Source organism: Pongo pygmaeus, chromosome 3 (assembly GCF_028885625.2).
Source record: "Pongo pygmaeus isolate AG05252 chromosome 3, NHGRI_mPonPyg2-v2.0_pri, whole genome shotgun sequence".
NCBI classification, from domain to species: domain Eukaryota; kingdom Metazoa; phylum Chordata; class Mammalia; order Primates; family Hominidae; genus Pongo; species Pongo pygmaeus.
In genome coordinates this window covers 168,140,403-168,284,581 of record NC_072376.2, presented here as the reverse complement: position 1 = coordinate 168,284,581, position 144,179 = coordinate 168,140,403, and the positions used below count along the sequence as shown (strand labels likewise).

Sequence of the window (144,179 nt, the reverse complement as noted above, 5' to 3'; positions counted from 1 at the left end):
TAACCCTGAATTACCAACTTTCAAACTCCTAGTTGCATGAGGGAAAATATCTCCCTATTTTGTTCAGCCACCGTAAGCACTTTTGTATGCTGCTGAACCTACTCCTAAGCAATTCAGAGCTCGAAAGCAGGAGTATAACAGATCCTAAAGGACAGAATCAATTTACTAGAAACCCCGTAGTAGCAAGAGTTAAAGATCTGCTCATTTTTCTTTTCCCTAAATCTCTTTCAGAACTGTGGCACCAAAACAACATTTTTTTTTTCTCTTAGGAATATCTAGAATCACTTTCCACACTGTTCATAGTCTTCTTGTGACTCCGTATTTCTATGTCATAAAGCTATGTGGAAAAACTGAGCACATCAGCTTTTGACTTGATTATGGTTCTAAGATGTTATTTTCTTCACATTTACTGTCTTTATTAAGTAGTAAGGTTATCAGTGAATCTCAGATATAGATCCTTTAGACCATCTTCCCTGGCAGCACCCCAAAATGCCTCCAATGCTCCCCACTTATGCTGCTCTCCTGTTACATTGCCCCAGTATAATCCTGACCCTCTCTAAAAGCCTATAGTTTGCTTTCAAGTCATTTATTTATAAGACAAATGTGTCAACATGATAACATTAGATGGATTTCTAGAGGCAGAAGCAAATTCTCAAGTCTAGGAGGGATAGCATGAGGAAGACAGGGTAAGCAGGTGGATAGTTCTATTTCTACAACTACCATTGTGGGAATTACACAGTTACAATAGGAATTTATTAGCTTGCATATATTCAACTTTTTTGAAATATTCTCCCATGTTTTCTTCCAATCACAGAATATTGCCAGATCTTTGTCTTTCTGGTAGGTTTTCTTAAGTAAAACATTCTGTGGGTATGTGATGGTGATTACGTGCTTGCCATCACTTTGTTGTTCTCTTACTGCTGACGGACTGCTCCATAGAGTAAATGTTATGGGATGATGCTATGTTAAGCCATATTTTCAGAAAACTGAAAAAAAATGACCAGGAAATAGCTGAGGTCAATGGTTTCCTAGGGAAAAAAGAGATAACTGTATGTATTTATCCCTTCATGCCTTAGTAAATTTGCTGTCTCTGGCATACGAGTTTTACAGAATGACAGGTGTCAGTTAAGAGAGGTCTGACTAAAAATAAGAAAAACATTGTTAGTAAAACACATATTATTTAAAATTGTCTCAGAGAAAATCATAAAGAGCACTCTTAAGGTGTACTGGCACATACCTTTCCACAAAAAATACACCACAGGAGTAGAGGCCCAATTACACCAGTTCTAGAAAGATAAAACTTTCTTAAATTAAGTTTTATTTTTACACTAAGGAACATCCTTCACTTAAACAACATAATGCTTCTTTTCCAGGAGTGGTATTCTTCTATTTCCCTCACTTCCCCTGAAAAACTATTTAACAGTAAGGATTGATCACCATCAAACATGTTTATATTCATGCCACTCTCTCACCATAGTTCTCTAGACCAGGAATAATCATACAGCCCATCGTGGGCCCATCAATTTTTATGAACTCCAAATGTGGAATATAATGACAAAAAATTAGTGTATGTGGGTGGATAGAAATATGACTTGTAAATTTAACAGCTGTAATGTGGTCATATTCAATCATGCCGTGAATACAAGTATTTGATTTAAAAAGCAAAAGAACAATGCCTCATGTTCTATATTTTCCTCATGAATAACATAAGAACTTTGTCATGTCTTTATCTTCTTCTGGATTATCTCCATTCTCTCTTCACCAAATGTTGGCATTGAGGTAGCATAACATAGTAGGTAATAGCAGTACATGGAACTAACTGCCTGGGTATAAATCCCAGCTACACAGTTGATCAATCTGTGACCTTGAGCAAAGTCAACTAATTCTTTATGTCTCAGTTTTTTAATTTGTAAAATGGGGATATTAGTATTACCTTCCTCAAAGTATTGTCATAATAATTAAATGAATTAGTATTTGTCATAAGAATTAAATGAATTAATATTTATCAGATACCAGATGATTAATATCAACTAGTATCTAATCAGCTAGTATCTTTTATAAAAAATAAATACTATAAAAGTAGTATTTTATTACATAAATAAACATTAATGTTTATTAAGTGGAAAATGGAATTTTAAAAGCAAATTTACATGGCAAACACTTCAGTCATTGCAAATATTGACAGTATAATTATTACTAAGTATTTTATTTGTTATTACTTTCCATATCACATAACTTTCTTCTAAATTCATTTTCCTTTAGTGGAGTACATCCTCTTAGATTCCTTACAATGAGTATCTATCTGTGGGAAACACAGGTAATAGTTTATTTAAGATTTTGAATCCTAAAGTGTATTTTTAGATAGGACATCAAGACAAAACAGAGTTTATTCTAGGAATCCAAGGTGTTCCACATCAGAAAGATATACTAGTGTGATTCACTATATTGAGTCAAAAAAAAGAAAATCTACACAGTCATCTCAATATGTACAGAAAAAAAAAAAACTGCATTGGGCTACAGGATCAGCTGTCAACTTTGCTTTACTCCACCCACCCTCTTCTGTGGTCTACTCTGCATTGCAGATGCCAGAAAATTTATTTTACAGAATTTTCTTCCCTATATAGTTTCAGGCTAGAGCCTGCCAATGAAAGGACCTTGCACGATATTTGGAAAGTGAACTATAGGAGAGGTTTATATTCCAAGGAGGTTGTGAGAGCCAGATACCATGGTTTCATAGATTTCTGCACAAGTTCCTACTTGGCTGCTGCAGATCAAGACCAACACCTTGGCCTTTCCCAGAAATCGGAGAGTTGCAGCAGTTTCTTGGCAAACTTGGGAGAGTCACTTGTTTAGCGGTTCAGATTGAAATCATCAGTGAGTCTTGCCTTGACCCCTCAACTGCCACTCTTCCTGACCTTCACTTACTCAGCTCTTATCACATTCATATTAGTCTCCATTTCTGTTATTAATGGCATTAATTGTAATTATACTTTGGTACTATTTATTGAGTAAAACAAGCCAAATAAAATAATTTAAAAATCAGAAAACGAAGAATAGATAAAAATGTTCTTGTGCTGACAAAAGCTTAACCAAAAATTTACAAATACACTTATTTTTGTTTTTTCATGGTGAAGAATGCATTTAATTTACATTTCTAAATTTAAATATAATTTAATAATATCGATTGTTTTTATAGTTTCATTTCTTTTTTTAAAATTTCAGCTTTTATTTTTGATTATGGGGGTACATGTGCAGGTTTGTTACATGGGTGTATTGCACCCAGGTAGGGAGCATGGTACCCAATAGGTAGTTTTTCAACCCCCTCCCCACTACCTCTCTCCCCTACTTCTAGTAGTCCAGAGTATCTACTGGTCCCATGTTTATATCCATCTGTGTTCAATGTTATACACATTTATTTTAAGGTCAGAAACAAATTAAAATGTGCATTGTCACTTCTACTGTTTAACAGAACTGGCCAGGAAATTAAATGACCTAGAAGAATTAGAAGTGAAGGGATAAATCAATTATTACTTGTAATGATGGAAACATTTACATTAAAAAAAGATAATCAGCAAATTATACAAAATGATAAAATAGATATACTACATTTGTGGATGAAAATAATGGTATCTCCCACATGTTCTTACTTATAAGTTGGAGCTAAATGATGAGAATACATGTACACATAGAGGGGAACAACACACACTGGGGCCTTTCAGAGGATGGAGAATGGGAGGAGGGAGAGGATCAAGAAAAACAACTAATGGGTACTAGGCTTAATACTTGGGTGACAAAATCATCTGTACAACAACCCCCCCTTACAGAAGTTTACCTTTGTAACAAACCTGCACTTGCACCCCTGAACTTAAAATAAAAATTAAAAAAAAAGAAAAATAATGGTATCTCTTTATGTCATCAGTAACTGATTAGAAAATGTAATTAAAAATAATATACCATTTTTAATAGCAATAACTCACTCTCTAGAAATTAAGGCATAATCAAAAAGGAAATTCTTTGAATAGTGTGGCATCTGTGAAATAATAAGTATACAGATGTCTGGAATAGTTTTGTAACTGTCTGCTACCTGGCCATCAAGTCAAGGTTACATATTTCAGGAAACTTTATGGCAGCAATCAGCTTCTAAGCACCACTGAGAAGCAAACAACTCCAAACCACTTATTGCCTTATAGGAACAAATATTTATTACTTGACCGTATTCTATAAGAGCTTGAGTTAGCTATGGCTCTTCTAGGCTCTGGTAGGTTTCCCATGCCTTCTTATTTCAAGACTTAGGCTGAGGTAGTAGCTGCTATCTGAAGTCTGCTCTTCTGATGGTAGAGTAGAAACTTAAGAAGACAGAGCTAAAGCACAAAAGCTTCTCTTCTGACATTATATAAGTCACATTTGTTTACATCACATTAGTCAAGTAATGTCAATGGAACAAGGAAGTATATTCTGCCTACAGAAAGGCATAGTAAACGCAGAAAAGGAACAATTGAATATTCTGCAACTAAACAATTTACTGTATGTATGTAAGATGGTAGAGAGCTTGTGTGAAACACAGTAAATATTACACAAATTTTACCTCTTACTTTTATTTTGTTGAATTCTTACAATAACCCTGAGGAATTTTTTATTACAAAAAGTGGAACTTTCACAATAAACAAATAACGTGTTTAAGGTTATATAAATAGCAGCACCAGGATTTAAATTCAGGCATCTTGACTGAATCTGTGGGTATTTCCCATACCCACACAATGGTGATCATATAGAAACTGATCACAAAGTTGACAGTGTACTACAATACCAACACCAATTTTTAATTGAAAAAGTTACAGTAGCTTAAAGAAGCTTCAGGTGGTAAATTTTCTGCAGATAATTCCTCATCTAAGTACATAAATCCACCCATCAAGAATAATTTTCTTATTTCATCCTGTCTTTGGACTCAAACTTAGACTGGAACTATATTATCAGCTCTCCTGGGTCTTCAGCTTGCCAACAGTAGATCTTCGGACTCCTCAGCCTCCATATTGAAATGACAAAAGTGAAACTGAGAGTTTAAGCAAAGTGTGCTGAAAGACACAGAGCTCTGTATAATGAAATATGTCAACATTAAAAATATGTGCATTACTCAGTCAATTGATATTTTTCAATGACCAATATGTGGGATTGCAAAATCATACAGAAGTATAAGATCTTTCCAAAATGCAAGGTAAGTTGAGCACATGCATCTTGGAACCTGAGGACTGTCTTGACTAGTGCCCAATATCACTGACAACCCTTGCCCACTGACAAGCAGAGCAACTGTGCCTTGTTTATATCCCCTCAGAGCCTGACAATCAGCCCATGTAGTGACCCTTGTCCTCAGCAAAGCTATACCACTGCCTCCACAAACACCCACAATCTAGGCCACTGAGGCACTTTCTGACACCACTGATGCTGATTACAGCCAAAAAAATCACATGAAAACTACACTATTGCACCCACCCAGAACCAAAGTCAAAGTACCCTGCACAACTGAAACTATAGGGCACATCTATAGAAAGAAAACTCTTTTTTAAAATAATATCTACTCCATAAAATTGAAAGAGCCAACCACTCTGCCAGATGCACAGATATCAACATAGAGACACAAGAAACATGACCAAGCAAGAAGCATGATATCCCCAAAGGAACACAATAATTCTCTAGTAGCAGAGCTTAAAGGAAACAAAATCTATGAAATACCTAAAAAATTTCAAAATCATGGTCTTAAGGAAACTCAGTGAGTTACAAGAGATTATAAATATATAATTTGACAAAATTAGAAAAGCGATGAATGATCTGAGTGAGAAATTCAACAAAGAGATATAAAAAGGAACCAAATTGAAATCTTAGAGCTGAAGAAACTAATGGATGAAATACAAAAATACAATAGAGAGCCTCAACAACAGTCTAGACCCAGCAGAAGACTTTCTGAACTTAAAGGCAAGTCTTTTGAAATAACCCAGTCAGACCAAAAAAAAAAAAAAAGGAAAACATGAATGAATGAAGAAAGCTTACAGGAACTATGGGGCACCTTTAAGCAAATAAATATTAGCACTATGGAAATTCTAAAAGGAAAAGAGATGAGTAAAGTGATAGAAAACCTATTTAATGAAATAATTGAATTGCAGAAACTGTACAAATACATGTAAATTAAACAACATGCCAAATGACCTGAATGACCAAAGGGTCAATGAATAAATTATGAGAGAAATTAAAAATTTATTGAAACAAATGAAAACAGAAGCACAGCATAACAAAACCTACGATGTACAATAAAAGCAGTCCTAATTGGAATGTTTAGAGCAATAAACACCTACATCAAAAAGAAATAGAAATATTTCAAATAATTAACCAAATGATTTACATCAAGGTACTATGAAAGCAAGAAAAAAATCAAACCTGAAATTAGTAGAAGAAAAAAGTGACAGAAATCAGAGCTGAAATAAACAGAATTGAGACTAAAAAACCGAAAGATCAACAAAATGAAAAGGGGGTGTTATGAAAAGAAAAAATCTACAAACTACTAGCTAGACTAATAAAAAATAGAGGACATCTAAATAAGCAATACCAGAAATGAAAAAGGAGACATTACAACTGATATCACAGAAATATAAAATCAGTAGACACTACTATGAATAACTATATACCAAGAAAAATAGAAGACCTAGAAGAAACAGATACATTCCTGAACACATTCAACCTAGCAAGATTGAACGTGAAAGAAGCAGAAAACTTAAACAAATAGAAAATGAGGAATGAAACTGACTCAGCAATAAAAAGCCTCCCAACAAAGAAAAGCCCAAGACTAGTCAAGTTTTCACTGCTGATTTCTACCAAATGTTTAAAAAATAACTACCACCTATTATTTTCAAAATATTTCAAAAATTTAAAGGTGAAGGAATTCTTTCAAACTCATTCTACAAGGCCAACACTACCCTGATATCAAAACAAGACAAGGACACAACAACAACAAAAAAGAAAACCACAGACCAATACCCTTGATAAATACAGATACAATGATTCTCAAAAAAATGCTAGCAGACTGAATCAAACAGCACGTCAAAAAGATTGAACAACATGATCAAGTGGAATTTATCCCAGGGATGCAAGAATGACTCAACATAAGTAAACTGATAAATGCAATGCATCACATCAACAGAATGAAGGACAAAACCCATATGATCGTCTCAACAGACGTAGAATTCATACTTAATAAAATTCAATATCTCTTCATGATAAAAACTCTCAAAAATTAGGTAAAAAAGGAATGTACCTCAACACAGAAAAGGCCATATATGACTTACTCACAGCTAACATTGTACTGAATAGGGAAACATTGAAAGCTTTTTCCTCTAAGAACTAGAAGAGGACAAAGATGCTCACTTTCACCACTTTTATTCCACACAGTACTGGAAGTTCTAGCCAGAGCAATTAGGCAAGAGAAATAAATAAAGGACAGCAAAATTGGAAAGGAGGAAGTCAAATTGTCCCTGTTTGTAGACAACATGATCTCATATTCAGAAAAACCTAAAGACTCCACCAAAAAACTCTTAGGTAAAAGAGTAAATTTTAGGGGGTGTTATGAAAAGATAAACAAAATCTATAAACTATTAGCTAGACTAAGAAAAAATAGAGAACATCTAAATTAGTAATATCAGAAATGAAAAAGGAGACATTACAACTGATACCACAGAAATACAAAATCAGTAGAGACTACTATGAATAACTATACACCAAGAAAAATAGAAGACCTAGAGGAAATAGATACATTACTGAACACATTAAACCTAGCAAGATTGAATATGAAAGAGACAGAAAACCTGAACAAACTGAAAATGAGGAATGAAACTGACTCAGTAATAAAAAGTCTCCTAACAAAGAAAACCCCAAGACCAGATGGCTTCACTCCTAAACACCTCCTAAAATTTGTATTGAACCACAAAAGACCCTGAAAAGCAATACAATCCTGAGCAAGAAGAATAAAGCTGGAAGCATCACAATACCTGACTTGATTAAAACAGTATGACAGTTGCATAAAAACGAACAGATCAATGTAACAGAATAGAGAACCAAGAAAAAAATCCATACATTTACAGCAATCTCATTTTCCACAAAGAGCATACATTGGGGAAAGGACAGTGTATTTAATAAATACTGCTGGGAAAACTGGATATTTATATGCAGAAGAATGAAACTAAACTACTATCTTTCACCATATACAAAAATCAGACAAGTAGACCACTTTTTTTGATATATATCAAGCTGTATAATTGTGGATCATATGATAGTTCTATTTTTACTTTGAGAAACTAGACCACTATCTGTCACAATATACAAAAATATACAAACATACAAAAATCAACTCAATTAAGATTAGACTTAAATGTAATATCCAAAACTATAAAACTGCTAGAGGAAAACATTGAGGAAATGCTTCAGAACGTTGGTCTGCGCAACAATTTTATGCGTAGGACCTTAAGAGCACAGGAAACAAAATAGACAAAGGGAATTATATCAAACTAAAAAGTTTCTGCCTAACAAAGGAAACAATCAGTGGAGTGAAGAGACAAACTACAGAATAGGAGAAATCATTTGCAAACTATTCATTACACAAGGGATTAATATTAAGAATATAAAAAACTAACAACTCGATAGCAAAAATCCAATAATCCATTTTTAAAATGAACAAATGATCCAAATAGGCACTTTTCAAATCTCTGCAGTCTCTTAAACAGATTGACTATGATGCATGTCACATAAAACAGTTTTCTTTTTGTTCTATTGTGGAGTTTTTCTGGGGCTGGAGAAAATTCTTTTAATTATTTTTCCAAACACTGTGTATAATTACCAGACATGATATAAACACATAAGGTGCCAACCGGAATTTACTCAAGAGGGGACTTTCCCTCTCAGACTTCCAGTCAACTCACACTTGTGCAACAAAGTGCATGCTGTCCCCTAAATATGCAGGCAGAACTGTGTTTCTGCCTATTTGGTATCTATAGTCCTCTACAGTCACTTCTAGAGAGACTAGACCAAATTTCTACCAACTTCACTGGGCAACAATCAATCGTTTTATCTCAATGACTCTTGTTATCTTCAGACCTGAAACTGATTCAGAGACCATGGGGCCCACAAACCTAATCAGAGTAACGTGTTCATTGAGTACACATGCAGACGTGAGAATCTCCACTTTCCCCTTTTTTCTCTTGGTAAAATGTTCACAAACGTGCGGGTAACACCTGCTGCTACTCCAGCCATTCAGGCCCTAAATCTGCAGCTCTACATTTTGTATCCAGGTCTTGAGATTTGGGAAATAGAAAATTTTTATCTAAAAATGCAAGTCCTTTTGGTTATCAAACTCAGACATTGAAATGAAAGTGCAGCTATGTCATTTTCCCATTTAAATTATGTATTCATCTCTTGAAACTGTTCACTATCGCCACAAGTAGATATATATTAAACTAATAATACCGCATTGGACACTATATCTCATACCCTAAACCGTAATGATATATGTCTAATCAATAACCAATGTTACTTCTTTAAATAAATAAAAATTTCTGGCAACTCTAAAAAAAAAAAAAGAAGACATATAAATGGCCAATAAGTATAAAGAAAAATGCACAACATCACTAATCGTCAGGGAAATAGAAATCAAAATCACAATGAGATATTGTCTTACCCAAGTTAAAATAGCTATTATAAAAAAGACAAAAAATAACAAGTGTTAGTAAGGATACAGAGAAAAGTGAATTCTTATACACTGTTAGTGGGATGGAAATTACTACAGTCATTATGGGAAATAATACAGAGGGTTTTCAAAAAACTAAAAATAGAAATACCATATGATCTACAATTGTAGTAATTTATATATATCCAAAGGAAAATAAGTCAGTATGGAGAAGAGATACTAGCACTCCCATTCTTATTGCAGCACTATTCACAATAGCCAGAATATGGGATCAACCTAAGTGTCCACAGACAGATGAATGAATAAAGAAAATGTGGCCTATATACACAATGGAATACTATTGAGCCATAAAAAATGAAATCCTGTCATTTGCAACAAGATGAATGAACCTGGAGGACATTATGTTAAGTGAAATAAACCAGGCACAGTAAGTAAATACTGCATGTTCTCACTCATATGTAAAAGCTAAAAAAAAAGGTGAGAATAGGAAGACTAGAGGGAAGGGCAGCATAGGGAGAGGTTAGTTAACAAATACAAAATTAAAGCTACATAGGAGGAATAAGTTCTAGTGTTCTACAGCACAGTAGGGTGACTATAGTTAACAATAATTTACTGTATATTTTCAAATAGCTATAGGAGAGAATTTTGAATGTTCCCAACACAGAGAAACAGTAACTGTTTGAGGTGATGGTTATCTTAATTATTCTGATGTGATCATTACATATTGTTTACACATATCAAAATATTACACTGTGCCTCATAAATATGTACAATTGTTATGTAATTTTAAAAGTACAAGATAGATCAAGAGATTTTAATGTCACAAATTAACAAAAAAAGTTTAGATGTAGTTTTAGTTTCTACATTGCAACCAATCTTTAAGAATAGATGAGTATAGAAATTAATTTAGAAACTACCACTTCTTTAGTTTTGGTGTACTATCAAAAGGTATGTTCACAATTATCTGAAAAAGTATATTGATATGTTCCTCCCTTTTCTAATTTCATATGTGTTTTAAGGCTCTGTTTTCTTCACATACCTCAACTAATACAACATATCACAATACATTGAATGCAGACACAAGAACAAAAGAATAATTTTCTCATTTCTTCTATAATTCTAGCAGAAATTTGCCAAATAATTAATGAGGCCACACTATATGGAAAGCATGGGGGAATAACTTAATTAATTGGCACTACTGACCAAAATTTAGTTTCCTATTTTTCATTCCAAGGAGAATTTTTGTTTTCAAGTCAACCATTATCTGCTAGCAGGATTCCTGTAATGTTAGAGTAATAAATTAGCATTTGGGCTTAAAATATTTATCAAGCTTGAGAGTATGTTTATGTATTATTTTTATTTTTTGAGATGGAGTCTTGCTCTGTCACCCAGGCTGGAGTGCAGTGATGCAATCTGAGCTCACTACAACCTCTGCTTCCCGGGTTCAAGCGATCTTCTTGTCTCAGTCTCCTGAGTAGCTCAGATTACAGGCGTGTGCCACCACATCTGGCTAATTTTTGTATTTTTAGTAGCGATAGGGTTTCACCATGTTGGCCAGGCTGGTCTCAAACTCCTGACCTGAGGTGATCTGCCTGCCCTGGCCTCCCAAAGTGCTGGGATTACCCTGTGAGCCACCGCACCCGGCCTAGAGTATGTTTAGAATGAATTTGTTTTCTAGGGGCTGATCATATCAGACCCTAATAAATTACAGATTCTGCTTAAGCAAATAAATCAAACAAATATATACAATTTCAACCTCATGCCCATTTACTTCAGCAATATGCTAACTTCGCAGGGTCTAGTAAAGACTAGATGTTACAGACTAAATATGTGTGCTACCCCCAAATTTGTATATTAAAGCCCCAATCCCCAGTGCAATGGTATTTGGAGAAAAGGCCTTTGAGAGGTAATTAAGGTTAGACGAAATCGTGACGTTGGGCCCTCCTGTTGGGATTAGTGCTTTTATAAGAAGAGACACCAGAGAGCTTTCCCTTACCCCAACACACACATTTACACAGAAGAGGTCATGTGAGTGTACAGCAAGATGGCACCCATTCGCAAGCCAGGAAGAGAGATTCACCAAAACCCAACCATGCCATAGCCATGATCTTAGGCTTCCAGCCTCCAGAATGGTGAGAAATAACTTTCTGTTGTTCACATCATCCAGTATATGCTATTTTGTTATGGCAGCCTGAGCTAAGACACTAAGTGAGATAAATGAAAAGCACCAGACATAGAGTAGGAGTTTTTAAAATGACAGCTGCTATGTTTTTAGAGGGTAAGGGTAGGAGGAAAAATAAATGATGAGTAAACTATGTCACTAATCTTATGAGTTTACAACCTAATATGAGTTTGAATTTTCTGCATGTAAAAGATGAAAGTTATAAATACACTGTAGAAATTTTTTAGACATTTTTTCCCAGTCATCTTTCTTTTTTAATTTCCTCTATTAATTAATTGATTGCTATACTCATTTATTCATCCAACGAGTATTTATTGAGTTACCCACTAAGGCTAACTTAGCAATGTTAGGCACTAAAGCTAGAAAGCTGAATAGTACATAGTAGTCCATTTCGTCTATCTAGATTCTCATGTCACTACTTCCATACCAACCTTTACAAGCAGATTAGAAAATAGTGTGAGTCCCTTTACTGTTTATTTAAATATTAATGATTTTTAAAAATCTCACACGTAACTTTATCTTTCTGATGTTTTATTGCAAAAGAACATTGCAAAAGGATTTTGGTTTCATAGTACATTCCATTTTACTTCTCTAACTAGGGTTAAGGATTCGCTAGTCCAACTTCTAGCCATTTTATACAACACAATGTCATGAATATTCATGTGTTAACTCTTACCCCTCACTTCCATTTTTTTCACTAGCAGTTCCCTTCACCCTGAACTCCTTAAGTTATTTAATCTTGTCTTGTAAAATTCACACATTTCTATGGATCACTTCAAATCCCTTGTGGCTTCATATAAATACTAAAATTGTCCAGTGTGTCTCTTGAAGGATAGAGGTGAATGTAGCTGTTCTTATAGATCATATTTACACTACTTTCAATAACTTCTCTGGCTAATTTTTTTTTATCTCAAATGCAATTTCATGATTAAAACAAACTCTAAGACTTTAAGAGCTAAGAATAGTCATGCTCTACATCAAATATCCTGAAACAAAATGGAAAAGTAGATGCTAGGTTTTTTTCAGCAATTAATTCAATAAATCAATGTTTAATGAATGTCAGATATTTTTAGGAAGAATTATGAAGATTGTGATGAATAAATCACATAAAAATAAAAGTTATTTTCATAGGTAGGAAAGTGGAAAAGGTAATTTTTTTGAAGTCACAGTTAGTACAAACTACACTCCATAACCTTAAATAATTTGGAGAAAAAACTTAATATTTTTTTTCTCATTGACTTTTGAAGGTACTTGTAATATTTCTATAGCATTTTGTTCCAGGTCAAGTAAGATATCTGCTATTAAACAATTTATAATGACATTAAGCCACTGTAGATTCGTTAGTCATAACTGAAATTCTACTGTTCTAATATAAATGAAATAGATGTTTTGGTGGTAATATTGTTTTTTATTCCATTTTTTCTTTTGTAAAATTGTAGTAAGAACATTAAACCTGAGATCTACCCTTTTCACAAATTTTTGTGTGTATTATACAGTATTATTAACAATAGAAGTGATGTTGTACACCAGATCTCTAGAACTTATTGACAGTGGATAACTGAAATTTATGAATAGCATAACTATTTATGAATAGCAAAGTTTTGAATAGTAATTTTTTATTTCCTCCTCCCCACATGCCCTGGAAACCACCATTCTACTCTCTGCTTCTAAGAGTTTGATTATTTTTGACTCTTTTTGTAAGTTGGAGTCATGCAGTATTTGTCCTACTGTGACTGGCTTATTTCACTTAGTGTAATATCCTCCAGGTTCCTCCATGTGGTCACATAGAGCAGGATGTCCTTCTTTTTAAGGTTGAATAATATTCCATTGTATGTATTTACCACATATTCTTTATGCATTCATTCATTGATGAACATTTAGATTGCTTCCACATCTTGGTTATGTGAGTAATACTGGGATAAACATGGGATTACAGTAGCCTCCCTTTATCCATGGGAGAAACATTCCCAGACTCCCAGTGAATGCTTGAAATTGTGGATAGCACTGAACTCTACATATACAGTTAACCCTTGAATAACATGGGTTTGAACTGTGCAGGTGCACTTATATGCAGATTTTTTCAATAAATGTATTGAAAAATTTTTTGGGCTGTTGCAATGACTTGAAAAAACTTAGAAATGAGCCATGTAGCCTAGAAATATCAAAAGAATTGAGAACAAGTTATTTGATGAATATATACAATATATGTAGATACTAGTCTATTTTATCATTTACTATCATAAAATACACATAAATCTATTACACAAAATTAAAATTGCTCAAAAATTACCCACACAAACACTTACAGACCATACCTGGTACCATTTGCAGTTGACAGATATGTAAAGATGCAGAATGAAATCCTAACTGCATAAAATTAACTGTAGCACATACTGTACTACTGTAATAATGTTGCAGCCACCTGTTCTTGTTGTGGTGAGCTGAGCTCCTGTTGCAAGTATATGCTTGAAACGCCCTGTGACACTGATCATCTGCTTGTAAGAAGTGTGTCTTTCCAGTATATTGTGTGTCACACTAAAAATTGATCTCTGAAGTTTCTCGTATATTTTTCATCATGTTTAGTGTATTATAATATCATAGACCCTGAATAACACCATCAGACCCACACCAAGTGCTGGAAGTGTTTCCAAGAAACAAAGAAAAATTATGACATTACTATAGAAAGTTGAATTGCTTTATATGTACCTTAAATTGGGGTCTGCAGCTGCAGTTGCCTGCAATTTCAAGATCAGCATAAGGACCATTATTAAAAAGAAAAGAAAATTCATGAATCTGTCGCTGCAGCTATGCCAGGAGGCATAGAAACCACACACTTTTTGCAAAATACCTTTTAATCTCCTATTGAAAATGCAGCTTTTATGAGGGTGCAGGATTTCTACAAGAAAGGTATAACTACAAACTCTAATATGATTCAAGAAAAAGCAAAGTCATTATATGACAACTTAAAGCAAAAGAAAGGTGAAGAATCTAAAGCTGGAGAATTTAGGGCCAGCAATGGATGGTTTGATAATTTTAGAATGTGGTTTAGCTTAAAAAATGTCAAGATAACAGGAGAAGCAGCTTCTGCCAACTAAGAGGCAGGAACTGAGTTCCCAGGCACCTTTAAGAAAGTCATTTGAGGAGAAATAATATTTGCCTAGACAGGTTTTTAATGAAGATCAAAGTACCCTTACTCTGGAAAAAAATGCCACAAAGGACATTTATTAGTAAGTAAGAGATGGAAGCACCAGGGTTTAAGGTAGAAAGAGATCTGTAGTTTTGTGCAAATGCAGTTGGGTTTATGATCAAGATTTCCTTTACATATAAAGCTGCTAACTTCCGAGCCTTGAAGGAAAAAAATAAACACCAGCTGTATTTTTTACTGTATAAAAACCAAAACCAGGATTTTGGTTGTACAGTAAGAAAGACTGGACAAGGAGAAGCCACTTTCTGGGTTGGCTCCATCCTTTCTTTGACCCTGAAGTCATGAAGTATCTTGCCAATAAAGGACTGACTTTTAAAGTTCTTCTGACATTGGACAATGGCCCTGCCCACCCAGAACCCCATGAGTTCAACATAGAGGATATCAAGATGACCTACTTGTCCCCAAACACAACGTCTCTAATTCAGCCTCCAGATCAGGAGATCACAAGAACATTTAAGGCTCATTACATACGGTACTTTATGGAAAAAAATGTCAATAATATGGAAGAAAACCCTGATACACAGATCATCAAAATCTGAAAGGATTACATCATTGAAGATGTCATTGTTGTTTAGAAAAAGCTGTGAAAGTCATCAAGCACCAAACAATAAATTCCTGCTGGAGAAAACTGGGTCCAGATGTAGTGCACAACTTCACAAGATTCACAAGAGAGCCAATCAAGGGAATCATGAAAGAGATTGTGGATATGACAAAAAAGGTGGGAGTGAAGGCTTTCAGGATATGGATCTTGGAGAAATTAAAGCGCTAATAGACACCACACCAGAGGAATTAGCAAAAGGTGACTTGATGGAGATGAGTGCTTCTGAGCCAGTTCCAGACTGGGAAGGAGAAGATGTAGAAGAAGCAGTGCTGAGAAAGAAATTGGCTTTAGACAATCTGACATAAGGGTGCTGATTTTCAAGGCTGTTATTGACTCTTTTACAACATAGGTTTTTCTATTATATGGGCACTGAAACTAAAGCAAATGGTGGAAGAAAGGTTGGTACCATATAGAAATATTTTTAGAGAAATAAAAAGGCAAAAAACTCAGACAAAAATAACGCTGTATTTCTGTAAAGTCACACTGAGTGTGCCTGCCTCTTCTGCCTTCACTTCCAACTCCTCCACCTCTTCCACTTCTGCAACTCCTAACACAGTAAGAGCAATCCCTTCTCTTCCTCCTCCTCTGCCTATTCAACACAAAGAAGATGAGGATGAAGACCTTATTGATGATCCATTTCCACTTAATGAATACTAAATATCTTTTCTTTTTCTTATGATTTTCTCAATAAAATATTTTCTCTAGCTTACTTTATTGTAATATAAAGTATATAATAAATACAACAAACAAAATGCATGTTAATCAACTGTCTTATATTATAGGTAATGTTTCTGATGGACAGTAGGCTATTAGTAGTTAAGTTTTGGGGGAGTCCAAAGTTTATACACAGATTTTCAACTGTACAGGGGTTGGCAACCCTAACCCTTGCAATGTTCAAGGGTCAACTGTACTTGCACACATTTCTTTTTCCTCCTTTAAATTTCACTAATAGATTTGTTCTTATTATAGATCTTAGCAAACTCAGCATCTGAATTTTTTTCTTTCCTCATTAAGTCAATAATTTTCACCTTTTTACTTAGAGGAAGCACTGTACTGCTTCTTTTTGGCATGTGCAAATTCATGTTTTGGGTGGGACAGGGTAGGACGGTAAATGATTTCATCACACTAGGCAGAATAGTCTGCAATTTAAACCTTATAAATTGTTGATTTCTGAAATTTTCCATTCAACATTTTCAGACTGCCATTGACTGTGTGTAACTGAAACCAGGGAAAGTGAAACTGAAAATAAGGGAGAAATACTCTACAAATATCTCTTCGAGATGCTGATTTCAAATCTTTTGGACAAAGACCCAGAAGTGGGATTGCTGGATGATTATGGTAGCTCTGTTTTTAATTTTTTGAGGAAGTGTCATGCTGTTTGCCATAGTGGCTGCACCGTTCTCCATTTCTATCACCAGTGTACAAGGGCTCCCATTTCTCCACATTCTCACCAATATTTGTTATCTTTTGTCTTAATAATAGCTATCCTAACAGATGTGAGATGATATGTCATTGTGGGTTTGATTGCCATTTCCCCGGTGATTAGTAAAATAGACTTTTAATGCACTTTCAAGACATTAGCTCCTCAGCAATGGGGTCTCCTTGTGGACCAAGTCCTTCTGATGTTCAATATTCTTATAAAGGCATGGCTCTTGTACAGACAGCAGAAGCATTAGCAAAGTGTTTTAACATTTATCTGCATATCTGGAAGCCACATTTTGAAGATTATCCAAACAAGGGTAAGAACTGGGCAAAGGGAATAATAAATGTCTTCTCCATTGATAGGCCACACAAGTCTACATACTGATCATCTGTCAAGAAAATAGTATAAATTAAGCAAAAAAGATGCTAATTGGAGCCCCAGTCCCATAAAGCAGATCATTTTCTTTTAAGTGTCCAGGGAACATGCAGAACAAAGCTGGAGTTAGTAGTATAAGTCACTGGGCAAGACAAAGCTGTAAGAGGCGTATCCTCAGGTAACCAAACCAAAGCATAATGTCCCTAGAGCTAAGCTGGCATAATTATTCATAAATTCAAATACAAGTTTCTAATTTTTCTGAAAAATGAGTTTGAATTGTGCCTTCTGAGAACTTGGTGTGTGGGAGGAAGTAACAGATCGTGAATAACCTAGCATTTATTGCAAACAAATATGGTCATTTAAAATGTCATCTCCTTGTAATAGCCAAGGGCAAAACACCAGAAATTAACTCAGCAAAAACATTTATGCAGTAGGTAAGTTTATGTGGGCTATGTGTTTAGCTTTATACACTGAATTCAAACTTGGTTAGTACCTAGGAATCATAGCAGAATGGCCAGTCTTAAGGTAGCTTCCTTAGACATAAAATTATGGACATCAGATTTTTTTTCTTGGATACTTTACAATTATCAGCTGAAGGCTGGTCCCTGCAGTAAATAACCACTTCAATTATTGCATACGATAAAATAATTAAATAATAAAGAATAATAATGAGAACAGAAAAAAGTAATTCTTGCACATACCATGTGCCAAGTACTATTTTAAGTCCTTCACATGTATTAACTGATCGAATCCTAATGACAAACTAGGGAAGTGCTGGTATTATTTTCTTTTTATGGAGAGTTTCATATTTTCCCGGTGTCACAAATTTTCTGAGGGTTGAAGTTAAAGTTCAAATACAGAATTCTTCCTCTGCATTCTATGCCATTAACCATTGTGGTTTATTCTCTCTCTCCCTCTCTTTCTCTCTCTCTCTCTCTCCAGCCTAAATTATCCATTAGACTAATAGTCAGTGAAACCTGACAGTCTGTTAAGTAGGTTTAAACATATTTTGCATATGGGTTTTGGTCAACTTTAAAACCAAAACTAATGTACAAATTAACTGTGAACAAACAATGATGCCAAGGAAATTCATATTAATAATATTAATTTAATCTAAGATATGATATTATTTTGCTAAATTTAAGATTAAAGTTGGTTTTAATAGTAGAATGATGTAACCAAGTTCACTTTTATATTGAATTAGTTTCGGAATTGCCCTTTAACAATATTCATGTAAAGACCGACTATTTGCATGAGCATGTTATTAAAAATTGGTAGAATTATATTCAAGTTTATTTTCTAGATCATTTGCTGCTCTTTTTGAAGCATAGGGTGAAGCACTAGATTAAGTTTCAGAAGTACCATTTCAGTTTTTGTAGTTTGTGAATGTATATATGTTGGGTACTACACAGAACCGCAAGTAGAGAGTTTATAATCCGACTTCCAGAAGATTTTCCTAGTATCTAAATTATAAGAGAAAAGAAAGGGACAGGGGATAGGAACTGGGGTAGGGCCATGCAGGCGGACAGAGGGCTAACATAATCACATGCCGTGAAAGAGGAAGAGGAGGAGTGATGGATGTCTGGTGGGTAATCAAGAGTGTCAACAGTGTATAAAGCAATTATTGAAATCAAGAACAAAATAAGTCTTCATTGCTTAAATATGTATTATCAATGAACTGCTTTAGTCTTTCTTCTATCTACAAATGTGGGATCTCCCAAATACATTCTCACACAATGTGAATATGGTCCTGACTGCCAGAATGCAGGTTGTCTTCTGTTTGTTGTTTAATTGGGCATGTCTTTACTACCAAGAATGAGGGAGGACAAATTATTTTATTGCTTGTATCTATTTGAACTTTTAAAAACATTTCATTTGCACAAAGTATTGTGATAATAGTCTTAACATAGAGCAGCCACATTTGATATAAATAAATACAAATAAATTTTATGGTAGTTTTAGGCTATAAAACAATCTTGATGATTCCGGATATGCTTATAATACGTTTAAAAATTTTTATAATAAAAAATGTAAAAATTATCATAAAATACTGGACTTACTGGAATATTTTCAGAAAATCCCAGTACAGTTGGAGAAATAAGCTGTGGTAAGAGACATTATGGAACAATACTTCAGGATTCCAACACCCCATACTGCACCGTGATGGCAGAGGCAAAAATCAAAAATAAAACTGGCTAAACAGAGAATTCCCATTTATTGGAGAAGAACTGAGTGAGGATAAACTGAAAGGTTTAAGGGAAAAAATAAACCTAAATAAGGCTTTTCTTCTTATCTTCATGCACTCAAAATGACAGTAGTGTTGAAGAGCTGTTTTGCCTACAATGACCTATGTATCCTATTCATGCAGATATGGTATGATGATTTCTCCTGACAACACATTTCTAAATGATTATTTTCCTAGACATAATTTTAAATGGATTATGTTATTTACATAAGCATTGGAAATGTTTGCTCAAGAGCAAATGGCTTTCCTTGCTCTTTACAGTGAATCAGAAGTAACTCACCTAACCCTTCACTTAAATAGCTCATGGGTAACTCCAGACGAGGCAATTGGAAAGGGTACAGGAAGACCGGGATGGTGGTGTAGTCACCTCTCACCCTAGTTCTTTGCCTTTAGCCTTCCTAATTGTGAGTGGTGGCTGTGATTACCACTGATTGTGTTAGCATGGCAGACAGAGCATGCCAGCGACAAAGGCTTGTGCCTCATTACTCTGAAAGCAGATTAGGAGGATTAACGTGCTTCGGCTTCACTATGAGAATTTTTCGTTTTTAACACATGTTATTAATATAAAGAACCCACCTTTTGGTTGCCTTAGATCTCCTGAGAGTTGGATCCTCTGTTTTAGAAGGTCTGCCATAAACGAAAAAGCACCTATATGAGTTGAAGGGACCAATACTCATCCCAAATGACTTCTTTGAAACTACAGGTGTATTAAGCAGTGGGGAAATCTGGATGTTTGAATTATAACTGTGAAAATAGCTTTTGTTGGTAAAAGTACTAAAGGTCACTGGAGCCTTACATTTTGAAAGATAATATTTTACCCTGATTTTTATATTGGCTCTACGATGCCAAGGCAGGGACTTGTGGTCAGTCTGGCACAGGATATCAGAAGTCCTGCCAGAAACATTTTTCACATCCTTTGATGAAATACTGCATTTTATATGAATCATGGTGCCTCCTTTTCAAATCTGAAGGAATGGCTTGTCAAAAAATTCTCATAAATTCATGAGTATGCATGCAAGAGCAAAAGAAAGAGGACTCTGTGTGCCCTTTCTGAGTGGCAGAGAAGTCAATGAACATTTAGGAAATGACTATGTAAGAGTAATGAACCGTTTGGGAAAGCGGACTGAGAGTACTCAGCCAAGACCTACGATTAGGGCTAATGCAACATCCCTGTGGCTTTATTAACCCCAAAATGGATCTAATACAAGCTCAATGTGGTCAAGTGCCTGCTCACTGCTGCTTCCCCCACTGATGAATTTAAAATGACTTGCAGCCCCTGTACTTTTCAGTTCTGATAAGTGTCTATAATGGGAATTCACACAGTTTAATTGCCATTCACCCTACCGAAAATATAATGCCTTAAAGACTGATGGTGAAATTAGCCTAGGTCACAAAGTTTCTGACTGATGCTGCCTGAGGTAGTGGTGGCTCCAGTTCTTCGCAACAGGTGGCCCTGTTGCGTTCTTATGTGTAAGAAAAGGAGGATCTGCTCACAATAGCATGCTTGTGGGAAGCAAGCAGTTCTTTGAATGACTAGAGATTGACTCTTTATACTTTAAAAATGCATTAAGGTTGGTAGTTTCAAAGTAAAGTGGCCTGGAAGGATTTTATTGCTTTGGTCAGTGTAAAATCAAGAATATAAATTAGTAAGCCTGTAATTTAATGTTCTCTTGCTTTAACTAGTTCACAGGCACACTGAGAGCTGAAAATTTCCTTTGTTTGTAATGAATCTGTACTGTAAAATTATTTTGGAGATGAAACATAGATTTTCTATAGAATTATATAACTTTAAGCTTTAGCATTACTATTGTTTTATCTAAAACATTAATCCTTTTCTGCCTCTGCCCCTTTTTTTTTTTTTTTTTTTTTTTGAGATGGGATCTTACTCTGTTGCCTGGGCTGCAGTGCAGTGGCCCAGTGGCCCAATCTCAGATCACTGCAACCTCCACTTTCTGGGTTCAAGTGATTCTCCTGCCTCAACCTCCCAAGTATCTGGGATTACAGGCACTCACCACCACACCTGGCTAATTTTTTTGTATTTTTAGTAGAGATGGGGTTTCCCCATGTTGGCCAGGCTGGTCTCAAACTCCTGACTCCTGACTCCTGGAAATGCCTGGATGCCCAGGCAGAAGTTTGCTGCAGGGGTGGGGTGCTCACAGAGAACCTCTGTTAAGGCAGTGCAGAATGGAAATGTGGGGTTGAAGCCCCCATACTGAGTCCCTACTGGGGAACTGCCTGGTGGAGCTGTGAGAAAAGGGCCACTGTCCTCCAAATCCCAGAATGGTAGATCCACTGACAGATTGTAACATTCACCTGGAAAAGCCATAGACACTAAACACCAGCCCATGAAAGCAGCCTGGAGGGTGGCTGTACCCTGTAAAGCCACAGGGGTGGAGCTGCCTAAGACCATGGGAACCCACCTCTTGCAGCAGCATGACTTGACTTGGATGTGAGACCTGGCGTCAAAGAAGATCATTTTGGAGCTTTAAAATTTGACTGCCCCACTGGATTTTAGACTTGCATGGGCCCTGTAATTGTTTTGGCCAATTTCTCCCATTTGGATGGCTATATTTATCCAATACCTGTACCCCCATTGTATCTAGGAAGTAACTAGCTTGCTTTTGATTTTACAGGCTCATAGGTGGAAGGGACTTGCCTTGTCTCAGATGAGACTTTGGACTCTGCGTGGACTTTTGGGTTAATGCTGAAATTAGTTAAGACTTTGGGGGACTGTTAGGAAGGCATGATTGGTTTTGAAATGTGAGGACATGAGATTTGGAGGGGCCAGGAGCAGAATGATATGGTTTGGCCGTGTGACCCCACCCAAATCTCATCTTGAATTGTGCTCCCATACTTCCCACGTGTTGTGGGAGGGACCGGTGAGAGATAATTTGAATCATGGGTGCGGTTCCCCCCATACTGTTCTCATGGTAGTGAATGAATCTCATGAGATCTGATGGTGTTTTATCAGGAGTTTCTGCTTTTGCATCTTTCTCATTTTCTCTTGCTGTTGCCGTGCAAGATGTCCCTTTCGCCTCCCGCCATGATTCTGAGGCCTTCTCAGCCATGTAGAACTATAAGTCTAATTAAGCCTCTTTTTCTTCCCAGTCTCGGGTATGTCTTTATCAGCAGTGTGAAAACGGACTAATACACATATACAACCAGAATGCTATTTATTTTGGCCAAGAAGAATGTGTACTTGTTTTGATAGTATCAAGTCCTGAAACATGTGCCTATAAAACAAATTATTTTAAGTTAATCAGGTATATTGTGCAAATTGAAGTATTCTAAAAATGAACAGATACATTATCTAAGCTGAAAGAGGGGAACAAAAATCAGGCAGTAAATGAGCAACTTGGTAAATATCACTATTCAGAGTGATTAATGGTATGTGCTTTTGGAGTCAAATTTGTCTAGCTTAAATATCAGCTGGCTAACTTTGGGGAACTTACTTAAGAGTTCTCCAAAGACCTAGAGAGACATCTCTAAGTCTCAATTTCTCCATCTTTAAAATTAGACAATAATTTTTACTGTATAAGTTTTTATAAAGATTAAATTAATTTTATAAAGAATGTAGCTCAGAATTCTACAGGTAGTGAGTTTTGATAATTGGTACCCATGAGATTTACTCTGTAAAAATTAATTTGACAAATATTTATTGAGGTCCATTGTGTGCCAAACATGATTTACTTACTATGTAGCAATACACTTGTGGGCAAAAGCAAGCATAGTCCTAACTCTCTCAGAGCTCCCCAGTTCAGCAGGGAAAATTCTTTAATCAAATGATCTCACGAATAAATTTATAATAAAATTACAACTGCAAAAAGTACATGGCGCCATAAAAGGATTTAACAGGGAAATTAAATTAATTAAAGATACTAGGGAAGGTTTCCTTGAGAAAGTGACAATTCAACTGAAATATAAAGAAAAAATAGAAATAAAATACAGAGAAAGATTTCTCCAGGCAGCATTTATGAAGCCACATGGGATGAGGAAACACTGCTCATTAAGAGAGTGAAAAAAGCCATTGCTGTAGAACCGCTAAGTGTGAGGGAGGAACAAAGAGTTGAGGTGAGGATGTCATGGAAGGGGTTGCTTGTATCTTGCATGGGCTTAGAGTTTTAAATGGAGCAGGATCGTGAACATACCCCATTGAAAAGATGACCCTCACTGCAATGAGAAGAATGGATTGGAGAGCAGCATGAGTGGACATGTGTAAGCCAATAGGAAGCTTAGGAGTTTAGGAGTTTAGGCAAGAGAGAGTGGCAGTTTGAGATAGGGTAACAATAGTGGAAATGGAGATGAGATATTGGATTTGAGTTCATAAGTACAGGACTTCAAGTTGAATTTAAAACGGCTTTATTGCGAAATGCCTGGGACGCTATCCCTTATCCCTTCTCTCTTTCTTTTCTAAATGTCTGTTTCATACCTTCTCTTTTTTTCAACGCTCTTCCTCCTCCATTCGCACTCTCAGATAAAGACCTTGTTCCAGACTCACTGAAGAAATGGAAGCAATCAGAAGAAAAGTTCTGGATGCCTCAAACTGCACCTACCAGCTTCTGCACCCTCTTACACTGTCCCCTGCTCTGACTCTGGTTTGACCATACAAGCCTGTCTCTAGCTAGCTCTTGCATATGTGCACCGGATCCCACCAACACTCAATTTCTCCAGCAATTCTCTTCTCTTTCTGTCTTCCCTCTCCCTCTCTCTCTCACACCGTTCTCCTTAGTGTACAAATATGCCCTTTTTCTCTCATTAAAAAAACCCTCTTGATCCTGTTTTGTCCAATAGTGCTTTTCCATTGTTTTGCTTGATTTTAAGCAAAATTCCCCCAAAGAGTTATTTGTAGTTTTTCGCCAATTCTCCTACTTCTATTGTCTCTTTAAGCTCACTCCAAACCAGCACCATTCCACCAAAACTATAACATACTGTAACCAACAAGGTTTAGTCATGCACAAATTTGTATGCTGAGCCTAGAAAACACAAGAAAAAACTTATAAGAAATGTATAACCCTTAGTCACAATCAGAATAATTGTGAAACCTACAGCCACAATCTATTGCATGCTAACTGTTATTACAGACTAGCAACCTAAACCTTTCATGCAAATTAACATGAATTGACCTGCTAACTGAGCTATTTGGTGGGCAGAAGTTGGGTAGTTGTTATGGACAAACATTGTAACGCTTTATAGCCTGCTGCTGTGTCCCTTCTCTGCCAGCTTACTGTAGACCTCTCTGTGATTCATGGCTATCTCAAGAATCCAAGCGTTGATTTTTAAACTCTAATGCATTTAGGGTTATTTAAGAAGTAATCATACATGTTTTTGTCTTTATGGTATCATAGTAAGTATGAAAAATAATAAAGATGTCATTATTGACCACCAGCATCATTTAGAACATACCTAAGTGGGGGTTGGGAGGGGTGGTGAGGAAGAACCTTAGAACAACTGATTTCCTGAAACTATTTATCTCAATCAGAGTGTGTCTCATACTAAAACAGATGAAGGCAGAAAACAGTACAGTACATGAAGTGAGAGGAACGAAGATTTATTATAACTGGATAGGTTTTGGGACCACAATTAAATGTCACATTAATAAATGGGCTGAAAGAACATACTTTATCTGGAAACATAATGAATTTAATAAAATAAATAAACTGTAAAACATCTGACTTTGCTGCCATTATAGACCTCCTCAGTATTTCTGCTTCAATTCTACATTAGGAATTCAAATTCACATCTATGCATCTGGCATAAATCAAAACTGATGAATTTGTTAAAGGATTTCTATTTGGTGTTGCTATTCAAGAAAATGAGTTGATTCATAACATCTTACAACTTGCTTCTGGTGCTTTAAAGGCAAAATCATTATTTTGATGTTCAATAATAATAAGAATTTTAGTATAAAGAAACTGAAAATGTTTACATAACATTGAAGCAAGACTTTAATATAGCAACTCAGGATTAAAGATAGGTACTACAATATGGGCTAGAAAATGATCTTTTGAATAAACTTAACAAATTTTTACCTCAACTGTCTACAGTAACAGTCCTGATATCTTCAGGTTTATAAACAAATAATGAAGGTAAAATACACATTTAGGATAATATGATATTTGTCTTCATATTATATGTTCAGTTCAAATGGGTGCTTAAAATTATTAAGATGAATAATACAAAATTACCAAAAGTATCAAACTCTAAACTTTTAACTCCTCAAAGAATGGAGGCCAGATAATATTAATTTGAAATATGTGCTATTGTCTGAATGTTGGCATATCCCCAAATTCATATATTGAAATCCAAACACTGAAGGTTATGGTATTTGAAGATGAGCCCATTGTGAAGTGATTGGATCATGAGGGCATAGTCCTTATTAAAAATATTAGTGCCCCTATAAAAGACCAAGGGAGCTTGTCTCTTTCACCCACTTGAGGACTCAGCAAAAAGATGCCATCTATGAGAAATAGCCCTGATCAGACCCCAAATCTTCCAGTGCCTTGATCTTGGACTTTTAGCCTCCAGAACTATGAGAAATAAATGTTTCTTGTTGGTAAGCCACCCAGTCTGTGATATTTTTGTTATGGCAGCCCAGACGGAATTAAAGAATATGCATATTTTGACTATTATGTGCAAGATATTCAGCAGCTGAGTGCATAGGGACGAACTGTCAGATATGAAAGCCATTAATCCCATGTGACAGTTAGGAACTTGAAATACGGTGAATCCAAATTGAGATGTGCTGTAAACAATTCATACTAGATTTTGAAGACAAGACTTATTATTTTTAAAAGAATGCAAAATATCTCATTAAGGACTTCTAGTATCCTTTCCAGAATGTAAAGAGCAGGAAGGAACATCACCCCCACTCTTATAACAAAAATGAGTTGGAATAACTTCAAATTCATGATTCTTTTGTAATCTTTCAGAGAACTGAGGTTGCAGAGCAACCAATGGGCCAAACTCTAAGGAGGGGCAGGCACCTGCAGGGAAAGAGGATACTGTGTGCTTGCTTCCCAGATGCCACTGGGCACCAACAAGTAGAATTCAGATACAATAGTCAATGAATTGGTGAAGGCTCAGGGAAGGCTGGAAGGGCAGTGCAGAACCCTTGAGACCTGTAGAAAGTGGGGAAGTTCTCACCTCCTTGTAGGATTTTTCTCCACGAATCCTCCCATGTAATCACAGAAAAGATGAGAGAACCTGAAGAAAGTATTGGATTTCATGCAGACCTGGGGTAGAAGAATAGCACACCAAAACGAGGAGCAAGAAACTCTACTTGAACTTTTTTTCTCATCTCCTCTGACTGAAAAAAGCCCATGGGAAGAAAGGAAACAAACACTTTTTCCTGTAGAGTACTGCTGACAAAAATACCAGGAAAAACCAACTTCTGGAGATGCTGGGCCCACACAGTCAGTCAAGGGGCAGGATAAATGAGAAGATCACATATATGAGGGTTAAAGATATTGTGCCTGTCTAAGGTTGAGGCTTAATCAGAACAGGGAACACCTCACCACCACCCACCACCCACCACCCACAAGCAAATGAGCTTCAGTAATGACAGTGGACAAAGAGACCCTCTCTGTGGTGCAATTAGAAAGGAGCACCTAAAGCTGAGGGCAAACAAATATTAATATGGCAAGTCAGTCCTCATTCTCCACATAAGGTTTCACGATGGGAATACAAAGGTTGCACTGATTTTAACTACAGAAACCACAGCTTCAAACATCTACACTAAAGATCTAGCAGATAGAAATATGTACCATTCCCAGGCTAAATTATATATATGAAAACCCACAGCCAGGAAACAAAACAGTCATCAGATCCAAACTCAGATATAGCACAGATGTTGGAACTATGTGACAGGAAATTGAAAATAACTATGACTAATGTGTTCAAGGTTCTAATGGAGATGGTAGACAACATGCAAGATCAAGTGGGTAATTTCAGCAGAGAGATGGAAACAATTAAAAATAATCAAATGAAAATGCTAGAAGTTCAAAAATACAGTAAGAAAGATAGAGTGCTCCTAATGTGTTCATGAGTACACTCAACACAGCCAAGGAAATAATCAGTGAACTGGAAGGCAGGTCAGTAGAAATCATCTGAACTGAAACACGAAAAAAAGAAAGAGTGAAACAAAAATAAAACAGAGCATCCACAAACATTGGTACAAAACCAAGCAGCATAACATACACATAGGTAAAATGCAGAAGGAAAAGAGAGAATTTGGTAGAAGAATTTTTTTGAAATATTGAAACAATGATGACTAAGGATTTCCTAAAAGTAATAACACATAACAAACAACAGATCCAAAAATTCATAGAACACCAATAAGAAAAATACCAAAAGAGAAAAAAACAAATGAAAGAAAACAGAACAAAACAGAACCACATACACAGACATATCATGTTCAAACTGGTGAAATTAAAATTCAAACTGAAAATGCTGACATCAAGCAGATATAAAAGTCACATTATAAACAGAGGAACAAAGATTAAACTTACAGTAGAATTCTTATAAGAAACTGTGAAAGCCTGAAGACAATAGAATGATATCTTTTTTTTTTTTACAAATGTTCAATTCTTTATTAGTGTACATGTCATTACAGTTGGTTTAGATGGTAAATATAGGAATAAATAAAATAACTACAGTTCATTCAAACAAAGGAAATTAAAATGAGATTAAAGAGTCCTGATCAAAAAAAATTACAACTTTCAGCTGAAAAACTGTAAAAGTTACATACATACCTAATGGCACTAGGAATGTACAATCTCAATTATTGGAAATATAAGTGAGTGACTCAGTCATAAGAAATTATTTAATATTAGTATTTTTTCTTTTACAGACAAACATAACATACACACGGTTTCTACCTTCTATAAGACAAAGTAGAAAACTAACCATTACTGCATTTACCTCAAAACACAGCACTGACTGTGCCACAGATAACAATTCTATAGATAGGCCATGGTATTGAATGCATGGTTAAGTTTTAGGAAAGGCATATATTTCCAGAAGTAAGTATGTTAAATACACAAATATCTATAAATAACAAAAAGTTATCAGCAAAAATGCTTAGATTATAACATTCCCAAACTTTCTAACATTTTAAGTGTTTTAGATACATGTTGTCTGACCAGTTCATTTGGTTACAGTTTTAAGCTAGCAAACCATTACCCTATAAGAGGAGCTAAACTAAACTATAACACTGCACAAACTTCCCAAGGAAGGTAACTTGAAAAGTCTAAAAAGTGATTCCAATTATTCTAATTAACATTTGAGATGCTAAAAGAATCAATGACTCAAGAAACACTTTGAAGTAATTCCATTTTTCTTTATCAATTTTCTAAAAAAGTATTCACATAAATTTAAGATCCAGATTGCTTAAGAGTATGTCTTCAAAGTAGGTTTATCACTAAAGCATTCTGATCCATAGACATAGTCTTAATGCTTCTAATATGTAATTCCAACCTAAAATCACAATCCTTGGTTTGAAAACATCAAAGCTAAGAAACAAAAAAATAAATCAGGGTGAAAATGTGCAGCAGCTATAGCTACAAAAGTAGAAAATAAATTCTATTTTTTCCATATAGACTCTACGAAAATATAAAGCCCAAAGTCAGTGGCAACAGAAGTTTACCTATAAATGGTGTTTAAAAATAGAAAGTTTTCTAAAGCTTCTCATGAAATGTCAATGAATAGTCATAATCTGAGTTAAGACCTTATAAATCAAGGTTAAGTTATACATAACTATGCTGATTTACATAACTTCTACAATGTCCAACTGACATACATAATTTAGACAGCCATAGGAATTCATAATGCCCTATCATATCATCTCTCAATACTGGATGTTTATTGTTTTATAGTTTTACTACTTTCAGTACCAAGAAGCCTTTTCAGAGGAAGAGTTCCATCTCTTCCCTTGATCCCCCAAAGTATAGGTAACAAAATATAAAATTAAACAAGATTTATGTTTGATAAACTAACATATAAAATTACCATTGCAATTTTCATAGTGACTGCTAATAAATGTAACAGTCATCATAGAGCCTATAAAGTATATACTTGTTTTTTTTATTATACTTTAAGTTCTAGGGTACATGTGCACAACGTGCAGGTTTGTTACATATGTATACATGTGCCATGTTGGTGTGCTGCACCCATTAACTCGTCAGTTACATTAGGTATATCTCCTAATGCTATCCCTCCCCCCTCTCTAAAGCCAATATAAATGAGATCTTACTAACTAAATGTTAGTACATTTGTTGACCTGAATTAAATCCATCCAAAATTGAATGACAACAGAAACATTTCATCTATATAATTGATCCTGTATTTAGGAGCCATAGAATATCTTTGATGTACTGAAAAATAAATGCTGTCAATCCGTAATTTATACTCAGTAAAAAATATCTTCCAAAAAGAAAGCAGATATAGAAAAAAAAACTGAAGTAATTCATTTCTACTAAACATACACTACAAGAAACTGTATTAAGGTTCTTAAAGGAGAATAAATATAATACAAACAGAATTTTGGACCCACACAAAGAAATGTAGAGGGCTGGAGTATAATTAAGATAAAAGAACTTCTTATTTCTTAGGTAAAATAGTCTGAAAAATAACAGACAGTTGCAAGAAAAAATAATAGCAATATGGTTTGTGTTTACAGTACACGTAAAACAAATTATATCAGTGGTACAAAGCATGGACGGAAGCGATTGGGAACATACTATTTTGAGATCCCCATGCTACGTGTTAAGTGGTATGATATTTTAAGGGAGAATCTGATTAATTAAAGAAGTATATTGTAAATTCTAGGACATAAATGATAAATCAGTAAAGAAAATAAAATGGAACCATACAAAGCTCAATTAATCCAAAATAAGACAAAGAAAGTAATAAAGATCAAAGGGAATGAATAGTGAGAGAACAATTAGCGCGATGGCTCCCAGCTGCTCCCGGCATCAGCCTCTGAGTCAACCCAACTGAGGTCCCAAACATTATGAGACAGAGATGGACCACACTCTTTATACTCTGTTCAAAGTTCCAAGGAAAGAATTGTGAGGTTCAATAATAAGAAATTGTCATCTATAGACATTCTGTTTGAAGATAGTTTATTATATAGTAATAAGTAATTCAAACAGTTGGAATTTATTAAATTGAAAGACACAAACAAAAATACTACCCAAATTAAGCCAAATAAAAATATATGTATAATAAGGGTGTAGGAACATCTCAAATACTTTTGAGAAACATAATTGTGCCTGACAGGTCATAGAAAGTCTTTAGTCAGTGACTCTCTTTGTATCTCTATCTGGTGGCACATAGATCCCTGCATTATACAGGCGAATAGACTGGCGTATGAGCCATCTGACACTGTTACTGACTGCTATTTGGAAAGAAAGTATCAAAAAACAATGTGACAGGACTTATTTCTGTGAGGATAAAGGAAAGAGTGATTCAGAGATCCTAGTTCAGCATACCCATTATGAACAGGGGCTTACAGGCCAAACAAACCTCAATCAAATTCCACCTGCTGTACTTTCTAGCTGGGAGGCAAATTTCTTTACCTTGCCAAGTCTCAGTCCTTACATATATATTTGGAATAATAGAAATTCACAGATAACGTTTTAGAAATCAAATGATATACTGTTAACAATGTCCCTGGTTCTCAAGTAAGCTATTATTTTAGGGTGTTTTGGATAACTGGTTAATCAGGGGATTTAAACCACTGAGACAAAACAATAGGAAGAAGAATAAATCGGGGAAAAGAAAGTTAAATTTTGCACATGTTGAATTTTAAATGCTTGTGGGACATTTCACTGAAGATAAACAGTAGATAGTTGAGCATATGGGTCTGTAGGGAGCAAAGGAAAATAGGCTCAAATTAGATTATAGCCAGTTTCTGGAGGCAATTAAATCCCAAACTAAAATATTTTAGGTAATCAGAAGACATTGGAAGCTTCAGAGCAGGAAAATGAATTCTGCTGCTAATAGAAAAAGATCTGTACAGAAATCATTCTTCCTTATGTGACTCTCTAATAATAAAATACTGGGAGGTTAATTTTAAGATACATTTTTAAGAAAAATTACATTGTTAAAGTGTTTAATTGCTCTAATCATTTTATATGCAAATAGTTTTCAACATCACTAATGGAGAATAATATATGCCCCCAGTGTCAATGTCATTTGGAAAATGATGAAGTATTTTAGAAAAGTTGATGTATATTGTCAAAGCATTGTAAAAACATTATTATTTAAAATTATAGAATTGTGGAGAGAGATCTCATTTTTAACCTGGGACTAGAGTTCAGCAAGTGAGGGAGGCACAAATCAGCGCTCTATGTCTAGCTAAAGGATTGTAAACGCACCAATCAGCACTCTGTAAAATGGACCAATCAGCACTCTGTAAAATGGACCAATTAGCTCTCTGTAAAATGGACCAATCAGCAGGACGTGGGTGGGGACAAATAAGGGAATAAAAGCTGGCCACTCCAGCCAGCAGCAGCAACCCACTGGGGTCCCCTTCCATGCTGTGGAAGTTTGGTTCTTTCGCTCTTCACGATGAATCTTGCTGCTGCTCACTCTTTGAGTCTGCACTACCTTTATGAGCTGTAACACTCACCAAGAGGGTCTGCGGCTTCATTGCTGAAGTCAGTGAGACCACGAACCCACTAGGAGGAGCAAACAACTCCGGAAGGGAGGAACAAACAACTCTGGACGCACCACCTTTAAGAGCTGTAACACTCACTGCGAAGATTTGTGGCTTCACTCCTGAAGTCAGTGAGACCACGAACCCACCAGGAGGAACAAACAACTCCAGACGCGCCACCTTTAAGAGCTGTAACACTCACTGCGAAGGTCTACAGCTTCACTCCTGAAGTCAGCAAGACCACAAACCCACCAGAAGGAAGAAACTCTGGCCACATCTGAACATGTGAAGGAACAAACTCCGGACACACCGTCTTTAAGAACTGTAACACTCACTGCAAGCATCCGCGGCTTCATTCTTGAAGTAAGCGAGACCAATAACCCACCGGAAGGAACCAATTCCAGACACAGTGGCATGTGCCTGTAATCCCAGCTATCTGGGAGGCTGAGGCAGGAGAATCACTGGAACCCAGGAGGTGGAGGCTGCAGTGAGCCAAGATTGTGCCACTGCACTCCAGCCTGGAAAACAGAGCAAGACTTCATCTCATAAAAAAAAAAAAAAAAAAAGAATAAGCGTAAGCATACATAAAAGGAAATGTATAGATACGACAGTTTTTAGGATTATTAGATGCAAATTATTAAGTACACTGAATAGACAGCTAGCTATAGATAGGTAGATGATAACTAGATAGACAATCTGCACAGATATATGCAGCGATTAAGAAACTAAAAGTTAACTATAAAATTACCTCCTGATGTACCAAAATAGATGTGGAAGATGCAATGATTCAAATTTAAAATTCAAGCAATGGTTTAAACACTGTTTTGACAAAGCTGAGGAAGGAGTTATAATTGAAAAGATATAATAGAAAAAATTATCCAAAATGTATTATTACACAGAAAAAAAGATTGCAGACATGTAAGGGGTTAAGGGACATAGAAAAAGAAGTGAAAGGTTCTAAAATGTATCTAATTTATGTCTCAGAAAAAGGGAAGAGAAAGAATCTGGGGAAGGTTAATATTTGAAAAGACCAAGATTGAAAGACTTTCAAAACTCATGAAACAGCCAGAGGTCCATCAAATCCTAAGCACAGCAAATAAAAAAATAAATCTTCAACTGGCCACATCAGAGAGAAGCAGAATAATACCAATAAAAGAGAGGCTCCTAAAAGCAGTCAGAAGTGAGGGGAAAATATGGGTTAGCAGAGAAGTTAAGTGGCAGTCGACTGGACTGCAATATTGAGAATCAGGAGGCAGTAGAATGCCTTTATTGTAATTTAAAATAAAATAATTGTCATAATTATATACTAAGAAAAATTCCTTCAATAATGAAGAGAAAATAAGAACATTTTGGATTTATTTTAAAGAGGTTACATCACCAAATCAAATATACTTCAGGAGTAAAATGGTTTTATATGAAAAATCTGAGATGTAAGAGAGAATGAACAAAAATGAATGGTAAAAATGATGAAAATAAAAATGAGGGTTGGCCCTGTATAGCAATACTAACAGCATCTTATAGGTTTTCAAATAAGATAAAATTAAAATTCACTACAACATGACAAGGTCAAGAAAAGGCTAGATGGATGTAAGATGTTTTAAGATGTGTATGTTTCCTGAGAAAAAGGTAAAGGTATTGACTAATGCAAGACTTTGATACATTTAGTAGAATATTCTGTTATTTCTATGGTAAGACTTAAAGGAAACAGAGTATATCTTAAAATCTGGTGAAGAGGAGGGAATGGAATGATAAACCATGAATAGGTAGATAGGAAAAATGGGGGGATTGAAGGACTAAGAATTTGCCAGATGAGTAGACAGAGACCACAAATGTGTCCTGGTGGGGAAGCCAAGGAGGAATTTTTTTCAAGGAAAACATGGTCAGCAAGGTCAAACACTAGAAGGACCGGCAAGTTAAGAAATTAAGAGGCCACTGAACTTAGGAATAAAAAAGATACCAAAGAGCCCATTGCGTTGAATGAGTTGTTTTACAGGACACCAGGTTAAAGAGAGCTAAGAAGTCAATGAGAAGAACAAAAAAACAAAAACACCCCAGACTGTATATGTCATCATCATTTACAATAATTTTGCCTTAATGTTACAATAGACTTTATTCCCAATTCCATTGCCCTCTATTTTGGCCAAAAAAAGCACAATATAGTAATTGCTTATGACTTCAGTATTGGGCTTTTGAAAATTCTATTACCTGAATTTTGCATATTTATGGCAGAGGAATGGAACTGAATTATCACTTTATATTACTATTAAACAATTTGGTTAGAACAACATATACCAAGAAATCATTTCCTGTTTCTGTTTGGATAAGATCCTCAAAAAGTTTTCTGTCCATCTGAGTTTAATTCTTGTTAATCCCTATTATGGGTAACTAAAATAGTTTTTTATGAATATTACCATTCTTCAACATAAATAAGACTTTCAAAAAAATTAACCTTGAAGGAAAGGAAATGTAGGCATGGTATTTCATAGGAGGTGTTGCTTCAAGTGAGAATTGACTCATAATTGACTCATATTGGTGTGTGAAGTCAATAGAAAGGGTGGAAACAAATGGCTAATAGGTATAGAAGAGGCAAATATGGCTCAGAGGAAATGGAATCCAGAGCGCAGGTAACTGAACTAAATTTGGGAAAGTGGAAAGAAAGCTATTATCTAAATTAGCTAACTACATGCAGGACACATGACACATATTTTAGATTATTCAATCTTCATAGCAACTCTATGCAACTGTATTATCTCCATTTAATAAATTAATGAAGGAAATAAGCCACAAAAAGTGAATGTAGATATTTTTAACTAGGGGAACAGGACATTGGGTGCATTTATTTATCATGACTTTTTCAAAAAACTGGATGGAAGGACATGTTATTCTTAATTCTGTTAGTGAGAGGTGGAGAAAGAAGCAGCCTCTTAAAGGAGGAAGCTAACCGTGTGAAAAATGAGACAGACTTGTTATATCATTTAAATGAATTATTGCATAGAGATGATGGGTCAGTTAATGTAGACGAGACTTTCCAGAACCCAAGTGTAGAAGTAGACAAGTTGAAGAGGGGATTGATCCAAAAAGATTAGCAAGGATACAATAAAATTTAGTCTCGTTGGCTAGATAGTGATTAAAATGATAGGCCATGATGTCTAAACTAGACAAAGAAGCAGTTTTAAAATGAGGGTGGAACTTATAATTTTGAAGAAAATGGAGTCATTATGAATTGTGAAAAATGTAGGTAGCTGGAAGGACAGCAAGTTTCACGCAAGAACAGACACTGAAATTATTCACAAAAACTTCTTTAATCTCCCTACCTAGAATTTCAGTCTTTTCTGTGTTTACATAGCACATCTACCTTTCTCACAACATTGACATAGTATGCCCTTTGCCAAAATAATTTGTATATGCATATGATTTCCTTTGGTAGATTATTAGAAATTGAGACTAGATTACACATGTTTAAAAGGTGTAATTAATAGATGCTTTATATTCTGATGGCTTTATTATACCTAGAATATTTTCGGTTATACAGGTCATATAGAATATTGGTGGCTCCCATCTATTTCAGTTATACAAATCCATCTCACCACCAGAAATATCTACAGGTCAAAACCTTCTGATTACTGCTCAGGTCTGTTGCCTATCATAATAACCAAACTCACTTTGCCTCTGGAATTCAAAGGCTTTTATTTGGCAGTCTCTGCCCCTTCATGTACCACCTTCCTGTTGACTGTGGAAAAGAAACACCTATCTATTGCCATTGCAGGGTTAAAGGAGCTAAAAACCAAACGCAAAATTTGACCTACGGACTACTAAATAATTTACTTGAGCCATCTTTTTCTTCATATTGTTCCCTTTGGAGTCAGTCTGGCACAAGTGTGTGTAATTGGTAGACTCTAAGGCATGTATCTATAGTCAAACTGCAAGGAAGGACAGAAAGTGAGTTTCTTCTGCTTTGGGGAGAATGTACAAATAATCTGGCAATTTCTGGAGCTGATATCAGCTGTGGCTACAACAGTAGAAGAAATAGTAAAACTCCTACACCGCTGTCAATAAATAGTATGGAAATAAGTATAAATATTGATTAATGTCCATTAATACACTAATTGTTTCAAGCTAATTGCTTTAAGATTTTGTAATAATAATTGATAATTGGGCCTCCTGATATGGAAGCTTCTAAGAAGCCTTTCAGCAATCTCTGCTAAATTAGCATGAGTCACAACAGATGGTAAAGCAGCAATACACATTCCTTAAAAAGCACAGGATGATTTATGGCAGTCCTAAGTTTATTATTAGATTGGTGCAAAAGTAATTGAATTTTTTGCCATTACTTTTCATGGCAAAAACTAATACTATTTGCCAATTCTGTAGTTGCTTCTTATCCTAAATAGGTTAATTTTGAATGAATCTGATTAGTAATATACAACCCATTCTGGGTAATTCTCATGTAAGTAGTAAATACACAGTATATAAAAAACTTTAAAATGTATAAACACTATATTAAAAATGAACACCCATAATTAAGAGAAAACAATGTCTGGATATGATTAGACATTAGGATACATTGAATAGAATTTTTAAAGTATCAAATATCATAAAACAATAGTATTAATAAAGTACTACAGCTTGTAAAGTCTTCTAATATTCTGCAGAAATCACACCCTGGAATGTCTCTTGAATCTGTGTGATAATCAGTGCAAAACAAAACAAAAAGATTTTTATTTCTGGAACTAAAATCTCCTTGACTATTTCAACAAAAGTGTATTTGTGCTGTGACTAGCGATCTACATGAAATGATGCTTAGGTGTTTTATTATTACAAGTTGAAAGTGCTGAACATATAAATACTTTATCAAAATGGTAATCCCATTCTGTTAAAGCTTAAGACTGAAATACCAAAAAGTTTTAATCATCAACAAGAAAAATTTTTTAAACACCATGAATCAATGTAATTAAAACAATAATAACTTTTGTAAAAATAATTAGTCAAAAAACAAAGATTAAAATCATTTTAAAGAGCCATTAACTTTAAAAAAAATTTTTATTTACTGAAAATAATCTAAAATATTTAGAAGTTATGATACATTGAACGGAATTTTTAAAGTACCACATTGGTGGACTGCAGCACCCTAGAGTTTATCTTGTTGCAAGAAGTGATGTACCTACTGAAATGAGAAAACAGCATTTTAAAAAATATTGTGATTAAGACAGTGAAACTTCAGTTACTATCAACTTAGATTCAACGGTTTCCCCTAAATAAATTTGAATAATTTATTAAAAACTTAAATTCTAGCTCAATAGTGCTAAAATAAATACGAGTTAGATTGTATATCAAATTTATTATTAATGCCTGAGGGAAAAAGAACAATAAGGAAAACACATAAGTTTAAAAATCCTATTTGTTTTTTGATTCTATGTAAATAGTACTAGTGTAATTTTAATAAGAAAGTCTGTTTTTTCAGCCCAATTTTTAAGATAATAGTTCTATATTTTACATTAGTACTAATCTAAATCTTTGGATGTTGCCTTAAGAAAGTAAATATATTAAATTACTTTAAATATTTTCTTGGTGAACTTTATATTTATTACTGTCTATTACATGAACAGTGTAGAATTAAAGCATATATCAGATTCCATATGAACTTGAATAATGAAAATTGGAAGAATAAATAGTACTCAAAGTTGTGGCTTTACTACTGAAGTTGCAAAAAGACTTTGGAAAACTTCAAGCCATTTGCTTTTATAAAAGTTGAGAAATGAGTGTAAGCATTTTGAAAATGAAAACTCTTTTAAACCTTTAGCTTTAATGTGCAATATTATCATTAGTGTGTCAATCTCTTCCTAATTTTTCAAGAAAAAAAATGACTCATATAAAACTAAATAACAGACACTTTGAGAGAGTAGTAGGGGCCAACAGGAAGATAAACTAGGCCATACCATGTGAAACTAAGACAAAAATAGAGTTTTAATTCTCAGAAAAAATAGATCACCGAAAATATTATATAAAAAATTTCTTTGCTTTTGGACAGCAAAAATGAGAAATATCGTGAGCTTATTATTTCTTTCAACTTTTGAATCCTGAAACTCAGCCAAATATTTGCAAAACTTTTTAAAGAATAAAAGTAAACAGAAATTAAATATAATCATGCCAACTAAAGTGTCACTTCAATAAATTATTTATGAAACAGTTAATCAGAAAGTTATAGAATATGTAAAAATTTCTGTAGTATTATGAGGAATTATAATTTTTAAAATAATAGAATTGTTTTAACATAAGCTAAGAAAAGATTTAGCATCTCAAACAATATTGTTAATGCTATGAAACTTCCTCTACTTAACTCTGGTGCAATTCATTTCACCATATGAAATGAACACCACTGTATGTTCATTTCACAAGGAAGTTGTCAAAAAAGTTAGATATGGTTTTCTATGTCAAGTCATTACTCTTCAGGAGTAACATATCTGTTAATAACCATGTTATACAAAAAAATCATGCCAAAAATTTGTGACAATTTTAAAAATTATTTGACATAGTATTTGTGGTATAACTTAGATTATGGAGTAAGCATTTTTATAATGTATATGTATTGACTGATTTTTTTAAAGAAAAAAGGAGATACTTCATGAAATTTAAATTTGTATATTAATTTATTACTATACTATTGGGAAATGTTACTCAAACATAACTAAGCTGTATAAAAAAAAACTAGTAAACATGGCAGTGACAAATGTCTACCATAACCATTTTCCATATATGGGTGCAGTGGCTCATGCCTGTAATCCCAGCACTTTGGGAAGCCAAGGCAGGAGGATCACTTGAGCCCAGGGGTTTGAGACCAGCCTAGGCAATTTAGTGAGATCCCCATCTCTTAAAAAAAAAAAAAAAAAAAAAAAAAAGTCAACAATCCCTGCTCTCTTGGAACTCCCATTGCGGTAGGGGTGGAGGGAGACAGATGATAAACAAAATAAATCTACTGTACTGCCGAAACTTGTCACAGAAGCAACACTAAAGAGCTTGGAAAAAATAAATGACTGACACCTATCATTTTAAAAACAAAAGAAAACAGATTATGAAGGCATCTCAGGGCCTGGAGTGAGGGCAGTCAGGTGTTAAACTGGAATCCCCCGCAAAAGCCCGATTCTTCCAGGTCCTATTTCTGCCCCATAAGCTGGAGGAAGAATGGTGTGTTTTTGTTTTTACCTACTGTTAAATGTTTGGAGACACAAACTTAGAGTTCTAATAAGGAATTGCATTTCTTTCTCTGCCAAAACAACAACAACGACAACAACAACAACAACAAACCATTATCATCATTTAAATCATCAGAAATTGTTAAGAAATTACTTGCATGCATTTAACATGCTTCCTCTATGTATCCCCAAATAAAATATCTGTAAAGGCAAATCGCATAAGGCCGAGTACACATGAAAAAGCTCAGTTTACTTATCTCAATTTCCCAGTAGTTATTAAGAATATTAACGACAAATGCAATAAGAGTATAGAGCCTAAGTCTCTTCTTTGAGCTTGGTGTATTTATCCAAGAGACCAAGCTTAGCAGGATCTCATGAGAGTTCCTACCGGTACTTTTCACCCATTCCTGAAGCAGAGGTCACAGAACAGCAGCAATAATCCAGCACAAATGCAAGAGCACTGAGAGACTGGCTCCAGTGATCCTCCTGCGTCTCTGCACTATCCCAATGGCCCTGTGTATCTCTAGAGGCCATTGGGCTTCTGAGGCTAATAAAATATTATCATAGACCCTTTGGTTCCAAGAAGAAATAAACTCTACACACAGTCTTCTCCCAGCAAGCAGAGTATAATCTCAGGGAAGAGATAAGGCACACTACTCACACCCTTTGATGTCTTTTCAAATTAATCTTGCCATGACAAATCAATCCATTACAATACCAAAATGCTCTTCTTTATTTCATTGCCCATTTGTAGTTCCATCTCTTGTTAATTTTATCTGTTTTATATTCCTTGATATTGAAGTGACATTAATTTAATAATGTACTTTTTAATATAGGTGTAATTGAAGTGCACATTGGAGAGTCCTGCTTCTTAAGATCTAGATATGATTAGTTTGTTGCCCTAGTTCACATCTCCTGGAAAATTTCAATGCCATTTCTGAAATGAATGCAAATTTTGAGTGCCATCAGATTTTAGTTTTTCATTTCATTAAGTATTTATGATTTGTCTTCTACTTAGCTCAGTTCCTTGGTTGCTACTACAATAAAACAACTTAACAGGATTTTGCTTGCCACATATTTTCCTAAAGGTTTAGGGGAGTGCTCAGGGGAGGATGGTTACATTTCAGGAACTAAAATAACATAAAATATTAGCCATTTCTGTTCTTGACATTTTTTCCCTCAAAACATGTAATTTTTCTTTATTATGTTCTTGCTCGCTTCTTTTCTGTGACTTTTCATCTGCTCTTGCCATGCCTGTATTTCTGGTATTGTGTTATTTACCTATCATTAATTGACATATAATGCATGCACATAAACACCTAAGAATGATTATACAGTGAAACTTAGTTTCCTATGCAAAATTCCCAATATTATTCTCCAGAAGAGTCTATAGTCAGTATTTTATTCACTCTTCTGGAAATGTTTACACATATAAATTATATTTAAATAATACTTGATAATATTTAAATATTTGATAATATGACATCATACTATAAACACTTTTACCTCCTATTTTTCCACCAAATAAGTAACTAAATATCTAATAATCTTTTCAAATCAACATATTTAGTGCCACTACACTCTTTTTTGAAAGATGCAGAGTATGTCAATGTACAGGTTTACCATAATTTAGTAAAGCATATATCTGATGAAGTTTAGACTCTTCCCAATTTTCCGCCTTTATCCAAAAAGTGCTGTAATGATACCATTTTTGTTTACATTACAAATAAAATGTCTACAGTTACAAATAAAATGTCTACAGTTTAAATCAATGGATCAAAAGATTTATGCATTTTAAATCTGATACACATAAACTTGCCAAATTTCATTTCAAAGAATTTACACCAATTTACGAACATAATAAACAGTGTATAAATCTTTGTTTACCCAAGTATGTACTATAAAACTTTGGAAATTTGCTACTCTAATTGGTGAAAATCGTAATCTTATGTTTGAATGTGAATTTCTTTAACAAGGAACTATTTTTAAACGTCTGTACTTATATTAGCAGAGTTCTCTCTGTATCTCCAACAAGTTGTTAGCCAGTGTTACTGGCTTACATTTTGTCCATCGTATGTGCTGTGAATATTTTCCCAGTTTATCATTTGTCTTTTCATTCTTTCTATGGTACTTTTCTCTTGCAAAACAAACCACTCTATTTTAATAGAGAAATTCCTTTTTAAAATTTTGTTTCTTGTATCAAAAAGTCTTATTCCCAAATTTTTAATCTAATTACTCACATTTTCTCCTGTTCCTTTTACATTGTTTCTGATTTATAAAACATTGATTCAGTGAAAATATATTTTGGCATAAGTAATGAGACAGCAAGCAAAGCTATTTTTTCCAAAAAGCCTACTCTTGTAGAACATGAGCTTTCTGAAGGGGAGAAAAAGCAAAAGACAGATGATACTGTTTACATAAAACTCACATTGCTTCTTCCTTCTGCTCTCAAATAAGAATGTGGCCATGCTGGCTTTGCTTCACGTTCTGGAAGAGCTATCATTCTGTTAACTTAGGATACATTTGTTTCCAATTTCTTAAAGTGTTATTTTTATATTATTTATTTTTATTTGTTTTCTATATTCTTTTTATTTTCTGTTACTATGTTTGCATTTACAATTTTTAATTTGAGTAAATTCAGAAAAGTCTAGAAAATACATATGAGATAAATGAGTAAAACACTCATCCCACAACTATAGATATCAACTTTTACTGTTTTGAGGTATATCACTCAAATACATTTTTATACTTATCTAAAATTATAAGTAGATGGGACCAAGATTTAAATTTTTCTTAAAAATTAAATAAGAAATATCCTTTTATGTTCAAAATATATACACTTGTACACACACACACCAAAATACCAAAATGACTAATATTGTTAGTGACACCAGATAACTGTATTTTTTCCTACAATCTTTTTTTTTTTTTTTTTTTTTTTTTTGAGATGGGGTTTCACTCTTGTTGCCCAGGCTGGAGTGCAATGGCATGATCTTGGCTCACTGCAACCTCCGCCTCCCAGGTTCAAGTATTTTCCTACAATCTTTATGTGAACAAAGAATTACTTGCAAGATTTTGCCTTTATTTAAAAAGAAAAAGAAACACAGATCTTCATGCATAGATTATTTTGTTTTCTCCCCTCTACTTTCCTTTCCCACCCTACTACCATTAGCTAAATAACATTAATAATCTCGTTATATAGCTAAATGAATACTTGAATATGTTTATGTATTTTTTAGGTATTTCTCAATTAGTAACACTTCAGAGAAATTCTTCCAGTTCATCAGTTATGTATAAAACATATTCTACTTAATAGTTGCATAATATATCACAGTTGGACTAACTGTACTACAATTATTTTAAATACTTTCATAATAATAGTTATTAAAATTCTTCACAAGTTTCTTTAAATATTTTCTTTAATGTATCCTTCTCTCTTGCTGCTTTTCTTCCACTGATCAGATTTCCGAAAAGTGGACTGCTGGCTCCAATTATGCATTCATGTTAAATTTTAATAGCAACTGTATGGTTGCTTTCCAAAATTATTATATTAATTGGCCTTTCCATCTGCATACATATGCATCATAACATATGCCTAGCTTTCCTAATCTCACCAGCACTGAATGCTACCAGGTTTCTTTTTTTTTTTTTTTTCAGACAGAATCTCGCTCTGTCACCCAGGCTGGACTGCAGTGGCACGATCTTGGCTCACTGCAACCTCCACCTCCTGGGTTCAAGTGATTCTCCTGCCTCAGCCTCCTGAGTAGCTGGGATTACAGGTGTGCGCCACCACACCCCGCTAATTTTTGTATTTTTAGTAGAGACGGGGTTTCACCATGTTGGTCAGGCTGGTCTCAAACTCCTGACCTCATGATCCACCTGCCTCAGCCTCCCAAAGTGCTGGGATTACAGGTGTGAGCCACCACGCCTGGCTGAATGCTACCAGTTTTTAAATGTTTTATTGCAGAATTATTATGCAGAAAAGTATACAAATCATACATATACAGCTTAATAAACTTTAACAATATGAACACACCTAAACAGAATGTTAAAAGCATTACAGAAGGCTTCCTTGTAGGTCCTCCTAGCACAGGTAGCCATTATCATGACTTCTAATAACATAGCCTCCCTTTGACCACTTGTTAAATTTGTATAAAAGTAATTAAATGAAGTATGAAATCCTTTGTGTTTGGCTTATGTTCCTCAAAATATTTGTAAGATTCATTACTATTGTTGCATGCAAAAATAGTTTCTTTTAATTGCTCTATAGTACTTAACTCTGTGAATATAGAATTTGATACTTTGTTTATCCAATGTATTGTCAATGTACACTAAAGTTGTATTCCAATTTTTAGCTCTTATGAATAGTGCAGCAAAGAATATTCCAGTGCATGTGTTTTGGCAAACATATGCTTCCACTTCTGTTGGCTCTACATCTAGAAATGGAACTCCTTGGTAATAAGGCTGAATTATTTTTGTCTACATTTCCAAAGAGCTTTCTGAAGTGACTTTACCAATTTATACTCCTACTCATGCGCTGCATGAGAGTTCTAGTTGCTTCAAATCTTCATCAACGTTGGTATTTTTTTTCATTTTACTTTTAGCTATTTGATAGTGTGTAGTTATATTACATTATTTAAATTTTATTTGCTTAATCTTTCATGGTGGGGAACATATCAACAGATATTCTCTAAAATTACTAAATCAAGAAATAATAGTATTAAAACCATTTGGAGACGTAAAAACTATACGTAAGTCTCAGAAACTATCAAAAATACAACACATACATTATCACCGTTACAACCATCACTGTAACCAACCACCAAACCAAGGGAAGCATAGACTAGATATCTAAAGTAAAAAACAAAGTCCATATTCAATATAGAAAAAAATATCGGAATTAAGGAGTATACATTCATACCAGATCAATCAATATAAAAGAGATGAGTCAATTAAAAAATGTAGACTTAGATTAAAATCAAAGCCCAATAATGTGTTGTACAAAAGAAATATGCTTCATAAAGCAAAACACAGATATTGAAGTGAAAAAAAATTGATAGATATAACATAGAAATGAAAATTAAATGAAAACAGGTTTGTAATCTTATTATCAAATAAAGTCAAATTCAAGGCAAAAATACAGATTCAATTGTCACGAATTTTCTTTTGCACCAAGTAAGGTAACATCAAAATTAATTTTGAATAAACTCTATGAGAAATTTAAGGAATACAGGTAAAAATAAATCATAAAATAGTCACCAGAAAATTTTAACTTGTCTCTCAATCTATGAAATATAAAGTGGGTAAAAATAATTAAAATGGAAAAATCTAAATTGTAGACTTTGTAATATCAATTTTTATCAGAAATTGACATAAATGTTTTTCAGATGTTTATTGAGATAACTATATGCTTTTTCTTTACTAAGTTTGTTAATATAATAAGTTACATTTATAGATTTTCTAATCTTAAATCAAAATAATCCCACTGGGTCATGCTGTATTTTCTTTTTAATATAATGCTTCTGAGGAACATACATCTGTAGTTTTAAAGAACTGAATTTTACTCTTACCTTCCATCTTTTCTCACCACCACATTTTGGCTGGTTTAATTATTAAACCAGAATATTTCTTTATGTGATACGTAGACACCATCTACATCAAATTACCAAGGGTAATTATTTACCAGGCAGTTTCTTGGGCCCAGATGAGAATTTCAATTCAGAATCTGTAAGAATAGAATAGGATCTAAGAATAAGCATTTTAACATGTATCAGAGATTTTCATACATGCTAAAATTTGATCTTGTTTGTTCTATTCTCATATATATATTTAATCTTTATAGTTAAAATTTATAAGTTGATTTAGCTGCTTTTGACATTGTCAATTTAGCTATTATTACTTTTGAAAAATGTGCAATTTCAGTTTTTCCCAATTTGCCTTCACAAACTGTGGTAGTTTTGGTGTCGTGGTATTATTTCTATATTAACAAAGTTATAAAATGTGCATTCTGGATTCTAATCATAACTTTCATATTTTGTAGAATTATTTATGTATTTAAAATAATTTAATGATATATATAGTTGAGTATTTTATTTAGGTTGATGCAAAAGTAATTGCGGTTTCTGCTTTTAAAAGTGATGGCAGAGGCTGGGCGCGGTGGCTCACGCCTGTAATCCCAGCACTTTGCGAGGCTTACCTCCTCATCTGAGGTAAGGAGTTCGAGAGCAGCCTGGCTAACATGGTGAAACGCCGTCTCTACTAAAAACACAAAAATTAGCCAGGCGTGGTGGCACGTGCCTGTAATCCCAGCACTCGGGAGGCTAAGTCAGGAGAATCGCTTGAACCCAGGAGGTGGAGGTCTCAGTGAGCTGAGATTGTACCACTACACTCCAGCCTGGATGACAGAGGGAGACTCCATCTCAAAAAAAAAAAAAAAAAAGTAATGGCAGAAACCATAATACTTTTGCAACCACCTATATCAGATACGACAATTTCTGCCTTCTAAATTTAGGCATTTAGACTATTTACATTTTTAAAATTTTTTCAGAAACATCATATCATTCTGTCACCCACACTGGAGTTCAGTGACAGGATCATAGCTCACTGCAGCCTCAAACTTCTGGGCTTGAGCAATCCTACTGCCTCAGCCTCCCAAGAAGCTGGGACTACAGGTGCATGCCATCATGCCAGGCTAATTTTTTTTTTGTAATGTCTTTTAGAGATGGGGTCTCACTATGTTGCCCAGGCTGCTCTCACATTCCTATACTTAAGTGATCCACCTGCCTCAGCCTCCGGAGTCGCTGGTATCACATAGGTATGTGCCGCTGGTTTCTGCCTCTACATTTACATTCAATATAATTGCTGATGGCATTAGGAGTAAGTGATCTTGATTTTTAAAATATTGTTTCTTCCTCACCACAATGCCTTTGGTGACTCCAATTACACATATATAAAGCCATTTGAAGTTGTTCCACAAATCACTGAATCTCTTTACATTTTTAAAATTCTCTGTGTGTTTCCTTTTGCATAATTTCTATTGCTGTGTCTTCAAGTTTACTAATCTTCTGAAATTTCTAGTCTGCCGTGAATCCCATCCAATATAGTTTTTATCACAGATATTGTAATTTTCATCTCCAGATATTTGGTCTCGATAACTTTTTATAATTTCCATACATCTACTTAAATTTTTTAATGTACAGAATAGTTTTATGTGTTAAGCTCTTTGCTGATTTGAACACATGTATCGGTTCTGGATCAATTTAGATTGATTTATTTCTCTTTTCACTATGGGTCTTATTTTCTTGCTTTTTTATGCCTGATAATCTTTGATTAGATGACAGAATTTGTAAATGTTTTCCTGTGTCATCCTATATATATTTTGCCTACTGATAAATGTTTTGAGCTATATTTTGTAATATATTTAAATTTCTTAGAAACAGTTTGATTCCTTCCAGTGCTGCCTTTAAGATTTGTTGAGAAGAATTAGATAAGCATTTTGTCTGGGTCTAATTATTTCTCATTACTGAGGCAAGAACCCCTCTAGGCACTCCACCAACGCTCTGTGAATTATGAGGACCAAAATAATCATCTTCCAGTGAGTAGATACCCATTTGACTTACTGAATCTAGGCAAAGGGAAAACTACTGGAAATGTTCTGACCCATTTCTTTAGACTGTTTTCTGCCCTTTCCTTTCCATTCTTACCTTCCCCTCGATGTCTTCCTCTTCCCACAGAAGATAAACACTCTTGCTACAGCACACTCCTCACACTTTTCTACAGCATACCCTCATCCCCAGCTAGGTGAAAATCAGGAGCCAATTAACACAGTAATTTACTATTTAAGCCTCAACAAATTTATGATATAACTGTTGAAAGAAGGAACTCTAAGTTATATTTTAAAAATAATTAAATTAAAATGTTATTCTGGAGCATTATGAGAGCTTTTAGGTGATTTTAACAAAAATAGTGTTGGTGTCATAAGCTTACTCAGTTCACAGAAGAAGAGGCATATCAAAGATTTTTCCCACCTTGGCCCAGGACCCTTCACTCAGCATTGCATATCCACACTGGTGCAGCCTTTTCCCTCTCCCCTCATCTGTTCCTGATTTGAGCCAGTTCCTGCCCAGGTGCAGATACTTAGTTCCATGTCCCCTTTAAGAGTCTGTTGCCTTGGACTTGGCTGTTGCTCTGGATTCTCTAGCTTCAGCTTTAAGCCTTGCCTAAAGCAGATTCACCCACTTGCTTTCTGTGCATGATGATGTTAATTTGTTTAAAGCCATGAATTTTCTGCGAGGATGACATAACTCTGTTGCACCATCATGCAACTATCTTTAAGAATGTGTTGGTGGATAAAATGTATTCAGTAACAGTCTGTACTGTTATAACAAAATACCTGAGACTGGATAACTTGTAAAATTCATTTCTTACCATTCTGGAGATTAGGAAGTCCAAGATCAGGATGGGGCAAGTTTGGTTGTCTGTTGAAGACTATTCTCTGCTTCCAAGATGGCACCTTATTGCTGCAACCTCTGGAGGGGACATCACTGTGTTTTTATATGGTGAAAGGTGGAAAGGCAAAACAGCCAAATTTGCATGAAGCCTCTTTTATAAGGGATTTAATATCATTCACGATGGAAGGAGCCCTCATAATTTAGTCACGTCTTAAAAACCCTACTCTTAATACCATCACATTGGCCATTAACTTTCATCACCTGAATTTTGGAGGAAATATACAAACCACAGCAGATGGTGACTATATCAGTACAAATGATTATCACTAGTAGCAAAATGGCTCAACCATGTTCAACCATGTTTTGAATAAGATTAGCACCACATCACAATATTGACAGTTCCAAAATTTCATCCATATTTCCTAGTTATATCCACTAAGAAATTATCTGTTGGGGGGCCTGTTCTTTAAAAAACATTCTAATACTCATGACTATAATAAACTGTTTTGTGCGGTCTTGGGATATAATGACAGTTATAAGCAATTCTCATGAGGGTCCTTGTAGGTAAGGAATGCCTCCATCTAATTTTAGACTTTTAAGCTAAATATCAGAAAGTAAGTATAAAATCCATATCTTGGAGACAAACCAGATTTGTATAACTCCTGTGGAGTTTTGAGGTCATAAGTTACTGAGTACACCATATTTGTCGGAAAACTATTGAGGCAATTGTTTAGATGGAATTATCTTTGTAAATAAGTAGGAAGTTCTTATTTTCAGTAAATTATTTTTCCTGGAATAAAAAGGCAGAAACAATCCTTCAGTGTCAAACCTATATTATTGCTTCAGTGAACATAAAATTACACTATCTATGTTCCCCTAGATCCTGTTGTTACATCCCTCAATATGGTTACATCTGATGGGATCCAGAGATTATTGTAGATGTGTTTTGACTGATGGTATTTGGCTTCAACTTATACACAATGCATGCAGTAGTGCTAACACTAAGTATGTCCCTCGAAGTCTTTTGTTTCTCCCTTCTCAGTTGCATTCTGGAAACAAGTTCTGATTTGCTTATACCAGAGAACAGGAATGATTGCACAATAGGTACCCTCCAACAATTCACAAGTCTTTGGAGGCAGATCGTAGCTTGTGTATCCTAATGGATACTAATCATTTAAAAACGTGTCAGTGTTCAAAATGATAAGCATCAGTTTGACATCTGTCATTTTTGACTATCAACTGGTTGGGGGAAGTAGGCTACACTCACCAAGGAGCTTTTTCAAACTGCATATATTCAAATTATTTTGTTTACATTCCAGAGTGCATTCTCCTTTCCTCTTCACCCCACTCCACCCACAGCCCAGTGGTAGTTACTCCTGTAGGGACAATGGTGGAAATAGGTCATTTGGAAAAAGGCTAGTCACCACTTTTAGATAGTTAGATGTTCTATACACAGATAATATGTGATATTAGATAATAGTGTGTGTCAAGGAGATATATTTGTTTGTCATTAAATATATGTGTGTATATACATGTATGTACTTTCTTTTTTATAGTTTGTTAATTTTCTATGACAAGGGCAAAATTAATTTAAAAATAAGTATTGACTTGTTATTGTTTTCCTTCATTTATTGTGAAGATATAGTGCTTTTTAATTTTATTGTTATAACATAATCCTTTGTCATGATCAGCCACGTGGTGTTTTGCAAGTAATTTGTTAAAGTGTTGAAAAATTGCCAATTATTTGTTTATAAAGGAGAGTAGATTCAGGGTTAGCCATTTTCACTTACTTCCATTCAATTACACAATCTCAAGTTAGCAAGGAAGAGCTGGAGTTACAGATAACATGAATGCGAATTGTTATAACCTGAAGACTATTCTTTTTATAACCTCTTCCATATCTATGAGAAATTGTGGAGTCTGTGGACGTCTTTCAAGTGTACTAAGGCAGAAAAAGGTCAATGGTCTAACAGACAGTTATCTTTATAAATCCTCACATCAGTCCTTAGAAACTCCTTAACAAAATTCTTACCTGAGTTTAATTTCATGGGATAAAATCATTGAGTTGTTTGCATTCTCTAGTATCTTTGTGTTGTTTCTTTAATTTTTTTGTTTTCTTAAGAAAAAGTAACATTTTTATCTTTTGCTACCATATATATTAATATTTCATCTCTTATCAATTTGGAAATTTTGAAGACTCTTCTCTTCCTGAGACATTATTATTTCCTTTTGCTCATCCTAGGAAGCTAATCCAGAATTTAGATTCTTCTGTAGTTTTTAGATCATTGTTCCAGTATTGGTATAATTATATAGGATTTATCCTTTCTTCCTCCATTCCAATCAGCCCATTGTAGGAAAAATGGCCTTGATTTATACTTTACTCCTCAGTCTACCTGTACAAATAGGGCAGTTTTAAAGAGTATTTTTAACACCTGAGCCTTGTTAAGAGAAAAGGAAAAGATAGAGTCAATTTGCATCACTGTAACTCTGGAGAATCTACGCAGGTACTAAGGAGAAGATGAAGTTGAAAGTAGAAATTACACCCTAAGATTGCCAGACTCTCTGATAGCAACTGAGTGCCATATCCTCCCCTCCATGCTCTCCCCTGTATCTTAGGGATTTTAAACCTAAGAACATTTCCCTAGATCCATGCCAGTGAGGCTAGAGTTGTATAAATTTTGGAAACCAGAAGAGAAGCAAAAGGTATTAATGGATCTACAGTAGAGATGGCAGGAGTGTGGGCTTAGCGAGAGGCAATAAGATTTTACAGATAAATCTGTACTTTTCCTGTACATCATCCACTTTCGCACTGTTCACACTAATAGTAGTTTCTTGCAATTTTGCACTTCCTGGTTTCTTCAATACTAGCGGATACTTTCCCTACCTTTAACTTCCCCAGCTCTTCCAGTGGTTTTATAAGATTTTAATTTCTTGAATTAAATAACTTTCTGCTAGAAATATCTGCAATGGCTTCTCTAGCTATCTGAATCATGACTGCCTCCTCCATTCTTCCCTGGTGATAAAGTTCTAGCTAATTTTGAGTGAGCCATGAATGAAATCTATGTATAGAGCCCTTTATACTTATGCATGTGTCTATGTTTAATGGCCTTCAAAAAACAAAAGAAAACCAGCCTGATTCTGAACAAATATATCTTTACTGGACTCTTGTGTAGCTAAAACCTTCTTTTCCTAGAAGACATATGCTAAAATGGGAAACATTTATGGTTTACAACCTTGCAAATCTATCTTCAAGTCTTGGCTTTAATAAATATACTTCACTTCATAAACTCAATTTCTTTGAAGGATATTTATTGACCACTAACTTGGTGTCAAGAATTGCAAGTAAGTGTGATAACCACAATGGTTAAGACAGTCCCTGTCCTGGCCCTCATGATGCTTAAAATCTAGCAGCAAATATTAGTGGAAAAAAAAGACTCTATATGAGATAAAAAACACAGGCACAGTCAGGTTCTAAACAACCTTCCATGTCGTAAAAAGATTCTGAGTTTATCATATAAGAAGACGTTAAAGTGTTTTCATGAGAAGAGTGATTTGATAAAATCTGAGTTTTTGAAAAATCACTGTGGCTAATGGGTTAAAGTTGGATTGGATGGGAAGAAAACAAGATATAGAGACCAATTAGGAAGCACCTATATTAATCCAGATGAGACATAATAGCAGTCTGGGGAGACGATCATAGCCTGGACCAAGGGAACGGAAAAAAGTAAGTTGATTAAAGAAACACGTAGGAATTAAAACAAGATGTGGGAATTAATTAGATACATGCGATAAAGAGACTTGTAAAGGGTGATTCCAAAATGTAAGGCTTTTGGGAAATAGGTACATAGTAGTGTCATGATTGAGACAGGGAATATGGGAAGACAACATGGAGGTGAGCTGGGATGAGGTGTGCATTGAAATGGCAGGTTCTGTTTGAGACATATTGGATTTGATTTGCTGGTGAGACACCCATGTGGACATGGTCTGTTGGCCGGTAGAGATACAGATTTGAAGTTAAGAAGAAAGGTCTTGTCTGAAAAATGAAGATCCACGCATCCTCATATTATATATTGTAATTGCAGTCATAGGAGTGATCTATTGACTCAGGTTCAGGTACAGAATGGAAAGAGAGCTGGACTAACTGTGGAACAGCCGCCTTTATTTTTCTTTTTTAGTTGCATTAGTCTTACTGCCTTGTCTTAGACAAGCACTCTGATATAAAATTCCACACAATTTCTCTAATTTTCCCAACTTTTTAATTTCAACATAAAGCCACTACATAAAAGGTATTTTATTAATGAATTGACATAATGAATTGGATAAGATATATGTTAATTGAATCATTGATTGGATTCTAATAATTTACTAATACAACATGTAACACAGTAGCATATACATTTCTTACAGTGTAATAATTCACCAAGAGTGTAATAATTACCAAGAGGGAGGGTAAATCTTTAACCATAGTTTTCTATTAGCATCTTAAGCAAAGCGACTGCTACTTAAAAGACAAAAAGATTATTTTTGAACAATTTGCTGAGTCTAACAGAAAAATGAATCATTTGATTATATATTACAGATATACATTACTTTTTGTTCGCTTCTTAAAGTCTTACACCTAATCTAACATATTGTTTTCATTCTTTTTCAGTATTCCAGAAGTGCAGTGCACTTAAAAACCAGTCCTTTATATCTGTCATGGAAGGAATTTAATAGGAGCTATAGTATGAATTTTAAATATATCCATAAAGTAAAGCTCTCCAGTTCATAAAATTAATGTTGTAACTATATATCATATGCATGTTGAAGTTTTTTTGCTTTAAAAATATATTCACAAATTCTGTCATATTTACAAAAATATGACTGTAATGAAACTTTAACAGCATCTAAAGATGTGTGACTCTTTTAACATCTCAGTTGTTATTTTTTATGAACATAGAAGGTTTTTAAGCATCTTTGGTCGGGTCCTATTGAAATAACAATTTTATTCATAAAATAATTAAATAAAAAATACTGTAGCATCTATGTTCTACAATTTATAGAAACAATTTTTATGTATATATTCATATTATATAAAAATATAGCTAATTATTTTGAAAAGAAGATAAATAACTTATGCGAAATTGGTTGAAATACAACATTTGCAAGATGAAATGAATCCAGTGTTTTTAGTACCTCGTACCAGATAGGTCCATTTTAATGTAATTACATTGTTTTATTTAGTATGAATGGGTCCATGGAGGATGAATTTCAAAGAAAATAACACTGCAGTGTTCTTTAAATACATGAGAGCTATGTACCTGTGCAAAAATAGCTTATAAATACTGTGAAATGTTACAACATGCCACAAAAATTATTCTCTAGTCTGATTTAAATTTTAGTGTAGACAAACTTAGCTCCAATAGGAATAATAACAGAAATCATACATGTTCAGAAAGGTATAACAATAAAAGTATCAAGTTGTATGCTTGTTATCTAAATAGTATCTCCATAAAGCAGATGTAACTTGAAATTAGAAATTAAATGATGTTTTGCATTTCCTGTAATTCTGAGAATTTCAGCTTTTGATTCAGAGTTGAAGAAACGTTCACCAAACGTGCAATTGGTTTTAAGAACAATTGGCTCACTGAGTGTTGAGGAGTTCCCCTATCATCTGCCAAAATATTAATGATATAGCAAATTTCAGTTTGTTTCCTCGAAGCCATTCGTATAGTTGGCAATATTTTCCTGCAGCATTCCCTGATGGATTTTGTCTAGAGAATAAACAAAAAAATCAAAATGCGATGAAGGAGAGCCTGTGGCTCCCTGGAGAAATTTCTGTTCAGTGGTGTTTTCATCAGCCAAGCAGGGAGCAGTGAACTGCACAGCTCCCCAATCCAGGTCCTAATGTGATTTGAAAGTCAACTTATTTTCCCACCGTCTCTTAGCAATGCTGATAATACCAATTTCTTGTTCAAGTTTTCTTCACTCCAGGAAAATAATCAAAAGTACTTCTCTCTGCTTTTACTCATAATTCAACCTACTACCCAACCAACTGTTAAGTAAACCATTTTGTTGCCTTATCTTTGAATTCCAGTATTTTCACACAGGCTCTGCCCAGCCCGTTTTCCAGGAATTAAATAGCAGATGCTTCCATTTAGATCCTCTTCTTCTTTAAAATGGGAAATCAGTTTTCACTTGTGAGTCGCCATCAACCAGATTCATAGCTCTGGTCAGAATTCATCCATACATTTTCACACCACAGCTTCCTTAGACATTGGTAGCCTCTGTGAAAGAGTCATTGGGGCCACTGTTCTTTCTGACCTCCAGGTTCTTTTTAGCCTTGAATGTCACAGACACCTCAGAGTGAATGGCATCCAACCGCTGCTCACAGCGGAAGGCCGAGAGGAAAGCCTTTCTATAGTTGCTGTTCATCCAGCCATAGAGAAGGGGATTGGCAAAAGTGGAGCACATGGCGATGATGTGGAACACTGTGAATATGAGTTTGTACTCCTTCAGGTCCAAGACCTGGCTGTCAATGTCAACGGCAAGCTGGAAGGCATGAAGAGGCAGCCAGCTGACCGCAAACACCACCACCACACACACTAGCATTTTGGTGGTTTTTTGCCTTCGCTGATGGTAGTGGTCATTTGCAGCTCCAGGACTGACATGGTTCTTCAATTTACTCCAAATGCGAGTGTAGGAAAATGATATGATGCCCAGAGGCAAAACATACAAGATCAACAAGGAAGAAAGACTGTAGACAGTGCCATAGATGCTCTTCTCCTCGCCAGGCCACTTTTCAGTACAGGCCACAATCTCAAAGTCTGGAATGATCTCAATCAGCGAATACTCCCGGAAGATGGCCAGGGGACTTGCCAGCAGGGCACTGATGCCCCAGGCCAAGCCAATGATCAGGAAGCTGATTCGCTTGGAGATCTTGCTCTCTAGGTGGTAGACGATGCACCTGTGCCGGTCTAGGGCAATTACTGTCAAGGTGATTGTGGATACTTGTACTGCCAGGCCCTGGGCATAGGGCACCAGGTGGCACAGGACAGGACCCATTTTCCACTCCCCCATTAAGGTATAGGTAAGAGTGAACGGTAGACACAGAGTGTTCACCAAAAGATCTGCCACAGCCAGATTGGCAATGAAAAAGTTGGTTACTGTGCGCATGCTCTTGAATTTGATCACCACATGGATCACCAAGGAGTTGCCAATTACCCCAAGCAAGATGATGGAGCAGTAGGCCAATATGAGGACAACTTGTACCTCAATCAGCTTGGTACTATCTATAAGCTCTGGCTCAGGGTCAGGGACCAGTTCACCTCTAGGAGTTGTTTGTGGCCCATATTGTTCCACCTTCATTTCTTCCACTGTCTGGTTCTCATCAGCCTCTGCACCTATTGGACCCATTTTCAGTACAGTTCCACTTGGCCTGCAACCAGCACAAGAGTCTACAACCTAAAAAGAAAAAACAAAACAACAACAACAACAACAAAAACCAATGGAACGAGGAAAACACAAAGGTGAAGCAAAGAAATTTCACAAATGGACTGATTTAATTTTGGTTGGGGATCAAAATATCCTCTACTCTCTAAAATTGTGCATAGCAAAACATTTTAATGAAACAGACCCTTTAATAAGTCTATTGTCAAATATGGATCAATTAAATCAGGTTTCTGAAATATATCCTATGACGGTAAAGTATAATACTGATAGTATAGACATAATTTCAAAGTGAATGCTATCGAATGGATTAATTTCATTTTAAATGGAATGAATATTATAAACTTTATGAATTGTATAACCACTATAAATTCATTGAATTAATTTTCAGGTAGATAAAAAAGTAAAGTTTCCTTCAATATCTTGACCGTTTCAAATTTATAAATATACAGCAACAAATTGTATAAGAAAGGGAAACATATTAAAACTATTTGTCTGATGCCTGAACCTTGGGACTATGAATTATCTCAGATAAACCAAGCAGATTCTGTTTTTGGTGCAGGATTTAGTATTAAAAATAGTATTAAAATATATAGAAGAGTTACTTTTTAAAAACTTAATTTCAATAGCTTTTAGGGTACAAATGTTTTTTGGTTGCATGGATGGATTGTATGGTAGTAAAATCAGATTTTAGTGCATCTGTCACCCAAGAAGTGTACCTTGTACCCAATATGTAGTTTTTTTATCCCTCACTCCCATTCCCACCCTCTCCTTTATGAGTCTCCAAAGTCCATTATACCACTCTGTATGCTTTTGTGTACCCACAGCTTAGCTCCTACTTACAAATGAGAACCTATTGTATTTGATTTTCCATCCTAGTTACTTCACTTAGAATAATGGTCTCCAGCTCCATTCAACTTGTTGCAAAAGACATCATATCATTCTTTTTTACAGCTGAGTAGTATTCCGCGGTGTATTACATACCACATTTTCTTTATCCACTCAATGGTCTAAGGACACTTGGGTTGGAACAGTTGCTTTTTTGAATGATCTTAAATAAACTTCTGAACTAACATATAACATTTCATGCTTTCTCGAAATCTGTTAGCCCCCACATTTAAGAGAACCCGCAGACTAGTATGTTACATATCTCTTCTACCTGTTATTTTCTCATCGTTTCTACAACATTGGTTTTATTCTTCTTAATCTCTTATCATAATTACTTTAATCATCTTCTAACTTACCTCCCATCTTCTTTTGCTTTTATTTATTAATTAATTCATTCACCTAACAGAAATAATCGAGTGTCTACTCAATGCCAGGGGTGGTTTTACCATCCTGGTGCCTTTACTTCTTCAAACCTGCATGCATCGCGCATTTAAAAACCTATGTCTTGAACTAGGGTTTTTGCCGGGTGAAGACAAGAGGATAGTACCTCTACTCTAAGGCTCTCACATTTTACTGGACAATGCCTACTCTGATATTAAAATGTTTTTTTTTTCCTGAAATTCAAATGTGATCATATTGTTTTCCTCAATGTCTCCAGATTGTTTGAAACAATATGATGTATTTTTTTAATATAAGTTTCATTTTTTTAGTGTGTTAAAGCATTCAGAGCCCAACACCATGGTGGTAGTACCTTTCAAATGTATTCATAATCACAAAAGGCTGCCACTGTTCGTTCAGAGCTTCTTTTATGAATTTGTTTTTATGAACCTTTCAATGAATGTGTTTGTAATTAATAGCAACTAACACCATTTGTAGGAGAGTCATATATTTATTCAGCCCACAGATAATGCCTGGCTGGGCCTATGTGCCCCCCAGCTTGTTCCCTCACCTTTCCTCTGTTCTGTTCTGCTCAGTACCATGGGAGGGCTGACTCTCACAGAATACATCTTCAAGCTCCAAGTCCTTGGGATTCTGGCTGGGTTTGGTCAGTGGGAGGCACTGGCAGGCTGTTGGAGGACAGCAGGAAGGGAGAAGCCACTATATTCTTCTTCCTTCCTCTCTGCTCTTGGCAGTGCCTTTACAGCAGTTCTGTAGCTCTGGTTTTCATAGGACAGACCTATTGTGATTCTGATTCCAGAGGGTGTCCCTGGTCCGGGGGCCTTGGTCACACTACCTCTTCCTCATGTCCATCCAGCTGGAGGCAGTAATGACTTCCTGCTCTTGCTAATCCCTAGGTAGTCTCAACATCCATTGTTTGGCTTCCATCACTTGTTTAATCAACTATCTGCATTAAATTCCTCCTTTTTTACATTCTTGAATAGATTCTGTTTTGCATGATCTGATAATAACATATATATATGCTTTCGTTAATTTGCTCTCCCACCAAAGGATCTGCACCCACAGGTTGACAACACTGGCTTATAGAAGAAAATCCCAACTCCTTAGCCTGACATTCGAGCCTTCTCTTGAACTCATCCCTGCATATCCCTCTGGCCTCATCTCTGCTGACAGCCCAGTATATACTGTCCACTTCTGTCATACTGCCTTACTTCCAATTCCAGTAACACCTGAGCATTGTTCGTGCCTCTCTGCCCTCCCTGTTTTAAACTGGGAAGCCTTTCAATTACCCCAAGCCCCTGTGCTCACTTCTTATGCCGCATGTACCACATGCCACATTGTGACTGTTTTCCTTCGTTTACCCACCACAGCAATCTCTTTGAAGACAGAACCTGGACCTTCTTCCTCCATTGTTTAATCCCTAGCACACTATCTAGTACATTAAAGGTACTCAGCAATTTGGCAGAACAAATATAAAGCTAAAGGAAAGCACAATTTTACTGAATAATCAATGTCAGCAAAATGGAAAGTATAATTTTGATCCTTTCCTTTACTGAAGACAACTGCCTATGTAGGGTTCTTTCCTATGACATAACATGCGTATGCTTATTTTCTTATTCTTAATCAGATAACTGCTTATACAAAAAAAATTGTCCTGAGACCCTGTTAAATTAATTCCTGATTATAACATTTTAAATTGTCAGTATAACCCATAAAGAAAACTTTATGTTTCGAAGGTTTCTGCTCCCCCAACTCTCTTTCCCCCTCTCCATTTATCTCACTTTTTTTTTCTTTCCTCATCTTTCCCTGTCTCTCTGTCTCTCACCACTCCCCCTTCCACAGGAGCGTTACTATACAGAGAGACATGAGAGTTTCCATGTACTCAAGTGTTTGCTGTACTGATATATTCCTGCTACCTCTGCATAAATTTCACATAGAATGTTCCAAGGAGCCCCAGCCTCTTTTCACATGTGGCTCCATTCCTTAGTAATTAGAGAAAACTGAAACAAACCATTCATATCTTGGAGTGTATGTTTGATAGGCCACACCATATCCCCTAGACTAAGAAAGAGCCTGGTTTTAGAGTACAGTTACTCAATCCTGACAAGCCATTTAGCCATTTACCGAATTAAAGAGACTCCAAGAGGCTGGAGTTTGGAGGTTATACCTGACTAAATTGAGAGGAAGCATGAGATTGAAGGGTATTAGGAGAAGGAGTGTACTTGATTTTTTGATTTGCTTTGCTTTTTCTTCTCAGTCTTGTTTTATAAATTTTGAAGCCCTTTTATTTACAGCTTCTCTGTAGGAATGGTTGTTGAGCTACAAGCTATTAGAATATAGACAGTGTTAGCTGTGCTTAAGCAGGTTACTGGCCTTCAGCCAGGTCAAAGCATTACCCAGAGCAGAAAATGCATCATTTCATGACAGCACTTCTGGAAAAGTAGAAAAGGAAAATGGTACACAGAGGAAGTTGCCATCAAAAGCACACAAAGGAAACAGCAAGCAGACAAGGGAATAACCTTTCTTTGAAATAAGGCAAAATGAGATATTTACATTACTTAAGACATTTAAAGAGAACTTTTACTGGTACAATTTTCCTGAATAAGGGAATCCTTAGAAACTTCGTCGTAGAAACATTTCTTTGCAGAATAGGAAAAGCGTTTCAGGACTTCCCCAACACCCGACCACCCAAGATTCAAAGAACTTCAAGTTATTTGAGTCAGAGACCAGTTCATGCTTTGAGGAGAGATATTTAAATCTGTGGGGGCTTTTTGCAACAATATTGTCACAGGTTGGCCTTAGTAAACCTACACATCTTATCAAGCACAATATCTTCCAGAACATTTTTCCCGGGGAAAAATATCTCAGAAATCAATCTCAGAAATCAAAAGCCCTGCATTTGCCTACACTAATTAGTTCTAGGAATGGGGGCCGGGGAGGGGGAAGAAGGGAAGTTTCAAGAATGCTGCATACAAGACATGATTGTTTGGCTAATCAGTAGAAAGTTGAAAATATTCACCAAAGGGTGTGGGAAGCCTTTCTTTGGAAACAGCATCTCCATTTCATGTCACTGAATTTTAAGTGATGTGTACCTATTGCAAAAACTCTCAAAGCTTTTAATGTTGCCTCTTTCCCTGCCACCAAAAGCTCCTGCCAGTGGGTGAGACTTTCTGATGTAAAATGAGCAAACACTTAAATGAATGTGTCTCCTCTTGAACAGCTTTGGAGAATCCAATAGGACCTTCTGCTTTAGACAAGTGTTTGATTTTTAAAGAGGCAGGAACAATAACAACTTACTGTTCTGGAAAGATAATGACCTATCTCAAAGAAGGGTCAAGGAAATAGTAAATAATCTTCAACAGAAAAGGGAAAATCTAGAGAAAGTAGAAAATGGGGATGGTATTACATCCTCCAAACCGCCACCTCGCGCCTAAAGGAGGAGGAAAAAGTCCATACACTCATGAGGACCTCCTCATGTCCCTCTTCATAGGAACAGAGCGCTCCTCTAGGGATATTCTTGTTCCCAGGAGGTGAATCAGAGTTAGGAATTACACTTACTGACCTGGACTTCGCGTTTTTGCGGAGACGCGGAAACAAGATGTGTGCAGTCCCTCTGTCCGATGATTAGCCAGCCGACCTGGAGAGGGCCCTGGAAGGTCCCCAAAGGCAAGTCCGGTTCCGTCCGCTCCTAGGGTCCAGGACAGCCCGCGCAGCGTGGGCGGGCAGCCGGAGCAGTCAGAGCGGCTGGGCGGTTGGCGCTGCCCGGTCTGCTGCCGACCTCTCAGGCCAAGCGCGCCTGGGCACCGCACTCACTCGCGGGGTGAGCGGGTGAAGGTGGGAGGATCAGAGATGGGAGCGTGGGGAGGGGGGCAAACCCCACCCTTAAAGACAAGAAAACAGGTGCAGAGGCTGCGGGCGATGGTCCTGTAGGGGAGGGGACTGGAGGAGAAGTTTTGGTGGCGAGGGAGCAGGAACAGTGTCCAGGGTCTCTCAGCCGCCTCCCGGGCTTGCAAGCCCTCTCAGCCAGACCCTACCCAGAGGGGCGCCCCCTCGCGGGTCCCCAGCCACCACCTGCAGCTGCTGCTGTCACCTACTGTGCCACCCCCAAGTTTGATACTCTGGGCGTTTGCGCCACTCCTACCTCCCTTCCCTTCCACGAATCTCTCCCTTTGCTCTCTACCCCCTACTTCCGCGAGAGATGGCCCGGCGAAGACAGACCTCCTGGACTTGAGGCCGAGTTCACCAAATCCGCCCCGGGAAAAGGCGAGGGCAAAGGCAGGGCGGACAGACCCAGCTGCGACTGAGGGGCTGCGGTCCCTAGCAAGGCAGGCAAGCGAAGACCTCAGGCTGGCGGGAGGAGGGCCGGAGCTGGAGAATCCCCGCGCCTCGTAGGGGCTGAGAAAATTCCACAACTTCCAATCGAGAGTTGTTTTCTTTTTTGTGTGTAGGAGCAGAGATGGGGAGCTGTATCCGCGCAGAACCCCGGAAAAGCGCCAGCAGGATTTCACCGAGAACAAATCCTCCGCACCCTCGCCCAGGGCTGGGGCGCAGTGCGCTGTGCTCCTCTAGCTGGGCGGTCCCTGTGCTCCAGACAAGAAGGTAAAGCGAGTTCAGATCCTGCTGCCCATGATCCGCAATTTCCCTAACAGGTGTCTGCAGACAGTTTATAAGTTGAGTAGTGCAGATTCAGACTCGATAGCCAGGAACCTGTGTTGTGAGCTCTGGCTGGGGGCAAAAGCTAGGATAGGGATAGGATAGGAAAGCTATAGGACATGAATAAAACAGCAATCTCTCTCTCTCCTGATAGCTGACTTCCGGATCCTTCACTCTTTGATCCTGACCCAAGCCACCCGTGCCACCAGGAGCGCATGCCTCTGGAATACTCCCTCCTGGTCTCCTTGTGGTGAAGCCTTCCGCTAATGCCCAGAGCCTCCCAGGCTGGATTAGTGGGTAGGAGCAAAACAGGATGGTGGAGACAATCAGCAGAGCAGCAGCGTCTGTTTCCTCGGGATTCCTCCCAGGAACCCTATTCGAAGCCATTCCTTCTAAAAGTTTGCAGCCAGTCTCTCTTTCCTTTGTTCGTTTTTAGAGGAGGCAGTAGAGCTACCTACATACAAAAACCAAGGCCTGATACTGGTAACCTAAGTCGTTACTTAACCATCCTGTTCGGAGGCTTTGCACACATTACTTTTCCTCTATGCATTGTCATTTCTGAAATAAGGATGGTCATACTGGTGTGCTTGGAATTTCTCTGAAGTATACTCCTAAAAGATTAGATTAAGATTAGATTCTGCTACTCTAAAATGAAAAAAATATATTTATCTGTTAAAAAAGGTAATACATATTCTCCAAGATGTTAATTAAAGTCTTCCCTCAAATGGATTGGATTTTCAATTCCTTCAGGATTTTCCATACCCTAATAGTATTGCATTTGTAAGGCATTTTTACAGTGTAACCTGAAATTCATCTTCAGTTAATATAGAATTATGCCCACAGGAGTATAGGAATTGTTTATAAATCAAAGCAGCCCGGGCTTTCCAAATACCTAGAAACAAAGGTAAACAGAAATGGAAATATTTAACATGTTCTACACAGTTCCACTTAAAGTCTTTTTGTAGGTTTTTTTTGTTTGTTTTTTGTTTGTTTGTTTGTTTTTTCCTTAAGAAAGTACTCTTTGCCCAAATATGTGTTATATGTGACAGGTTCCATTCTTCTCAATATATCTGCATTGGTGAAGAATGAACTATATACCAATAAGTTATAACTTTAAAAGAGTAGAAATGGATTTAAACAACGACCACAAAAACAAATCAAATATCCAGCAAAACAGATGAGTGTTGTCTTTTAGAGCAATTGCTTTGGAAAATTCAACCGATTTCACTGACATTGATTGCACAAAACACGTTTTATCTTCTTTAAAATTGCTTTTCAGAAGCATATTAGCAGCCGTAAACAACTATTTGTCTCACTCTCTTATAGAAGAGTATTTGTCTTAGTAGATTCATATAGTTCCACAGACATCTAGTCAGCAACCTCAAAACAGTAAATGATCTCTATGATTAATGTCCTTTAATAAAGTTCAGAATTGGATGAGAAACTGATAAACTGAAATGAAAGTCACTTTATAGTGTATCATATTATCAAGGAGAGCTGTGGGAATTAGCTTATGACACTTTTGTGCATCACAGTCTAGTTAATGTCCTTAAATGTGCATGCATATCCTGTGTATTGTAGTAACAACGAACCACTCTGATGAATGTCCATAAACCCAATTATGACACTGACAGGAGTTTGGGAGTTTGTGGAAGTGGTGGTGAAATATCGATTAATCCAAATTGAAATAGGACAAGATTATTGATGCTTGATTTCTTTTGTATCAAATCATTTAGTTGCTCAGGAAATTCCATTTCTAACCAGAATATGTGCTGTGATTGCTCTTCAAATAGAGAACAGACTGAAACTCAGATGCCTGCATGGTTAGGGCCAATGGCATAAATGGACCAGCATGCTAGGTTGTAGGAGAGTGGAAAATGGTGATTGCCATAACACCTTGAAGAGCACAAAAGCACATGCTATAGCTAAATGGGGAGATTGCTTCTCAGATTACACTCAGCTGGCCTGCAAAAATCTTGATTCAGTATTGTCAGATATGATTTTTAAGAGAAGCAAAATCCATATTGTTAAAAATCTTCTGAATTTTAAATAAACCAAATTAATTTTTAAAAATCCAAAACTCCTAGTGGACAGGCCGAAATAAATAAGAAATCATAGATAGATAGACAGACAGACAGACAGACAGACAGATAGATAGATAAATAGCAGCCTGACTCATCATGGGCCTCCAATATTGTAACCTGTTATATTAGTATTTGATGTCTGAAAATCTCCTTAAATATTTAAAACATAATTCTACTATCATTTCCCCTACGCCGTTGACCATTTCTCAATGCACAGAAATACAAAAGGAATACAGCCAAAGATTAGTTGCCAAATAAGTAATTTTTTTTTCCATTTCTGGTTGAATAGATGTTCCCAAGGAGACTCTGCAGTAAGATATTTGTTGAATAACTGAACAATCCAAATATTTTAGATAGCTAGATGAAATTTCAGAAAAGCTCTTCATTAAAAAAGAAAAAGTTCAATAATATCAGTATTGAGGACCACTTGTGATACATACTTATTAGATAAAGAAAATCATGATATAGATTTCCTTCAGTGTAATTTCATTTTAACAGCAAAGATGCTTCCCCCAAGGTATAAATAATTTCATTGCTATTTTGATTATAAAAATTATAATCATTGTAAAAAGTTAGAATAAACAAAAACATCATAGAAGAAATAGGCATTATCTAAAGCAATGCAGTCCCACAGAACTTTCTGCAATAATGGAAATGTTTTGTATCTGGGCTGTGCAGTACAGTAGCCACTAGACGTATGTGGCTATTGAGCACTTGACATGTGGCTAGTGCAACTGAAAAACTGAAATTTTAAATTTTATTTAATTGTAGTTAATTTTAATGTAAAACTAAACATAGTTGACCCTTGAACAGCACAGTTTGAACTGCACAGGTCCACTTAAACTCAGATCTTTTTCAGCCAAACACAAATGGAAAATATAGTGTTTGCGGATGTGAAATGGCCTTTACAGAAGGTCCATTTTTCATATATGTGGTTCTGCAGGGCTGACTGCCAGACATGAATATGCAAGGGTTCTGGCATATGCAGGGGTCCTGAAACCAATTGCTGCACTCCCTGCCCCCCGCCCCAGTAGAGAGAATGACAACTGTAGCCACATAGGGAGCATAAGTGGTGGACTGTATAAAGTCTAAAATTTCATCATCCAGCAAGACCATCATCAGCATATTGGTGTAAAATATCTACTTTTAATTAACTTGTAGCCTGCCTTCTCAACTTTTAAGCTTAAAAATATGTCAAAAACATATTTCCATTTCCTTAATATAAATATACATCCTTCCTTTAATGGTTGCCTAGTCATAAACTGTATGATTATATTCTCATTAGTTATTGTTGTTATGGACAAAACTGTGAGAAATAATCTTGGATATATTTGCAGTACCCTTGTCCAGTTATTTCTTTCACATAAATCAGCAGGGAGTAAGAGCAAGGCATTTAAAAATGTTTTCCTTAAGCCAAGTTCACATTACATAAACCTTAACCACAAAGGTTAAATTGAATGATGAGAAAACCAAGAAGCTTCTTCCATGAAAAGGCAAATACTTCAGGTAACATGGAGTCCACATAAAGTGTTCAGTATAAAATTTCAGTGGCCCCAGGTGGGGAAGATTGAAGCGGTGACTTTTTGGATATGGGGAAACTAAATCGGGAGGAAAAAAAAGCACAAGAGAATAAGTTTCTTTGGATTCCAGGGTTTCCTGGTTTCATTCTGCCAGAAAGCTAGCTTTTTTTTTTCTCACTTTAATATCAGGGTTCCCTGACAGATTACTGAATAACTTGCAAGCCATATCAACCTGACTTAAACCACAGACAGAACAAAGTAGTGCAGTTCGGCTGGAATGTGGAAGCTGATTCCCAAAGAAAAGAAGTAAATCCACAAATCAGGCCACTGGCCAAAAGGAAGAAATTTGAGGAAGGGAGGAAGAGCACAGGACCAAAGAGTGAGCACAGCCAGCTCAAGTGGAAGACTTCTCTTAACTCCAGTAATGTAAGAAAAGCTCAGAGAAGCTAATAAAGTCATGTACTTAACTTCTTAGGTTAAACAAAGCCTAATGAGTTCCTAGTTAGGAAATATTAATAATCAAACTAGCTGAACATGTAGTTATGGTGTTTAGTATATTTAAAACTGATTGTCTTGCTTTATTTAAATGCTCCATACATTTAGTGATTATTTTTAAGCTTATTAAGTCCCTCTTGTAGAACTAGTATTTAAAGTTTCAATAACTGCCTTGTAGCAAAAATTATGGAACCTAGATATCCTAATGGCCATTTGGTTATAATATAGATTCTCAATAGGTCATATTGATATTTCTGTTTGGATCTATGCCTGCTTTTCCTTTCATGGAGGAGAAGGAGCAGAAGGAGTTAATACCTGAACATATATAATTGGGGCTGCATCAAATACACATATAAAAAAGTCTATATAAATGTACTATTTTCGAATAATTTTTTTTAAAAAAACTCCATTTTTTGAAAAACTAGTCAATCTAATCAAGTTTGTTCTGATGAAAAATTGACTTCCTTCTCTGACCTTCATTTGTAGTGAGTAGTCCAGTAAAGTTTGAATGGGCAAGAAACGGTCATCAAATCGTGAACTTCACAAATCTGATAGGCTAAATTTCTTAAAATGTTTGTATGCAATATGAATAAGGCAGGTGTCTTATTCAAGAAAAGCAAGTAGTCATTCAAAGTAAAATGTATGCTACTTCCTAAATTGGGCATATCATTTGCTATGATTTTTATTTCTATGGATTTGGCTTTTTATTTTTGTTTTGAGTTTTTAATTGCAAATTCAAAGCAATTAAGCAGGATTATAAGCAACATATGCAGCATGTTGCTGAGATTTTTACTTTTTAGCAATCATCCAAATGGATATTGATACTGATAAGGAACCAAATCTAAAAGGGTATTTAAATGCAAATGATTCACAGTTTGAATTTTAACTAAGAACAAAGGAGGGGACATTTTTAAGTGGAATTCAGAATTTAATCAATGCAAATTTTCATTTGATTATCTGAAACATGCACAGAAGACCCATGGCTAAAGAGGAAACATGCACCATTTTAGAACTTTCAATTTTATTTAATGAGTGTTTATCCTTGTAGCATATAGAGACATAATTTGATATATATTTTTGAATCATACACTGAAAACAAATTTAAGTTTTAATTTTTTTAAAAGAGTACAAGTAAAATCAAACCTCTTTCTCATGCCAAATTACTATTGATATCTCCTGAGAAAGGGGAAGTGAAAGATTTATATACAGTTTTCACATAGCATTTTGGAGATGGTGAAATGTTCTATTCAAAATAAAAATTTCAGAACATGAAATGAATAATGAAAGTAGCATTTAATTCATGACTTATTACTCTTTTATTATACAAAAGAATTATATAAAATACATATATGATTTTATTACCCACCACTCCTATAAACAAATCTCTATTGAGGCTGTATGCTAGACACTGTCCATGTAAAGATGAATTGCACACAGACCTGCTATTGGTTGTCTCTAGTCTGTTAAGGGTACACAGGCTTTTAAATAAAGAAATACATTAAACAGATTGAGATTTCTGAGTGGACTCTGACAGCAGCTTTGAGACCCCAAGGAGGAATGGTCATTTGTTTTTGTTTTTGTTTTTGTTTTAAATGAATCTTGTGTATGGGAAGAATTAGAGAAATGCTTTATGGAGGAGGTACCCCAACCCTTTGTAAACCTAGATAGAAATCCTTCTTGGCTTTAACCAGCATTGGGATACCATCTTCTTTATGAAATATATTTCTCCATTGCATTTAACTGGGATATGTGATACTGAGTCAATGTAGAACCCAGTGGTGAAGAACAATCTTTTACATATGTCAAAGTATAATTTCCAAAGTTAAAGACATTATTCTCAAACAAAATATATAGTGAGTATATGTCAAAGATCTATTTAATTGATAAATTAAAGGGAACCGGCACAACAACAAAGCTGGTTCAAAGTAGGATCCCAAAATCCTACTTTGAATGCATATATAGTCAGTGAAAGAAAGAATCCTGGATAAGACTGATGCGTTAATGCAAAAGTGGCAGATATCCTGCTGTGCTATAAAGCCATAACTTTTGGACTTATATTTCTCACCAGGCAGAAATTATTTACATCTCTGCTGGGAAAAATAAAATTTCACAATTTTCTATAAGTTTGCATCAGATTTTATGCAGCTGGACTGTAATCTAGGGCACACAATAAGTCAAACTAAGTAAGTCACTTTAACCTGGCAAGTCAACTGACCTTTAGGGTCTTAAGATGATGCTCCAACGTGACATTAAAAGGGCATGTGATCATCCTACCCTGCTTTCTTATTGCAACCTAACAAACTACCCCAAAACTCAGTGGCTTAAAACAATTATTTTATGTTGCTCTTTGTGGGTCAGAAGTTCAGGAAAGGCCCAGTTAGGCGGTTCAACTCTGATCCACGTGGCATCAACTGAAGAATGATGGTAACTTGACTCACATGTCCTGGCTCCTGGGCTGAGTTGGTGATAGTACTTGGAGGCTCATTCTTCCCCCTGTTTACACATGACAATCTCAGAGTATTTAGACTTATAACATGGATTTTAGCTTTCCAAAGAGAGAAGCTTCTAAAAGAGAGTGTTCTATGTGACCCAGGCAGAAACTATAAGACTTCTTATGACCTCTCAAGGCCCAGAACATCTCTTCTGCTGATCCTTTGGGGGAAACAAGTCTCTAAGATCACACTATATACAAAGGGAGAAGAGGAATATACTCTAACTGTGAATGAGAAAATGGCATGTATATACAATGAAGGGAAGGAATTGATGATAGTATAAGAGAAATATCATTACCCATCCCTTTGCCTTGCAGTATATATATTGTTTGCATTTGTAGTTTTATATTTTATTTTATTTTATTTTACTTTAAGTTCCAGGATACAAGTGCAGAACGTGTAGGTTTGTTTCGTAGGTATACTTGTGCCATGGTGATTTTCTGCACCTATCAACCCGTCATCTAGGTTTTAAGCCCCACATGAATTAGCTGTTTGTCTTAATGCTCTCCCTCCCCTCGCCCCCAAACCACCAACTGGTCCTAGTGTGTGTTGTTCCCCTCCCTGTGTCCATGTGTTCTCATTGTTCAACTCCCACTTATGGGTGGGAACATGCAGTGTTTGATTTTCTGTTCCTGCATTAGTCTGCTGAGGATGATGGCTCCCAGCTTCATCCATGTCCCTGCAAAGGACATGATTTCATTCCTTTTTATGGCTGCATAGTATTCCATGATGTATATGTATCACATTTTCTTTATCTAGTCTATCATTCATGGGCATTTGGGTTGGTTCCATGTCTTTACTATTGTAAATAGAGCTGCAGTAAACATACATGTACATGTGTCTTTAAAGTAGAATGATTTATATTCCTTTGAGTAGATACCCAGTAATGGGATAGCTGGGTCAATTGGTATTTCTGGTTCTAGATCCTTGAGGAATCGTCACACTGTCTTCCACAATGTTTGAACTAATTTACATTCCCAAACAGTGTTAAAGTGTTCCTATTTTTCCACAGCTTCTTCAGCATCTATTGTTTCTTCACTTTTTAATAATCACCATTCTGACTGACATGAGATGGTATCTCACTGTGGTTTTGATTTTCATTTCTCTAATGAGCTTTTTCCCCATATGTTTGTTGACCATGTAATGTCTTCTTTTGAGAAGTGTCTGTTCAGATCCTTTGCCCACTTTTTTATGGCGTTGTTTTTTCTTATAAATTTAGTTAAGTTCTTTGTAGATTTTTGATATTAGACCTTTGTCAAATGGGTATATTGCAAACTTGTCTCACATTGTATAAGGTTGTCTGTTCATTCCAATGATAGTTTACTTTGCTGTGCAGAAGCTCTTTAGTTTAATGGTCAATTTTGGCTTTTGTTGCAGTTGCTTTTGGTGTTGTCGTCAGGAAGTCTTTGCCTATGCCTATGTCGTTAATGGTATTGCCTAGATTTTCTCTAGGGTTTTTATGGTTTGGGGTTTTACGTTTAAGTATTTAATCCATCTTAAGTTAATTTTTGTATAAGGTGTAAGGAAGGGGTCCAGTTTCAGTTTTCTGCATATGGCTAGCCAGTTTTCCTGGCACCACTGATTAAATAAGGAAACCTTTCCACATAGCTTGTTTTTGTCCAGTTTGTCAAAGATCAGATGGTTGTAGATTTGTGGTGTTATTTATGAGGTCTCTGTTCTGTTCCATTGGTCTATATTTCTGTTTTGGTACCAGTACCATGCTATTTTGGTTACTGTAGACTTGTATATAGTTTGAAGTCAGGTAGTATGATGCCTCCAGTTTTGTTCTTTTTGCTTAGGATTGTCTTGGCTATATGGCTCTTTTTTGGTTCCATATAAATTTTAAAGTAGTTTTTTTCTAATTCTGTGAAGAATATCAATAGTAGTTTGATGGGAATAGCATCGAATCTATAAATTACTTTGGGCAGTATGGCCATTTTAACAATATTGATTCTTTCTATCTGTGAGGATGAAATGTTTTTCCATTTGTTTGTGTCCTCTCATTTCCTTGAGCAGTAGTTTGTATTTCTCCTTGAAGAGGTCTTTCATGTCCCTTGTTAGCTGTATTCCTAGTGCCTTATACTATATTTTAGATGTTGTTTGTTTGTTCAATACACACATTAAAGAGCAACTTTCCAGTAAAGGCAGAGCCAGAGACTGCAAAATCTAAAAATTTCTCTGCCAATAGAAGCCCAATAGGTAAGAATACACAATGAAAATAGAAGGGGTATTTACAATGTGTGCACTTAGATGAACATGGTGTTCAGTACACATAAACAATTTGTAAAAAGGAAAAATTACACTAGGAGGCAATTTCTACTTCCAGACTGTAGGTTTTAAGTAGATTTACTCTTGTATTGGTTTACTTAAACTGAATGGTATTTAAGCTTGTTAAAACCCTAGGCAAGAACACAATGCAAGGTTTCCTGGTAACCAGTTTCAATATTTAACTGCCACATTCTCAACACTACTTTCATTGGGTAGTATAGCCCAGGAGGAAGGAACTGTGGAGAGCTACCTGTACTCTATACATGGCCTTATTGTTGAGTAATGCATAGAATTTGGTCTTGGAAGATCTGAGCAATGTCTTGAACATGTGGTTCACTTGCTATGTGATTTGAAAATGTCATTTAATCTATCTGAACCTCAGATTTCTCCACTGTAAAATAAGAGGCATATATTAAATTTGACAAGGACATCTGACACTGAAAGTCAGTGAAATCACTTAGCTTTCCCCAACAGAAAAAAAAATATATCAAATATATATATTATATATACTATATAATATATATCAAATATATTATATATACTATATTATATATCAAATATATACTATATACTATATAATATATATCAAATATATAATATACTATATAATATATATATCAAATATATACTATATACTATATAATATATCAAATATATACTATATACTATATAATATATCAAATATATACTATATACTATATAATATATATATCAAATATATACTATATACTATATAATATATATATCAAATATATACTATATACTATATAATATATATATCAAATATATACTATATACTATATAATATATATATCAAATATATACTATATACTATATAATATATATCAAATATATACTATATACTATATAATATATATTATACTATATAATATATATCAAATATATACTATATACTATATTATATATATCAAATATATACTATATACTATATAATATATATATCAAATATATTATATATACTAGATAATATATATATCAAATATATTATATATACTAGATAATATATATATCAAATATATTATATATACTAGATAATATATATATCAAATATATTATATATACTAGATAATATATATATCAAATATATTATATATACTAGATAATATATATATCAAATATATTATATATACTAGATTATATATATCAAATATATTATATATACTAGATTATATATATATCAAATATATTATATATTTATATTTATATATTTATATAATATATTTGATATATATATTTATATAATATATTTGATATATATAAATACATAGTACTTTATTTCATAGGCATATTACTTAATTTTAAAAGTTTTATATATATAACTTTTAAAGATATATATATTTATATACATATATTTACACATAATTAATTGTGAAATTTACTAATTTGGTATTTGGTTTGACTCCACTGAAAAAGGGTTATTTATTCACATTCATACTATTCAATACTTTCACAGGCATATAACTATGAAATATGTAGAACAAATTAAAATTTTCAGATGATGCTAAGTGCATGGTTCCCAATTTTGCCCTGATGTAACCCAGACAACCACAGCAAGTTCACATGAGTGCTCATGGGGTATTTGACATTTTAGAGGAAAGCCCAGACATGCTCAATACCTGTTAGATACCAATATTTAATATCTATTAGGCACTGCACAAAGTACAGCATGAGCTATTTCACAGGGTCAGTATGAAATTGTGCCACATCCCTTTTGATGACATATTTTTATGAAGCTTGGTTTAAGAAATAGTTGCTGTGATAAAAAGAAATTATCATGTGGAAAGTCAGAGAGGAACAGGAAATGAGAGTAGAAGTGGCGTGAGAAGTTGTGTAGAGCCCGCCAGGCACACATATATCTCATTAGTATGTGGTTGTGTTTATTAAGAATAAAATAATACAATTTTTTCAATTTATATGTATGTTTTTCAGATGGACATATCTACTTGATAAGATGCAGTCTTAGGTGCTTCTTTTGGCCTGGGGGAGCACCATGAAGTTTTTGCTCTCAGACCGTGTCTATACATATTATATTTTGCTCACTTATGGAGAAACCATTTAATTTAGCTATTCATGTTAGTTCTTTAACATATGATTACCCCAGAATGTTTTTCAGTGAAAGTTACTATTAGGAATCTATTTTTTTCCCTTATACAGAGGGTTTAATAAAAGCCCGTATATATGTGCAGGCATGCATACATCAGTATTTTATGGAGTTCTTTGAATTGTTCTACTTCATCCCACTCTAGCAAGGATGACAGAGAGCCCCTCCTCGTCAGGAAAGAAGGGAAGGAAGTAAGAAGGAAGGAAAGCAGGCAGGAAAGAAGGAAGGAAGGAAGAAGTGGGACAGGGGACATACAGGCACATAAGGAAAAGTAGAGAAGTCACACAATAGCATAAATTATAAGTAGGTTTACACTCCAATTTGTGACCTTAGGTTTATTCAGAAATGTGATACCTATAAATGATTTAATAGTCATTCATATATGACATCACTACTAAACTAATTACTGGAAACCTATATAAAATGAAAAATGTTTACCACAAAAATAGTATTTATTTTAAATGCAAGATATGAAGTTGGATGTACATTATAATCATATATTTTTAAACATGACAATGAAAAAAACTCAGAGTAAATATATACAAAAGTTAACTATATTTATGGCATGAGTACTATATTAATTCTTTCTTCATCTTTCTTTTTGAATTTTCCCAAATGAACCTTAGTATTTTGAGCAACGAAAATAATATATATTATGTAAAATTTCTTTTAACAGAGATAGTTCTGGAAAAGTGAAATGTGGAACTCAACCTATTAGCTATTTAATTCATGACATCTCTTAAAATAAATAGGAATTTTACTGTCCCATCCACACAATTCTTTCCCTCAAACTCTATAGCCTAGATGAGCTCCTTTGAACTGAAGGCCCACATTAGAATCACCGGAGGTGCTTTTTAAGTATACAGATGATGGGATCCCCCCTCTGGCCCCAGAGAGTCCTCTTTGGTACATCTGGAAGGCACTCACAGGGCCACATGGATTCTGTTACTTCAGCCTCACCACTCTTGACTATGACTCTCTCATTCAAGCACCTGCACACCTTCCCTATTCCCTTATTAAAAGGCTTTTTAGCTACCTTTTTCTCTTCCCTAATTCAAACCACTACTCAAAACAATTCCAGACATAATTCAAATCCTATCCACAAAAAGACATGGACCATCTTTCTGAGCCCTAGTTCCTTTCAGTCACTCCTGCCATTCCATACTGCCTTGACTTCAACCTGTAATCTCAATTTCAGTCCTGTTGAGCCCATGATTATATCATTTATGTTCAAGATAATTATATTAGCATTTGGCCATTCTCTTCAGCATCTTTCTTTCCACCATTGATGACTCCTTCAAAGTTTAAAAGATAAACTATGTGAATTTTCTTTTCGGTGCTTTATCCTCTCCCTCCCTCCATGATAACCTACTCTCAGGAAAGCCTCTAAGGTAATTCATGCTGAGGTGTCAGTAACCCATATTGGGGAAAAAAAAGATGAAGCAGAAAAAGTGAAGCTGACAGAAGAATGCTCAAACTATAAAATGTTAGACACCGACCAGGATGTAAAAGGAGTGTAATTTTGGTTGAGTTCCATTTTTGGATTTTAGCAGCAAGATCTCCTAAGCTTCTGAAGACCATATTATCATGCATGGGCAATGCATTTATGATTTTTTTTCATTCTTAGAAATAATTACTAAGACCTTCAATTTAATCCTTTAACATGTAGATGACTCTTGAATAAAACTTTCATTTTGTGGAATCCATTCTACACTTCCCTTATCATCACTGAGTTATTTTCTTAACACTAATAACTAAGAGCAAATGTTATACAATCTTATAATCTTCTAACAGCTCTGTCTGCTGGCATCTTTTTGTGATTTCTTGTATTTCATGGCAGTTTTAAAAATAGCTGTAGTAAAGCTTCTGACTGGTTCATTCATCTTGCTCTTGGTCTGCTAGCACATCTAAATTTGATAAAGAAATCGTTTTGTTTGGAGATTCCAATTACCTAATTGAGTTTACCTGAAACAGGGAAGGCATACAGAAAATGTAAATATAGCCTTCTGTTAAGTGGATTGTACGTTATATTATATATCACTAAGATGGTAATATTAATAGATGGAATAAAATATAGGTTATATTATAATACTAAGACTATATTTAAATAAGCACAGTGGATAAAATACAAATATGGAATGGATCATAAAAAAACTAGGGCTATATTTGCTCAACTGTGGTGCTAGGATTTGGTTCCCGTCATCAAAATTGTCCGGTGTTCCTGACAATAATGCAGATTCCCAGACTCTGCCCTGGACACTAAGGTCAAAGAATCTCTTGGCATGAGAGACGCAATCTGCAATTATCAAACTCTCCAAATATTTTTTCATTTATACCTAATTTTAAGAAGCACTTAATGGGTGAATATATTGAGAATATGCCAATAAATAAAGGGATAAATACATATGAAGGAGAGAGAGAGAGAGAGAGAGAGAGAGAGAACGTCATCTGAATTATTCAGGTTGACATGTTATGTTCTTCAGAAGTTGCTGCAGAGTTCTTTATTTCCCGTTGCTCATACAGATTTAATGTTAAAATACATTTAGTTTCCATTGATAAAATTCTTTGCCGATATAAGTTATCCATTGTAAATTCTTAGGGATACATCTCTTTGCTTAATTAGCTTTGTAGTTAGAAGACATACACATGACCAAAAAGCATGTGAAAAAAATGCCCAATATCACCGATCATTAGAGAAATACAAACCAAAACCACAATGAGATACCATCTCACACCAGTCAGAATGGCTATTATGAAAAAGTCAGAAAATAGCAGGTGCTGGAGAGGTTGCAGAGCAAAGGGAATGCTTATATACTCTTGGTGTAAATGTAAATTGATTCAGCCACTGTGGAAAGCAGTATGGAGATTTCTCAAAGAACTTAAAACAGAACTGCCATTCACCCAGCAATCTCATTACCGGATATACACTCAAAGGAATATTAATTGTCTACCAAAAAGACACATGCATTCATGCGTTTATTGTAGCACTACTCACAATAGCAAAGATATGGAATCGACCAAGATGCCCATCAGTGGTGGATAAAGAAAATGTGGTACATGTGCACCATGGAATACTACACAGCCATAAAAAAGAATGAAATCATGTCCTTTGTAGCAGTGAATGTAGCTACAGTCCATTATCCTAAGTAAATTAATGCAGATATAAAGAGTCAAATATTGCATGTTCTCACTTATAAGTGGGAGCTAAACATTGAGTACACATGGACACAAAGAAGGGGACAAAAAACACTGGGGCCTACTTGACGATAGAGGGTGAGAGGAGAGTGAGAGTCAACAAACTACCTGTCGGGGACTATGCCCACTGCCTGGGTGATGAAATCATTGGTACACCAAACCCCAGCAACATGAAATTTACCCATGAAACAAATCTGCACATGTACGTCCTGAACCTAAAATAAAACTTAAAAAAGAAACAAAATATAAAACAACTATTATTTCCTAGAAAGACTATGCTGTACAGTAGATCTCTAGGAATTATTCATCTTGCACAAACGAAAATGTGTGCCATCTGCTTCCATTTTTCTAGCTTTGTCAAGATACAGTTGACAAACAAACACTGTATGTATGTTTTTTAAAAAGTCAGAGACTCACTTCCCTAGAGAAACAGTCCATTAACATGCTAAGCAGATTAAATTTCCTTATCAGAGAGCTCTTAGCCCTGTGTGTCTCTCTTTGACACTTGTAGCACTTTCAATTTCACATTTAAAGTGTTTATTTTACACTGTGATGAATACCTATTTCCCAGCTAGACCTTGAGAACACAAGACAGGTTCTGTGTTTGTTTCATCTGTGTTTGTTTCCATGTTTGTTTCATCCACCACTGTATCATCAGCATCTAGCATGGTGCCTCTTACACACAGATGTCAATAAATGTTTCTCATACATTTGCACATACTAGAGAGGTAGGAAAAGGTAGTGAGTGTTCCAAATATTCCTCCTATTAACAGGTAAAACTACGGATGCATGAACTATTCATCCCTCTTAATGTCCTACTCTCTGTTCCATCAGTGCCATGCCTAGGTGGACCTCACATCTCTTAGAGAGAATACTGAACAAGTCTCTCCTTCTTGCTGTCACCTCCTCTTCTAGGTACAAGTTATCCACCCCACCATCTAAGGAAAGTAGATTTCCCTCTGACTCAAGGACACAAATCTTTCCATTTCTCCTTGGATCCCATTTCTCAGGTGAGCCCTTATTTCTGAAGTTAATTCCTGCTTGCACCTTGGATAAATAATGGCTCACACATCTAACAGAGATAATTGTGACCTCATGATTATGTGTAAATGGGCTGGGGACTTAGCCTGCCTGGATTTAAATACTTGTTATGCCACCCATTAGCCATTAGGCTTCTGGGCAAATTAGCTGGACAAGTCCTCTGGGCTTCATATTCCTTATCTGTGAAAGAGGGGTAATAGTATTGAACCTATAAAGCTGTTGTAAGGATTCGATGGGACCATATATATATATAGTCTCTAGGATTAAAGAGTTCTACATTTGGCTCAGAGTAAGCTCTCAAAAAATATTGGCTATTATTATTAAATGGACATCTTGCCTCCTTCAATCCCTTCTCATAACATCTTTAATCTCAAACACCAGATTTTTTAAAAACTATTGTGTCCTCCCTTACTACTCCATTCTTGCCTACTTAAAATGGACACTCATACCAGAAAAGATATTCCAGATGAATGGAAATCTAAATGGGTTATTACCCACAACAGGCAGCACTGGGCCTTGTCCTTCTACAGCCTACACAGAAATAATTCCTTCTCTTCTTCCTCACTTCCAGACACTGGGTCTAGAAAACACTAGCTGTCTTGAGGTTTGGAGCTGAGAAAATGGTTTATTCTCACAATAATGTTAGTCGTAAGAGTTGTGCCTCTCTTGAAGTCTTGCATATTTTCAAGTTACATTTACTAAACTCTTGGTTACTCATTGATGGGTATTTGAACCAATGATAGAGTATAGAAATTGAAAGCTGTTAAGCAATTAATTTTGAAAATTTTAAAACTGTGCGTGAGATATTGAATATATTTACTAAGAGCAAGCTATGTCTATAGAAAATTGCATATTTTGCAGACTGAAATGGACTCTTTTTTGTTTTAGAAAATTATTATAAATACCTAGATCAAGAATGTAAATTGAGCATTACAAATTATCCTGTGCAATGATTAGAATGGTCATAAGAAAGCTACTAGGACTTTTTTTTCACAATGTCTTCACTAATATATTCTCACCCCAAATCAGACAGGTGACATAATTTCAAATAGAAATTATTTTCTATTTGCCAGTCTCTTGGAGTTGGTTCTAACAGATACAAAATTGCAAACTGTTTATGCCTTCTTAAATATAAAACCACAGGTTACATCAACAGGTCAGCTAACAAAACAAAGCAAGTGCATTCATCTCTGGCAGCTGTCTTGAACACTATAATAATCCTGTTTTGAAAGACAGCACTTGTGATCCAGAATTACTTTGCAGTTTCATTATTAAGGTAAAATGGATTTGAACACTGATACCCCTACCTTACAGAAAAATGCTATAAATACTGGAACTCAGAAAGATAAGATGAAAGTATCACCAGAAAATTCACCCAGAGAATGATATTTTGCATACGATGATGCATAAAGTGGTGACTTTAAAATTCACCAAACATAAATGATTTCTAGAATCCATATTGCTCTACAAATAATCAAACAACATTTTAAAATAAAATATTTATGGAGCATGTAATACGTGACAGCCACTTTACCAGTCCCTGAAGTAAGAGTGACAGTTCTCGCTCCAAAGGGCTTAAAGTCTAGTTAAAGTGTTGACATGTGAAAAATAAGTTGCAATGTTATAAGTACAACATTAGAAAGTCCACAAGCCATAAATTTAGTCCAGCAAAGTAAAATGCATGGTTAACTTTCCCTAGGAAAACTGAGAATGTAGAGATGAAATTCAGGCAAAGATTTGAAAGATGAATAAGGGTTTGCCACTTAGTTACAGAAGGAGAAAACATAAGTATGTACCTCTAATAAATTTTATTTTCCCATTAGAAGTAGAAAACATTAATGTGAAACGTGTTTTGGCATCTAGATTTATGGTACTTCAGTGTACCTCACTATGCATTTGCCAGATGTCTGAAAAAATGGGAAAGTTTTCACATAAGTTTAGAAAAGTGCAAAGAGAAAGAAAGAAAAGTCTTCCAGTTAGGCTACAGTTCCAAGATTATGAGAATTACATTTAGGTGGTAAGGTGGAAAGCTTGCTTGACTAGGGAATGCCTGTGCTTTTGTACCTCCTATTGGACAAAGAATGTGAGATTTTATGGTCCTCACTTCACCTGAAAATGAGATGTGGAGCTAGGTTCACATTAACCAAACGAAGATCCACTCAGCAAAGTATTAAGTGCCTGTGTCTTTTTCTTTTCCTGCAATCTTCGGGAGAATGCATCTCCATTCTCTTCTTCACCTCCTTCTATTCTGCCTCTTCTCTGCTCCCTTAGTTTAGGGGTTTCAAAAACGCAAATGTGCTTTATCTTTTCCAATTGAACATGTAGTTATCTAGTTGAGAAACAATGAAATAGATAACTTTAAAACTCTCTTCCAGCAATAAAATTCTGTGATAATTAAGAAACAATAGTTATTTTTTGACAAATGAAATTTAAATTCTGAAAATATAATTAAGTTTGTGAATTGGAAACATATAGTGAGAAACACAAACAGTAATCATTTAAATGCTTTTTGTGTAACAATGAGAGAGCCAACATAGAAAAACTACCAATTTGCTTATTTTCCCCTTAGTAAGAAAGATGCTTGGATATTGAATCACCTGCCTTTTCATTTGACCAATATAGACATAACCTCATACATTAAAGCTCTGAAGGTGCACCCAGGTAAATTCCAGGTAAATTGCTATTGATATTTGGCAATTCTGGTTTACGTCATTGAATGAATTTCTGAGCTAATTATCATGATTTTATCCCAGTTCTTCAATGCATTTGCTATTTTGTACAGAAAATATACATTTCAAGTATTTAATTTAAAACATGACAGTACTCGAGAACAGAACAAGAATATATAATAAACACCCTCCTTTTATTTTACTCTATCTGTCCCTTACTCACTAATATAGTATAGGAAATTGAGGCTGGGGAAAGTCAAAAATAAGAGAAAGTTTGTGAAACTGTGTTACCTGTTTTGTTTTGAGTGATCATTTATTTAATCTATGTTCTGATTACAAAATATGTTTTCAATACTCTGTTCTTCTTAAAAACTCAAAACTCTAAATAGCCATATTCTTGACCTTTCCAAGGAAATGATACAATACTTGAAAACAGGCATCTAATTCAGTCTTAACTAATAGAGTCATTCTTTAATCTTAGCATTTTTCCTAGCAGTTAGGAGCATCAGGAAGGTATACCTTTTATTTAACTTGAAACATGGATTTTTAAAATTTTACTCGAATTCAAATGTTGCCCATGCAATTCTTGCAGAGTCATTGCATTGGTTTTAAAAACATGTAAATGTCTATCTATGTGTGGGCCTGAGCTGCATTTTCTCTTTCTCCCAGGATTTAAAAACCTAAGCATTAGCCCTGATGTACATTCAGTGACATCCAGAGAGAGAAAAGCATTTGTTCAAATGTATAATTTGATATCACTAATACAGATGAACTCTGCTTTAAAAGACAAATAGCTCAATATAACTTAAAGAAAAGAAAGAGTAAGGATATGCAAAAGTAACATTGTAACATGCTCTCAAAAGGATTTTTTGCTTTCCAATGGAATTACTGAAGATTTCCTATAAATATTGAAAGCTGCCGACATTATTTGATTTATAAAAAATTGAATTAGGAAACATAGGAGTAGAGCCCCTGCAAGATGATATGTACGGCATTTTATAAGCAACTAGGGCTGAACAAGTATATTTTTTATTCATTTTATATTATATTGAACAATAACTTTGTGGCATGAATTTTGCTCTATGTATGTGATAGATATATAACTTCTAACAATGCTACTCTAAAAGATTCATAAATTTGAGTCTAGCCCATGCAAAAGCCCACCATCTAGTGGACAAGAGATACATTTTAAAAATTAATTATGTCACAAGGTGGTAAGTCCTATAATACATATATGATTCACAGAAGATTTAACATTTTATTTGTATCTACCAGATACAAACAGATGGGGGCTAGGACAGAGGACAGGAATTCTAAGCAGAGGAAACACTCTAGCAAATTCATGGAGATGCAGTTAGTGCTGACACAGGGGACCGGCTCCATACAGTGTAGGATGCCTTTGGTGAAATGATAGAAGATTATACTGAGGAGGTACATAGTATCTGCGTAACTGAAGGTGATGTACTCTAGGCCAGCTAGTTGCATTATTGTATTGATAATGTATAGTCATTGAGAGGTTGAAAGCACACAAAAAGTGTAGTCATTTTTGAGATTTAGTAAGAACATTCTGGTAGCAATGTAAACGTTTTATGGGAGAGAGGGATGTGACTTAGAACAGTGATTCACAAATCAGGCATATTGTAATATTAGAATTACATGAAGCACTTTAAAAAAAAGCTCTGCAGGTTTCTGGTCCCCATCCCACATTTAAAGAGGTCTGAGAACCTGTATTTTTTAAAAGTTCCCTTATTAGTTATTTATTACTACATAAAACACTACCACAAGTTTTGCAGCTGAAACAACAAGTGTTTATTATCTCAGAGTTTCTGGAATTAGGACATGGTTTATCCACGTCTTCTACTTCAGGATATCTCACAAGGCTACAGTTAATATTTTGGACAAATATGGGGTCCCATCTGAGGTTTGACTGGGAAAGGATCAGCTTCTAAGGTCAGATGGCTGCTAGCAGGATTCAGTTTCTTGTGGGTTGTCAGACTGAGAGCTTCATCTCCTTGCTAGCTGTTGCCTGGAAGCTTCTTCTGTCCCTTGTCACATAGGTCGCTCTATGTGGAGGTTTACTTCATTAAAGTCAGCAAGGGAAAGAGTCTGCTAGCAAGAGGAAAGTTTTACTCATATGTAACATAATCATGGAAAAGACCTCCCATCACCTTTGCCGCTTTCAACTGTTTTGAAGCAATTCACATGGTGTCCATACTCAAGATGGGGGATTCATACAAGGGCTTGAATACTGGGAGACAGGGGAAATCAGGAGCCATCTTAGAGTCTGCAGACAATCCACCTCATGTAATTCTGATGCACACACAAGTTTGAAAACACCAAATGAGAGACTTTAGGATGCAAAAATTTGGCAAGGATTAAGCTTAGAGAGAAGATCTCAAAAACTTTGAAAAATAATGTACATAGAACAGGTGATTCTTTTGTATGGGGAATGAGGTTAGGGAGGAGAGAGCCTGATTATCAAGCTTTGGACATGGTCATTGAGTGTATAGTGAAGCCACTAACCAAAAGAGGAAGTAAAAAAGAGAAACATGTTTTGAAAAATAATAATGGATTTAGTTTTAGATCTGCTGTAGTCAAAGTGCTTATGGGGTGTGTTATGTGGAATACGGCCTCAAAAAAAAGTGGATGGCATGTCTTTTCAATGATATTCAGAAGCATTGTTTGCCAGGCCCACCAAAGGTTTATTGCATTATCTAGGAGAATGTTCTTCATTCCGCTCACTGTTGACAACAAATTAAAGGTCCTAGACTTAGGTTACATATTAACTTGCATATTTTTGTCCACTGCAGTTGCAATTTCTTTTCAGTGGAAAAGATAAAGGTTGTGGCTTATTTTTCTGTGCAGCATTAAACATTTTTTGCAACTACATTGACAATCTTATTTGTAATGAAATTAACTACAAGCGACCAGAGCTATGAATAGTTTCTGAACTCACCTTACCATTTTACTCTTTCATCAATAAGATGAAGAAAATATTTGACACATGCTGTTTATATTTGTATGAATCATGTGTGTATTTTATCTTTACATTTTGAAAATTATCCTTTGGAGGTACTGCCAAGATGCCCAAGAGAATTCATTTAACGAAGCCAGTTAAACTGCACTGTGTAAGAGCAAGACACTCTCTCTCTCTCTCTCTCTCTCACGCTGCTCTTGAAGTAGCAATCAAATTTTACCTTTGCTGACTCTCCAATTCTCTAGGTTTTATATCTACTGGTTTGTTTCTTTGTGTTTTTCGTTCTTGTCTTTCTTAGAGTCTCATTCCATTTGCACATAGAAAATGGTATTCCTCAAAAACGGCGACAATGACCAGAAAACCAGATTTATGATCTGACCTTTTAGTGATTCCTGCTAAGATGATGGGGATCTATTCTCTGTTGCATGTTAAATAGTAGAGAGTTTACTTTCTTATTATTTTATTCCATCTGTTCACACAAATCAATTAAGGAATCATTTTGTGGCCACTAGAAAGGAGGACATCTCTCTGAGGTCTGATGTAGTGAGTTTCAGTGATTAATTTACCCACAGCTGAGAGTGGAGCTGCAAGCTGTGTGCCTGCGCATCTGTAACTGAGAAAAACCTTTATCTGTTGCATCAGTATAAACTATTTCCTACTTCCATTAGGTTCCAATTAATTAGATTCTGAAGTTCCTCTAATTAAAGGAGCTCTGTTCTAATTACTTCATAGAGAATAATAAGACTAACATAAATCTCATCTTTCTCCAAAATTGTAGAAAATAAAGAAGCTGAACTTTTCATACTTCTATGTGTTAGACTTTTAAGGAAATTTTTTCTTTTAACTGACAGCCAAGAAATATTTTTATATAACAACCCAAGTTTACACAGTCCAGGTGAATTCTTAGATAAATCACATTACTTGAATGAGCTTGGTTGAAAAACACAGCTATATTTGAACTAATAGAAACAGGGAGTAAAACAGTGGTTACCAAGCTGGGGTGGTCAGGAAGATGTCGGTCAAAGGACACAAAATTTCAGTTACGAGGAATAAATTTTAAAGATCTACTGTGTATCATGATGAGTATAGTTACTAACATTATATTGTATACATGAAAATTATTAAGAGAGTAGATTTTCAGTGCTCTTGCCATACACACACAAAAAAATAGCAAGCATATCAGGTAATTCATATGTTAATTGGCTTGATTTAACCAATCCACAATGCAAACATATATTAAAATATGTTGTATACTGTAAATCTATACAATTTTAACTTGTCAATTTAAAAATATAAACAAAAAAATGCACACAGCTATATGGCTTTTTCTTGATGTGATTTTCAGATTTGTGTTTGTTTTCACATTAGTTGACACTAGTTCATCTGAACTTACTAAATTTCTTACACTGCTTTACTAATCAAATAACCTAAAATATGATTTATCATTATGGTTAATATAAAGCCGTGTTAAACTAAATTGAGTCACAAGTCTGACAAATTTTTTTATATAGGCAGAATCATGTTTTCTAATGTGTTAGTTTAAAACATGACATCCAAGATTCTTAATTAACTGTATAACCTTGGACTAATATTAAGTCTAGTTAATAAATAATCTTTGGATCCCTGAGTAAATTTTAAGCAGGAAAGAACACTGACACCTTGGTCATAAGGCATAGTTGTTAACACATGTCCCTTTGATTCTTAGTATGATACAGAGTGGCGATACTTTTGGGCCTTGTTAATGAATGTGTACTATTGCTCTTGTCACTTTTCAGAGGTGTAAACATGATGTATATGCTTATCATGTCCTTGATTATTTACAAAACAAAAGAAGAACACATTTCACTCACCCCTGAAAAAGCTAATATTTCTTACAATAGATGGTGTGACTGTCTTTTATGCTTTCTTAAAAAACTGTAATCTACACTGATTAAATAGATAGGCAGTTATTATTCACCAGGCACACATGATTCTCTCTTAATCAAGTGACAAGAAACTTTCAAAAACTTGTTTGATTTTTGTTGTACCAAAATTAGATCCTCCATTTACAAAAAAAAAAAAAAGCATTTTTTTAATATTTAAAACTAACTTAGAGATTTTCTCCAGGGAGTCTATTTGCATTATGAAGAAAGGGATATAGAAATAACTAGTTTTTTTATGCTCCATATTTCTTAATTACTACTAACAGTATTATAAGAACTCTATGGGGATAAATGTTCAATCAAAGGATAATTTTGTATAGGTAAAATGTTGCTACTGTAAATTTTTCAGGGACTACAGAATAGACTGGAAGACCTTGGAGGTGTTTTAATGACCTCACTATCATAATATGTCTTTATGTTTAGAGGAAATATTGAAGGAGTTTTTATTAAAAATACATGTTGGCTGGACGTGGTGGCTCACGCCTGTAATCCCATCATTTTGGGAGGCCGAGGCAGGCAAATCACAAGGTCAGGAATTTGAAGCCAGCCTGGCCAATATGGTGAAACCCCCGTCTCTACTAAAAATACAAAAATTAGCCACGTGTGGTAGCAGGTGCCTGTAGTCCCATCTACTTGGGAGGCTGAGGACCTGGGTGACAAAGCGAGACTCCGTCTCAGAAGAAAAAAAAAAAAAAATATATATATATATATATATATATATATATAGTTGTACCTAACAGGATTTTTACTCTCTCTCATTCCAATATTGTTGGTTATTGCAATAAATTAACTATACCAGTCTGTCTCATCTGCAGTTATAAGCCTTACTTTGAGGCTTATAACCCTGCTATTAACTCAGACCAGAATTTTTGTCTTTGGCCAAGAACAGTCTCAGAGCCTCAAGGAAGGGACTGTAATAGAAACTCTTAATAATAGACAATTCAAATAATAAACCCTTGCACACAGATTCCTAGGCAGACTTGCCTTGAATATCTTTGAAATTGTGCCAGGGGACTGAGTCAGGATTTCTGGGGCTCTTTTGAGTCCAGAAGCAGATGACTTCATGAAAGTAGAGGGCTGACCCAGGATCCAGTGGAACAAAAATTAACTGCATAGGGCTAAATAAACTGATAAGGGACATTTAATTGTGTTTATTTATTGGGAATATTGATATTTTTTCAAGGATTTTGTCTTTCAAGGAAAATATGTGGAAGCTATATTTCTTTATTCTTAATCTATGTCTAGTCTTCAATTTAGCAGACTATGTATTTAAAAATAAAATGAAATATATCTTTTCCATAGTATCTGATATTCACTGACAGAATTCAGAAACAAATATTTTGACTGCTTTCCCTTACTTTTCATGACAATACAGTTACTTGCATAGGTTTAATAATAATTTGTATTACATTTTACCAGACACAATTAGACAAATAGATTGTGCAATAAAGGCTATCGCGCAGCACAATATTTGAGAATGATTCTCAGTTATTCAGATATGACAAAGAAAACACTAAGAAATAATGATTGTACTTGGTATATGAAACCACTGCCTGCAAAGCCAATGGAAGAAAATAGGTCTCAGACCTTTTTTATGGCTTAGGGAGCCCCAGCTTCATGGGTCTTTCCTGGCAGAGAGAGTGTGTACTTTGGAGGATCTCTAGGACAGAGAAATCCACCCAAATTTATTTATAGGTTGAGAGAGTATACTTAGCTTTGTTTTTTAGCCTTGGAATAAATACAAGTAGTATGGGCTTCTCAAAGTCTAATGTGAGATAACTTAAAACATCTCCACGTAGAAATTATTTCTCTGGGTTTAATAATTACTTGATATTATATGTCTCTAATCTAGTAAGAATAGGTACAAAGATGAACTTTGGATTTTCAGGGTAAAAGCAACTTGGGAAAGTAGAGACAACCAGGGTAGGCCAGACTGTCAAGGGACTTATCTGGGCATGAAAGGAGAAATATTGTTTGAGGCTAGAGGTGGGGTTCAGTGTCAAGAGAGGGTTCTTCTTAAATAAGATGGAACTTCACTGTACCTGAAAAGACCTATAGAAAGGGTAAAAGGAATAATAGCTAAGCCTTGAATAAAACGGAACAAGATATCATCAAGAGTAAAGGAGAGGTATTATCCCTAAACTGGGTGTACAGCTCCTATTCTGAGTCTAAAGGGGAGACAGGAGGAAGAAGGGTGACATGGACACATTTGTAGGTAAGAGAGGGGATGGAGTTTACTAAGGATGGAACTTATAGTTGTCATTTTCACTGTGAAGTAAATGGCTTGTTGATTTGCTTAGTATATAGGTTTGGGGTTTGGTTAGGGGCTTTGAGGGTATAGTGTTTTGCAGGGCAGTCCATGTTGTTGAGTCCATGTGTAATCCCTACCACTATTGTCATTTTGTTCAGGAACCCAGTAAGCAAGCACTGTGCAGAGCAGGAGGTCTTGTCCACATAATTGCTGGATGCTTTCAATATTGGAGCAAGCATTCCAGTTGTTCCAATGGTTCACTCATTTCCTCACACTCTAGGCCCTTTGTAAAACATCTGTTGATGCCTTCTTCTTGCAAGTCTCCTTATCCTCATTTCTCTAATCCTTTTAACAAAATCATTAAACACTGTCCATAAATGTACGTAGATCCATGCCTCTGGCCATCTCTTCTTTCAGAAAAACAAACAAACAAACAAACAGTGAAAACCAGATGTTCCACTTGAAGTTCTGCTCAACTTGGAGTGTATTTCCTTCCAGGCTGTCTCTTGGAGTCTTCCTTAGCTGGCGAAAACGACAGCATTTCATTTCTGGATGGAACCAGATTATTATGCAAAGTCATTTGGAAATAAAATTCCTATATTTCCTCCTCAGCCCTGAGGTCATAGGGAACTCCCATGAGGTCATAAATGTGCACTGAAATAGAGGCGTTTGTTTAGCAAAGTAGGTACTGCACAGAGAGAGTGTGAGTCGATTGCTTATACAACTTGTTATACAATTTGTGTATTCATTACTTGGTCAGGCCACAGAATTGCTTTTAACACATTTACTTGATGACGGAGTGCTCCGAGGAATGCCCGAACTTATGGTTTAACAGATTAATAAAACTAGAACAGCTCTGCCGGGCATGGTGGCTCATGCCTGTAATCCCAGCACTTTGAGAGGCCAAGGCAGGTGGATCACCTGAGGTCAGGAGTTCGAAACCAGCCTGACCAGCATGGTGAAACCCCATCTCTACCAAGAATACAAAAAGTAGCAGGGCATGGTGATGGGCGCCTGTAATCCCAGCTACTCGGGAGGCTGAGGCATGAGAATCGCTTGAACTCAGGAGACGGAGTTTGCAGTGAGCCAAGATCGCGCCACTGCACTCCAGCCTGGGTGAAACAGCAAGACTCCATCTCAAAAAACAAACAAACAAACAAAAACCTATAGCAGCTCATGACAGGGAGCTTGGGTTGAATGTTCTCCCTGTGTCCCATGTTCAGATGGTCACTCTCTTCCAAGTTCCTATTTAAAACCAAGAATAATAATTCTTGGTCAAAATCTCTTACTTTAAAATAATATTTTTCAACCAAGAGGAGTTTGCTTTAAAACCCAAGAGAACTTCATTGTGATTCTCCTATTGTGGCCTGGGAGAGGCTCTGCATAGCACTGACACTTTAAACATCATTCGCTCTGTTGACTCTAAAGAACCAAGTGACATCAGCTCGCAGTATTCCACGATGCAGCCACCAAAACTTCTCTTTCTCTGGGCCCCATTTCAAATTTCTGAATTATCACTAAATTAGTTTGGGAAACATGACCAAATGCAGTTTTGTGTTACCTCTGAAATCCAAAGACACCCACAAGTGACAGATGCATATTGCTTTTAGAGGTAGGTAGTGCAATTTGTCTTAAATTCTGGAGAGGATAAATTTACATACAACTAAGACCAGTGGACTCCAGAAACATGGTAACTGACTCAAATTATACCCGGTTTTAAAAATGCTTTTCCTTTTGGTGGTGGTGTGAGGGGTAGGATGGAGCAATGTGGTTGGAATCAAGGAATTAAAACCTAGATAATATCTTAGATGGTTGATAACTCTTTTGGTCTTAAGGAACCCATGATTAATTAGCCTTTAGTTATTCTCTCTGTGGGACAAACCATTCTGCTTATTCCTTTAGTTCTACTGCTTATTGGGGAAACCACACTCACTTTGCACCTGACAGTCAAGTTATATTTTTTTGGATTCCTTCAACTGGGACATTCCATCATCCCCATTGAATTCAGAGAGCCCCTTTTAATGGCAACCTGTTCATGTTCATCCTTCCTCTACAAAGAAGACCCACTACCATGTGTGTTATGGAAGTTTGTGCTAGTCCCACCAATGTATTTGTCAATGTCTTGGTGTGGAACATCTTAGTCTGTTTGGGTTGCCAAAACAAAATACCATAAACTGGGTAGTTTGTAGACAACTTTCTCACTGTTCTGGGGGCTAGGAAGTCCAAGATGAAGCTGCTAACAGATTCAGTGCCTGGTGAGGACCCACTTTCTGGTGCATAGGTGACACCATCTCATTGTGGCTTCACTTGGTGGAAGCGGCAAAAGCTCTCTTAGGCCTGTTTTATAAGGGTACTAATCCCATTTATGATCTAATCATCTCCCAAAGGCTCCTCTTCTTAATACCATCACCTTTAAAGGTAGGATTTCATATATGAATTTTGAGGGGACACAAACATCCAGACCATAGTAAGGTTTTTTTTTTTTTTTTTTTAATGCTCTTTTACAGAAGATCCTTAAGGAGATAAGTGAATGGTTGGCATATTCTATATGTATTCCAACGTTTATTTCTCCCTAACTCTTTGAATATTTCATACCACTGGTGATAACATCCTAAATTCTGTGCTTCAGAAATTTGTGAGGGTTTTTTGGAAGCCACAGTGATGGGCGGATTGGAGGGTACCACAATCATTTCGTGAATGAGATCAAAAGAGTCTAGATATCCTGAAGTGTCAGGGCAGTTCCTCACTATAAGAAGTTATCCATGTACTATGTAACTTTTGAATGCACTACCGGGTAATTGTGCATGTGAAGGGCTTACAATTACCCTAAAACTGATCCTGGAAATGACCTCCATGTCATGTAAAAAGTACAAAGTATGTTTGCACAGATTTATTCATTCTGACTTTTCTAGTAATACAAGTAAAGGAAAACTATAATTTGTTTATGTCTTCAACTTTACTAACAGTTGCTCACCATTTTGATAAAGTCTCATCACTGACTTTTAGACTATTTATTTTACTTGAATCACCAATAAAACGTAATTTCATCAGTTCAAATGTATAGACATTACTATCACATATAATCTATTTATATATAATAAATAAATGTGTTTTAAAATGTCAAATATAAATAAAAACGTCAAAAATCAAGAAAATATTTAAAATTGAATGCTCTTATTTCTCATACAAATAGACAGTTACTAACATGCCTACTCTAATATAAAAACTGTAAAAAACATGAAGCCTAATTGGAAGACTTTGCAAAGAAAAAATAGTCATCAAATATATATATTAGAGTTCCAAGATTTAAGGGAAGACTTAGGAAACCTCAATTTTTCCCTGGAATATTAGAAAAAAATAGTCAGAAGGATAAAACTGTATTGTTTATCACAAAATAACAGAATCACAAAATGTGTAAGCCATGCAAGTTGGTAAAAAATTATCTTGTCAACTTGTATAAGAAGTATAATAATGAAAGAATATCTAAAAAATCTATTCCACTGAGCAATCACATTGTTTCAAGTTGAGGAAAGATGGAGAAAATCATCTGTGTAATGAACTGCATTCAAGCAAATTTTCATGACAAGTGGATGTTAGCACTCTTTGTGTTAAAAGAAAAAAGTTTTTCCTAATTGCACATCTAAAGTTTATAAAAAATACAAAATTCATAGCAGGAATGTTATTTTTAAAATTACTGATGGCAGCATTTCTGCTTCCATGTGAAAGTAACAGTTTCAGGCCAGGTACAGCAGCTCACACCTGTAATTCTAGCTCTTTGGGAAGCCGAGGCAGGAGGATTCCCTGAGCCTAGGAGTTTGAGAACAGCCTGGACAACATGGCAAGACCCCATCTTACGAAAAAATAAAGAAAAAGAAAAAAAATAGGAAAAGAAAGTAACAGTGTCTGGAATCACCCCTCTGTTGTAAGCAATAAAAAAAAAAAAATAAAATAAAATATAGAAATAACTATGTTTACATACTAGACAATAGAAAGTATAGGACTTGTCTCTCAGACAAAGTAAACCACTGAAATGAACACTATGATCTCATCAGCTTTCTTCCAGGAGAAAATTTCAAGATGTTGGAAGAGAGAGTGAGATTCCTCCACTGGTCTTATTGACTTGAGGAGACGCAGACCAGACCTTAGGGAGGTCAGGCAGTCTAGAATTTGTGGGATAGAATATCAAAAAAGAGGAAACTTTGCAGTTAAAGCTACAAAAGCTGCATGGGGTCCTGTTGGGTCTTGACTAAAACCCAACCTGTATATGCAGAAAGTGAGCTCGCATGAGCCAACATAAGACAAATTCCGTGGAAACAGCAGTTGCCAGAGATGAAAACTCCCAAGAGTTCATACTGGGGCTGAAAATATATGAGTTGCCACTAACCAGAGTTGAAAAGACTCACTGCATACACAGGGCAGTCAGTGAAGATCCTAAACTGCTCATATCATAGAAATGGGGGCTAAATAAACCCAAGGGTAGTGACTACTCTAAACAAGCCTTCTAAAAGGCTTTAAAAGCAAGCCTTAAATCAATCAAACTGTCCCTCAAGTAACTTGACAGCTTGCCAAAAAATTTCAACACCACTTAAAAGGAATACAACAAAATCTGGCACACACAAGAAAAATCCACAATATCTGGCATCCAGTCAAAAATAAGTAGACATACAATGAAGCAGGAAAATATGGCCCATAACCAGGAAAATGTCAGATAATAGACATAAACACAGAAATAAAGATATGATAGAATTAGCACACAAGAACATTAAGAAAGCTATTGCAATTATGTTGTATTCTCTGGGTTGCCATTGGAAACATTAATGTTCATAATTAAGAGAAAAAATGACACATATGAAAAAGATAACTTCTAGATATGAAAAATACAGTACTAAAAATAAAAATATCACTAAACGAAATTACCAGCAAATTGGTCTTTGCAGGAAATAAGTATAGTGAGTTTAAAGATAAAGAAATAGAAACTAGCAAAAATGAAGAATACAGAGAAAAAAGGACTAATTATACACAATTACTCGGTGACCTGTGAAGAAATATCAAGTTGTCTAAGAGTTGGGCAATAGGAGTTCCAAAAGGAGGAAGGGGAGAAACAGCAAAAGTACTTGAAGAAATATCTGCAGGGTTTCCAAATTTAATGAAAATGAATATCAGACAAAGCAGACTTCAGAGCAAGTAATTTTAGCATAGACAAAGGGTAACTTCATTAATAAATATAAAGGGTTCTATTTACTCAGATTTGACAATTTTAAATGCACGCTCACTTAATATGCTTCAAATAAGTTTCAAAATATATGAAGAAAAACTGAAATAGTAAAATGATAAAGAAACAAATACACAAATACAGTTGCCTGTTTCAACCTCTTCTCTCAGTACTTGTAGAACAAGTAGACAGAAAACCAAAATGTTATAGAAGACTTCAACAGCAGTATCAACAAATTCCTCCTCATTGACATTTATATAAAAATTTACTTTATAACTTCGTGTACATATTTTCAGAAGTACATGAAACATATGTCAAGCTAGTGCACATGCTAAGCAGTAAAATGAGTCTCAATAAAATTAAAAGAATTAAAATAATCTTGAACAAAGATGGAGTTAAATTGATAACAAGATAAATATTTACTTCCACTTTTTTGCTGCCTTGAAACCCACACTTTTTGGGTACTGCCTCTTCCAGGAGAGCTGTTAACCTAACACAGCTTCATCTTCCCCTGACATTCATCTTGGTGGTTTTAAAACAGTAGTTAAGATACAAGGAAAGGTGTGAATGAGGAACAAGAGCAGATGATCTCACAGTATTTCAAAGGCAAGTAGCTGCCAACCTCTGGCCTTAGCTTGATGGGAGGGGAGGAAGAATATTTGAAGAAACTTCAAAGCAAGCAACTAAATTCTTAGACTAGAAATATTCTTATAACTAAAATTAGACTGTTTTGTGACTACACAGAACCATAGACCTGCTTATAACTTCAGAGTAAGCAGAAATGCCATATGAGGTAAGTTTCCAACCAGGTGCTATGGTTTGAAGGTAGGTTCTCCCCAAAATTTATGGTGAAACTTAACCCCCAATGTGGTGGTGATGAAAGGCAGGGGTTTTTGGTGTGGTGGCTCAAGCAGACCTAGGTGTAGCTAAGGCTGCTGCTCTGGAAGATACAGGCTGTAAACTTTGATGGCATACATGTGGTGCTAACTCTATGGGTGTGTAGGGTGCACAAGCTGGGGAGGCATGACTGCCTTCACCTAGATTTTGAAGGATCCCTCAGAGAGCACAAGCAGAAAACTAACACAGGGGTGGGGCTACCACAAAGACACCCCACTGAGGCAATATCCAGTGGAGCCATGGGAGCAAGGCTATGCCTGCACTCCCAGAACTATTGAGCCACTGGCATGCAGCACCAGCCTGGGAAAACTGTAGGCAGGGGACTTAAATGAGTGACAGCTGAAACATTTAAATTGAACTGGTGGGGACCCCAGTGTGTCCAGAGGTGGGACATGGAGTCAAAGATTATTGTCAAGCTTTAAGGGTTAAAGCTTGTTTGCCTAGTTGAGTTTGGGACTTACTCGGTACCCATTAACCCTTTCTTCTGGCTTATTTCTCCCTTTCAGATTGGAAGTGTGGGTCCTGTTTCTGCCTAGCCATTTGTATTTTGGGAGCATATAACTTGCTTGATTTCACGGGTTAACAGCTAAAGAGCAATTTTCCTCAGAAAGAAACACACCTTTGAGTCTAACCTATCTCTGACTTGATGACATTTAGGTGAGAACATGGACTTCACACTTTTGAGTGGAAGATGGAATGAATTAAGATTTTGGAGACTACTGGGATGGAATGAATGCATTTCGCATGTGAGAAGGACGTGAATTTGGGGGGCCAGTGCCAGAATCTTATGGTTTGAATGTGTCCTCTCCAAAATGCATGTGTTAACACTTAATTTCTCTTCTAAGGTATTAAGAAGTGGGGCCTTCTAGGAAGTGATTATGTGATAAAAACGGCTGGAAGGAACTAGCTTAGGCCCTTTTCTGCTCTTCTGCCATGGGAACACAGTGTTCATCCTCCTCCTGCTTTGTCCCTTCTGCCATGTGAAGGTACAACTCACCCCTCTGGAGGATGCAGCAGCAAGGCACCATTTTGGAAGGGACACTGGGTCCCCGCCAGATACCAAATCTGCCAGTGCCCTCATCTTGGACTTTGTAGCCATCACAACTGTGAGAAATAAACTCCCATTCTTTATAAATTATCTAGTGTGTGCAGTTTTGCCAAAGCAGCATGAACAGACTACTACACAAAGGCAGAAGAGACTACCCTCACTGAGTAAATGTTAAAGATCTGTGGGGACACAAAGCTGAAGTTGTGTTTATGTATCCTAACGTGGTGGCTGCACTGGCTATCAGGTAGGGTAACCACCTAATTTATCATGTAAACAGAAGAATTCTGAAAGGAAAAGGGAACCTTTTAATAGCTTAATACATTGGGCACAAACCAATACTATCCTGAGCAAACAAGGCTGTATGATCACTATGGGAGTATTATATTCCTTGATCTGCCAGTGGCCATCTACCACATAGAAAGACCCCACCCGAGAAGAAAGCCAACAGAGTTCAATGCAAGACTGAGAGATGGAGGGAAAGAGGCAGGGCTGCTGGTGTTAGTGAAATGCCAGAGCTTCACTAGGTCCTGCTGCTCACTGCAAAGACTTCCAGTCACTGAGACAAGGCTTTAATAGGGTGCTACAGCCAAGAGAAGGGATATACAGTCTCGAATCCATCTCACCAACCAACTAAAATTGGGGGTTCTTTTTAGCAGGGAAAACAGGAATTAGAGAGGGGTAAGGAAGCAAACATGATGGATAAGATGTCTGACATCTCATTGTCTGGATATGGTGATCTGACAAGTTTCATTTCCTTGGCTGAAGTTTGTTTTCCTGAGGTAGGAACTCAGATGAGACAGATGTACATTTCAAGTTTTAAAATTAGGAAGGTTAACTTGTATGTTTATTCAAAAAATCCCATAAATATCAGTTCTATGAGACGATTGGGCCCATTTCAATGGCATGAACTTTGGCCCTTCCCAGGTGTGTGTGACCCACTAAATTGTCTCTCTCTCTCTCCCTCTTTTTTTCTTTTTTCCTTTTCTTTCTTTCCTTCTTTCTTTCTTTTCTTTTTTCTTTATTTTTATATTTTGCTTGAACTGATCAGTTTAACCACTATCACTTGGAACAAACAGAAAATTAGTACATATCACTTTCTCAGACATGTGAGCAAAGATGAGCTAATAGATTAGTATCTTGTCATTTTTGTTTGACACTACACTTGAGAATAGGCTTTTAACAAAAATTATACATAAAAACTGACAAATCGCTATTATATGAATATTGCAACTAACTACTTTTACCAACATTAAAATCTGCTAATTACACATAAAACAAAATGATCTTTCCATTTTCTTAGCAATACCAAGAAAAACAGGACTAAAGACTAGGCTAAGATTTGGATATTGAAAAGCATGACCAGACAGCAGAAGTGAGGTTGGTTTTAGTACAGATAGTACAGATAGTACAGACAGAACTTTCTTTCTTCATTGGGGTTTAACTGATGTTCAGGTAAGTCGACCTTATTTTCTCTTCCACTTTTAAAAACTTTAAATACATGCAGTTTTCACTGACTGTATCTCCCCTGTGTATTTACAAATACTTCAGCAGATTATACTGAACTTGCATCATTTCTTTTTCTTTCTTCGTACTCCTTGAAATCATAATGGCAAAACCAAATCTTGCTTTTTTGCAAATGGTACTCAGCTGGCGAAATTTGCCTTAATGATACACTAAAATTGCTGCTTCACATTTCAGTCATATTTTGTGCAAGACTTTCTCAAACTAACTATGGAAAATTATGATAGAAGAGCAAGGTGGGTCCTCAGGCTTCACAAATGAATTATCTTTTCCCTTTCATATAGAAGATTAAGATCCAAATCCATTTTTAAAGATTTTAAAATTTTCTCTCTATTAGAGAATAGTTTCAGAATAACTCAGTTTTATTAAGTGCAATTTTACATCCTTGTAGTGAAAGAGTCATAATGAATAAAAATGAGTATGGTCGAATTTAGTATTGTGTGATAATTTTCATGTTATCAGAAGTAATTATTTGATTCATGGCAATGCCTGAATATCAGAAAATTTACATTCACATCCTTTCTCTCCTGAACTCTCCAAATTGCACTTCCTCAAACCTACTTTGAGACTTTTTACACTTGTTCCCAAAATTCTTTTCTATCATGGCTATGTCTCAGAGTTATTAGGGATGGAAGAGAACTATCTTCCCAGAATGGGGATGTATAATTTTAGTTCCCAAAATGTAATTTTTAAATCTACAGTCTTCCTTTATGCCTTATATAGTAAAAGTTCTCTTCTTAGGCTGTTTACTGAGTGAAATATATCCTGATCCAAATACTTAAAACAGATTTTAAAGTAGGGATTTAAAATATATATATATATATATATAAAGTTCAGCCAATGATATGCCAAATTTCCTTGTCCAAATATCTGAGCTCTATCACTTACCACCTAGGAGACCTTCTTCTCACCCATTTTATTGCAATAGAAATCATAGCATTTGGCAAATGTGAATAGAATATTTATGAGAAATAAATGAGACAACATTTAGATACCTATAACAGTACCTGGTATATACACTTTAATTCTTTTGAATATGGAGCTAATTATTTAAGGGAAACTTGGTTCTTAGCTTTTTCAACACCAATTGCAGTCAGAAATTCACTATTTCCACGTTATAATCCCAGAGTCTTTCTGAAAAAGATCAATGCAAAAACTCTGATCAGAAAGCCAGAAAAATCCAGTTATCTAATGCTCAGAAATGGAGTAAATGAATCACCTACAGATGTCCAAAAACTGCAGCTCATACTAACATTCGAACAAATGATTAAGTTGAACTTAATCTCAAAATGATTTAAACAGTTTAAATGCTGTTTATTGAAGCATTAAAACATGTATTAAAGTACATAAGCACTGGAGGTAGAAACATTTTCATGCATGAATTTAGACTGCAGGAGAAATAAAATCTTTCTTTTAAGCAACACAAAGGAAGTAAAACCAAATTAATCAAAACTAAAAGATACTGCTTAAAAGAGAGAAAAACACATTTAGTTACCTGTTTATGTTTGATAAGCTTCTATGAGAATTCGTGTCTGTGGCTTTATCTGAATGAATATGGTTCCTCAATACGTAATCTTTATGCCTTCTTAACCATGAAATTAAAAAAAAAAACACACAGAAAAGGGAGCATAGCTAAGAGAATTTGGAGGTGTACCAAAATTTTGTGGTATAAGTGAGACAATATATGGCATAAAGCCATGCTTTTCCATCCTCATTGCATATTAGTATCCTCTGGAGTGCCTTAAAAATGCCTGCAGGAAATGCAAATCAAAACCACAGTGTAATACCACCATACTCCGGCAATGATGACCATAATCAAAAAATCAAAAAATAATAGATGTTGTCATGGATGTGGTGAAAAGGGAACACTTTTATACTGTTAGTGGGAATGTAAACTAGTACAACCACTATGGAAAATAGTGTGGTGCTTCCTTAAAGAACTAAAAGTAGATCTACCATTTGATCCACCAATCCCACTACTAGGTATCTACCCAGAGGACAAAAGTCATCATACAAAAAAGACATTTGCACATGCATGTTTATAGCAGCACAATTCACAATTGCAAAAATATGGAATCAGCCCAAATGCCCATCAATCAACAAGTGGATAAAGAAAATGTGATATATACAGATATATATATACACACACATATATATACACACACACACATATATATACACACACACATATATATATACACACACACATATATATATACACACACATATATATACACACACATACACCATGGAGTGCTGCTCAGCTGTAAAAAGGAAAAAAAATGGTATTCGCAGCAACTTGGATGGAGCTGAAGACTAAGTGAAGTAACTCAGGAATGGAAAACCAAATATCATATGTTCTCACTCATTAGTGGGAGCTAAGATATGAGGACTCAGAGGCATAAGAATGATACAATGGACTTTGGAAACTTGGGAGAAAAATGGGAGGGGATGAAAGACTACACATTGGGTACAGTGTACACTACTCAGGGGAGGGTGAACCAAAATCTCAGAAATCACCACTAAAGAACTTACTCATGTAACCAAACACCACCTGTTCTCCAAAAACCAATGAAGTTTAAAAAGCAAAGAAAAAAAAGAATGAAAGGATAAAATAAATTTAAAATAATGTGGGTGGAGTTTAAAAGGTAGGGAGTAGATTCAAGAAGGCCAGCTGGGATCACGGTTAACACATCTTATCCTGACAGAAAGAAGGCTTTCACTGGGGCTGGTGGTGAGGGGTAACTGAGATGTTTAGAATCCAGTGGACCTCAGATAAATCATGTTCTGATTGGGGTAATTTTGATCATGGAGATATAGACAATGGTGAAAAACAATAAATAAATAAATAAATAAATAAATAAGCCTGAGACCCAATTCCTGGGATTGTGATTTAATTAGTCTCATATATGGCCAAAATATTTATATATTTTCAAAGTTATCCAGATGATTCTAATGAGTACCAGGGATCAGAAGCACTGGATGAAGATTTTACTGGGTGTAATTGCCTGAGTTTAAATCCTTGCTCTGTTTTGTACTTGCTGTTTATACTTAAGCAAATTATTTAACCAATCCAAGATTTAGTTTCCATGACACATAATTTATTATTCACTGCCTGGCATAGAGCTGACGTTTTGTAGTGCTATTTATTTATGAAATATTTTACTATAAATATTTAAACAGAAAGTCTTCTGCTGTGCCCTGTCAATATATATTTTCCTCATGCTCTGAGTGCCACTGGATAATCTCATGCAATGAAAGCTAGCATTAGAGACAGTGGTCATGACTCTGTGCTGTTGGTTATTTGAGCGAACTACTAGAAACTATCCACAAAAGTGTGCTGTGCTGTGGTAAGGTTGAGTGTTTTGAAACGTGTTATCTACTCCTCTAAGGCCTCACTTTATGCCATTTATTTTATGATTCATAGAACTCATAATGGATAACAAAGTTACTAATAGTACAAAAAGTGCTTCAAAATCATGTAACTAATATAAAAATTATTTATGGGATATTTAGGTTTTTTTTTTAATACTAGGTCTTCAAAATCCCACAGTATATCTCACTTTAAACCAGGCACATCTTTTAATAGATGTTCCATAAAATAAAGGGTTTAAGATGTTCCATTAGCCACTTATGGCTGGTAGCTTTGGAGCTTCTCTGCCTGGACTCAAGCAGTGTGGATTTGAATCATGGTTCTGTGGTTTATCAGTTATGTGATATTGACAAGTTTCTTAACCTCAGTTTCCTATCTATAAAACGATCACATGGGATAACCTATGTAAATTCCTATGACAGTATCCATAATAAACTCTTGATTAATGTTAATAATAATCATCATTATTCTTATCATGTTCATTGTCACTAACGAAATGCTGTGCAATTGTCAGTGCTGAGTCAACACTGTGACTTTCTGAAATCTCTTCTCTAGAAACACATCTAGTAAATGTTCAAATGAATGTTAAAAAATTATATAAAATATTTATTACTTATTACAATAAAAGGGTTCTAATTCCAGGAGCATGTCTCCCAACTGCGTTTAAAGGAAACCTCTGGCCACATTCAATGATTGAAGAACTGTAGGAATTTTTTTTATAGTACATCCCTTTTATTACAGTACACGATGGCATAAATCTCCAGGGAATCCCCATGTAAAAACTTATGAATTACAGTCATTCTCATATTCCCCAAACACATTTGACCATAAAACCCTTTATTTTATGGAACATCGATTAAAATTTTGTGAAAATTGTGCTCTACAGGCTATGCCTTGGGAAATGTATGGAAAATATCTGCTGTAGTGGTTGATCTCTGTCATAGAGAAGAGCCTTGCTTCTGTTTACCTCAGACAGGAGGGAGTTGGTTTCCACATTGCTTTAAAACAGTGAGGCATGGTGCAGCTCCCTGATCCACAAGTCACTGAGATCTCTGAAAGTGCTCATCTGATGTGACCTCAGCAGCCTCATCATGCTGCTGCTTCTTATGCTGAACATGATAAGAAGTCACTCATGAATCCTGTGACCAGCCTGTGGCACCATGTCACTTTAAAGCTCACCTGCAGCTAATTACTAACAGAATGTTTAGGGTCACATCATTTCTCTCCTTCTCTTCCTCTTATTTTCCTTTTAGATGTGTGATAAAAAATATTTCTAAATCATGCTGAAACAGACTAATCAGAATTTTAGTTAAGTTCAATCTCTGGGCTTAAATATATCTTTAATATGTGGAACACTATCACTAAAATATGCAATCTTGCACCCAATATGAACATATGAATAAAATACTAGAAATCTGTACTTTTCATCAACATAGTGGAATAGCCTAACAAAATGTAATTTCAGGTTCAATATTTTTTGAATCTCCAGAGGGGATTTACTACCTGTTCAAATAGATAAGAATAATATGGAATAAGTGTTTTAATAATCCACTGAAGTATATTCTATAATACTGGAAAAGATTTTTACTTTTTTGCAATCTACTTCATTATAACATTTTTATTAATTATAAAATAATAAACCATAACCCAATAAAGGCAAATAACTTCAATTTCTAGATGTCCCACCTTGAAACACAATCCAGTATATATTAATGAACAAGTCATTTAACCTTTCTATGACCAGAGTTTCTCATCTGTAAAATAGAAGCATTTTTGGTACTTACCTCCTAGAACCATTGTGAGGAATATATGAGATAAACTGTGTAAACGTGTATTGTGCATGTGAAGGACAGACTCTAATGTAGCCCTCATAATCCCTAACAAGGTATTCATGGCTTTGTATCATGTATTTCCTTTCAGTGTAGGTAGGGCCTATGTCTTGCCTCTGGCTAGTCGAGGCAATGAAGTACATGCGATTACATATAAATGATTACTTCACATGAGACTACAAAATCCACCTTGGGAGGAAACTCCCTCTCTCTTTTGCTGCCGTTGAGGAAGCAAGCAGCTATGTTGGGGAGGCCCACATGGCAACTGAGGATGGCATCTAGCCAGCAGCCAGCAAGAAACTAAGGCCCTCATTTTGGCAGCCTATGAGGAACTGAACAATGCCAACTACCACATGAGCTTGGAAGCAAATTCTTCCCCAGTTGATCCTCAGATGAGACCACAACCCCAGCTGACACCTTGATTGTGGCATTGGGAGACCATGAAGCAAAATATCCAGTTAAGCTATGCCTAGACTCTGAACCCCAGAAACTGAGATAATACATGTTTGCTTTTTTAAGCTTCTAAGTCTGTGGTAATATTATTATGCACCCACATGTGATTAACAAGGTGAATTATGCATAGTAAATGTTCAAATATATTAACAATATAATAGCTAATATATTTGAACGTTTGCTATGTCATGCACTGTATTAATCATATGTGGCTGCATTATTATATTGTTAATATTATATTCTTAATATAATAGCTAATATAATATAATCTTTATATTGTTACAATAATTGCTATTGCAAATAGTAGAAATCTTAATTCACATTTAATTTTGATTATTTTATGGGCTAATGAATATTACATTTCTTATTTTTACTAAAGCTTTTGAAGTTGTGATTTTGCTACTCAATTTTCTATTTGTTTTTATGAACAAATGTGCTATTTACTCACCTACTTTCCTTTTTTCTCCAAATTACTTTTCACAACTGAGATGTGAGGAGATGATTGCAGGTAGAGATTCCTTTCTCTTTCAAAATTTGTATTTGAAGTCCAAATACTTTTGACTAGAGGAAAACAAGGCCCAATTCATGCCTCCAGGTGTACAGCATACAGTCAATGAATGTTAGTTTCTTCCTATACAGTATACAAAAAAAAAAAAAAAAATACATGTATCTATATAAGAAAATGTAGGTAGGAGAAGGGAGATTTGGAAGGTTAAGCTTTTCTTTTTTGAAAGATTAATTTTTAATCAAATGAAAACATCTATTAAAAAGCATCAATTTTAGTGGTACAACTCAATGAATTATCACAAATTGGTGATGACTCTGGTAATCACCACTGATGTCTACACATACAACATTACTAGAATACCAAAAGTCTCCTTTGTACCACCAAATTTAACCATAATCCTGGCTAATTTTTCCTATTTGAAAAAAAGACCACCAATTTTAACCATAATCCTGGCTAATTTTTCCTATTTGTAAAAACCCTTTTCCATTTTTTTTTCCTTGCTTACTGCATCAGGAACTGGGACAAATGTGTCAAAATCTCCAACATGAATTTGGGTGCACATTTTTTTCCCTTAGTTCAGTCACATTTTGACTTATAGTTTGAGGCCAAGTTATTAGGTTCATACAAATTGGATATGTTATAGATACTTGATGAGTGGAACAGTTAGTATTATAAAATATTCCTCTGTACCTTTGATAATGCTTCTTGTCATTAGAATTTACATTTTCCAATTGGAAGCCAATAATCAAAGGCTATAATTATAGAAAAAAATTACAAGGTTGTTAATTTTTACTTAAGACATTTATATTGCATAGACTTTTAACCATATACAGCTTTATTTGACATTTAAATATGTTCTATCCTAAAATGCAGTAATAGCCACTAAATTGATGAAAAAGTATAATCTGAACAACATAAAGATCTCTCTAACCACTCAAAAATCTTGAATGTATTCTAAAACAGGATTTACAGACCACAAAATGCTGTATAGTTGTAGTCTTAATTAATAACTATACCATACTTACATTTAAGTAGCTAGAAGTACCATATTCAAACTACTTGCTTTCTATGAGAAAAAGACTCAGAATTCTAACAATGTAATTAAAACTGAAACCCTTCCCAGAGCCACAAAGACAGCAGCTGTTGACGTCTCCAGTTCCTGCAGCACCCTTCCTCCTCCCATTGTCACTTTCCCCCTGCCAAAAAGGGGAAAAAAAGAAAAATCCAAAAAAAGAAAACCATTTTTTTTCTGCACAACAGTGGGAAAGATATTGCTAAATTTCCTTATCATATGGGTTTTTCCATGCTACCCCCAGGGAAAAAATAAATGATATCCCTCCTTAGGAGAGCACACATTGAGAGTAGCACTGAAAGACATTTAGATTTGAGAACCCATGCCACTATTTGCTCATGGGACAGAACGAATCCCCTTCCCACAACCATCTGCTGACTATCCCCACTTCACCTTAGTTTTCTGCAAAGCTTAGAGACCGTGGGGCTAAAGTCTTGTGTTTTTCCTGATTCTGCTTAACTCATGGTGCATTATGATGGAGTGAGTGACTTAGAACAACTGTTGTGGGGAAAAGTGGAACTTTGCACTGAAAAGAAGCTTAAGATAAGAGCAAAGAGATTTAAGAAGGAGGAATTGGTGGAGAAAGAACATGAATGTAAGGCAGGGAGTGAGGACAGGAATAAGGAAAGTGGTCACAGGGCACACTCTCCCTTGAAAGCCCAAGAGTCTTTTGGTACTTTTCCTTATTTAGATTTACGAGAAAATATAAGTCAGTCAGAAATTTAATCTCTTTTTTCCTGTCTTAACTCTTTTTTAAATTTACTGTAAACTTTCTAGTTCCAGTAATGATTTTGCCTCTCTCTGCACAGACTACATGTAGCTTTTTAAAGATTAAAAAGTATTGTGTGAGAGGAAGGAGGATGAGAATGAGTGATAGGCCATTTTATAGGTGTTGGTGGAGAGCCCAGGGTCCAGCAGGTTGACTAGAGTCTAGAAATATTAGATAACCACCTCAAATCACAGAGTTAGTGAGTGAAGAACTAGGACCTAACCCCTTTTGAGTCCAGTGCAGGTTTACATTTAGCCTCTAATTGCTTTTTTTCCACCTAAACATGTTATTCAGGCTTGCCAGTTTCTAGAGCAGAAGGAAGAAAGTAAATTCTGTACTTTTAAAAATCATTTAAAGAAATATATATATAAAATAAAATGTATATATATACACACACACAAAGAAATATATATATGTACATATATACACAAAGAAATATGTGTGTATATATATATACATATATACACACACACACAAAGGGTACTAATTGAAAAATCAAGTCACAATCAAAAAAATTTGAAATTTAATATTTGTAATGTTCATCCTAAAGAGTATTTTTTTTTGTAATTAAATTAGAAATCAGAATTGTGACGGAAATGCTGAATTGACCTGGACTATGCCAAGCAGCAATATTTGGACTATGCCAAATCAATAACAATTGATTTTTTTCTACTCCTTTTGTTGTGTGATTAACTTATTTGTCCTCAGAGAAAAAAGGAATTTAATGAAAAGACACATTTTAAATGCACATACACAATGGCAACAGCATTATAAATATTGATTGGCTGGATCTTCCTGATATACAGCAAGTGCTCCTAACCCTGGTTTTACAAAAGCAAGCCGCATGTCATAGAAACATATGAAGTTGTATCTCAATCCTAGTGGGGATGATGACAGGGTGGTGAGCGGTGAGAAATTACCTATCGGGTACAATGTACACTATTTGGGTGATGGGTACACCAAAAGCCCAGAATTCCCACTATACAATTTACCCCATGACCAAAAAACACTCGTACCCTTAAATCTATTGGAATTTTTTTAAAATAATAAAGTAAAACAAAAACAAACCTGAAAAAATTGGATCTCAGAATATGCCTCCAGTTTATTAGTTTTATATCTTCTGCACGTATTTTGGGGGCAAGAATCAATTTTTTGTTAGATTATTAAGTGGGATGGGTTTTATTTTAATATGCTTCCATGAGATATCTTTAGGTATATGGAGAAAAAATAGGCTGTATTCTAGAAATATAGTCTGTTCTACTATAATGCTTGTTTCTAAAATACAACTCTGTTTCAGTGTGATTGACATGTTAGGAAAGAAGTTGATCATAACACTGATTTGCTTATGCACAATACTGTCCACTAGGTGAACACAGAAAACTGCATTCACCTGAATAAAAACATGTAGAAATACACACACATAGATACACTTCAATCATCTACCAGCTAGCTTGATTCAATGCATGTGTGATAAGCCGAACCTACCTTCTCTGGTGTTACAACTTTCCATCCAACTCCAAATAACCTTTCTTCTGCCACTTCACAATAATGCACAAGTTGCAGCCCTTCCAATGCCCAGTTACACAAGGAAATTCAGTTTTTCTCCAGGTAAAGTGCCAAATTTACTATAGATTTTTTTTTAATTAACCATTTAATATGGGTAAAACTGTGCTGCCATTTTTATCAGGCTACTACTTTTTGTTTTGTTTTGTTTTGTTTGTTTAGATGGAGTCTCACTCTGTCGCCTGGGCTGGAGTGCAGTGGTGCGATCCTGGCTTACTGCAAGCTCCGATCAGGCTCCTACTTTTTAAAAATATGTCACTGACAGTTTTTGAGTGTTGGGCCCCTAGCCCCATTTCTCCCATATACCCTGTCTTTCTTACTGCATGATTTGTCTAGTGCAGTACATTTTAGGAATATATCTGTTACAGCAGAAATGAAGGTACCTTGAATAAACACTGTCTTCTCCCTGGGTTGATGTCCTCATCCACTGTTTCCTGTGGCTCTTAGCCCAGCTCTCTGAGAGCTTGTTCTTTACCTCTTATCCTCCTTAGCCATATCTGAAGTAGTTGCATGTGTGCTATGCCTCCTCAGACACTGCTCAGCTTTATCAGCCTATTTCCTGCCAAAGGGGATGATATTGCAACAAAAAATCCACAACACCAGGGTCATGGGATGATATGACAGTTACAGCCTATGTTATAGACCCACCCTGTGGATAGGAAGACATATTCCATTAGGATAAAAAGAAGAAAGCATATCAGGCAGACACAAACATTAATTAAAATAGTCATGAAAGCAGGAGTGTGTGTCCTGACCCAGAATAAGAGGCAACTTTCATTATTGAGCCTCTTTGAAACCTTCTGACTATCCTGGAATGGATTAGAATGAGTGATCTCAGTCATCTGTCAATACAGCCCCTTTCCATAACCTTATGCCAACTCAGCTAGACCTGCACTGGGCTTGCTTATTCACACACCCAAACTCATGAACCTTTGTTAAAGAAGCCAGTGGAATTCGAGAAATTCACTTTTCTTCTGAACCATTCTGCTCCTGGAAATGCAGGTCAAGGTGTTTTTCTTTAAGAATGCCACAGGTAATAAGTTCATTCACCCATAAACTTTCCTATTATTTTATAATTTTTAAAAAAATCTCAATTATTATGTATTCCTTATTACACCCTAAGCATTTGAGATTACAAATTTCTAATCATGTAAAGACATTATATATGAATAAAAACAAGAAGGTCGCATTGCCTTGTAAACCCGACGTACTAAAGGAAAATAACATGACATTTTACAACCAAGAATTTAGAAAGAAAAAAACCCTGAAATCTTTATTTTTTTCACAACATTTAAAGGAAAATGGTTCAAATTATATTGAGAAATATAAAAATTTTGGAGAAAGCAAATTCACATCTATAAGCACATCATGTGGGAAGACTTTGTAATAAGAGTGCTTTGGAAATATTGCACTAGAAATGAGTAAAATAAATGAATGCTTAATGGTATCAGGCAATGGCCAGATATGTTCATCTCCATAAAGAGCCATACAGCTCTGGCATGAGGCAAGCAATGCCTTTAGGTCAGAGTACCTTTTGCCTGGGAAGTTCTTAGAAGAGTAACAGCGAGGAAACTAACAGCTTAAGAGAAAATAATTGCCTTTCCTAAGATGATCCAAATAGTGTTCAAGTCTTCAAACTTTGTTTTGATGCTCTTTCCAGCATACCATACTGTTTGGTGCTCTTATCAATATACCCTGGTGTCTCCATACCCATACTGTGTAGAAGAAGAAATCTTGGACCTTGTTTATAGAGGAAGACTCCATACAGGCAAGGTTGGGATCCCTTGAAGAGTGTCACTGTGTAAGTATTATGGGTTAAATTGTGCCCTCTCCCCAAAAAAATACATGTAAATTTTAACCTCTGGCACTGCCGTGAATATGACCCTGTTTGGAAATAAGATCTCAGTTGTGTAATCAAGTTATAATGAGGTCATTTGGGCAGGTCCTAATTCAATATGACTGGCATCCTTACAAGAAGAGAAGACAGAGAAACACAGGAGGAAGACAGCCATGTGATGACGGAGGCAGAGATTGGAACGATGTATCTACAAGCTGAGGAATGCCAAGGATTGCTGGCAAACACCAGAGGCTAGGAAGAGGGAATGAAGGAGTTTCTTACAGATTTTAGAGGCAGCATCGCCCAGCCAATACCTTCCTTCCTGAACTGCGAGACATGAATTTCTGTTGCCTTTAGAGTGGTTGAGGTTCTTTGTTACGTGACACATTACTACAGTATTTTTGTTTCAAAACAGGCATTGGACCCTGGCACAAGAAGCTGTGGCAGACACTGTTAGCTACCTAGACAAAATCCATACTTGTTGCATTGCATCTCTTCCCTGCTAAAAAATCCTGATTTTGTTCAGACATTGAACACTGATTTGCCTACTTCTGGCCCCACACAGAAGGTAAAATGTAAATTAACCTAAGTCACTCAGGGTCATCTCATCTCCTTTATCAGTGGTGTTTTGTTAAACACTCTTTTTTCCCCTTAGACATTATCATGTGTGACGAGCGGCTTACATGGTGGTTTATGTTGTTCAGCCAGGTTGCTGCTATGAAGGGAAAGTCAACAAGAACCACAGAGAACTCAACCTGAATACCTGACAACACCGAGCCATTGAATTCAGCAGTCCTATAACTGCCTTATTCTGGGCTTCTTACCACACAATGTGGTATTATATCATATCCTTGTTTAGTTGGATTTTCTGTTACATGATCCTGAAATCATCCCAATTGATGGAAATATGAAGGCAACAGAAAGCCATAGATTTTCCACGTCCTCATCACATTGTCCAGAGGCAGACAGTACCTAGGGGCCTCTCAGTGAGGCTTTGCCATCTCAAAAATGCCCACTGGATTGCATAAATCAACAGGATGTTTCTGCATCTCAGGTTATTCATTTTATGCAAAATATATATGTCAAGATTTTTACATTATTTACTAAATGCAATGGCACAAGAAATATTCATAATGCATTTTGGATTATAAAAAAATGAAAACATTTAGCTCTTATACCTTTTCAATTATTTGTGTTCCAGAAGCAGCCACTGCAACTTATAATGATTTCTAACAATCATTCTCTCTGTTTTTCAAACTCCTTTCCAATTTTCTGCATAGTTCAAAAGTCTAACTGTTATAATATCATGAAATCATAGACTTGGGAAGGATTAAAAATTTATTTCACCTTCCGTCACCCATTTGATATTTGAATTCTCCCTCCAGATCCTCACTGCAAAACCAGAATGTCCTTTCCAGTGACAGGGAACTTACTACTTACTCTATCTTCAGACAGTTTTATGTGTAAAAAGTTCTTTCTTTCTAGGTTAAAAAAAAATCTCTCCTTGTATATATTTTGCAAATGGCCTTAATTCTACCCACAAGGACCACAGAAAAATTTAATTACTCTTTCATGTAATAGCCATTGTCATGTGAAGTCAGCCATATAAGTCAATTCTTTTCTTTTCAGTCCCCTCAATTCTCATTTCCAGGACACACACACGTGCGCGCGCACACACACACACACACACACACTACTCCAAGAATATCTTGACTATTGCCTTTAATTAGAACTGTCCCCCTTTCCTCATAATTATTATAATTTTATTAATGCATTTAATGGTCATTGAAACTTTAGTTATTTACACACTCTGCAGCTAAGCCCGTGCCATCTACTAAAATATTTACATTACGTCCACATTGTCCCCATTACATTTCATCTTGAGGGATGTGGTCCATTGATCAGTTATTTATTGCTTTCTGAGTCCTGGGCCAACTATCCACACATTTGCCATTTTGACCAGCCTTATTCTTTTCTTAAATTTGATATTCATCTAAAGGGTGGACGTGACCCTCCTTATTGTTTTTATCGTTAGACTAAACTTGCCTCTCTTCTCCAAATGGAGATGTTTAATCTTTGTAAGTTTAAGGGTCCCCACTTGACATTTACCTAAGATTGCTTTTTAAATTCCAGGAAGACTTGAATGATGCAGACTCAAGGTAGACAATGAGGGAGGGAGGTACCTGCTTACGTTGGCACCTGAATGTATTGGTATCTGCTGAGCCACCTCGTGTTCATTGTGACTTTGGTTTTATTAAATGCAGATCCTGCCATATTATTTTTGTTCCTTGCAAAAAGTTCCCTTCAGATCTGTGCCATGCTGTACTCTGAGCACAAAGGCTTATGCCGTTGCTCCCTTGCCAGCTTGGAGATGTCAACCTAAATAACAAAGAGAGCCTCTCTAAAAGAAAACTATATTTATTCAGGAGTAGAACATTGCAATGGGAATACCCATGCCATATTAAACTATGTGCTTTTTCTGGGAGGTAAGGGAAGACAAAAGTTTTTAAACAAAAAATGAGGAGGATCACATAACTGTTTTGAGATAATTATCCTTGGCTACAAAGATCAATAACGAAGGTGATGCCAATTCAAAGCTGGACAGGCAGTTGCTGGAGAGATGTCCTTGCAGAAGGATTTTGTCTTTTTAGTAGAAGATTGCAATGACCTTAGTTTAAGGTTATGGTTTTTTGTGGAGTCTTTTGTGATAGCTTTGTTATCAGGCACACAAGCATGAGAACCCCTCCTTCATAGTCTTCCCTGGCTCTCTTTGTTGGGGTTCTTTATTGTTTTCGATATTAGTGACTTCTTTTTATTCTGACAGCTTTCACATTTGCCCCTTTTGATCAAGATTTTTTTTCCAAAAGCATCACTGATCAATCATCCTGCAGTTAGGTTTTAATGATCCTTGGTGCCTGGATGAATCTTTCCTGCTTGCTGGTTTCATCCCACATTACGGGGAATGATTAGCAACTAGGAATCAGTATTCAAAACTTTTTTTAAGCCACATTTCAGCAGCAAGGGAGTTTTGAAGGGAGTGGCTCTAAAGCAAAATCTACTTGGAGTCCATTATTGAGTTCAATTTTGTCTGTTCCACAGTCTTTTGTTATCATCTCAAAGTGCTGGGCCAACATTATTCTGTTAGTAGTACTTATGTAAAAAATTTAACAAGTAATAGATACAAAGTTTTAAGAGGGAAAATACAAAATAAAATTAATATTAATATGACAATCCCAGTTTATATAATAGTTTTCAGCCATAAACCCAAGCTTAAAGGCAGTCAGTTTAATAAGTCAAATGACCTTAGGGAGTTAGGTTGTAACTATGTGGCCTGTTTTTTAAATTTTGCGTATATGAGTCTCAACTTTCCTAGAGGGATTTCTCCAGGTCCACCAAGCAGTATTAGCAATTGTACAGATATTTTTCTTACTTAACTAAGGGATTCTAAGGGATTTTTTTTTAGGTTAAGTTCTGTTAAGTTACCAGAAGATACTGGTTGTGAAATTTCATTACATACAACATTATCCTGTTATATAAAAAGGTAGGCCTTTAGAGGGGTAAGAATCTCATTATGATACACAGTCCTATTCTGAAGCCTTGGGAAGAACTTTCTACAGTGTAAAAATGTCACCTTCTCCTGCATCCAGCAGTTTAGTGGACTTTCGGTGCAGCCCATACATCAGGCACAAGCTTTATTTCTTAAAATGCATCTAGTTTCAGCTAGGGCTTCAGGAAAATAGAAATTTTGATTTTAGCTGGACAGTTGTAGCCAAATATTGAATAAAATTAGAAGAATTTAGGACCTAGTCTAGTCTCCAGGTAGATAACAAGTATTTGAAAACAATGCATAGGGTTGCAATCTAACAGGTGTATTACAGTTTTTCTTTTAGAAATATATTTTTTTCTCTCTCTTGAGAGGCTCAATAATGAAAGTAGCCTCTTATTCTGGGTCAGGACACACACTCGTGCCTTCATGACTATTTTAATTAATGTTTGTGTCTGCCTGATATGCTTTCTTCTTTTTATTCTAATACCAGATTTTAAAACCTCTTGAGACAGGAAGCCAAACCAAGGCTGACTTTAGATTGTACTTACAGTCTTGAGGTTCTTGGACCTGCCAGCAAATAACATTATTTATTTGTTTGTTTATTTACTTATTTATTTATTTATTTGCCAACTCACTATAAGACTGGGAATCCTTGAAGCTAGGCATTTTATGCACATTCTCAAATATTATTTCAGTCAAAGCCTCAGTAGTGTAACCAATTATATCCTGCTGTAAAGAGAGAGAATTTATTGTTGCTCAAACTTCTGTAACCTGTATAAGTAGCATGGTGTCAGCATCTGCTTCTGGTGAGGGCCTTAGGAAACTAACAATGATGGCAAAAGTTGAAGGGGGATGCTGGGGATCCAATTTTTTGTTGAACTATTGCAAATAACTGTATTGTCATAAAAATAAGAATACTCATGAATTTTTCTGAGTTTTGGGGAATCAAGTAGGGAGAAAAAAGTAAATGCTTCCATCTTTGTTCACTCAAGTATACTTTACCAAATTGTTATAAATTATAGATCACTTAAGAGAGAAAATTTTCTTAAATCTGGAAAATAAAGCATTTAAGTAAATGTCAACAATCCTTCAAATAAAGGTCATAAAAACCTTATTTTCAGAAGTTACTGAATTTCATGTAATTGATTTTTTATTTTGCTTGATCTTCGTTAGCAGTTTTATAAATTCATTTGTTTTTATTAGAGTCTGGAAAGTTTTTTTTAGTGCATCAATCTTAAAGTTATCAGAAATCTATGTCCACAAAGTACTTGTTAGAGTTTTTTTCATGAAACAATTTTGGAGTATAGTTTTCAAAATGCTTTTAAAGAAGAATTCAAACCAATAACCCTCGATGAGAAAAACTTAGAATAGCCATGATTAAAAATCTGATGATTGACAAGGAAATTGAGTTGTTTCTATTAAATACAGCATTTAAGATAACAACTAGAATCATGACTGATAGCATCATGTCAAAATCAACACTTTTATAAATTTTATATAATCATTAGAATACTCACATAAATAACATACTCATAAAAAATATAACTTTAGGAAAGATTTAACTTAACCAGAATTATGCCTCATAACTTACTAGATTTCTATATATTGATATCACTTTTGAAACATTTATGTCAAAAACATACCCATAAATGTAACTGGAAGAATATATAGTACAACTTATCATTTGACAATGCTTCCTATACAATTTACCAGGTAAGCGCAATCATTTAATATCTCTATAAGAGATACATTCTTTAAGGATCATTAGGGGCCCAACTGAAACATCTCAGTTAATTTTATACCACAGAGACTTAATTCAGAATTTTGGTCCCAGGGAAACCTGTAAAAGATGTCAAAGTGTCAAATGACTTGATCAAAACAGAATCACAGGTCACTCTACGAGAATACATATTCATTTAAGCAAAGTAATAATCAAAACACTTCTGTGTTAGTCCATTGCAGCATTACTATAAAAAAAAAAAAAAACTGAAACTGGGTAACTTATAAAGAAAAGAGGTTTATTTTGGCTCAAGGTTCTGCAAACTCTATAAGTAGCATGGTGCTAGCATCTGCTTCTGGTGAGGCCTTAGGAAGCTTACAGTGATGGCAGAAGTTGAAAGGGGATTCTGTGTATCAAATGGTAAGAGAAGAAGCAAAGAGAGAAGGGGGAGGTTCTAGACTCTTCAAAGCAACCAGATCTTGCATGAACTGAGACAGAACTCACTCATTGCCAAGGGGATGGAGTGAAACCATTTATGACAAATCCACCCCCATGATCCAACACCTCCCACTAGGTCCCACCTCCAACATTGGGAATCACATTTCAAGATGATGTGGAGGGGACATACATCCAAACCATATCATTCCACCTCTGGCTCCCCAGATCTCATGTTCTTAAATTACAAAATACAATCATCCCTTTCCAATAGTCCCCCAAAGTATTACAAATCTCCAGTATCCACTCAAACGTTCAAAGTCCTAAGTCTCATCTGAGACTCAAGACAAATTCCTTCTACCTATGAGACTATAAAATAAAAAATGAGTTACTTACTTCCAAGATACAATGATGGCATAGGCACTGGGTAAAAATTTCCATTCCAAATGGGGGAAATAAGCCAAAAGAAAGGGGCAACAGGCCCCACAAAAATCTGAAACTGATCAGCACAGACATTAAACTTTAAAGCTCCAAAATAATCTCCCTTGACTCCATGTCCCACATTTTGAGGATAGTGGTACAAGAGGTAGGCTCACATGGCCTTGGGCAGCTCTGGGCAAACTCTGCCCTTTGGCTTTGCAGGGTGTAGCCTCTGTAGCTACTCTCACCAGTTGGAGTTGAGTGCCTGCTGTTTCACCAGGCTAAGGGGGCAAGCTACTGCTGGCTCTACCATGTTAGGGGATGCAGGGTTATGACCCCCTTCCCACAGCTTTCCTAGCCAGTGACCCAGTGGGGGCTCTATGTGGGGACTTCAATCCTACATGTCTCCTTGGCAGTGCTGTAGTAGAGAATCTTTGCAGGGACTCTGCCCTTGTAGAGTCTGACTTGTAGGGTTCTGTCTTGGCACCCAGGCTTTCTGATACATCTTCCTAAATCCAGTTGGAAGCATTGAAGCCTCCTTTACTCTTGCATTCTCTGTGCCTATAGGTTTAACTCCACATGGAAGCTATCAAGGTTTCCAGCTGCTTGTGTTCTCAAAGCAGCAGCCCAGTCTGTATCTGGGGGCTGTAGAGCCAAGGCTGGAGCCACAGCTGCTGGGATGCAAGGAGCTGTGTCCTGAGACTGAGCAAGGCAGCAGTGCTCTGGGCCTGGCCCACTGAACCGTTCTTTTCTCCTAGACTTCTAGGTCTGTGAAAGAGGGGGCTTCCTTGAAGAGCTCTGAAATGCCTTCAAGGCCTTTTTCCCGTTTTCTTGGATATTAACACTTGGTTTCCTTTTAATCATGCTAATGTATTTAGAAAGTGGATGCTCTGCAGCCCACTTGTATTTTGCTGAAAATGCTGTTTCCTTCTTTACCACAATGCCAGGCTGCTGAGTTTCCAAACTTTTAGGCTATGCTTCCCTTTTAATTATAAACTTCAACTTTAAGTCATTTCTTTGCTTCCATATCTGATTGTTACCTCTTGAATGCTTTGCTACTTAGAAATTTCTTCTGCCAGATACCCTAAGTCATCATTGTTAAGTTCAAACTTCCACAGATTCCTAGGACATGAACAGAATGCAGTCAAGCTCTTTGCTAAGGTATAACACAGGTTACCTTTACTCCAATTCCCAATAACATCTTCATTTTCCTCTGAGACCTCATCAGCCTGGCCTTCGCTGTCTCCATTTCTACCAGCATTTTGGTCACAACCATTTAACCAGTTTCTAAGATGTTCCAAACTTTTCCTTATCTCCCTTCCTTCTTCTGAGCCCTCCAAACTCTTCCAACCTCTGTCTGTTACCCAGTTCCAAAGCCACTTCTCCGTCTTCAGGTATCTTTATAGCAATGCCATAGTCCTTGATACCAATTTTCTGTGTTAGTCCATACTTGGGTTGCTCTAAAGAAATAACTGAGGCTGGGTAATTTATAAAGAAAAGAGGTTTATTTTGGATCATGGTTCTGCAGGCTGCTCAAGAAGTGTGGTGCTGGCATCTGCTTCTGGCGAGGGCCTCAGGAAGCTTACAGTCATGGTGGAAGATGAAGGGGGAGCCAGCAAATTACATGGTGAGAAAGGAAGCAAGAGAGAGAAGGGAGAGGTCCTAGACTCCTTTAAACAATCAGATCTCACATGAACTAACTAAGCAAGAACTCAGTCATTACCAAGGGGGTGACACTAAGCAATTCATGAAGGATCTGCCGCATGATCCAATATCTCCCACTAGGCCCTACCTTCAACGTTGAGGGTTACATTTTAACATGAGTTTTGGAAGGGACACACACAGAAACCATATCAACTTCCAAAGTAATACATAAAGTTACATGGATTAAAAAACCTTAACCCTTTCAAAGATCAGTTTTCCTAAGTAATCAAAAACGTAAAGAAGACAACATAGGAAATTATCTTAATAAAACCTAAATTCTATTTTTTAAGTCCAGTTGCCAAAAAAGTAGAGAGAAACCGCCCATAATGAGATTGTTTCTCCGAATGGGAAGCCCATTTAGACAACCTGGAAGTTGAACCTGATGAAAAGAGTACTTGAATTTAATCAGACATAAGAAGAATACGTGCCCAAGGTTATGAGTATACATTATATTAAAGAAGAATGTAAACAAGAAAACTAGTACATTAAGCAGGGGAATACATGGCTCTTAGAAAAAAGTAAAAGCATGTCAAGCTTACTGGCTACATGAAAGAATTCAGACACATCATGAAAGCTATGAGTATGGAAGCAAGTTTTACTGAAGGAAGACATTGCTTTTCTAGGTCTTGGAAGGTTTCAGCATCAGGCCATAACAGCAGAGTTGGAAATAGGAAAAGAACTTATAGGAGCTGATGAAAAGGCTGAAAAAAGAGAGTTATCACCCCAGCCAAACAAATATCTATATCATCTCTATCTCTATCTCTATCTCTATCTCTATCTCTATCTCTATCTCTATCTGCCTTTCTACGGGGAGAAAGAAGAATAGCTAAAGGCAATGATGCATGACCTGCAAATCATGTGAAGTGAGATACAGCAAGAGTTGAAACTCTGAGATATATATCTGAGAAGCTTGAAAAAGAGAAATTTTACTTCAAGAAATGAAATTACCATTCTGAAGGAAAAAGACAGCATTTCCACCCTAAAACAAGGAAAATTTAGTGGATCTCAGGAATAAATGTGCAGAAATAGAAACTTTCAACAGTTTAGAAGATGTCTGTTAAAGAAACAGATTTCAGAATTAAAAATCAATACCTTTTGCAGTTTTACTAAGAACAAATGAATACTTTAAGAAAACCTTGTCTGAACATGGGGAACCAAATTTTTAGTTTCGTTTTAGTGTATTTTTAATATCAAAGCTCAAGTTTTAGAAATACTTATAAATAATTTTTTCTAGATATAGCAACTTAATCATGCACATAATTACTTTCATAAATTCCTACTTCATAAACATTATCATTACATGCTCAGACCATTTATGACATGCCTGGAATTTCTACATTCTATACTTCCTCTTACTAAATGACCAGTCATTTTAGTTTAGGATAAAAACTTATCACATAAAATTATCTCTCATATAAAATTATTCTCTTTTCTTTTAACCTTTATTATCAAAAATTCACTTTCATACCCATAACTTTATTTACATATCTTCCTTCTACTTCTGGTTCATTTGAGTCTTGTTTCTGTTTCCTTCTTAAATGCATATTTTGAAATGACATTTAAATAACCTCCAAATTAGACAAAATTATTCTTACTTTCTAAAAAAAAAGGACATTTTGACATTTTTATGTGCTTATTATGATTTGTCTCATTAAAAACTTTTTTTGCACATCTTACATACAGAATTTTACATGTATGTATGTGTATATATACATACGCAAATTAGATTTTTAACCCTTAGCAACCCTAATTTTTAGCAAGCAATTTTGAACCCTCACATATCAGTATCTCATAGATAATAACCATTTTATAATTTATATAAATTTGTTTCCCTATAACAAAATATTCATGCATATTAATAAACCAAATATACTTAACCTTTCTATGAAGTTTGAGAAGCCTAGAAGAAACTTATATTTATGTTCAGTAATTTCATTTTTTAATGTTATTTGGAAATAACTCAGACATTTAATGAGTATCTATTATTTAATTTAATATAACACAATTTTAAGATTTCATATTTATAGATAATTATCCCATTTAAATTTACCAAATTTATTTAATATTTAACAGTTTACCTAGATTACTTATGAAAATTGAGATATTAGAAAAAGCTAGTCATCATTTCAAGTTATTTCCCTGTTAATAATTTTTATATACTGTGAATATCAGGTGTTTACCTAAGTAAGAAACTTAAAGTTAAATATATGGGTATTTTGCCAATAACTAAGGAGATACAGCTATTTTTATTAAGCCAAGAAAGTTAGATTAGTCTCATGCGCCAAAGAATTATACAAAGGTTATTCTGTTTTGGGCTGAGTTTATAGCTTTATAATCTTTGTGTCAAATGCTGACACCTTAAATTATCTATCAAACACAAATGTAAAACTATTAGCTAGTAAACCCAGGCAAAAATGTATGCTGACAATTCTGAAAATATTTATATTTTCATTTTACTAACAATTATGATGGAGCTGTGGTAATCTGTGCATCCATTAGCTTGAAAGACCTTTAAGACTTTTGCCTTTGCTGGAATGCCATAAATAATAAGTTTTATCTCAACACCAGTAGAAAAGTTAGATTTAAAGTAGGCAGAAGAAAAAAAAAATAGCTAGAGAACTTAGCGGGCTCTACAGGTTAACTATATAGTTGCAGGTCTTTCAAAGAGTTCAAGTCAAGACCATTTAAGTTCTGAATTTTCCTTAATGTAATTTGCCCTTTAGTTTAAAAACTGTGTACAAGAACAGGCCCTCATATATAGCTGACTGAAATCCCAGGAAACCTGGCACAGAGTAATGTTTGAGAATTCCATTTTGTTTCTTATTAATCTCTTCAGAGCAAAGAAAATTCGACAAATTCTTTCAAAGAGTGTCAGGGGTTTCCATTGGAGTTTTAGATGGTGACAACCACTCTAGTTGCTTTTAATTACTCATACTTCATCCATCATTTAGAATGTTTATTTTTTGTTCTTGGACAATTTTCAGAAACAAGCACAAGAAGAGTCAAACTAAATCAAAATAAATTATGGTAAGAGGGTTCACAAAAATTTTATATGAGGTATGCGGATCAACAAAATAAATTCACTAGAAAAGGCATTCCTCTCAGACAGAATGTAAATTCTGTAGAAACCAGAGTACTCGATCCAAAAGACAGTTGGTGTTATATTAGAAAGAACTTAACAGATAGGACAAAAAGTATTTTATCATCCTGGCAGGGATGTAAGATTCTTTATTTAAGATGACCTTATATCCAAACCAGATCCCAAATAGTGTCCAAAAACCTCTACCAAAAAGAGAGAGGCTCAGCCTGAGAGAATACTAACCAGGGCAGAAAAGGTGAGCCATGGAAGCAGAAGACAGCTCGAGGGGCTGACGTGAGTACTGCATATCAGTACTTGGGATATGCAGTTCTTGGGAAAAACCACCTGGTTTCCTTCTGACAGTGATCTTACTACAAGTCCCATTTCTGACACCATTTATGTCAACCTGCATAACAAAGAGAGAGAGGCTCTCTACAATTAAAAAAAAATTGATTCAGGGGTAGAAGATTGCAATGGGAATACACATGACATAGTAATTATGTGAACATTCAGGAAGGTAAATAAAGACAAACATTTTTAAAGAAAAAATGAGGATCACATAATTGTTTTGAGATAATTATCTTTGGCTACAAAGATCAATAACAAAGGTGATGCCAGTTTAAGATTGAACAGGCAGTTGATGGGCAGATGTCCTTGCAGAAGTATTTTTTGTGTAAGGTTGTGATGGCCTTTGTGCAAGCTTGTGTTTTTTGCAGAGTGACATGGTTAGGCTTGTGTCCCTACCCAATCTCATCTTGAATTGTAATCCTCATAATCCCAATAATCCCCACGTGTCAAGGGTGTGACCATGTGGAGGTAATGAATCATGGGGGCAGATTCCTCCGTGCTGTTCTCCTGATAGTGAGTGAGTTCTCTCAATATCTAATGGTTTTATAAGGGGCTCTTCCCCCTTGGCTCTGCACTTCTTCTTCCTGCTGCCTCGTGAAGAAGGTGCCTTGCTTCTCCTTCACCTTTGGGCATGATTGTAAATTTCCTGAGGCTTTCACAGCCATGCTGAACTGTGAGTCAATTAAACCCTTTTCCTTTATAAATTACCCAGTCTCAGGCAGTTATTTATAGCAGTATGAAAACAAACTAATACGCAGAGTTTTTCTGATACTTTTGTTATCACGCATAGGAGTATGAGAACCCTTTCTTCATAGTCTTCCCTGGCTCTATTTGTCAGGGAAAAAACAAACAAACAAACAAAAACACTAGTGACTCCATCTTGATTCTGATAATTGTGACAAAACCCAGAGGGGTGCTGTGGGGTGACTTTTTGCTCATCTGCCTAGACAAGCCAGGCAACTATAGCTACTCTTAGTGTTGGCATCCACTCTATCCAGGACAGGGCACAGAGTTCCCCACTGCCGCATCCCTCTGCACTTATTCTGGTAGAGCGTGAGCTCAGGGAATAGTCACTATCAGCAAATCACTGGCAACTAAACTCTTCTCACCACTCCTGGACTAATTTTCCTTCCTCTACAGCAAGGAGGACCTTTATCTTAACGTCAGGAACCCATGGTTTTCTAAAAATCCAAGTATTTTTACAAGTGTATTATCTTTACCAGAATCCTTTTCATTCATTGCAAGGCCTAAAGTTTAAAACTCAGGATCTGGGAAAGAATATGTTTTCTCTGTTCTATGCTTCTTTCCTATAGCAACAAATACAGGATGACCCAGTTACTAAATAAAGAAAGTATCAATGAAAAAATGGGGATAGCAGACAAAAAAACCTAGCAAATATTTCAAAATATTATAGTAATGACTGCAATGTATAACTAATAAATGATGTTACAAAAAACAGAACTAAAAATAGCGATCTTTATGTACTACCAGAAACCAGAAACCTTCCTTAAAGTAAGAACAATATCTAAGTTTCCAGTTATTTAAACCATTCTGATGTTAAGACATTTTTTTCAAAGATAAAATATCTCCTTCTTTACACATTTGAAACAATAACCTTAATTCCACCCATGAAGCTACAAAAGTTTAATTCCTTTTCCATCTTATTATAAGATTGTTGTTTTGCTCTAAGTTCACCAGTTGATAATAACCCTCTTATTTTTCTATTATTTTCCATAATATTATAACAATATAAAATAATATGAAGTATATATAATAATATGACATTAAATTATAATAATATATAAATAATAAAAATTTCCAAATAATAAATGTTGCATCCATTTCTCTATTTTTTAGTTTTATTGTTATAATTAACAAATAACCCCCACAAAAAATCAACTTAGACTCTGTGATGAACAAACTCTAGAGTGATATTTCCCACCTTGATGTGTCCCTACCTTTGTTTAATCTCCTCCACTTGAGTGTCGGTGGAACCTGTAACTTGCATCTAACCAATAAAAAAGGCAAAGGTAATGGGATGTCACTCTCATGATCAGGTAATATTATATGGCAATAGTAATGAGAAATCATGACCATAATTACATGATATAATATAAGATTCTGTCCCAACAAACTGGCATGGGAGACTCTCCTTGCTGACTTGATTTAGTTTTCATCCATGTGGTAGAAGCCCACATAGCAAGGAACTGTCAGTCTCAGCCGGCAATCAAAAAAAAATCCTATGTTCTCAGTCACACAGTCATAAGGAAATGAATTCTGCCAACAACCTGAATAAGTTTGGAAATGACTCTTTCTGTTTTCCCTAGTTATTTCTGCAGATGAGAATGCAGCCTGACTGACACCTTGGTTGCATCCTTGTGAGATCCTGAGCAAAGGACCCAACTAAGCTGTACCCAGGCTCTGAGCCCAAGGAAATTGTGAGATAAGTATGTATTATTTTAAATCCCTAAGTTTATGACTTAATGCAGAAATAGAAAACTAAAACGGACCTTTACTGCACATCACACACAAAAATTAACTCAAAATGGATCATAGTTCTAAATGTAAGAGCTAAAAATATAAAACCTTTAGAAGAAAATCTTTATGATCTTTAGTTAGTCAAAGATTTCTTACATCTGACATCAAAAGCATGATCCATAAAAAAAGATTGGATTCTATCAACAGTAAAAGCATTTGTTCTTCAAAGTCATCATTAAGAAAGTGAAAATACAAGCCACAAAATCATAGAATATATTTATAAATCATTTTCCTGATAATCAACTTGAATCCAGAAAATATAAGACTTTTATGACTCAATTTAAAAAATTTTTTAAATTTGGCAAAATATTGAAATAGACATTTCACTGAAGAATATAAATGGCTATTAATCACATGAGAGTAAGTTTAACATACTTAGCCATTAATAAAATGAAAAGCAAAATACAATGAAATACAACTACATGTATAATACAATGGGCATTATAAAACTTACAATACCAAATATTCATAAGGATGTGGAAAATCTAAAAGCTTCATAAAATGACAGTATGATTGTAGTAATACACCCGAGTTGCTTTATAAAACAATAGGGAAGTTTTAAAAATAAATTAGCATATGTTGCCATATGTAGTAGGTAGAATTAAAAACTGGTCCCCAATATTTCTTGCCTGACACCCTCAGGATTGTTAATATAATGAAACATTGTAGCTGTAATTATATTAGGTTATAACATAAAAAGGGATTTTATGATTGTAAGTAAGGGCACTAATCAGTTGACTTGAGGTCTAAGGGGGGTTATGAAGTTGGGCCCATTTTAATCACACATGCCCTTTAAATGCAGAACATTTCCTCCAGCTGGTAGAAAAGGGGAAATTTACAGAAATCTGAAACAAAAGAAGGATTTGCTGCTCCATTGCTGGCTTCCCTGATAAATTATCTGGGTTGCCTCTAGAAGCTGAAAGCACCTCCCAGCAAGGAAATGAGAACCTCAGTTCTACAACTGCAAGGAACTGGATTTCACCAATACTTAACAATTGATCCTTGGGAAGTATTCTTCCCCAGAGTTTCCATTTGAGAGCCCAAATGGCCTACAACTTGACTTCAGCTTGTGAGACTCTAAGCAGAGAGCCCAGTTAAGCCTGCCTGGACTTCTGACATGCAGAATTATGAGAAAATAAATGGATGCTGATTTAAATCACTAAGTTTGTGGTGATTTGTTATGCAGCAATGAAAAACTAATATGCCATACAGCCCAGCAATTGCACTCCTAGGGATCAACCCAAAAGACATAAAAACCCATCTCCACACAGAGGCTTGCATATGAATGTTCATAGCAGCATTGTTTTTTCTTTTAATTTTATTATTATTATACTTTAAGTTTTAGGGTACATGTGCACAATGTGCAGGTTAGTTACATATGTATACATGTGCCATGCTGGTGTGCTGCACCCATTAACTCGTCATTTAGCATTAGGTATATCTCCTAATAATATCCCTCCCCCCTTCCCCCTCCCCACAACAGTCCCCAGAGTGTGATGTTCCCCTTCCTGTGTCCATGTGTTCTCATTGTTCAATTCCCACCTATGAGTGAGAACATGCAGTGTTTGGTTTTTTGTCCTTGCGATAGTTTACTGAGAATGATGATTTCCAATTTCATCCATGTCCCTACAAAAAGGACATGAACTTATCATTTTTTATGGCTGCATAGTATTCCATGGTGTATATGTGCCACATTTTCTTAATCCAGTCTATCATTGTTGGACATTTGGGTTGGTTCCAAGTCTTTGCTGTTGTGAATAGTGCTACAATAAACATACGTGTGCATGTGTCTTTATAGCAGCATGATTTATAGTCTTTGGGTATATACCCAGTAACGGGATGGCTGGGTCAAATAATAATAAAGAAGAAAAGAAAGAAGAATCAAATAGACGCAATAAAAAATGATAAAGGGGATATCACCACCGATCCCACAGAAATACAAACTACCATCAGAGAATACTACAAATACCTCTACACAAATAAACTAGAAAATCTAGAAGAAATGGATTAATTCCTGGACACATACACCCTCCCAAGACTAAACCAGGAAGAAGTTGAATCTCTGAATAGACCAATAACAGGCTCTGAAATTGTGGCAATAATCAATAGCTTACCAGCCAAAAAGAGTCCAGGACCAGATGGATTCACAGCCGAATTCTACCAGAGGTACAAGGAGGAACTGGTACCATTCCTTCTGAAACTATTCCAATCAATACAAAAAGAGGGAATCCTCTCTAACTCATTTTATGAGGCCAGCATCATCCTGATACCAAAGCCGGGCAGAGACACAACCAAAAAAGAGAATTTTAGACCAATATCCTTGATGAACATTGATGCAAAAGTCCTCAATAAAATACTGGCAAACAGAATCCAGAAGCACATCAAAAAGCTTATCCACCATGATCAAGGGGGCTCCATCCCTGGGATGCAAGGCTGGTTCAATATACGCAAATCAATAAATGCAATCCAGCATACAAACAGAACCAAAAACAAAAACCACATGATTATCTCAATAGATGCAGAAAAGGCCTTTGACAAAATTCAACAACCCTTCGTGCTAAAAACTCTCAATAAATTAGGTATTGATGGGACGTATCTCAAAAGAATAAGAGCTATCTCTGACAAACCCGCAGCCAATATCATACTGAATGGGCAAAAACAGGAAGCATTCCCTTTGAAAACTGGTACAAGACAGGGATGCCCTCTCTCACCACTCCTATTCAACACAGTGTTGGAAGTTCTGGCCAGGGCAATTAGGCAGGAGAAGGAAATAAAGGGTATTCAATTAGGAAAAGAGGAAGTCAAATTGTCCCTGTTTGCAGATGACATGATTGTATATCTAGAAAACCCCATTGTCTCAGCCCAAAATCTCCTTAAGCTGATAAGCAACTTCAGCAAAGTCTCAGGATACAAAATCAATGTACAAAAATCACAAGCATTCTTATACACCAATAACAGACAAACAGAGAGCCAAACTGTGAGTGAACTCCCATTCACAATTGCTTCAAAGAGAATAAAATACCTAGGAATCCAACTTACAAGGGACGTGAAGGACCTCTTCAAGGAGAACTACAAACCACTGCTCAATGAAATAAAAGAGGATACAAAGAAATGGAAGAACATTCCATGCTCATGGGTAGGCAGAATCAATATCGTGAAAATGGCCATACTGCCCAAGGTAATTTATAGATTCAATGCCATCCCCATCAAGCTACCAATGACTTTCTTCACAGAACTGGAAAAAGCTACTTTAAAGTTCATATGGAACCAAAAAAGAGCCTGCATCGCCAAGTCAATCCTAAGCCAAAAGAACAAAGCTGGAGGCATCATGCTACCTGACTTCAAACTATACTACAAGGCTGCAGCAGCATTGTTTTTATTTGCCAGAAGTTGAAAACAATGCAAATGTCCATCAACTGGTGAGTGCATAAACTAAATGTGATATATACATACAGTGGAACAGTACTCAGAAAAGGAAAAGGAAACAACTAGTGATAAACAGAATAATGTGGGTATACCTCAAAGTATTATGCTAAGTGAAGTACAGACACTAAGACTTCACGTTGTATGATTTTATTTAAATGAAATTTTGAGAACAATAAAATTATAAAGGCAGAAAGCATATCAGTGTTTCTGAGTTTTAGGGAAGAGAAAAGATGAAATACATACAGGCATGTGTGATATTTGAGAGACTATGAAAATGTTCTTAAATTGAATTGTTGAGGTTTATTTCAATACCATATAAATTTACTGAAAATCATTGAAATATATACTTACAATAGGTTAAGTGCACAGAACATAAATCAAATGTAATAAAATTATAAAACAATGCAAAATAATATGAAACCAAAGAAAACATGAGATTCCGCCACTCATTCTTCAGAATAACAATACCAAATATTTCTGAGGATGTGAAGCAAATGAAATTTTTATACATTCTCAGTGGGAATATACATTAGTTATAACCTCTTTGAAAATTTATTTAGGAATGTCTACTAAAGCTGAACAAAAACATACCCTGTGACTCAGTAATTATACTACAAAGTATGTACCCAACAGTAATAAGTAAATATTTGCACCAAAACTATATAGAAAAATGTTCACAGCAGCTTTGTTCATAGACAAGAACTGGAAAAATCTATCAAAAATAAATTAGAGAAATATACTATTTATACTCATAAAATGGAAAACTATCTGACAATGAAAAAGGAATAAACGTGTGTCACACAGTAACTTAAATGAATTTAATAAACATGATGTTGAGCAAAACAAAACATTACACACAACATAGAACCTACTGTCTGATTCATTAAACATGAAGTTGTAAAACAGACAAATCTAAACTTCAGTATAGTAATCAAGAGGAACAGATGTGAGACTTCTGTGATGTTTACTATCTTCTATTTATTTTTTCTGGAAGAGAATTACACAGGTATATACATTTGATAAAATTCAATGATGATTATATCTAAAATTTGGCACTTTACTGTGTGTAAATTATGTCTCAATAAACTATTGACAAAAATTATATCTTTTTTAGATCATAGAGAGAACTAGTTATAATAAAAATGAAATTAAGAAAAAGAGTAAATATTAATTAAAAATGAATGACACATCAAATTCAATAGAAATTGTAGCCAAGGAATAATTTCAGATTATAATATATTCATGCATGAATATAATAAACCCACATATAAGACTTATAGATACAATAATATTTAGAGTAAAAATTGAAGATGTCTAGTGCCTAATATTTATATATTCCTACTATGCCATTTTAGGGATAAAATAACAGCCATAATGATGTAATAACCTCCCCACCATGCACTTCAAAAATGCAAGTAGTGTATAATATTAAATTAGAAAAATAAATTCATAGTGTGTGTCTGGAGAGCAATCGGCTCATTATAAACTTCAACCAATTTATACGCTCATAATAATATAATGAATGCAAATAGATTTTTATTCAAAATACCAATTTTTTGCCTCAATTCTTTAACAGTTACATAGCTTACATTATCACCCATACCACTCTAAGACTAAAAAATACATGTGTTCAGCTCTTTTTTGGTTTAATCAATCTGACTGATGAAAGAAAAAAATATGAAATTTATTCCAAGCTGGTTTGAGTTTACAATACATTAAAGTTTCACAAAAGGAGCTATAAATGTAAAATATTCTAGTTAATATTTAGTTTATTTGACATAATTGTCCAAATACAATGTTTCACATAATTATTACTATATATAAGAGGGATATTACAGTTTTAAGGTCTTAGGCACATATAAAACTGATTTTTAGAATAAAGAATATGATAGTAATAATAAATAGGTAAGAATTGTTGGCACTTAGTATGGGCCCTAAGCATTATATGTCAACTTTTCATTTTATCTTCATAATAACCTTATGATATAAGTATTCTTATCACCTCATTTAAGAGATGGGAGAAATGAAGAGTTAAGTTGCCCAAGGTCACCCACTAGAAAATAGCAGAGTTAAGAAGAGTTGATTGTTCTAGCCCCCAAGGAAATTCTATGACATGGAGTGACCTCGAGTTCATAAATATACCAAAACAAACACAGTGTACTTTAAATTAAAATTATGAGACAGGCTGGGCACAGCAGCTCATGCCTGTAATCCTAGCACTTTGGGAGGCTGAGGCAGGAGAATTTCTTGAACCCAGGAGTTCGAGGCCACACTGAGCTATGATCATGCCACTAAATTCCAGCCTGGGCAACAGAGTAAGTACTTGTCTATGTATATGTATAGATATACATATATGTATATTTCTATGCTACATATATGAAAAATATATATGAAATAAATGCAATGTATTAGTCTCTAATATACATGTTAGTCTAATATACTAGAGACTAGTAATAATAAATAAACACAATATGTTTATTTCATATATATTTTTTCATATATATATAGCATACAAATATATGAAATAAATGCAATATATTAGTCAGTGCTGGCTTCACATTGCCAATTCTGTTGTAAGCCCCTAAACAAAGCCACACACATCTTTATGATGCCACAATCAAGCCTACTAGAAAGATAGAGCCACTTATGCACCTCTTCCGTGCTCCACTTGCCATGGCTTCTCCAGGGAACTAGCTGCCTGATCATAAAAGGGTATTTTTAGCTCAGCTATAATGATCAATACTAAATCCACTTGCAACTTAAACAAGGGATTTCTAGGCCTTAATACAAAGCACTCCCATGCATTCCCAGATCTCCATACCAAATGAAACGGCAATAGTTCTGGTTCACCACCATTCCTTGGCTCAATGCAGTCCTTCTAGGGTGAATAAATGAAATAGGTTATAAGCTGAACCTCAGTGTGATATTAGTGAGCATGGCTTTTGAAATTATGAAAACCTGGGTTTACACTGTTGCCGTGATAAATACTGTGTAACCTTGTGTAAACTCCTCTTTAGGGCCAACGTCTTCATCTAAAAATACACAAACTCTAGCTACCTTATAGAGTTGATGGAACCATAAATAAGATAGGAACCATAATGCTTAGCAAAGAGCCTGGCATAGCCATTACCTCAATTAATAGTAATCTCTAAGATAATCATATTACTTAATCGTATTACTTGCTAAGAACAGATTATGTTTAATTAGAATGCATTTATTTATATATTTACATTTTTATTTTACTTTTTTTGGAAAAGTAATATGTGCACACAGATTAAAAAACAGATAAAATGTATAGTGAAAAAGAGGCCTCCCTCCATGGCTCTTTTTTCCTGAAAATTTTTTTCTACAGTGATACCCACTTTATGAACTTTCAGAGAGAGTTAATGAATATACCAACATAAATGTAAACACTCCTTTAAATATAAATGATACCCATTACTGAACATCTTAGGTTTTCCATTTAATTTTATATCTGAAGATCACTTAATATCAAGGCTTTGGGGATTTTTGAGGTGGTCCAATAAAAAGCATGACTCGGCCAGGTGCGGTGGCTCACGCCTGTAATCCTAGCACTTTGGGAGGCCGAGGAGGGCCGATCACTAGGTCAGGAGTTTGAGACCAGCCTGGCTAACATGGGGAAACCCCCTCTCTACTAAAAATACAAAAATTAGATGGGCGTGGTGGCACGTGCCTGTAGTCCCAGCTACTCAGAAAGCTGAGGCAGGAGAATCGCATGAACCCAGGAGGTGGAGGCTGCAGTAAGCCGAGATCATGCCATTGTACTCCAGCCTGGTGACAGAGCGAGACTCCGTCTCAAAAACAAAAAAAAAAACAAAACAAAAATGACTGTTCTTCACTAGACTTCTTGACCAATTGAGATGTGACAAGGGTCACCAGATGGAGAACCCAAAAACTGGTTTTAGTACTGATGAAGAACAGGTAAGAGGACTTAGCTTAAAATGAGAACCAAAGGACTTGCTAATCCCCAGTTCCCCAGTAGAGACCTTGGAACAGCTGACTGGAGAAAAAGTTGAGTGCAGAGCGGACACACTACAACTTATTTCTCCAACTGTCTGAGTGGAGGCAGAAGGACTAAAAAGTGAGTTGCTGGATTAGTTCTACCAATTTGAGAAACATTAATCAATGCCCATCTCCCACTCAGCAGTTGCTGATGTAACTAAATGTGGAGGAGTAAGTGTAAACCAAAACAATTTAGAACGTCTAGAATTTTTCATAAAGCTACTGAATATATTTACCTTTCACCTCTGAGTGACTGTTAGAGTAAAGCTACTCTAACAATTGTGGGCTTTTACTAGAATCACTCACTTAATCCAGTGTTTATTGAATAATTCATGGGTTCAATGTAGACTGTTAAAGGGAAAATTCCCTATATATGGAAACTCTCAGTGAAGTGGAGAAATAGCATACACCTCTATAAAAAGGACGTACAGGTATAATATGTTCATTTAAAAGTATCACATAATACTCAATTGAATGAATATGCCATAATTTACTAAACCAGTTACATTTTTGGTTAGGTTAAGTTTTTTCTTCTATTAACAATGCTATAATGAGTATCATTGACCACAGGTTCTTATGTATATGTGAAAATATATGTATAGGATATATTCTTAAATATGGAAATATGGAGTATTTGATTGTGAAACTTTCATAGGTATTACCAAACTTCCCAGTGTAAGCAAAGTATGAAAATGTATTGTACAACTGCTCAGGTGTTGTGTTCACCAAGATCTCAGGAATCACTGCCAAAGAACTTACCCATGTAACAAAACACCACCTGTGCCCCCAAAACCTATGGAAAAAAAAAATTAAAATGTGTTGTACAAAAAGGTACTCATTTCATCTTCATTAAGTCACTAAACCATAGTGTTAGTTTCTTGTAGATCACAAGGCAGGATTAAAAACCATCCATCTCTAATATCAATTCAGTGTTTCATCTTCTGAATAGAAACATGTCCTTGAGACAGAAAGAGGCAGTATTCCTTAGCATGCCTAGGTCACTCCTTAGCATGCCAAGAGAGCTCTTAAGACTTCTGAGACATAAGTTTCCAGACCAGTCAACCTTCAGGCAACTCATTTACCCAGCATTCAATAATCTTTTGCATAAATGCAGCATCTTGTTTATTGATCCAAACAGCAGGATACCAAATCTGGCAAACACAACTAAAAGGGAAATGAAACAGCAGTGGGTCATGAGTAAAAATACACTAATGATTCCTCTGCAGACACAATTTTAGAAATTCTGTCACTGTGAAAGCTTGTCAAGTCTTTGTTGTTTCTTTTTTTTTTCAAAATATGACACATCTTTTTAAGTAGAAATTTAAAAAGAGAAATGATGGTAAGTGTTGCAGGCATAAATTTGTCCAACAAATGATGCATGCTAGATTTGACTTTTAAAAGAATGTTTCTCATAACATTTCAATAAACGCAGTGTTTGGGAATAGGGTGAATATGTAAAAAATTGTTCATTACTTTTTATAAATGCACTGGCTAGTTCATACTTGTTTAATCCTAGACCATTTCTTGAAGTTTATTATCAGGTGCCGTAGTCAATTATTCTAAATTTTTTTAATTCTAGAAATGCTACTACATCTATGCACATGTGATCTAGAAACATAATAAAAATGACAGAATATTTGAAAATCAGAGGCATTCATAATATGAAAAAATGCAAAAAGAAAAGATTCATTTTGGAATTCCCACTTATAGTAGGAGATCTGGCATTAAAGTTGTTCTAATCACCTTTTCTTACCCTTCAATCCTAGGATTAGACAATACTGTGTAGCACTCTATTATTTCTATATTTCATTTTCTATTAAGTGTATCTAGCAAGATAATCTGCTATATTTGTTCATTTAATTGTTTATTCATACAGTCATATAATATATATTTCTTGAGCTTCAATTATATAGTAGGAGGATTCTAGGAATAAAATGGTGAGTTAAAATAAGCATCGCATCTTCCTTGTCATCTACCAGAAGACAGACCTGTTTTAGAAGTCACAAATTAAATGTATAAATACAATCTTTAGTTCTATGAAGAAAAATATATGAAGGGGTAAGAGCAAACATAACATCAAGACCTGTTAGGAAGTTTCATTAGGATGTAATATGGTAACACGAAGGATGAATGTATATTAACTTGATGTAGAATGTACCAGGCTAACTGACCAGCCCTGACAGACCTATAAGGAAGGCAACATTACTGGAGGAGCAAGAGTGAGGGGCGACTGGTGAGGAGTAACACCAGAGTGGCTATTGAGGGGCAGATTTTTCACATCCTTGTATGCTATATTATGAGGCTTGTTCTCTTTCCTAAGAGCAAGGAAAAATAAAAGGACTTTAAACAGAGAAATGGCATAATTGTGCTTGCACATGAAAAACCATCACTCTGGGTATAGAATTCTAGTAAGAATTTGATTGAGGCATGGTAGGCTGTTGGGGACAGGAGACTGTTGCAGCAGCTCAGGCAGGCAATACCAGTGGTTTGAACTGGAGTGCTGGCAGTGGAGATGGAGAGACCAAGACAGATCATAGAGATTCTTTGAAGTAACATTGGTAGAACTCTGATGAGCAGATAGGTGAGGTAAGGGAGAATATCAAGGCTGACGGGCAGGAAACTGAATGATAGTTCTCCAAGAATGAAGGCAAAGAGTAGGTGTGTGGAGTTTTTATACTGGGCTTGTCAAGACTGAGGTGCTTTTCAGACATTTTTCTTGTTGACGTGTATGATTTATTTAATTTTCAACTTCATTTAGGAAAGAGCTTAGTGAGTCCTTTCAGTTAAGATGTCAAGAGGTCCTGGATCCATCTAGTAAGTTTTCAATGCTCTTGAGCAGGCTGTCAAAATGGCATGAGAAGAGAAGATCTCTGAGGATAAATATCTGCAAACCAATGGCAATGGCAGTAGGGGCAGGGCTCTGTCAAGCATGACACCCCAGCTGGACTAGAGAAGAGAAGCAGGTGAAACCGAATTAGGGGTATAATGGGAGAGTGGTTTTGCCAAAATTATATATACCTAGGTCAAAATGTGTGATATTCACATTTAGACTCAAGCTGAAGAATTCCAAAAAGTTATGCCTGTGGCATCACAGAGTTTGTATTATTGCAGCAATATTTGGAAATTAAGACTTTATCATTTATCCTATGGCTGAATAACTTGGCAACTGAAAATATCAAAATAGAGCAAACATACATGTTTACAGCATTGCTCTAGAGGACATCAACCCTTTAAAAATCTAATACCTTCAATTTGTGCATAAGGACTTTTGAAAACTTCCCTGCTATGACAAAATTAAATAACTCAATTATCTAATAAAGATATTATACATTTATTTTATTCCATTGGAAATATCTTTTATTCTGAACTCCAAGCATAAAAATATTTCATCTTTTTTGAGAGTAAAAATTGAGTACTCTTAGGGAGAAAAAGGCACCACATACAAATTTTAAAATCCTGCAATTAAAGACAAGTAAACTTTCAGTAAATTTTCCAAGGACAATTTTAATAAAAACTTATAAATCATATTTGAATAGAAATTTAAATGGTAGAGTCATATATTCAGGTATTTAAAACTAGCTGACACAACAGAGCAGTGCCAAAATGAGTAGCTTAATAAAATAAGGTCTTAATTCCTGCTCCTGTCAAGTGTGTCAAAGGCCAGGCAACCCTCTTCAATAGAAATACTATGCCATGCAGAGCATGTGGTCACTGAGGTTTCCATGGAAGTGGGAGAGAACAGTAGAGGCAGCTCACTAACTCTAAAATGCCTTAGCTCAGAAGACATAGGTGTCATTGCACTTACAATGCATAGTCCAGAATTAGTCACGTAAACCTAACATAACTGCAAGGGAGGCTGAGAAATGTGGGGAATTTATAGATAGTTGGTGAGTACTAGCTGTCTGACACAAATGATCTTCAACATGATAATTCTTCCATGTATATTCAGATGTCTTTATATTTTGGTCTGGAATAGTTGTTTACTCTCAATTCCAGTCCACTGAAGCACTGCATACAATATAGCAAAATACCTATGGTTCTTCCACCTCCAATATCTTTGACTGAAATGGCAGCTTAGCCACGGTACCATAGTTTTTCAGGAGTATTCATAATGATGACTATAGGAACCTGGAATTAACAGGTTTACTACAATATCTAGCCAAAAATTCCGCCAAGGAGTTCAGGTGATAGTCAAATGCTTCCCAAAATATTTGTTTAAAGACAGGCCTCCCTTTTCTCTATAAAGAAAATATAATTTGTGCTCAAATATCAGTCATGTGTATTCCACTTCCAATAATGGTCAAGTAAACTCATACTAGGCTGATCCTTCTCAGGAAACAACTATACATTTTGGAGTAATTATAAAAACAACTACAGAAGTTACTAGAGAGGAAATTTTAAAAAGGAGGATGAGGAGGAGGAGGGGGAAGAAGCAGCAAATTTGGGATGGGGAGTCAGTACTTGGAAAAAGGGAGTAGCATTGGACATATTTTCCTTTTAGGGGGCTTTTACACTGAGGGACCTTCACAACCTGTGCCTGGTAAGGTGTTTGAAAATGTGATAGAAAACCTACCAAACTTCTGGGTTAAAGAACCAGAAGACAGAGTTTGGGTCAATCACAGCCATTGAAAGATCAAAGACAGGCCCCAGAAAGAAGAAAGGCAGAGAGAGGAAGCTCCAAATTCTATAAACAAAGCCTAAACTCTTGGCCTACACCTAAACTATTCATGTGTGTGGCATCATGTGTGCGGCAGACTCCAAGCACTACAGATAAAGCTAGAAGAACTGAAATGAGATACATACTACTGACCAAGAGAGAGTTTGCAAAAAAACCCAAGTTAATTGCTGAAACAAACAAAAAAAAAGTTAACACTTCTTGAGGGATATAATGGAACCCAAAATCTTCACAAGTTAACATTAACAAGTTCAAGTTAATCAACTTATAAAGAAGCAGGAAAACATAACCCATTCTCAACAGAAAAGACAGCTAACAATGACCCAAGATGATCCAGATGTTAGAACAGGGAGTTAAAAGCAATTATTACAACAATGCCATAAGGACATAAAATAAATTATAATTGCAGGGAACTAAAAGTAGGAAATATACACAGAAAACTAACACAAGAACAGAAAACCAAACACCGTATGTTCTCACTCATAAGTTGTAGTTGAACAATGAGAACACATGGACAGAGCAGGAGAACATCACACACCAGGGCCTGGGGGTGGGGTTCTAGGGGAGGGATAGCATTAGGAGAAATACCTAAGGTAGATGACGGGTTGATAGGTGCAGCAAACCACCATGGCACGTGTATATACTATGTAACAAACCTGCACATTCTGCACATGTATCCCAGAACTTAAAGTATAACAACAAAAAAAAGAAACATCAAATTTCTTAAACTGAAAAATATAACAAAAATAAAATATTCAAAGAATTAATTTATTAGAGGAATAAAGATAACAAAGGAAAGCTTGTGAACATTTGATGATACACCAATAGAAATTATTCAATCTGAAAAAGATACAGAAAAAAGAGTTTAAAAATAAAAGATTTAAAAGCTCTTCACTGACCGGTAAGAAATATTAGTCACTGAGATGCAATTGGAGTCCCCAAAGGAAAAGCAGTAAAAAATAAAGCTTGAAACATTTTTTGGAGAAATGAGAGCCAAAAATCCCAAAATTTGGTGAATGATAGGCATTTACACGTTCAAGAATTTCCACAAACATCAAACAGAATAAATAATAACTAGTCACATTATAATCAAACTTCTGAAAAACAATGATGAAGAGGAAATTTTAAAAGACATCAGAGAAAATGACACATTAAGAGCATCATTAAAGATGACACTGCAAAATAACAATCTTTCAAATGGTTGTAGAATTCTCATGAAAAACAATAGAGGCCAAAAGATAGTGGGCCAATATTTTTAAAGTGCTGGAAGAAAAGTTGTGAACCTCAAATCTAATCTATACCCTTGTGAAAATAGTTTTCAAAAATGAAAGCAGATAAAAGACAATTTCCAATAAAAGAAAACAGATTTTTTGGTCTCTAGCACATAGTTGCTCTGTGTAAACACATACATATATTGGAAATAAATTGATGGGAAAATATATACCATAAAAACAGTAAGCTGGAGGAGGTCAGAATATGTATGAGGTCAGAATGAGATATAGTGAAAAATACCAAGTTAAGATTATTACCAAAGATGAAGAGAAATACTTCATAATGATAAAAATAGTAATTTATAAGAACATAATTTTAAATGAGTATATATCTAATAGAAATTGAAAGTGCATGAGGCAAAATTGACAGAAGTTAAATAAATAGATACATTTATATTAATAATTATAGATTTTATTGATACTCTTTCAGAAATTGATAGAACTACACAAAAAATTAGGAAAGATATAGAAGATCTGAACATTGTCAGCCACATTGACCTAATTAATATTTGTAGAACTGTACACCCAATAACAAAGAATGCTCATTTTTTGCAAGTGCACATGGTAATTTCACCAAGACAGCTCATATATTGGGCCAAGAAGAGTCTCCATAGACTAAAAGAGTATAAAAATTATGCAGGATATATTCACTGATCACAGTGGAATAAAATTAGAAATCAATGGCAATCCGAGCTGTAAGAAACCCCACAACTTTGGAAATTATTAAACAACTTCTACAAAATCCATGGATCAAAAAAGAAATTAAATATATTTAATTTTTCTAAACTAAATGAAAATAAAAATACAACATATCAAAACTTTCTAGGGCAGTGAAAGCAGTGCTCACCAAGATATTTACACCTTTAAATGATTAGAAAAGGAATACAGTATATCAGTGGCCAAAGTAAATTGAAGAAAATAATAAAAAGTAGAAACTAATGACATAGAAAACTAGCAATAGAAAAAATGAACAAATCTCAAAATTGGTTATTTGAAAATATCAATAAATTCAACCAACTTTTGGATAGATTTATTGAAAAGAGAGAGAAGAAACACAAATTACAGATATTAAGAAAGTGGAATTTTATGAATCCTACATATATTAAAAGCAGTTTAAGGGTATATCATGAACACAGTTTTGCCACCAAATTGGATCATTTAGATGAAATGTACAAATTTCTTGAAAAATAAAACTTACAAAAATTGACACAAGAATATCTGAAAAACTTTACAACTACTAAAGATAATTTCTTTTCAAAAACCTTCCCACAAAGAAAACTCCAGGCCCATATGGTTTTACTGGGGACTTCTATCAAATAAACAAAATCATGCCTTTCTTACTCCTTCTGAACACACAGGAAAGAAAGGTCCTCAACTCATTTTATGAGGCTAGCATAAACCTAGTAGTGGAACCTGATAAGGAACATAACATACCAATAACCCTCATGAAAATAGATGCACAAATTTTTAGAAAATAATAGCAAATTAAATCCAATAATACATAAAGTATTAGCACTATGCATATATGTGTTCTTTACAGTTTATTCACTTATTTGACAAATATTTATCAAAAACAGAACATTAAACCAGAAACTTGCTATAGAGAGGAGCATCTGTAGTTTTACTCAGAGATGTGAAATTCCTTAAGCACCATTTCCTCCTTAACCTGCTTGACCTGTTTGGGTATAAAGAAAATGTCAGCACTTCTTAAATGATGAAATTTGACAAAGGTCTCCACTTCCATTCTCTCCCTCTACTCGAACCCATATGTGTGTTGATCATATCTAGGGCTTCACTTTAACAGAAGGTTTTCTTCTTTTTGAAGAGGATAAGTAATCTTGTAGCACACTTTACCATCAGGCTTTTTAAGAGGTAAATTCAAAGTTTTGTTATACTCAAAGATGTTAAAATTGAGCCTTGTTCTCACAAAAATATTCTACACCATATGATGTATTTTCTGGATGGTTGGAGCAGAGATACCTCCACTTCAAATATCTTTCCTTATAAGAAAAATTGGTAGCTTTTGTGTTTTATCATATTTGTAAATAGAGTTAAAAAGCAGAAGATACATAAGCTCAAAAATATTTCCTTTTCTTTAATATTTTCCAGTGAAAAAGCCAGGCTTAATCTAAACAAAGATACACAATCATAATAATAATGGACAACAAAGTTTCGTTTCCCAATTTGAAGCTGTTATTGATAAAGTATCCTAAGAGTGGTGGTAATTATGCCTCATTTAATTATAAACAACATATTCTATGGCACTCTGTAATTTTTAAAAAGAGAAACCATATGTGAATGTCACAATTTATTACATATTATTTTTCTTTTTTATTGTATTCTTCCTATTTTTTTTGTTTTGTTTTCTTCTAGATATGCACATTTTGTTGTTTGTTTCCAGGGAGAAATTTTTTATTGAAACCTAACTGGACAATTCCCGTATCCCACTCTGCTACCCAGATTTTCAAAAATTATTCATGATCCATAGGCCCAAGATTAATATCCGGTCTAAAAAATTCTGCACTGACATAGGGACCTTGTTAAATTAAATGATGATTCAGTACCAAAGAGAAACGTAATGATCCAGTGAAAGAATCTAAGTTAAAAGTCTGAGACGTGAACTTGCCAGATGTGGCTTCCAAGTCTCAAATGTATTTCTTCACCTATGTTCTGAGCATGCTCAGTACAGTAAGCATAATAGCTGTCAACAGATGTAAAATAATTTCCTTTTTTTAATACGCTGATATTCAGCTACCTCAGAGAAAATTAGATTTTCTTCAGCCTGTCTCTAAGATTCAATGCCAGCAGTTCTTTTTTTTTTTTTAAACAAAGTGAGAGAGGTGACCAGAAGGCTCAACATTAGTCCCTCACATCAAGAAATCTGTATCAACCCCAGCACTTCTGACAGCTTTGTCTGCAGCCACCATTGTTTTTAATCTGACCAAGGTTTCACCCTTCTCCTTACAGGTCCCAACCCTGGTCATACAAATGTTTTCTTCCTGTTTACCTGAGGATTTCACTACCACTTCCTGTCTTGCAATATTGGAAGTACATACATGGACAGTTGGTAGGTATAAGGCTGTCCCTAAAATAGTAGCATTTTATCTGAGATATGTCAATTTATCTTTTAACTGGCCATATATAACAGTGCTTCAGACAATGTGATTCAATGTGATTCTTTTGAGCTTAGCTTTATTAAACTGAAAGAGGAAAAAATAATAAATGCTTTTTCAAGAAAGGAAAAGTGGCATTTGAGGGCCCATTTAGCAGGGGTATCCATTTGAAAACATTATTATTAATGGCTAGGGAATCCTGTTCATGGAGATAGGGTTTGCAGCCCTCGTTTTGAAATCAGTCCTCTGTGTCTGAGGATGGTCATTCGTCACAGGTGGGAAGGCAACTGCTCTTTCTATCCAGCTGCAGCCAACAAGACTTTCCAATACTTCATTCAACCTCCCAGTTTTACTAAATTACTGATTTCACTCAGTATATCCAAGACTGAATTTTTAAGGAGAAAAAAATACAAAATGGAAGACAGTAAAAACAAACATTATTTGTTTAAACAAAATAATGATACTACAAAGTACAATAATTTCCCTCAAGTCTGAGTTCTGGAAATAACCTTTAAGTGGCTGATGGATTATGCTTTTTTTAAATGCATCTTAAAATGAAGAAATAATTTTCTATTATAACTGAACTGAACTTCTAAATCTACTCAATCTAAACACCCTTCATGCCTGGGAAGTAAGCAGAAAAACATGTTGCATTTAAAATACACATTTACTGAGTATTTGCTTCATGAGCATCAAGTAATTTGAATTGAGAAGTCATTGGATGCACAGCATAGTGTTAAGCATTTGACAAGGGTAATTCATCAACAAAACTGCCACCTTTTCTCCCAAGGAACTTAGATTACAAGATGAGCAACACTGAATTGATGGGCATGCATACAAAGTTTTCTTCTTTGTTTCTCATTCAGAACAGGCAACAAAAGCCATAGTATTTCTCCCATGTGTTCTAGCATTGGTTGGATTTAAAAAAATTGACCATTGTCATATTTTACCACTTTGGGACTATTTGATCTAACACACACATTTTATCATTGCTCACCTCTGCTTGTTACCCTCTGAGTATTCCCAATGCCTTTTAGAATGCCTTTTGCAGAATTCCCAAGATGCTTGTGGTTGGGAGCAGAGTTTGTCATAACCAATCCTTGCTTCATTTCTCTAGGCAAGTGCTGCACTTGAACCCTCACCCCCTACAGTCAAAAGGTAGGAAACATCTTACACCTCCACGTGCCCTGCAGCTTCCTGTCACTCTGTTCTATTCATGCTGTTTCTTTTGCCAGGGAAGTGCCTCCCTTCCCTTTTCTTCCTGACAATTACAGCCTCACACTGCAGCAGTGAAGTGTTTCCTTACACTGCCTCTTAAATGGGATATTCTCCTTTGTACTAGTTAATGTACCCAATATGTGTGTTCATTATTGCATTGGTGATACTTCTTATTTTTGTGTTTGTATTTGCCTTTGTTTTTAGCCCTGTTTCCCTTGTTAGAATGTTAGCATATTATATGCCTGATATAGTTGTTAATAAATTTTTTATGAGTTAATTAATGCATTAATTTTATAAGAATTTTATAGCTGGGGAAGATAAAGATGAAGAATTATTAATTTGTTTTAAAAGGCATGTATAAGCTTAACTTGCATTTATAAATATTTATTAAATTCCTCCTTATACATTCTTAAATATTATAGAATTTTCACTAGGAAAGTGACACAATCAGTTTTAAATTTTTCAAGGGCAATAGAGTTCATTACATTTCCCTTCCCAATTATCTCCCAGACATTATATAAGGTGCTAGAAATATAGTGGTGACTAAGACATGGTCTGTTGCAGCATGGTGATAATAGTAGAGTAATAGGTACAGACCCCCAACAGGTAATTGAAATATAATATGATAAGGATTTTAGACAACTTGTTAACTTATTCTGCATCACAAGTCACCCTCAAATTTAGTGTTTTAAGTAATCATTTACTAGCTCACAATTCTGTGGGTTGGCTGTTTGGTTCTCGTGATTTGGATGGACCTAAATAACTTCTTCGGAAGTCCCTCGTATATTTTGTTAGGAGAGTGGCTGGCAACTCAGTGTCCTAGCAGAGCCTTACTCAGATGTCTAGTGGTTGGCAGGGGCACGTAGGGTAACAGTGGTGGCTGGCTAAGTTTCACTCATCAAACAGGCTGGCCATAACTTCTTTACACAGAGGATAAAGAGATCAATGGTCAGGAAAAGATTGATTTTCAACTCACAATCATTGTTAAGTCAAGTTTGCTAATGTCCCATTTGCTGAAGTAAGTCACATGGGAATACAAATAAGTCACCTTCCCAAGTCAGTGTAGGAGTGAACTACCAAGGGTCATGGATACTGGGAACGGAATTTTGGCAGCCATTCTGCAAACAATCTGGCCTAATTTCACTCTGCCCACAAAAAACTCATATCCCTCCCACATCACAAATATAGTCATGCTCTGCAAAATGGCACTTTGGTCAACAACAGACTACATTTACGACAGTGGTCCTATAAGATTATAATGCTATATTTTCACTGTAGCCTTCCTGTGTTTAGATATCTTTAGATACATAAATATCATCATGTTAGAATTGCCTACAGTATTCAGTGCAGTAACATGCTGTAAAGGTTTTAGCCTAGAAGCAATAGGCTATACATACAGTCTTGGTGTGTAGTAGACTATATCATCTAGGAGTATGTAAGTATACGCTGCAATTTTCACACGACAAAATAGCCTAATAATATATTTCTCAAAAAATATTCCCATCGTTAAGATAGAGGACTCTGCTAATATCCTCTCCCAAAACTACCAGAAACTTCATAAAATTACAGTATCAGGCTTAAAGTCTAGTACCTTCTGATCCAAATCAGGTGGGAATGAACAACTCTGCTGCAACTCCTCTTGATCAAAGCATAGCAACATAAAAGACAAGCTATTTGATTCTCAATTCACCCAAAATATAATATCGAGACAGGGTCAGAGCAACTGAAAAAACACTCCTATTCAGAAAGACAGGGAACAAAAAATAAACCATAATAATAATTGGTCCATAACAATTCTGAAACCTGGCAGGGCAATTGTTGCCTGAAACCCTACACCAAGGATTAGAAAATATTTATTGACTAGAATGCTGTTCTACTCACTGGAGAGGATCCCTAGACATTTTCCTCCCTGATTCTTCCCTATGGTCCCTGGACTTTTGGATCCTTCCTCCAAGGCACTCTTATTTTTCTGTAAAAAATAAATTGCCCAGGTTGACAGTTGAATTGCTTTCTAAGTCTTCCTCCAACAGAAATTTGGTAGTCCAGAGCCTTCTATTTATTTATTTATTTTACCTTATAATTTATATCAGGAATACATGTGTAGGTTTGTTACATAGGTAAATTGTATGTCAGGGGATTTGATATGCAGGTTATTTTGTCACCCAGGTGATACGCATAGTACTCAATAGATAGTTTTTTGATCCTCATCCTTCTCCTTCCCTCTACCCTAAAGTAGGCCTCAGTGTCTGTTGTTCCTTTCTTTGTGACCGTATGTACTCAATGTTTAGCTCCTGTTTATAAGTGAGAACTTGTGGTATTTGTTTTCCTGTTCCTGTGTTAGTTCACTTAGAATACTGGCCTCCAGCTCTATCCATGCTCCTGCAAAGGACATGAGTTTATTCCCTTTTATGGCTGCATAGTATTCCATGGTATATGTGTACCACATTTTCTTTATCCAGTCTACCTTGATAGGCAAGTAGGTTGATTCCATATGCTTGCTATTGTGAATAAAGCTGCAATGAACATACTCATGCATGTGTCTTTATGGTAGGACAATTTATATTCCTTTGGTATATACCCAATAATAGGATTGCTAGGTCCAATGGTAATTCTGCTTTGAGTTCTTTGAGAAACCATCACATTGTTTTCTACAATGACTGAACTAATTTACATTATTACCAGCAGCGTATGAACATTCCCTTTTCTCCACAACCTCACCAGCATCTGTTATTTTTTGACTTTTAATAATTGCCATTCTGACTAGTGTGAGTTGGAATCTCACACAGTTTTGATTTGCATTTCTTTAATTATTAGTGATGTTGAGCATTTTTAATATGCTTATTGGTTATGTGTATGTCTTCTTTTAAAAAGTGTCTGTTCGTGTCCATTGCCCACTTTTTAATGGAGCTGTTTGTTTTTTGCTTATTGATTTAAGTTCCTTATAGAGGCCTCTGTTTAACTTGAACTGTCTCAAGATTTTGTTTGTTTGCTTTTGTTTTTGTTTTCTGGGTTAGCTGCCCTTTGCTGATTTAACTCTCTTAACAAGGTTATGGGCTTTCTATATATCATTTAACAAAAGTCATGTCCCCGGTTGTTTTCAAAACTGGCCTCTCTCTGCTTTGGGCAGTTTGTTAAGCTACTATGAGGCAATGATATTTAGGGTTTTAGAAGTTCTTTTGTCTAGTGGAGAAAGTCCACTAGATATCACCATAAATTTTTCTTAAGTCCTTGATTTCATCTTGACATAGAATAAATGTTTTACTGGAAGTGCCCTGATCTTGATAAACACTCTCAGGTTTTAATTTAGTCTGAGAATCTTTTCTTGACTAGATAGACTTCATATAAGAAACAGTTATGTTCCCAATCCAGCACACCCTGGCTCCTCTCTATTCCATATGAGCTCTGCTTGCAAACTGATCAGTTCTTTCTTTAGCTTATCTCTCTTTTCCTATAACTTATCATAGAAAACTAAAAGAAGCCAATAAAATTTTAAAGTGTTCCTGAAAATATCTTTCCAAGATCCACATTTTTCATTTTCCAAATTACTCTAGGCAACAGTTTTATCATTGTTTTGTAATCTTACACAACATGTATCACAATCTTTTCATCCTCCATTAATAATTTGCTCGCCCATTTTCCAGATTTCACAAAACGTCTTAAAACTTCTGCCCACTGAATGGTCCTAAAGCTAATTTCACATGTTTCATTTTGTTGTTATGGAAGCACTCAAGTCTAGGTATCGCTTTCTCTGTCACTTAGTTTTTGCTACAAAGCAAATCACCCTCAAATGTAGTCACTCGAAATAACAAGCATTTCTTTAGCTCACTATTCCGAAGGTTGCTCAGGTGGTTCTTCTGATCTGTGATGGCTAAGCTTATCTCTATTGAGTTCTCTCAAGCACTGCATTCAGCAGGCAAGGTGGCTGGTGGCTGTATTATCAAGGATGGCCTTTCACATGTCTGGGAGTTTAGTTTTTCAGAAATAGCAGCAGAGTTCCAAGAACAGAAACAGGATGAGCCTCAATGTGCAAACACTTTCAGCATATGTGTCTATCAAGTTCACAAATGTTCCATTTGCCAGTAAGTCTCCTGGGCAATCCCACAGACAGTAAGAGAAGATACAACAAACAGGTATAAATACAAGACAATAAAGTGTTATAGCGATATTTGCAAAAATCTTCCATAAACTGTGAGAAGATTGCACGTGGAAAAGAAAGAAATTGATTACTTATTAGAGTAAGACCAAATCCAAGCCACATAAGTTTTCAGAATACAAATCCTGAGACTTAAATCTAGAGAAATAGATAAAGGTAGCACAGCAGTCTGGAGTCAGCAAGCTTTTATAGACACTCAGTTTAATAGACCTCAAACTACCACTTATGTGCACAACGTATCAGCTAGAGACATGTCAATCAGAAAGCAACTCCTGCCCAGACTACCTTCATTTTATGCATCTGCAAATCCTATCATTAACGCATTTGGGATACTAGAGTGTTCATTCCAGTGGGTCACTTTTCTGAGGCATTTTATTTTATTCGTCAGCCATTTTTGTGGGTAACTCAGGGTCCTAAACAACCTCTGATCTCTTGGGTTTCCTCCACTCAAGAAGTCTACAGGCACAGGATCTCTCCCTTCTTCATCCGAACTCTTCTGAAGAGGTCCGCACCTTGTGCTACCCAGTCTTTATCTTTCAGGATTTAGCCTTGATGTAAAAGGTGCCTAAGCATTTAGAAAGAATTCCTTCCTGCTTCTCTGGGAATTTCTATCAAGATATTTGTAAACAAGAACATACACCCTATTACCTTTACCTGTACTCAGCCAACCATAATCAGTTTCTAAGATGTCCATACAAATATGTATTGAGTACTCACTATATGTTAGGTAGAGACCTGGGCCCAATTATGAATATGGTGATAAAATTTAGAAGGTATGGCATAGGATGACAGTGAAAATTTGGGTCTTTTGCTGAGAAGAGAAATTGGACTCAAGAATGAAACCATTGTAAAATATTTATGTGTAAGAGCCTGAGAGTAATATATTTATTTTTCAGAACATATTGAGGGAAACAGCAAATTCTCAGACAATTTGATCATGTTTTAATTTTCTTTGAAATAAAAAGAAGAATAAGATAAAATGGCATTATTTCTTTCATTCAATTTAGCTCAAGAGAAGGAATTGAGCTGAAACAAGAACCAGGAAGAATGTGGCATAAACTCCTAAATAAGAATGAAAAGGTAAAGAAAAAGAAGAAAGATAAAAGATGTTCACTAACAAGGGAAAAGAGAAAAGATATTTACTATCACTCAGAATCTTTTACAGAGCTTGGCATAAGTAAGTGCCAGTATTAATTATTAATTAATTGTTCAGTGGAGGAATTTGAGGCCATTTAACTCCTGAATCACAACCCTGTCATCAACTAAACTGGGTTCTGAAGTTCTTCATCCTATTTACTCTCCAGGTTACATGGTAAAAAAGCAAATTAAGAACTCAGGGATAGGTCATGGCTATACTCTGGTTCATCCAGAGAAACAAAGTTCACTCTAGTTATTGAAGTTTTGTAAATAGCATGCGCTAAGAGAAGCAATTGTCCAAGATTTGTGTTACAGCTTTTCCAAGAAAGATTTGATAAAGTCATCTTAACAATATAGCCTGGATGACTTAAATCTAGCACCATGGTGACCGATCTATTATATCTAGTGACAGCCTCATGTATCCAGTGACTTTAATGTCAGTGTTACTTTATGTCCCTTTAAGAAATTAGATTACTTCCCCTGGGTGAACTTAAGAGCTCAGGGCCTTAGAAAAAATAGGATAAAAACAACATTTAGTATCTTTTTTGTGTGTTTGAGGTGGGCATATTATAGAATATTTGAATATATTAATTCTTTTTTGCTTGGATCAACTACCATGTTTCAGACACTAACCTAAATTCTGCATGTACAAAGAGTAATAAACTGTGAGCCCTTGATATGGTTTGGCTCTGTGTCCCCACGCAAATCTCAACTTGAATTGTACTCCCATAGTTCCGACATGTTGTGGGAGGGACCCGGTGGGAGATCATTTGAATCATGGGGTGGTTTCCTCCATACTGTTCTCATGGCAGTAAATAAGTCTCACAAGATCTGAT

At 35.5% G+C, this 144,179-nt stretch overlaps 1 protein-coding gene across 3 annotated transcripts; it reads right to left on the bottom strand.

The window, feature by feature from the left end:
* Nucleotides 1–52,291: 52,291 nt before the first annotated feature.
* NPY2R (neuropeptide Y receptor Y2) lies at nucleotides 52,292–96,701 on the bottom strand. Of its 3 annotated transcripts, none has more exons than XM_054485367.1 (2): nucleotides 96,628–96,701; nucleotides 52,292–55,493 (listed from the first exon to the last, which is right to left on the bottom strand). In XM_054485367.1, the coding sequence occupies exon 2, from the start codon at nucleotides 55,443–55,445 to the stop codon at nucleotides 54,300–54,302; it is 1,146 nt and encodes a 381-aa protein (XP_054341342.1). In that variant the 5' UTR covers nucleotides 55,446–55,493; nucleotides 96,628–96,701; the 3' UTR covers nucleotides 52,292–54,299. The 3 variants fall into 3 exon arrangements, with proteins under 3 accessions (XP_054341342.1, XP_054341341.1, XP_054341343.1); XM_054485366.1 differs by lacking the exon at nucleotides 96,628–96,701 and adding an exon at nucleotides 60,328–60,757; XM_054485368.1 differs by lacking the exon at nucleotides 96,628–96,701 and adding an exon at nucleotides 60,324–60,381 and having other exon boundaries at nucleotides 53,831–55,486.
* Nucleotides 96,702–144,179: the final 47,478 nt, after the last annotated feature.

Excerpts from the sequence above, each read along its gene's own strand:
- NPY2R (XM_054485367.1), bottom strand. The coding sequence starts at position 55,445 with ATGGGTCCAATAGGTGCAGAGGCTGATGAGAACCAGACAGTGGAAGAA.